At 41.2% G+C, this 144,179-nt stretch overlaps 2 protein-coding genes and 1 long non-coding RNA gene across 7 annotated transcripts in view; 2 read left to right on the top strand and 1 right to left on the bottom strand.

The window, feature by feature from the left end:
- macf1a (microtubule actin crosslinking factor 1a) overlaps positions 1-25,099 on the top strand; it is a 651,250-nt gene extending 626,151 nt beyond the window's left edge. For 3 of the 4 annotated variants that reach the window (XM_041213072.1, XM_041213071.1, XM_041213070.1), the window contains 6 exons: positions 2,731-2,848; positions 6,564-6,632; positions 11,788-11,999; positions 13,661-13,771; positions 19,747-19,858; positions 23,957-25,099. In XM_041213072.1, the coding sequence (XP_041069006.1) occupies positions 2,731-2,848; positions 6,564-6,632; positions 11,788-11,999; positions 13,661-13,771; positions 19,747-19,858; positions 23,957-24,204 (870 nt within the window). In that variant the 3' untranslated portion in view covers positions 24,205-25,099. The remainder of the gene's footprint in view (positions 1-2,730; positions 2,849-6,563; positions 6,633-11,787; positions 12,000-13,660; positions 13,772-19,746; positions 19,859-23,956) is intronic. The other variant, XM_041213073.1, reaches the window with a different exon arrangement.
- A 31,176-nt stretch (positions 25,100-56,275) lies between these two features.
- On the bottom strand, positions 56,276-57,456 carry LOC121291421. The gene is made up of 2 exons (XR_005945999.1): positions 57,372-57,456; positions 56,276-56,431 (listed from the first exon to the last, which is right to left on the bottom strand). It is a non-coding gene; the product is annotated as an uncharacterized LOC121291421 (long non-coding RNA).
- LOC121291420 (bone morphogenetic protein 7-like) lies at positions 56,759-136,846 on the top strand. Of its 2 annotated transcripts, none has more exons than XM_041212575.1 (7): positions 56,759-57,578; positions 102,892-103,084; positions 111,202-111,350; positions 117,941-118,138; positions 119,271-119,347; positions 129,180-129,290; positions 131,957-136,846. In XM_041212575.1, exons 1-7 carry the CDS (start codon positions 57,188-57,190, stop codon positions 132,104-132,106), a joined length of 1,269 nt encoding a protein of 422 aa, XP_041068509.1. In that variant the 5' UTR covers positions 56,759-57,187; the 3' UTR covers positions 132,107-136,846. The 2 variants fall into 2 exon arrangements, with proteins under 2 accessions (XP_041068509.1, XP_041068508.1); XM_041212574.1 differs by having other exon boundaries at positions 119,268-119,347.
- Positions 136,847-144,179: the final 7,333 nt, after the last annotated feature.

The following is a 144,179-nucleotide window of genomic DNA, read 5'->3' as shown; positions in this document are numbered from 1 at the left end:
GATCTGTTCATTTACATTCTGTGCATTTACCCTATTTGTTTCTGAATTTAATTTTCTGATCATTAATTTATGTACACTGTTCCTAAGGAACACCAGGCAATAATAATAAGTTTGCCTTCTCTAAGGATGTATTTGAAGTCTACAAGTAGGAAGTAGCCCATGATTATTTTAAATAAGTGTTGCACCTCTACTCATCATGTTACTGTGCTGAGAGTTCTGTTTTGGGGCGAATGGTTTTCATTATACAGCAGTCAATCAAAGAGATCCATGGGTTTTCTCCAATTCCTTATGGTTTGATGAATATTTATGGAATAACATATTGAAAACGAGTGATTATTGAAATTCTTTCATGCCTGTGAAAGGCTACCAATTCATTAGACTAATGAGTAAGTTGGTTACTTCAGTTATTTTTGTGACAAATGAAAGAATGTCAGTAATCGTTTATTCTCCATGAGCTATTGATTTTATTATATGGGCTATTTGTGAAATAAATAAAAATCATGCAATTATCATGTAATTTTTGATAGTATTTGGAGCTGCCCTTTGAAGATTAAATTTGAGTAGTATATGCACAGACAAAATCCTTTGCCAGTTGTCAATTGCCTTGCTTCATGCAATGTGTTCTGGGACAACAAGATTATATCCAGCTTAGATTCAGCACCCTTGAAATTAAACCTCCAAAAAACTTTGCCACATTACCAAAACTGTTATTTGTAAGAGCCAAAATCCTGTGCAAGGTTTTATAATGCAGTGGATGAAGGAGACGTAGTGTCATCATAAATGGCGGTAAAAATGCAGGGTTGTAAGTTTATTACTGCAGACCACAGCGGCACGAAAATCAACTTACATGACAGAGGACTGTATTTGTAAGTAACTTGCAGAAATAGTATAGATTTGTTATTGAAAGTTTAACGATGCATCACATTACCATTGAACGCCCCTTGCTACTACATATATGAAGTCATATTTTATTCTGGTAGGTACTGAGAGTGGAGCAATTGTCATTCGTGCCCATATAATAAAACTTGATTCTCTAGCCATTTCAATACCACAGATATGTCGTATTGCAAAGCTTATTTTGGGCTGCATTGAAGGCAGCAAGTAAAACTTGCAGCCTTTTTAATTTATCAAATCCATAAGGTGATACACATGCATGAAACGCACGGTGAAACCTTATAAAATCTGTCATAATGGCACTCGCATGAAATGAACGGCTGGTAAATTGATTAAATGGATTAAACCAGCATTGTACAATATAACTGAATGAAACAGGTGAAATTGTATCTTTGTATAACTCAATTGCAATTAATGCTGAAATTAACCCTTTAAGAAGGATATTCTTATCAAAATAGAGAAAATTTAACATTTTTAGTTCTATAACTTAGAAGCCTCTAAACCAACCTGCAAATTTTGTAGGATATTTTTTCAGTTGTTCAATATTATGAAGGATGAAAACATAAAAATGTATGCGGTCAAAATGTGAAAGAAATTTTTTAAAAATTCATCACAAAGTACAGCTGCTGGTTTAAATCATTAACATACATTTGGGTTAACCCTAAATTTGGTATAATGGGATGTTTAGTTCATCACTGATTTTCAGATGCCACAAGTCAAAAGTTTCCCGATGACCAATCTGAAGAAGAGTTTTCCCCCCTTTTAATAATGTGTGGAGGTGAGATCCCATCTCAAGATTCTAATCTTTTTGTAGTTACACCTTCAAATATCATGATGGTGACTATTTAATATTTTTCATCATTCTGCAATCCCTGTGGAAGGGCCCTGGCGTGTGTTTGGCTATTTCTTGCACTCCAAGGTTGAGATTAGGAACCCTAGTTTGGAGGATTACAGACATGGATTACCACGCCAGAGGGTATATTGAGGCTTCAATGATTTTGTCATTGCACTGTCCAACTTATTTTTAAAACTGCTTTAGCTTTCTGAATTAAGGTCTGGCATTGGGACAGTTATTGAACAGAAATCTGTGAGCACAAGAAATAAGTAAATTGCTTTAACCCACTGCCAACCCACTAAGTAGTCATTAAAAACAAAAAACTGCGGATGCTAGAAATCCAAAACAAAAACAGAATTACCTGGAAAAACTCAGCAGGTCTGGCAGCATCGGCGGAGAAGAAAAGAGTTGACGTTTCGAGTCCTCATGACCCTTCAACAGAACTGATATCAAAAATCAGTTCTGTTGAAGGGTCATGAGGACTCGAAACGTCAACTCTTTCCTTCTCCGCCGATGCTGCCAGACCTGCTGAATTTTTCCAGGTAATTCTGTTTTTGTTCCACTAAGTAGTCAGATGGGGTAGCATTGGCAGAAGTTTGAAAATAGTGCATCCCCTTGATTAGCAAAAGGATAGGGGAAAGAATATACAACGGGTAAAAATTACTTCAGTTGGCCAATGGGAAGCTGAGAAGTGGCAGTAAGAACCAAAGTGCTGGAGAAACTCAGGTTTCATGGCATCTCTGGAGAGAGAAACAGAGTTAACACTTCGAGTCAAATATAACTCTCCTTCAGAACTGGAGTTACACCGGTTCTGAAAAAGAGTCATAATCAACTCAAAATGTTGACTTTGTTTCTCTCCACAGATGCTGCCAGACTTGCTGAGTATTTCCAGCAGTTTCTGTTCTTATTTCAGCTTTCAAGAATCCACAGTATGTTACTTTTATTTGAGAAGTGGCAATTACTGGTGTTCAAAATTAAGTTGCATTTTTTTAATCCTACAGTTTGGGGATTCTCAGCAGTTACGCCTGGTGCGTATTCTGCGAAGTACCGTAATGGTCCGTGTTGGAGGAGGATGGATGGCATTGGATGAATTCTTAGTGAAAAATGACCCCTGCAGAGGTAAGATCGAATGATAGTGGATGCTCATACCTTTATCTTCTCTACCATTGCCAATAGTTCTTGAACCATTCTGCCTTTGTGGGGTGTGTTATCTATTTAATGTATGGTACACCAATGTGCAATACAGTTTATAGGTCAGGTGGTAAACATTTATTATGAAATGAAGAAGGTACTAAGAATGTATTTTAATGCTTTGAGCTCAGATTTGAAATGCTTTTACACAGTTGCCACTTCTGAAAACAAGCTGTAATTGTTTGATTGCAATCCCGAAATTCATTTTATTATACCCTTGCCTATTTCAGATAGGAAAGGCATTCACTCTTATTGATGGATACCTTAGGAAAATATAACTTCTGTTTTGTGAAATCAGTTTTACAAATAGTTTCTTGCTGGTATCATTTAGTAGGCAGTATTGAGAATTGTATAATAATATGATGATGTTTCACCCAAGTACCAGGATATAATAAAAGCCACAAAAACATATTTATACTGGCTTTGAAATTTCCCTGTAATCATCAACAATTTAATTTTGCAAAACTTACAATAGTGACTTCCACATGGTGAAAGTAAAGTAGAGGTGGATAAATGGATGTGAAATACAACACACAAAAGGGTTTGGCAAATTGTGATGAGGATTGTAAAAGATTTCAGGAAGGCAAAGACAGGTTAATGGAATCAAAAGTGCTGGAAAAATTCAGCAGGACCGGCCGCATCTGTGGAGAAAAACAGTTAACATTCTGAGTCCAATATGACTCCTCTTCAGTACAGGTTAATGGAATGAGGATAGATGTGAGGAAAACTGAGAGATATGAGTGTACACTCAATGGAAAGGCAAGGATGAGGATGGATGAACAGAGAGGTGTAGGCACTCGAATACAAAGTACCCTGAAAGTGAAAATGCAAGTGGATGAATCCATAAAAAAGGCTGACACCTTGCGTTTCATCAAAGATCAAGAATAAAAGTAAAGCAGTAATGATCAATTTATTCAAAATATTTGTTAAGCCCCATTTATTGTACTCTACATTTTTAGGTGTCCAACAATAAAAATGTCATCAGAGCTAGAAAGTATGTACAAAATTGTTTTGCCAGGATTATCTCTGGAGCAAAAAGATAAAAGCAAAGGCACTTTACAACCTGCCGGACTGAATATTGAGTTCAACAATTTTAGATCATGAACTCTCTCCTCCATCCCCACCCCCTTTCCAATCCCCCCCCTTTTTTCCAATAATTTATATAGATTTTTCTTTTCCCACCTATTTCCATTATTTTAAAATGTATTTCCATCCATTGTTTTATCTCTACCTTTTAGCCTTTTTCGATTCCTTCACCCCACCCCACCCCCACTAAGGCTATCTGTACGTTGCTTGTCCTGCTTTCTACCCTTAATTAGCACATTCCTTAAATAATATCACCACCTTCAACACCTCTTTGTCCTTTTGTCTGTGACATCTTTTGGTTATCTCCACCTATCACTGGCTCTACTTGTCCCACCCCCCCTTAAACCAGCTTATATTTCACCTCTCTACTATTTTTACTTAGTTCTGTTGAAGGGTCATTCGGACTCGAAACCTTAACTGTGTTCCTCTCCGCAGCTGCTGCCAGACTTGCTGAGTTTTTCCAGGTATTTTTATCTCTGGAACAATAAGCTATAATTATAGCTAGAAGAGAAATGAAATACTATGACTATTTTCACTAGATCAACAAGAGCTATAAGGCGATTTAATAGGGGATTTTTAAAATTAGGGTTTTTAATGGAGTGAATAGATTGTTCTCTGGTTGTAGAATCAATTGCAAGGGAGTCATCAATTGTCACTGAGAGTGAAGAGAAAGATTAGGAAAAAATCCTTTAAACAGTAAGTTGTTGGAGTACAAAGTGTTTTGACCAAAAACATCCCATCTTAAGGGAGGATGAGCTAAATATTTTAAACAGAGGAAAATACAGGGTAGTGTAATGGAAGGGGTGGAGAGCAGGGCAGGGGGATTTATTTTCAATTGCTGTAGCAAAAAATTGGTACATGCATGATGAGCCAATTGGCCTCCTGCACTGTAAATCTATGATTATTTGGGGTGTACATCCAGATAACTTGGAGATAAAAGAATAAATTCAGAAACACGTCATTACTTCAATATTCAAACTAGCTAAAATAAGAAACTGTAAGTTCTGAACTTCTGTTGTCTGACTCTCTAACACTGTTTAAGTTCCTTTTATTTCCTCTGCTAAGGCTCTTATCTGTTTTATCTGTCTGATTGAAGATGATTTTCTACTTGATGCTCTTGCACATACTGCAAATCTGTATTCCTGCACATGCTTGCAAGACACCAAAGGTATGATAGAAATCATTAGAAGTCCTATCTTTAATTAAAACAAACTTTTCAAAGACCCTGTTTATAAACTTTTTATCAGGGAATTGCCCCTTTGCACCCATCATCCTCTATTGATTATCAGTTACAAAAAAATCTTTTATTTGAATCATTCCCTCTGATCACACTCTGCCAATCTACCTTCTTCAATTGAAAGATCGGGACAAACAGTTGCAGATTTCTCTGCAATTGATGATAGAGGAATTTCAGATGTTCAAACACATGAGGCTGTGTTCATTGAAGCCAGCTGGTTTCTCATTTCATTGAAAAACCTAGTTGTTTGGAAATGAATATCTTCAAAAAAAAATTTGCACAGTTTTGGTTTAACCAAATTAAGATTTAAGTAAAAATTGAGCAGCCAACTCAAACTGCTACATTTGCTTTCCAATTGAAGGGCAAACGGAAAGGGTCTTTTTAGTGAAGTGAAAGGAACAATTGGCATGTCATTGTCGTTATCAAGCCCACAAATTTGATCTGGTTTGATGAACTTGATGAGCTTGAGTTCAAGACAACCTGGAACTCAAACTTATGACATCTAGATTGTGAAATGAATGGCAACAGTGAGCTACATGCAGAAATGCATCTTCAATTAGGACGGTCATTAGAAAACATGTAACCTGCAAAGTAAAAATCAAATTTAAATAGTTATAATATGATTTTCTGATAAACTAACACAATGGTTAAAACATTGGTTTTATGCAGCATGCTGCAACTGTCTTTTACACCCCATTTCTACTTCCATGTTCAACCCTTAACCTTTTGATTCCTAAAAATTCTTATAATTTCCACAGGGATTAATGCCAATTTAGGCTGCAATAGTATCTTCTGGTCAACTATCAACCATCCCAGCTTATCCTGCTGTGATTATTTTGCTTTGTGTTCCTAATTTATTTTTACTTTCTCTTTGTAACCTCATTAATTTAACCCTTTCTGATTGAACATTTGGAGACTTCCTTCCAAGTTTCCACAAATGTCTCCCCATGACCAACAGGAGAAAACAACATCAAGGTCACTGATCCCTTTATTTAGATTCCCTCCCATGAAGGAAATGCCCCTCAAGAGAAGCATGATTGAGACCAGAGGTTGAAACTGACAGGCTGTCCTATTGATCCATGGCAGAGCACCTAGGAGCTCCAGAGCACAACATTACATAGGTTCTTTTGTGTCTTTTTAATTGCTACTTTAAAATCCAAATCTATTTTGGTCAGCATGGGCCAGAAAGGAAGAGAACTTATTGAAGGGAAAATGGTTAAGGTGTTGACATGTGCAAGTCCACTAAGTAAATGACTCTGCTATTCTTTTCCAGTCTGTCTGTCTGGTTGAGTTTCAGATTTTTCTGTCATTTCTTTCTAGTTCATCATCAAGGGAATAAATTGTTACGCTCGGAATCGAATTCTTCGATTTCCAGTCAGTCTCCAATAGGTTGGCAATTCTTCTCTGTCCAGCTCTTTCTATTTTCCTCCTCTTCCTTGTGAATGGCTTTGGCTTTGTTCCTTCAGCCACATTGATAGACTGACCCTTTGCACACAGTACCACAGCCAGGCTCTCAAAATTCACTACTTTATTGGCTGCCTTTCACTTCAAAAGCTATTTTACATAGTCTCAAATCTGAACTCTGCCCAAGTAAATACCCAATTTTTATTTGTGTTTTTGATTTAAGACAAGGCAGAAATCAAGAAACTTAAATTGATCCAATTAAAATTTTCACTATAATGAATGCTTGAAATACTAGATGACAAAACTTAAGAAACAGGAATAAAAGTCCAGTGGAGCTTTTACCCAAAAGATAATGGCATTGTGGAATATCTTACTAGAGAAGGCCATGGGTCTAAGAGATAATTACAAAACCTAGAGCAAGAAGTGGTTTGGTCAGAAAGCTGACCTATCAAAGAGATGGACTTCCTTTGTATTCTTAATATTTTTTTACATAGAAACTTCTAAATCTTGGCCAAGTTCAGATATAGTAATGAAGAGCACTTAACATTCTAACCACCTGAATCAAACAGAGCCAGTACTGAACATAATTGGATGGCTTACATTGCCCTGACATTCTTGTCCTGTATTGTATTTCCAGATTCAGATGTGCTTATTTTTTTAATAGATTGACCCTAATATATGTCACAAGCTTGGTCACAAGAAAAGAGCACCCTGAAACAATTTTTATTTTTATTTTTTCAAATTATCACAAAAAGAGAAATTACTATTAAAAGCATTCTGCCTGTTTAGTATATCGCCAAATAATATGATCCAGTGCAATTTCTTTCACCTATGAATAATTGTTAGAGCCAAAAAAAAATGTTGCCTCAACATTCCTGTTTCAGTCTGTCTCTATAATTCTTTCCAAATAACAGCCTTCTCCCTATCCACACCTAACCAAAGTAAACTCGGTGTCCTGTTTCTGATGGGGAAATAACTTGGATAGTGAGTGATACTATTTTACAGTGAGTGATATCCTTTTTGCTCCCAGTCCCAATCATAAGACTGAGGTATCTTTAGCCGCAAGATGCAAGATACGAAATAAAGTATGGATTGGTTGTTAATTGGTTCAAGTTGATTCATGGAGCCAGGCTGTACTGTGTGCTGTGTCAATTGCACTAATCCCAAATTGCATGTAAACTGCTCACTAACTGCTCTACGTTTGTTCCCTTTCACTGAAATAGTCCAAAACTGTAATGATACACTTTTCTACTTTAAATGGAGCGGATACAGGATAACCTTAACTAGCTTTTTTTTTCATGTAGCTATATAACTTCTATATTAGGTTATTCTTCAAACCTTCTGTGAATATTTCATGGCCCAGATGAGTGACCAAAGATTGAGCTCTTTAATATTTATGATGAGATTGTTTCCCTTTAATGGCATTTGATATCAGCCTAACACAGATATAATGAGTTTTTAGGGGATGAATAAAGCTGGAGTAAAGCAAAGCATTTTCAAGTAAGAGTGGCCACCTCTTTTAATGACTGGTTCAGATAAATAACAATGATATAAAAGGGTGAGAAGGAAATTAAAAGAATTTACAGCATGTGGGGTAAATATGTTAGCCAGGATTTTGCAGTTGTAATGATGCCGAAACTCCAGTGTGCACCATCATTACAACTGTGAAACTGATGGTGACTTCTGGCGTCTGCATGTGCAGTTAAGTGAGGAAATCCCAAAACTGCTGTCAGTGGTTTCCTGCTCCTCCACAGGGTGCATCGTTGAAGTCCTTTCAGGTGGAAATCCAATTGGAAATCACTGAATTAACATGAACCTTTACTTTTTATGCTGTTATTCTCACCATAAAACCCCTTGAAAATGTTATACCTTGTTGAATGAGGTGTAACTAGGATTTTAATGGCATACCAAGTTATAATTACTGCTGAACAATCTTGCTTGCCCTGTAAAGCTAATTTTACATCTGGGGAATGTCAAACTTCTCCATTCCTTGACAAAACATTCATAAACTTTTTTTTTTAAATTGCTCAATCAAAGCCAACTTGCCAACCAATCGACACCTTTTTGCTCCTGTAGTATAAGTTGTTGTTGTTTGAAATTTTTGTTGTCCCGATGAGTGCAAGATGAAAAGCTTCAGCAGCATGTCTCTCTTTTCAGCAATATTTAAATAAAAATTATAAATTATTTAAATAAAAATTATTCTATTTAAAGTTTGACATTTCAGCTCCCAGCTTAATCCTATGTGTATGTCCGAATCTTTATTCTGTTTTCTGCAAGATTACTTTAAAAGAGGGGACAAAACCTGTTTTCACTTCCTGGTTGCTACCTGTGAGAATTCTTCAGTGTGACTGGCTGCTCAGCTTGCTTGATGACATCACTGTTGCTGGATGCCAGAGGTTCCCTATAGCTGGTGCCAGCATGAAATTAACATTGGGAAAGCTGAAATCTCTTCCACAGAGGTCACTAGATCCTTGTGAGTAGCTTTCTGCAAGGTCAGCAGTAATCGCCAGCTTTTTGCTGCTGACTGCAAATCCAGGTCAATTAAAACAAAACCCAGAATTTTATTGAATAATTCCCCTCACATGAATGGATTGGCATTCCATTTGCAATCAAGAGGTACCCAGGTATATGTGTAAGACTGAAAGTATTTTACAACGTCTGCAACTAGTTGCATTGCCTTAATCCCAGTTCTTGTGATCCTTTATTACTGTTGCCAAATTATGTTACTTGCATTGTATTTTCCCCTACCTCAAGAACTGAAATATTTTCTTTTGTTTCAAATCAAACGTTGCAGGTGCCTGCTCAAACAGAAAGTATATAATGCCAGGAGAGTTCTTTTGAAACAAACTATTTTTGCTAAAAATGAACTAGATGTAGTTTAACATCATCACTTTGCACCTTTAAAAACTGTTTAGTTTCCTTTTCTAAAATCCTCTATGATCTTGAAACCAACTGGTACTGGTGACTGTTTGATTTGGAAGAATGAAGTAAAGGAAATCAGCTCCAACTTTTGCCAAATGCTTGACCTCACCCATTTTGTGTTTCACCAACTTCCAATCAGTCTGCTAAGGTGACCACAGGGAAGCACAAAATCTCATTTCGGGTGCTAGTGAAACTACCTCCTCTACATTAGCTCAACATAGGTATTTTTCTTTCCCCTAAGCACTTTTATCACTGTTAACAGAAAAGTCCATGGCTCAGTAATGCACCCTACCAATGGAGGATAAGTATCCTTTGAGCAGAAAATCACTTGCCTGTGCAAAGATACATTTTTTTAAAGTACAAAATAATTTATTTATTGAGCATTGTTTAAGTAATTAATTTGGATTGCACTGAGAATTCATCCATTGATACCTTGTCTTCCTCTGTATATCGCACTCCTTCCCTTTGATGTGTTGTGAACACACATGGTCTTCTAAATGGGATGCATTGAAATTTCCTCACTCAGCTCCTAAGATTCTGTTTTTAACCTGTACATTGCAAAATCCATTACTGCCACTTCTATTTCTGTTTGATCAGATTCTGATATTCACTTTTTCTACCCAGTTTATCAAAAGATTTTTGAAATTTTGGTGATATATGTTTGTTACACTTTTTGTATTTTGTTCTTTGTCATCTTAGTTTAATCAAATTCTCTATTACTCAAGTTCTTTATCATTTGCACGTTAAAATGTAGACACAAGAACCACTAAACCAAAGCCATTGGTTTTGTAATTGAACCTGCTCATTAGCATCCGTTTAAGCTGGATCCATGCCATTGCTACACTTATGATGTTTTACGATAAAAATGTTATGTAAAATTTTCCCAAGAGATTATTGGCAACTCCCAACTCCTAGCCTTTTGGACTTCTGTCCCTGTTTTTAGATGCTATTTGACTGTACTAATTATGCCCTAGTACCATCCTGACCAAACCTTAAGTTCTACAGTAAAAATGAATCTTGACTTTTCAATAACCTATGTATTTATGTTAAATATCATTAATTTTGCTATTTTGTTATAATCTGAAATGATTTTTTTCTGTAACATGTGACGTACAGAAAAATTATTTCACGCATAGTTTGATTTTAGATTTCATTTGTGTATGCAGATCAAGTGGCAGTATTGCAGTTGTAGAATCTAGCTTTCATTATAACCTAAATTGTTCATTTTTAAAGTATTTTTCATAGCTGTTTTTAAATTTAAAATATTGATGTGGTTAGCTTAATTCAACATCTGATAAAACTGAGCTAAAAGTAGATTGGATGTATACATCACTGTTGATGTGAAGGGACTTTAGATCTATCTAAAAAAAATCCTGTCTTTAATACAAGTTTTGAAAGAGATTTTCATGATATTCTTGTTCACTCTTTTGAAGAAAGCTTGACTCCTTAGAGATGAGATGGGACCATACCAATTCTATTAATCCATTTGAAAAGACTGCAGAATGGTAACCCAGGACCTAATATGTTTTTCTAGACCATAAATATAATTGCAGTAATCAGGCTCCCAATTTGTCTCACTGGAGAGTGTACTTAAGAAGTGTATGCGTTACTGGTTTATCCCTATCTCACATTCTTCCCTCCAGCTGAGAAGGTCGTTCAATCCAGGCTCTGAACATCTCTTGAATTATCATAATATTGCTTTGTGATCAGATGAGAGAAGTGCATGTAGCATGGTAAGAATGACATTGTCAGGCTGGCCTTCCACCTATCCATTTCCTTTCAAATAAGGACTCTTCTTACAAAACATTCACCCATTATCTTATCCAATAACTGAATAAATTGGAAAATCTCTAGCAATTGATTTTAATCATAAGCCTATGACTGACTTGCTAGGAACCCAGAGAAGTAGCAACAAGACTGTGTACTTGACTGTCTTAAATTTAAGAATATAAATTACATTATCTGCCTTAGTTCATAAAGATAGGTTGTTAAAATCCATTGCTTTGAAAAGCAAACTTAATAAAAGCTTTGCATGATCAACATTTTAATTACAGTTTATATCCACTAATTTTGTAACAATTCTTCCATTTTTAATATGGTGTGTCATGTAAGTTGTTGATTTCATGGATATCTGTTTTGAATGGACTTGTTTGGTTCCCTTTCCTGAAAGTGCTGCGTAAAATTCAGTATCAATGTTCTATCCTCTTTTTCCCTTCAGCAAGAGGACGAACCAATTTGGAACTGCGGGAGAAGTTTATTCTGCCAGAAGGAGCCTCTCAGGGTATGGCTGCCTTCAGGATGAAGGGACGCAAATCAAAGCCTTCTTCCAGGGCTGCATCTCCAACCCGATCAAGCTCCAGTGCCAGCCACAGTAACCACAGTTGCACCTCCATGCCATCATCACCTGCAACTCCAGCCAGTGGAAGCAGGGTAAGCTTTTTTTTTTGTATTTCTATTATGTTTTAACATTCCCACTTCAATTTTAGTTGGAGAGGTCCAAAAGCAGACTGCTGTCCAAAATCTCAATTGGATGAAATTTTAATATCTATGTATTATTTATATACTCGCTGTATTTTTAAGTAAGAATGTGATTTCATTTAAGTACAGTCACTACTGCTGCAGACAATGTCATGGGAGAATTAGAGATGGTTATAAATTGTGCTATGATATTCATGCAATGGTGTAATGACTTTTAATAAGATCTACAAAGCAGAAGAAATTTCTTTTTTTTTACAGAACCCATAAAACTGAAAGCTTTTTTTTTTAACAGTGCTTTGTGGAGTACTTATATAGATATTATAATTAGTATAGCATGATGCTTTTGTCATTCATTTAACAACTAAAGGATCCCCTAAGGCTTTATAACGCTGAATCAAAACTAGCAGGACATCAGACTTACCAGTTTGTCTTTAAGTTAAAACTGCACGGAGAAGAGCAAATATGCAAAATACATTAAAGTCAATAATGAATATGGCACTTGATATCTTAATATATTCAATTCTCTTTTTCTACCGTAAATTCATGATAACTTGATGTGACTTTTTAAAACTATGCACAGTTGGTTGATCACTAGACGGCAGAGAAGACGCATTGTTGGAATATTCGCTCATTAATCTTAAATTGCTTCAAAGCAAGACATTGAAACAGAAAACAAATCTCGATGGTGTCATAACGGAGTCATCTATTGTTGTATGCAATTTAAGATATCATAGCTTAGGCCCACTTCAGTTAACAAGGAAAATAAGAGCACTATCTGCTCAGGACAACAAAATCCTTCCTTTGTCTTTCTGTAAAACAATTGAAAGTGTTGTTCAGTACTAATACTCATTATTCAGAAGAGCAGCTTATGTGTCTATCATATCAGTATTCAATCCCATACCATTTTATTCTGTTGCACTTATTTTTAAATGATGATGTCACCCTTACACTGAACAAGAATAAATGTTTGGTACAGCAAGATGTCAGCAGAGCCAGGGAAAATCCAAGCCTGAACTGCAGCTGTCTGAATCCACACTCTGGATTCCTCCCTTCTATTTTTTCTAGGGCAATTTTTGTTTCTTTTTGAACCACAACATTCATGAAGATTTTTTTTTGTAAATTAGACACTACACTTCCCTTATCTAACAAACAACTAAATTTACCCAATTAGGACTTGTACAAAATTGTGCAGAGACTCAAAAATGTGGGTGGTGCTTTTACCTAATTCTTGTTTGAAGGGAAGAGGAGGGACAGGAGCTTTTGGTAAATTAATATTTTTTGAATAAATGAACAACCTTGTGTTTGATCTTATTTTACCATTATAAAAAAAGAGTTTCTTGTTCAGTATTTTACAAGGGTGCATTGTCCTTGAAATTTGTGAATTTGTTTACATTATAGCTTATTGTGTTTCGGTTGTTATAGTTTTCAATTTATCTTTATTATTTACATTCTTTACCATTTCATTGTTTGATGTTAATTTTCTGTTAACATTTGCCCTATCCCTTCCTGTTCTCTTTTACCCATCCTTTTAAACCCTTTTTCTTTCACCATCCATTGTCCATTTTGTTTTTAATCTGCTCCTCCTTCTTCCTACCCTCCTCTCCACCTCACAGACTTCCCAGACCTTCACACGTTGTTATGACAAACCTTGGTTGACAAACAGTAAAGCTTCTACTCCCACTAAGTGCCTAGACTCCCATGTGTTCCAGATCCCAAGCATTGAGGTACAGTATAAAACAAGAGCTAATCGCAAGAGACAATTGACATTATACAGAGCAGTGGTCAGTGAGTGGCACTTGTTCCCCAGTTAAACCTAAATTCAGTTTGGTGGTTTACTTTCAAGAAGTGGGTGGATCCACTTTTTAAATTACTTATTATTTGAAAATTAATAGTATTTTGTTCAAATAGGTTTTCTCTAAATTCTAGTGCTGGGTATTAGAATTAGAAAAAATACCATGTAATGTTTTTATTGAACAAGAGCTAGGAATAACATGTTTGTACATAAACTATCTATTAAACTCTTAGACCTCTGGGGGAAAAAGACAGTTGCACACTTTTTTGAGTAGTAATTTTTCAATAAAACTAAAAGCCAAATTTGGTTAAGAAAATAGCTATTCTTTGGTGTAATCTTTATCTCATTCAGTTTTATAGTATTATTTAAGCATAGTTAACCAACCCTTAATTCTTATTTCCAGATTTTTAAGAAATATATATGAAAGGAAATTGTGCTTCTTACTCTACCCATCATAGTCATTCCTCTCCCTCTCTATGCCATAGATTTTTTTCTTTAAAGAATAAAACATGAAAAATGTGTAATAAATAGTGACTGTTAATGCTTGTGACCATCACCAGTTACACTGCTAACATTTGAACATCTCAGTATATGATTCTTAATTCCTTTATCATTTGTGGGCAATAATTAATCTTGATTACCCGAGTAGATTTTCTATTCCAGAATTACTCCAACTACATTGCCATTTAAATTTAATTATAAATAGAATTATTTGCATTTGGTAAATAGATGCTCAGCAGATTCTTGGTACTGGAGATGCAGCAGGCACCTTAAAAATTACATGGTTGGCTTCCTGACTGGACAGCTGTGAATTTGAGGTTTGTTAACAAAAATATCCCTAGTACAGTCCTAATGCTGTGAATCATTTGTAGTCTCATTTTCATTGACATTTGTGGGGAAGAAGGAAGTGTCCCACCTCATGCTACTAAAACAACTTCCTGTTGGCTGATCAAGGAGTAGCACTGGCAGTGCTCATGAAGAGCTCCCTGCCTGCACAGCTCAATCCTCACAGCTGAGGAAATTGCAAGGGAGCAGATAGAAGTCATAGGTAAGAAAGGACTCATCCAGGATAATTGGAGAGTATGGAAAATAGAATTACCAAAGCAGAGTTGGAGATGACTGTCTTGAAGTTACTGAAATTTAAGTGTGAATGCATTCTCTGAAGTCTGATCATTTTTTTAAACCTACCACCAACTTCTAATAGGGAGCAGGTTCACTGACATTATACCATTGCTCTGTCGCAGACTCCGCTTTTACCATGTTTGTTCGTCATGTTCCACAAGCTCTGTGCTCCACATCCATTAACAGATAATACATGTGACAATTGAAAGGCTTTATCTCCAGAATAGTTCAGTATGTCAGGGTCTTTTCCTGACTTGATATATTCTGAAATATGTTCACTAATTCACACTGCAGAGCAATCAGATTGAATTATATTTCTCAGGTTGAGGTACAGAAGTAATTGTGGTATTTTCCACACCTACTTAGGATATACAAAAGTTCCCAATGGATTCATCATCACAATTACATTGATTTTTATGCTCTCATGGTTTATATCAATGTGTCTATATTTTGATGAAATTAGCAATTGAACAGCCCAATTAATGAAATGCCTCTGCCTGCAATTTGTTTCCTTGTAACTCTGCTCTCATTAATCTGTAAAATTTCAATGTGATTGCTCTTCAGGATAAACATGTGTGCCAGAACTTGCATCACAATCTAGAACTTTGTGTTGTGTATGTTTCTGCTGGTTACTCATGTAGCACTTATAATTCTTTAATTACCAAATTTTGACACAGCTTTACATTCATGATTGTGACCTGTGTGACTACGTATTTATATAGTGGTTTTATTACATCCTCGTAATATCCCAAAGTGTTTAAAAGCTTTAAAAGTGAGTTACTATGTCCTATAATAGATAATGGCCAGTTAACCTGTTTTGGTGGTGACAGTTGAGGGATAAATACTGAAAGAACATTAGAGAACTCGCTGCTCCTCCTCAAATGGTTCCATGGGACATTTTGGGTGAACGGAACCTCAGATGAGCACCTCATCTGAAAGACAATACAGCATTCCCTCAGTACTATACTGAAGTCATCTTAGATTGTGTCTATGATTGAGTCCTGGAAGGGGGCTTGAACCCCTAACCTTCTAACCTAGAAGTCAAACTGACACTTCGTGGATTGTAATTTTTTTTAAAAATCTCAGTAGACAACCCAATATGATGGAACAGTCGGTGTAAAATGACCCCAACAAAGAGCACAACAAAATTTGCTCTTTGGAACTGATGTTAACTTTTCATTATGTTAGGTGTTAAAAGTTCTAGTATGAGTATAAATTGTGTTTTTGTGTCTTAAGTGTTCACTCTGGTTTATGATCTTGTTGCTTAGTGAGTGGGTAAGCTTTTAAATTAAAACTTTGTATAAATTTTCATGATTTTTTATCATTTTGGACAAGAGCTTTTGAACATGCCAGTAAAGTCTCGTAGCTCAGGGTAAAAGTTCATGTGGTGCAGTACTTGACTAGGGAGACCAGCAGCATCCCAAGTTCAGTCTTTTTTAATTCATTCGTGAGATGTGGACATCATTGGCTAGGCCAGCATTTATTGCCCATTCCTAATTGCCCTTGACAGAGTGGTGGTGAGCTGCCTTCTTGAACCACTGCAGTCCATGTGATGTAGGTACACCCACAGAGTTGTAAGGGAGGGAGTTCCAGGATTTTGACACAGTGAAAGAACAGCGACATATTTCCAAGTCAGGATGGTGAGTAGCTTGGAGGGTAACCTCCAGGTGGTGGTGTTCCATGTATCTGCTGCCCTTGCCCTTATAGATGGTAAAGGTCATGGGTTTGGAAAGTGCTGTCTAAGGAGCCTCGGTGAGTTCCTGTAGTGCACCTTGTAGATGGTACACACTGCTGCCATTGTTTGTCAGTGGTGGAGGGAGTGAATGTTTGTGGATGCGGTTTCAATCAAGTGGGCTGCTTTGTCCTGGATGGTGTCAAGCTTCTTGAATATTGTTGGAGCTGCACTCATCCAGGCAAGTGGAGAGTATTCTATCACACTCTTGACTTGTGTCTTGTAGATGGTGGACAAGCTTTGGGGAGTCGGGAGATGAGCCATTTGCTGCAGAATTCCTAGCCTCTGACCTGCTCTTGCAACCACAGTATTTATATGGCTGGTTCAGTTCAGTTTCTGGTCAGTGGTAACCGCAAGAATGTTGATAGTGGGGTTTCAACAATGGTAATGCCATTGAATGTCATGGGGTGATGGTTAGATTCTCTCTTGTTGGAGATAGTCATTGCCTGACACTTGTGTGGCACAAATATTACTTGCCACTTGTCAGCCCAAGCCTGGATATTGTCCAGGTCTTGCTGCTTTTGGACATGGACGGCTTCAGTATCTGAGGAGTTGCAAATGCTGCTGAACATTGTGCAATCATCAGCGAACATCCCCACGTCTGACCTTGTGATGGAAGGAAGGTTATTGACAAAGCAGCTGAAGATGTTTGGGCCTTGGACACTACCCTGAGGAACTCCTGCAGTGATGTCCTGGAGTTGAGATGATTGACCTCCAACAACCATAACCACCTTCCTTTGTGCTGGTTATGACTTCAACCAGCGGAGAGTTTTCTCCTTGATTCCCATTGACTCCAGTATTGTTAGGGCTCCTTGATGCCACACTTGGTCAAATGCTGACTCGATTTCATACCTCACCTCTGGAGTTCAGCTGTTTTGTCCATGTTTGAACCAAGGCTATAATGAGGTCAGGAGCTGAGTGGCCCTGGCAGAACCCACACTGAGCGTCAGCGAGCAGGTTATTGCTAAGCAAGTGATGCTTGATAGCACCATCGATGACTTCTTGTATCACTTTACTGATGATTGACAGTAGACTAATTGGGCGGCACTTAGCCAGGTTGGATTTGTCCTGCTTTTTGTGGACAGGACATACCTGGGCAGTTTTCCACATAGCCGGGTAGATGCCAATATTGTAGCCATACTGGAACAGCTTGGCAAGTTCTGGAGCACAAGTCCTCAGCACTCTTGCTGTAATATTGTCAAAGCCCATTGCCTTTGCAGTATCCAGTGCCTTCGATCGTTTCTTGATATCATGTAAAATGAATCGAATTGGCTGAAGACTGGCATCTGTGACGCTAAGCACCTCCAGAGGAGGCCAAGATGGATCAGTCACTCAGCACTTCTGGCTGAAGATTGTTGCAAATGCTTCAGCATTATCTTTTACACGATAAGCTGGGCTCCCCCATCATTGAGGATGGGGTTATTTGTGGTGTTTCCTCCTCAAGTGAATTGTTTAATTGTCCACCACCATTCACCACTGGATGTGGCAGGACTGCAGAGCTTAGATCTGATTGTTGGTTGTGGAATCACTTGGCTCTGCCTATAGCTTCCTGCTTATGCTGTTTGGCACGCAAGTAGTCCTGCGTTGTAGCTTCACCAGATTGACACTTCATTTTTAGGTATGCCTGGTGCTGCTCCTGACATGCCCTCCTGCACTCTTCATTGAACAGGGTTGATCCCCTGGCTTGGTGGTAATGGTAGAGTGGGGAATATGCTGGACCATGAGGTTACAGATTGTGTTTGAGTACAATTCTGCTGCTGATGGCCCACAGCGCTTCATGGTTGCCCAGTCTTGAATTGCTAGACCTGTTCGAAATCTCTCCCATTTAGCACAGTGGTAGTGCCACACAACATAATGGGAGGATATCCTCAATGTGAAGATGGGACTTGGTCTCCAAAAGGACTGTATGATTATCACTCCTGCAAATGCTGTCATGGACAGATGTGTCTGTGGCAGGCAGGTTAGTAAGGATGAGGTCAACTAAGTTTTTCCCTCTTGTTGGTTCCCTCACCACCTGCTGCAAACCCTGCCTAGGAACTAAGTCCTTTAGGACTTGGCCAGCTCGGTCTGTAGTGATGCTACTGAGCCACTTTTGGTGATGGTCATTGATGTTCACCACCCAGGGGACAATCTGCACCCTTGCCACTCTCTCTCTCTTTGTGCTTCCTCCAAGTGATGTTCAACATGAAGGAGTACTGATTCATCAACTGAGGAGGGCAGTGGGGCAAGTGGCAGTAGTGGTAATTGGGAGGTTTCTTGCCCATGTTTGACCTGATGCCATGAAACTTCAAGGGGTCTGGAGTCGATGTTGAGGACTCCCAAGGTGACACCCACCAACTGTACACCACTGTGCCGCCACCTGTGCTGGCCTATCTTGCTGGTGGGACAGGGCATACCCAGGCATGGTGATAGTGGTGTCTGGGACGTTGTGTAAAGTATAATTTTGCGAGTATGACTATGTCAGGCTATTGCTTGACTAGTCTGTGAGACCGCTCTCCCAATTTTGGCACAAGCACCCAGATATTAGTAAGGAGGACTTTGCTGGGCTGACAGGGCTACAGGGCTGAGTTTGCCATTATCTTTGGTCACAACAGTGAAATCAAGCATCATGTAGAGTTCAGACAATAAGAACCTTCAACTTCTGTAAAGGATATGTGTTTCATTTTTGCAATTTTAAAGACATTTAAAGATTTCTTCAGCCCCCTACGTTTCTTCCTCTGAATTAACAACATTTAAGAAGCATTTAATTGAACACTTGAAATGTCATAGCGTACAAGGCTACGGGCCAAGTGCTAGAAGATGGGATTAGAATAGATAGGGGCTTGGTGACCAACGCAAACATGATGAGCCAAAAGGCTTCTTTTCGTGCTGTAAAATTTATATCTCTATGACTCTAATCCTGTTATAATGGACCTGAAGCCATTTGTAACTGGCTAGAAAATGAATATAATGTTCAGTTATGAATGATGTTGTGAGCCATTTGCATTTATATTTTTTACTGTTCTTTAGTCAGCTTTTTCTTGGCATTTTTTAATTTTTGTACTTTAAACCAGGTGACGCCTGCACAAGGTAGTAAACTCAGACGACCAAGCTACCACTCCAGTAAGGCTTCGCTCACTGGAGACAATGGCAGCACATCTGCTGCCACTAAATCCAGCAAAACTGGTGAGTTCTAAAAATAATGATGAAATCTAATGGGGTTGGTTACAGATGGTGAGATGTTCCTCTCGTGTTTGAGTAGGAACCTGCTACAAATCTTTTGGCTTCTGCAATAGTGGATTTGGAAAATATGGAATGACTTAAGGCGCAAGATGTATTTTCTTTGAGAGTCTGGAGGTTTTCTCCTTCAAGAAGTTGACATTTTATTTTCATTTAAAGTATTTTGGATTAGATCTTTTATATTTACAGTTAAATATTTTATAATGTGTTAACTATTTCATGACTTTGTGCTAATGTAAGAAAATATACCTCTCAGAACTGGGCAACAGATTACTTGAATATTGAATAAAGTTATTTATGATGAGATAAACTATTACCAAAATAATACACTTACAAACTGCAAAACCTAGAAATCAACAATTACAATACAGCTCTGTAGTTCTATTTCTTTTGTTTGCTTCACACTTGAAATCTTCAGTTTTCTGTCTCTGAATTTTTTTTACACATTTCTCTCATAGTCTGTCACCCTTTATCTTTTATCTCCTTATTCACTATTAAAGTTTACCCCACAAACTCCTAGTAGAATCTATTTGATTGCCCCTTCCCCCACCCCACTATCAACTTCAGGTTCCATTATCCAATGATACAAGATGATGCACAAGATCTGCTCAACCGTTCTCTCACTTCAATTTTGATGCTCTTGCCCCCAGTAAAATATTTCATCCTTGTTATTATTCTCCCTGGCCCAGTTCCCAGCTCTGCTCTTTCAAGTCCAAGGGGAAGACTTCAGCATGTGTGGTGCACAACTAGTTTTGTCATCAATTTGAACCACAGCAAATGTAATTCGGATTCGTTGTCATCTGCCAAAATTGCCCGTGACGCTGGAATCTTTCTGGAAAGAGAAGATAACTGCTCTTCTCTACTACCAGCAACTCTTAACTCCCTTCACCCTCATCTCCAACAAAAGTATGAGGAGCTCAAGAACTTCTTTGACATCATCTATTCAGTTATCACTGCTGCTTTGTCTTGCCTACAAAGCCAAACCTCCCACAAAGCTCCCTCTAATTGAGTTTTTCTCCTTTCTCCCCTCATGTCCTCTGGGTACATAGTGCTCATAAGACCACTTCAAATTCTTGATCCCATTTCCACCAGATACTGACCACCGAAATTCCTTTCCTGACCCATGCTGGCTGACGTACGCAGGTACTGCCACTTTGCTTTCAAAATAGCCATCATCACTCCTCTCCCTCAAAAACCCACCCTGGTCCCCTCTATGTTTGGGAACAACCACCTCCTCTCCAACTTCCCTTTGCTCTCAAATCCTTGAGCATGTTATCATCTTCCAAATTCATATTGATCTCTTCATCTAGGCTTTTGCCCTGTAAACTCTGAATCAGCTCCAAAGTTGTAAAAGCAAAATACTGCAGATGCTGGAATCTGAAATAAACACAGATCGTATGATCCTTCTGGGTCATACAAACTTGAAACGTTAACTCTGTTTCTCTCTCCACAGATGCTGTCAGACCTGCTGAGTTTTTTCCAGCATTTTCAGTTTTCAGTCCAATCAAAGTTGTGATTGATATCCTCAGTGACCGTGACCATGCAGTATTCCTCCTATTCCTTCTTTCCCTTTCTACAATCTTTGTAGTCAACCACTTGACTCTTCCAATGCCCCTCTGTCCAACTTGTCAAACTGAGTGGGACCACTTTTACCTGGTTCCACTCAGCTATCCAATCGTTGCCAGAGCATCTCCAGCAATGGCTTGTTTTCCTTTGTAACTCTAGAGTCTCCCAAGGATCTATCCTTACCTTCACATCCACAAATTACTCCTTGATGGAATTGCCTAAAGACACAAGATCACTCTCTACATGTACTCTGACAACACCCATTTCTAGCTTTTGACATTATCTCAACTCCTCTTCTGTCCCTGTGTTGCCAATCCAACCTTGGTAGAGCTGCAATTTCTTGCTGTTAAGTATCGAGAAGACCAGCACCATTATCTCTGGCCCCTGTCATAAGCTCCATACACGTGACATTGATTCCATTCCTGCATCCCTGGCCAATGTCTCTGGTTGAACCAGACTGTTGGCAATATCAATATCCCATCAGCTTCCTACTCCATATCCTTTTCATCATGCTTTCCATCTGTGTAACATCATCTATCTTCTTTCCTGCATCAGCCCATCTGCAGCTCAACACTTAGGCGTTTTGTCACTCCAGATTCTACTATTCCAGTGCTCTCCTGGGCAGTGTCTCATCCTCCACACTCTATAAACGACAGTTCACCCAATACTCTGGTGCCCGTATCCTCTATCACATTAAGCCCTATTCGTCGGTCACTCCTGTCCTTCCTGACCTACAAGGGCTCCCTGTTCCCCAACGATTTCATTTTCAAATCTTCATTCTCATGTTTAAATCCTTTCATGATGTCACTTTGCCTTCTGTAATGATTTCCAACCCGAAAATCCATCCCACAACTCTGATTCTTCGCCAACTATTGTCTACCCCTTTAGCTGTTTAAGTCTCACACTAAACTCCTCCATCTTTCCCTCTCCCTTTCTCCTTTAAGACCTCCTTAAAATCCTAGTCACCTCTCCTAACATCATCCTTGGCTTAGAGTCATTTGTGTCTGATTCGACCTCTGAAGCAGCATAGGACATTTTACTACATTAAAGGCACCGTGCTGTTGCTATTGTTATTATTTCACTTTTCTGCTACCAAACTTATCTCTATTTTGTTCCAGTGTTGCCACTTATTTTAAAAGCATTATCCACACTCCACCCTAAAACACCTAAACTCCTCACCCTCATTGCTCTCCCTTCCTCACTATTTGTTGGTGGTATGACGTGCATCCATTCCTCAGCAGAATTGACTCACATTTACTGCCTGGGATTTCAAATTCAATATTTTCATGAAACTCATCAACAATTAATAAGCAGATGCGACCGCATGCCTTACATGGCCATTGGATGCTTGGATTTGTTTCTTCTCAGTGATTATGATATGATTGTCACATGTGTGGCATAGCTGCTTCTCGCTAAAAGCAGTGAGAAGATAATTACCTACAATTCTGGCTCAACTGAGGTGTCCTTATGAAATGCCCTTACAACATACAATATTAAAGATGAGACATAGATAATATCCACTTGACAGCTGGCTTCCATGGAACTGTACCTGAACAAGCAGAAGATGGGAGAGGAAAAATTGGCTGAGAAAACGCTTAAAGAAAAATGCAATTGGCCGATATACAACTAAATATGTTTGATCACATTTTAACTTTCTGCATGCAATCAAGCTTTTCTGGATTAGTTGCTTATTCTTAAAAACAGTGAAGGGATAATTAATTCATGTACCTTGTGAAGGATTTCGTAAAGAATCACCGGATAGTACCATGAAAGGATCAAACTAGTCTGTCGTTTTAAGCCCAGCAGAGCGTGAATGTTGCAATGAAAGTGACATGTGACTGCAATCAAATCTCTAATGTTTGAGATAAATGATTTAATTAAAAGTGATAGCACATGGGAATTATTTAAAATGAAGTGACATTGGTATTAAATATAAGTTGATTGAATATTCTGAAAATAATTAGTATTTTCCATTTTGGGGGTGAGGCCGTTAACTGGTAGACACAAATTGGACAAAGCAAAGTTAAAACAGCTGTTGCAAACTTAAATGGCTGATTTGTTGTGTTACTGCATGTACATAATTAGGCTTTAACCTCCAAGTTAAAGGGAAAATAAGCCAAGTCCCCTCCAAATCATGATCCAGCTATGTCTGTTTGAAATATGTTTGTTTGGATTTCTGGAGCTACTCCAGAGTCCCATCTCCAAGCCGTGAACACACATTTGAAGTATGGCACTTGGGCAGGGACCAGAGGATAGATCTGGGGGAATTGCACCACAGCAAGTTGGGGAGAAAAAATTTGGGAGGGGGAAACGGAAAACAACTTTTAATCTCTCAATTCCTAGGACAAAAATAAAAGGACACCACTTTGAGTGCAAGGGAAAACAAGCATTTGGCTAAGTGATATGTTGCTAGCAGTTAAATGCAGTATCTCCCTAGGATAACTTTGATTTGTTCTTTTGACTTTCTCGTCTCTACAGATTCTAAAAGGACACCAAGCAGGCCAACAAGTCGGGCTGGGAGTCGCGCTGGCAGCAGGGCAAACAGCCGGCGAGGCAGTGACGCGTCTGATTTTGACCTTTTAGAGACGCAGTCGATGTGCTCGGATATTTCTGAATCCAGCACAGCAGGATCCCAAGCAAGTTCAAGGAAGAGTTCTACAAAACCTTCAAAAATCCCAACACCCTCAAAGAAAACTACCCCAAAAAACACAAACACCAGAAGATAATATAAATGATACTGTTGAATAGATAGCCACTTCTCTCTCACACACACACACACACACACACACACACACACACACCCTGTTTTAGAAACCACCAGATACCAGATGTATGATATTCTACAAAAAAAAGTACTGTTGTCACCATTGTAAAAGATTAATTGTGGTCTAATGCTGCCTTATCATTGTACCTTATCTGTTTTTGTTTTTGTAAGTTAAAAGTTTTTTCATGTGAATATTTATGTAGATAAAACATCCATATTTTGTTCCCATGACCTCTGTGTCTGAGGGAAGTGAGAATGCTTTTAAAAAGAAAGGAAATTTAAATGTGTTCATGTTCTCTTGAAGATTTGAACTACTGCTTTTTTAAAAACAAACTTGCATTTAGGATACAACCCTTTAAAAGAAAACATGACTTGCTGTGTAAGCAAGACAAATGCTGCAGTGTTTGTTAGAAATCACGGATACCTCACGGAGTATTTAAAGTGGGAAAAAAAAATGGAGCGATGTACAGTTTTACTTATTTTTAAGATTGTTCATTTTTGCCTGCTGAAAGTTACGCAAATAATTATGACAAAAAGTGCACATGCAAGTTGTAAAAGACTATTGCTATCTTGTAAGCAGTATAAAGGACACTTTAATAGCAGCTGATGATTATTATGTGGGCCACACCAGCAGTTGCTAGCGAGGCCTTTTTCTCACTTTTTTATGCTGCTTTTTGTTCATTTGAACTGACCACTGGGGCTACATGAGCAGCCGTATTTATATTCTATTGATATCTAGTCTGACCATGTCGCTGTGTGAATCTTCAACTTAAATTGTACCAATGAGTCAAACATTCATTTTTTGTATTCAAAAGAAAATGTGCTTTCAGTAACTTAAAAAAAAATTAAGTACTGCTTTTCTTGTCTCAATGTCAATTATTCAAGGGCGTGAAGGTTTTCCCTGTTCCATAGATACATTTTCTTTTAAGCTTGGTGCTTACACCTTTCTAGTGACAGGTTTCAGTTGCAGTAAGCACAGACAATTTGACCTGATTATTACTTTTGATGCTAAATGATCATAAAATTCATCCTAGTGTAAATTTCCCAGTATACAGAAAATCTGATTCAAACGCATTTTTCATATGTTTATCAAGTTTCGACTGCAGTTAGTGTTTAAAATGCTATTACCAAAAATACCAAAAAAAAGTATGAAAAAAATCTACTATTGTTGACATCTTTGAGTCCCTAACCGAGCCACACTTGGAGGTAGATGGGGAGAAGAATTATCCACAATTCAATATTGCCGTTACAGTTTGGGATTTTACTTAGTAAAGTTTTTAGTGTCTTGGCCAGCACCTGTAAGAGAGCCTTTGTTCCCAAAGGAGAACTTAAGGAGTGTACTTTACTTGCTAAGTGTGTAGGTAATCGCTCATAAGCCCAAGGGTCAAACAGAAAACCCTTGTCACCATATTCAGCTTACTCAATATACAGTATCACATGTCTTCAGCATGTGACAGAACAAATGCTGCATTAGATTGTGGCGCAAGCTGCTGACCAGATTAATGAAATAGTAAATGGGCAAGTATGTTGTGGCAATGACATGTTTCATTTTGCAGACTTAACTGTTTCTTTGAAGAAAATAACAAGCAGCCATTCTGCACCATTAAACTTCATTGTGAACAGGACCTGATTCAATGACAATGACTAATTAACCTTGCATGATGATTTGCTGCTGAGTGTCCCCACAGTCTCTTTAGACTATAAAACCTGTTCACTACTTGAGATTACTGAACTGGAACAAATCAGGTTCAGATGGACTTTGGAATGCAGCCTTTAAAAAGCTACTTCCACCTGACCACTTCGGCTTCATACTGGAGAATGACAAGGTAAGGAAGAGTGCTTATCTCACTTAATTGACTCTTGGATAATTTTGACGTATGTTACTTGGACATGGGGACCAGTTCTGGGGAAAGTGGGACCTGCACAGACGAGAGGGGTTGCACCTCAACAAGGCCAGGACAAGTCTCTTCACGGGGCAGTTTGCTCGTGTTGTGGGAGAGGGTTTAAATTCATTTGGCAGTAGGTTGGGAACCAGGATGTAACATTAGGAAGGAGAAACAATGTTCAAAAGGATCGGGAGAGAACAACAAAGAAATAGTAAAATATTACCTAGGTTCAGACTAAAGGAATAAAATAACCAATACAGGTTTACGATGCACATATGTAAAACCACAAAGTATGGCATATGAGGTTGCTGAACTGTGGGTGTAAATAGGCACATGGGAATATGATGTGGCAATAAAGGAATCCTGACTCAAAAGAGGAAGGACTGGGTACTATATATTCCTGGATAGCAAGGAAGAAGATGGCACTATTAAGAGTAATATTACAGGGCTGGAGTAAGAGGATGTTCTAGAGGGGCCAAGAACAGAATCGATTTGATTTGAGGTAGGAAACAATAAAGGCACCATTACATTACTAGGTATATTCTATAGACCACCTTCCAGTGGGAAAAATATAGAGAAGCAAACTTGTAGAAAAATTAGAGAGAGTTGCAAGAAAGAGTAGTAGTGATGGGGAACTTTAATTATCCTAATATAGATTGAGATAATAGTGCAAAGGGCAGAGTGGGAGAAGAGTTTCTGATGTGTGCTCAGTAGAATTTTCTTGACAATACATCTCCAGCCTGATAAGGTAGGTCATGTGGACCAAGTTGCAGTGAGCGATCTTTTAGAGAACAATGAACATGGCTCATCTAAACCTTATACTATGGAAAAGCAGCAATCTAGAGTAAAATGCTTAATTGGAGAAAGGCCAATAACTGAGGCTTAGCCTAAATGGCCAAGTGGTTATGGTACTGGGTTTGTAACCCCAAGATCAAGAGTTCAAATCTCACAATGGCAAACTATGAAACAACATCTGAAACAGATGGAAACGGGTTTGTACTCGAAAGAGTTACAGGGTAGTCAGTTTAACTTTGGTGTGAAAGCCTTTGGGAATGATAATCTAGGACAAAATTGGCAGTCACTTGGACAAGTGTAGGTTAAAGAAAACCAGCATGGATTTGTAAAAGGCAAATCATGTTTAACCAAATTAAATTAGTTTTCTGATGAGTTAACAGAGGTTGATCGGGGTAATGTGGTTGAAGGGGTCTATATGGACTTCCAAAAAGTGTGTGTTTGATAAAGTGCTTGTCAGCAAAGTTGAAGTTCATAGCATAAAAGGGACACTGGCAGCATGGATACAAAGTTGACTGAGTTACAGGAAATGGAGGGTAGTAGTGAATTGGAGGAAGGTATTGTCACGGACAAAATTTATCTGTTTTCTATTTCCTGTGATCAATGTGTTTGTAAAAGGTGTGTGTTTTCTCACCCTCAGAGTAATGGTCTCAATTTAAGCTATCCCAGCAGCAAGCTTTAAGTTTGAGGCGTTTTTAAAATGAGGTTAATTATTGTCACACCCTGGTTCCAGAGGTTTAAAGTGCAATGCCTCATTCAATCAACTCTCTCACACAATGATTAGATACAGTTGAAGGTGAAACAATACATTTGCAATTGTCTTTGTGACAAGCCTGTAGTTTCTTAGATGAGTTGGTGCTTTAGCTGTAGTGAAGGTCTTGTAAAGCTGAGGATTCTCAGTAAGTTGCAAGGCTCCTTGTAATTGAATGTTCAGGAGGTTGGTTCTCAGGTGAACTCGAAGTTGGGACAGGCTGGGGTGAGTCCTCCCACTTTCGAGGTATTGCTGTTTATTGCCTTAGCTGTTTATATGACACAGCTGATTCAATGGTTTTCTGATGTAACACTGTCTCTGCAGACAGTTTCGAGCTGTTATTTTAAGAGCAGGCAACAAAGTGGCTTCCTCACCATGTGACTTGTACAAGTTCAACCTTTTTTTCTAATAAGGGGTGGTTTGTTGATTACACATCCTGTGTTGTTTGACATCTTATAATTCACATTCATCTAACACATATCGAGTTTTGATGTTTCTTTTGTCCATGGTGAAACAAAGATGAGCCAGCTGGAATGCTGGAACAAAAACAGAAAATGCTGGAAAAGCTCAGCAAGTCTAGCAGCATCTTTGGAGAGAGAAACAGTTATTGTTTCGAGTCCGTATGACCCTTCCTCAGAGCTGGAATGCTGCTGTTCTTTTGTTGATGGTCCATTTTTAAACAAAGGGATGTGTGAATTCCCTGGATGACTCTGAATGTCCATGTTTAATTGGATATTTGCTTGAGACTCAGGACTGTGGAGCTCGAAATGCCAAAGGGCACATGATTTGCAACAACCCTTTTAATAATCTGTTGGTGTTCAAAATTTTAAAGTATTGACTAAAAATTCATAATATAGTGGACTATGACAGTATACAGTGGAATTTCCCAGGGATGTGCTAGGATCACTGTTTTCCTTGATGGTACATCAATGACTTAGATTTGGGTGTACAGGGTATACCCTTTAATTAGGGCTGAGCCAGTAATTTGCTTGGAAAGATTCAAGTTAGTAGTTCAGGAAAGATGAGCATGTATTTGGCAGCAATACATATAAGAACTTTGCAAAGTATGTGATGGGGCAGTAATTTGCAAGGACAAGGGAGAGTGTGGAGGTTTTAAAGAGGATTTGATGACAGTTATTTTGAAAGCCAGACCGATAACACCTGAGAAGAGGAACCGTTTATTACATCAACTGACATTCAAGGAGGGAAGTTAATGGTCATCAGTTTAATGGGCAGATGGTCAAGATAGCGGGTAGTGGCCAACAGAGAAGATGAGCTTAGAGAAGGCATGAGGGGTGACCGGAGGAACTGGAAAGCATGAATTAAAGGTGAGGGCGGGGAGGTATAGCCTACTGGGTAAGGTGAAGTGAGTGAGGCAACTGAATGAACAAGGTTTGTGAGCCCCTTGCATTTTTTAGTGTGGAATAAGGGGGAAGGCAAGAGCCATTTAAGGAGTCTGTTGGTAGTGGGGGAATAGAAACTGAAGTTATACTAGCTCTACTGGGTGGTCTGGGAGCAATGAGCAGGTTTGACAAAGGAGAGTGATGTGGTCCAGCTAGCCTTGGTGATGGATGACTGAACCACTTGTGGCATGCTTAAGTCTGCACCCGTTGGACATGAGGATGCAAAGAATGGAGCCATAGCAGGAGATTAGATAGGCTGATAGAGACTAAAAGACTTCCTGGAAACAAAGACATACTTTGGATAGTGAGGAGTGCTTAAACAGTTCAATGGTTGCTGAAGTATTTTGGTTTTAGAAAATGCATTTTTGATTTAGTAATTGAGTTGGAGGAGAATATTTTCCCTGAAATTAACAGGAAAGGGCTTGGAAGATATTAGGGGCTGCTTTCTCCCTTTCAGGATTATAACGCTCAAGTGTATGCATAATGGGGAGTGCCATACTTGTTCCACTGCTTGTGAAGGGCTGAAATTCTGCTAGTGAGGTCTGATATTATCTGTAAGTTCAGGTGTATGTGGAGAGTGGCAAAAAAAATCACTGCCAGAAAATGTTTCCCAGCTGCAGAAACTTCTGTTCACCCTCTGCAGATTTTTCTGTCACTGATCCTGGCCTCTGCTGTAGCTCGTAAATCTCAGTTTAGGTTGCCCAGAATGCTTTAGAAGTGTAAAAGCAAGAAACTCAGCAACAGCACCGCTGGCCCTCATTGTAATATTTATTAATGTGGCCAGTCAGAACTCGAGGCTAAAATAAAAATAAATTATGGAGAAGTGTTAGTGGTTCTATGGCTTCTATCCAATTTCCCTGCCACGTATCATTTCCTGCTCTTTCTACATAATTAACTGGTGAATGGATCCGTGACCAGAGGTCAGGAATTCAAAATCATTGGCAAACAACCTAGAGGGAAGATGAGAAATTTTTTTTCACTTGGAGTTGTCAGCATCTAGAATGCTCTACCTGTAGACACAGTGGAAGCTGACTCCATAAATAATTTGAAAAGGGAGTTGGGCAGGTAAGCTTAATATATAGGTACAAGTTATGTGCAAAAGATGGGAATGTGGACCTCAGCATGGCATTCTAAGAGCTGGAATAGGTATGAAGGTCTGAATGGCCACCACCTGTCCTCTTAAGTGTAATTTTTATTCTATGAGCATTCCAAAAACAATGAAGCAATTGGTACCCATCAAATGATAATTTCAACCAGATGGTCGGAAGAGGGCTGGTGTGGGAAATGAGAACTATCACCCGGGTGATATGGATTTTCTTTCAACTTGGCAGAATATGGAGCTTTGCTCTGCATCTAACCAGGCCATACCCGAATTGAAAGTGCTTTTTGCTGATAATGAGCTATATATATTTTATGGGCAAACTCTGATTTAGGGATAAGGTTCAGTGAGAAAATACAACACCAGAGCCCATTCTAGGAAATGTATTCCGGTCTACAATACTAACATCCATCACCATGAACGCAGGCAAAAACAAAATCATATAAAGAATGAAAACCAGGACCTGTTTAGGAATGGATTTTGGGCGGTGCAGGGTGCAGAAAAGTTCTAAATCTGTTTAATACTTTACATAAATTCTACTGGAGCAATCTGCACTAGTATTTTTTCTTTGCTTTTCTGTGGATGCTGGCATGACTGTTATTTGTTGCCTGTCCCTAGTTGCCTAAAGAAGTGGCCTTCTTGAACCACTGGTAGTAGTTTGATATAACTGGCTTATTCAAAGGTCAACAGACTTTGGTATGGGACTGATGTCATAAAAGGCCAAACCAAGCAGGCCTCCTTCTCTAAAGAACATTGATGAACCAGTTGAGTTTTTACAACAATCTAATGGCTTCATGGTCTTCCACTTTTGAGTATAACGAGGCAAAAATGTGGTAGCTCGCTCTTAATTTGCTGGGCCTAATAGTCCTGATTTCATGATTATTGTGATCTGTGTAAATCTATTTCAAGCTTTTCTAAATTAAACTATATTTTTAAAATTTTAGTCCATGCATGATGAGAAGAAGCTCTTAACTTCAGTTAAAAATATCACTGTTATCTAATTTGTCCTCACACGCCTAGTGAAGGCATCTGCTATTCATACCTTTAAACATGGACTGCAATCCCGTATATAATTTTCTGGAACTGTCTTTTATTTTAAAAATTGGCCCTAACAAGATGGCTGCCAAGGATCAGGTGACTCTTGCCATTTCTGCACAAACCAAGGATTATCTCATGTCTGAAAGTACCTCTGGAAAGTTCTCAAATGTAAATGGGTTTCCCAAGTCAAAGGGACCGTCCTTAACAGATCATTGAAGAAATCTAACAAGCAATGGCTGCCATATGTGTTGGAGTCGTGAGTATGGAATATCAATTAAGATCTTCCAGTGCGCTAATTGTAACTGGTATGTTGATGGGTTCTCAATAATTTCCCCATCGTGTGCTAATCACCCTGGCTCCAACCCATTATGTGGACGATGAAAGGCACTGAAACTTGCAATCAAGTGACAAGCGGCTGCAGATGTATCTATTGCCCCAAGAACCAGAGGGAAGCTAGTCAGTTTACACAAGAACACCATCTGCAGAGAACAGCAGTAGCCAATGGCAGTAAGATCCATGCGTTATCAAAATCCCGGAGACTATTGCACCTTAAAAGTCTCCCCAGCTTGTTCCTTTTTCAAAGTCCACCAGAACAGACACAGAAAATTACAAGTGGCTCACTTAATGACCTGTTGAACATCCATCTCTTCGAGGGAATCCTGCAATAATCCTAATGTACAACTCTAACTATTGAGCCCACTTAAACTACTCTTTTGGAGTGAAAATGCCTCCTTCACTGGGCCCGCAACTATTTTTTTCTACGAGGAGCCAAACACACACACTATGAACTATTCTTTTGTTTACAACTTATAAAAGTGCACAGTTCTCTTGAACTGTCTTTCTCATGTGTTTGTGTGTACATGAGTGATATGCCACTTGGCCTTTCAGGGTGAATGCATGAATAAATAAATCCTTCTTGTTTAAATTCACAATGCTTGCTGCTGCTATTTAAATTGATTGTGCGCACACTCTGGGGATCTAAGAAAGACCTACGTTTTCCTTTTCAAATAACACTGATTATGGACAGTAAGGAAAAGGATACAAAGGTTTCAGTTCTCTCCTGGCCCTGTCCATAACAGTCCACACTAGGAATATAGGAAAGTTGAGGTACTTGCCCACCTGCAACAGAGATCATGCCAGCATTGCAGATCTAATTTTTGGAAAATTGATTTTAAAGACAAGGTTGATGATGAGGTTAGTTTTATATTTGCCAAGCACAATATCAAAATTGGGGTCTTACCACTTTTTATTTCTATCATGGTGCTTACCCCTATATCCTAATTCATACACCTCGTGCATCTCTTCAGTGTTTCTAGTGTCCCAAGACAACTCTTTTTAATAATTCCTGAAACTTTTTAATCCATAGCTTAATTCTGAAGTCCTTGTCATCACAAAAAACTTTGACCATCAGTGACCCGACTCGCTGGAGATTTGACACACAAATGGAAACTCGAACTCTGATGCACGTTTGACCTCCCAACTGTGGTGCAGTGAATACTCAGAACAAACATTCCACACTCTTCTCTCAGTGCCCTATTTCTGATTCCAACCCTTCCAAAATAAAATGATTGAATACCCTCATTGTTTATCAATGGTAGAAGCTCTGACTGTAAATGCTTTCAGGGATATTCCAGCTTATTCTATTTTTAGAAGCATCAAGTTTGACTCACAGTCCCCCTTCTTCCTAATTAGTCATTTTAGCTTTGAAAATGATGAATGGTGGTTCGTTGATATACAGTCAGTTTCTAAGATTCAAACTCTGGTATAAAATTGCACAAGCTTTGTTCTTGCTATTATGTAATCTAAATCCTGACAGACACTGCTGCTTTTAATTTTTTCAACATATCTAGTTTATTCACATTTTTGTTCTGTGCTCATCAAGGTGAGCAATGTCTGGTGCACTCAATATTTCTCTACTTGGTCACTCAGTGTTATCGCAAAATACTCTTCCGTGAAGCATAGTGTCAGCCATGGTTCAATTGGTAGCACTTTTGTCTTTGAGTCACAAAATCGTGGGTTTAAGTCCCACGCCAGGACTCGTGCATAAAATAAACACTGATACTTTAGTGCAGTACTGGGGCGGAGGCAAGGGCTGCTGTCCGTTGGATGAGACATTAAACCGAGGCCCCATTTGACATCCCGGTCAATGTCAAAGATCCTAGGGTACTATTTTAAAGTGAAGGAGAGTTATCCCTGGTGACTAGTGGATTCCGCAGGGGTCAGTGTTGGGACCACAACTTTTCACTTTATACATTAATGATCTAGATGAAGGAACTGAGGGCGTCCTGGCTAAGTTTTCAGATGATACAAAGATAGGTGGAGGGACAGGTAGTATTGAGGAGGCGGGGAGACTGCAGAAGGATTTGGACAGGTTAGGAAAATGGGCAAAGAAGTGGCAGATGGAATACAACGTGGGAAGTGTGAGGTCATGTACTTTGGCGGGAAGAATAGATGCATAGACTATTTTCTAAATGGGGAGAGAATTCAGAAATCTGGAGTGCAAAGGGACTTGGGAGTCCTAGTCCAGGATTCTCTTAAGGTTAACTTGCAGGTTGAGTTGGTAGTTAGGAAGGCAAATGCAATGTTGGCATTTATTTCGAGAGGACTAGAATATAAAAGCAAGGATGTGCTGCTGAGGCTTTATAAAGCTCTGGTCAGACCACATTTAGAATATTGTGAGCAATTTTGGGTCCCTTATCTCAGGAAGGATGTTTTGGCCCTGGAGAGGGTCCAGAGGAGGTGCATGAGAACGATCCTAGGAATGAAAGGCTTAACATTTGAGGAACGTTTGAGGACTCTGGGTCTGTACTCGATGGAGTTTAGAAGGCTGAGGGGGGATCTGATTGAAACTTACAGAATACTGAAAGGCCTGGATAGAGTGGACGTGGGGAAGATGTTTCCATTAGTAGGAGAGACTAGGACCTGAGGGCACAGCCTCAGAGTAAAGGGAAGACCTTTTAGAACAGAGATGAGGAGAAACTTCTTTAGCCAGAGAGTGGGGAATCTATGGAATTCATTGCCACAGAAGGCTGTGGAGGCCAGGCCATTGAGTGTATTTAAGACCGAGATAGATAGGTTCTTGATTGGTAAGGGGATCAAAGGTTACGGGGAGAAAGCGGGAGAATGGGGTTGAGAAACTTATCAGCCATGATTGAATAGCAGAGCAGACTCGATGGGCCAAATGGCCTAATTTCTGCTCCTATGTCTTATGGTGTCTAGGACAATATATACTCCTCAATAAACATCACAAAAACAGATTTTCTGGTCATTATTACATTGCTGCTTGTGGGTGTTTGCTGTCTGCAAATTGGCTGCTGCATTTCCCACATTACAACAGTGGCTGCTTTTTAAAAGCACTTCATTGGCTATAAAGGGCTCTGAGATGTCTGGTGGTTCTGAAAGTCACTATATAAATGCAATTTTTTAATGAATAGTTAAGTGCTTGTTCAGTGCTAACATTTAAATAAACTGTCTCAGTCATCAGGATATCTGATAGAATCAGTGAGCCATCTTCAAAGAACCAAATGGCATTATAGTGTGTATGTTGCCAGTAGTATTTCCAGATATGTTTTCCTTTTAATATATCGCCTGACCATTTTGGGGGTAAGGAAGGCTTCCTGGTCATTCTGAAAACTGAATTATCTTTGTGGTTTAATTCCAGGTAGTTTTCTTTAAAAAAAACCCTGGGTCTTAATTGCAAGGTATATACTGTTCTAGAATTTTTATACTGTGACTCATTCATAGTGTGTAATTGGTGATTATTTCTGATCAGCTGCTTAATTCTGGTAATTATTTTAGCTGCATTTTGGAATGATTTCATTTCTGAGCATTTGTATTTGTTTGGTTCGATGATGGTCTACAGTCAGTTCCTAATATTATAACTATGAGGTTTATAAGGTTATGATGTTTTGGAACTGTCGTTTAAATTTAGGGTAAAATGAAGGGGATCATGTGACATGTTCTGCTGTTTGGCTGAAAGTAAGCCTGGGTGATTTGATTGTTAGAAATAAAAGGAAGGCTTAAATTGTTCCAGTGGAAAGAGGTGCATGGTATTTAAACTTGGAGACAATTGCAGCAGCCTGTAAGTCTCAATACCCAGAAAGTGTTGAGAATGTCAGTTTGTAAATAGTTGTGTTTTAAACTGTCCATTTAGCTTCAAGATGAAAGAGAGCTGGGCTGTCAAGAATAGTTCATTAACTTTTCTGTCTAGATACAAAGGCCCTGTGATTCACATTGCTATGGGGGAAGATGCAGAGGAAGCCATTGTAAGACCAGGTTACAGGCTTTCCTAAAATATCACCGAGTATCACAGTTTTTAGGATTCTGCTTGAATCCGAGAGAACACAGACAGAGGCCAAAAAAGCACAGGCGGAAGTTTGCATATGAATTGAAAAGACCAACTTTATGGGGAGTTAAAACAAGGCTGGAATAATCTTGCTAGCTTGAGCTAGAGGGAGAGTTTCTAGGAAAAGAAAGTCTCACTGTAAAAGATTATTCCAAGATTGCAATTTACCAGGCTGAGAGAAGAAAAGAACAGAAATAAACCCACAGGAGTTAAGACTCGGTTTGGATTGATTCTGGGAAAATTGAATGCCTATGTAAAGGGCAGTGTAAAGTATACTTGTGAAGTATGTATTTTTCAGTTGGGTTAAGAATGAAAAGGGGTTATTCTGTTCTGTGGTTTAAAGTATAAGTTACCTATAAATATAATGTTAAAGTCATTTGTAAAAGTTTTAAAATATGAAATCTTGTCACATCCTTTTCAGCAATTAACCTTTAAAAAGAAATTCAAACTTCCAGTAATCGATCTCTGCAGGAATCATAACACTAATATTCAAATTGTAGTAATACATTGTACAAGCTTTGTTCTAGTTCATTATGTCATCTAAGTCCTGACAGATTCCTGCTTTGCAATCTTTTCTACATATCTAATTTCTTCTAATTTTTGTCATGTGCTTATCAAAGTGAGCAATGTCTGGTACATTGAATATTTCTCTACTTGGTCACTCGGTACTCTCCCGTGAAGCATGGCTGGTTAAAGCTCTCTCTACATTGACTGAATAATGTGCCTTAAGCTTCACCTCAGAACTTTTACTTATATACAAAGATTAGCAGCTGTGTTTTTGTTCTGAGTGATAAAGCAAGACAAAAAGTGAACGTAGTACAGCAAGCAGGGTTTGGTGATAAAGGAACCAAGGTTCAATTGTCCAGCATCTTGCATGGTTCAGTTCCTGTACAAATCTCGTTTCACTCAAACGAATACCTTGTTTCCACTGCACAGACTACACATTGCGCTGATTAACATCCCAGCCTTGCATTCATCATGTAGTACTGTAAGTTACAGGTATATTGTAATTGATACATTGAAGTTACTGGAGCACAGAAATTTCTATTTCAATCTAAACAGTGAAGATACTTTTTTTTTAACTTGTCATTTAAATTAAAATGCTTTTCCAATATAGCTTCCCTTATTTTCAAATTGTTCATGTTGAACTTTAGTGTCTTGTTTTCAGCAGCAAAAATTACAAACTCACACTTGGATTTGATTTTCCTTATTTATGTCATCCACATGTATGTATTATCCTTCTAGGTGAATTTTGTGCACATAAAGGACTCCCAGATCAAGATGTATGCTCAGTAAGGTTCCCTTTGCCAAACCTTAGCAGGTCAACCATAACCTCAGAAGATAACTACCAACTGCACAATGTGATTTTTTTTCTCTCTCTCTTTCCTGCAACTCTCCTTGAGTGAGACAGCCATTTTTGTGTTATTTCATGATAGTTGTGTGCTGTAGACCCTTGACCACTAGGATTTGAGGATTTCCAAGCTAAGGATAATTCTTAGAAAATAAATTCTTGTCCCATCAGTCTGAGGCTGGTTTCAACAGAAAGAACAGTCTGCCTAGTCACTCAGTCTCCTGCATTACTTCTATATTATTTTATTCATGCAGCCAATTAAACTCACCATCCTTCAAATCATTTATTTTGTTCCAACATACTTTGTTTTTAATTGTTTGTCAGAGTTATGCAAACTCAGATAATTTTTAAAGTTATCGTTGAATCTTAAGAACTGAATTCAAGCTCTTCTTCATTACCTGCAATCAATTCAGTAGAATAAAAATGGTAATAGGTGTCCCACATTTGTTACATCAAGGACAATTAGGAAGTACTTTGTAGTTGACAGATTTTCTGTGAAGATCATACCTTTAGTGCTATGTGCAATATGTTTTTGTTTTAAAATTTTGTACCAGCCATGATGTATACCCCCACCTTTCATTATCCAGAGGCCACAATGTACCCTGAACTCGGCAAGTAAACATGAAGCTAATGCATTTTTTTTTCTCATTTGAGTTGAGATCACATATTATCTTGCACAATTTTCCAGATAAAAGACCAGGGCATGCCAACTTTGCAATCTCTATTCTGTACTGTACTTAAGTTAATATGGAGAACCACTTCTGCTAGCTAGAGTGCTGTCAAATGGTAAGTGTTTTTTATACAGGAAGGCTGGAGGTTTTCACAGATGGCCTGGCTATAATTAGCTAATAGCGCTGTTATCTCTCCCTCACAGACAATTGAATGGTGTTGGTAGACTTACCCTAAGGATAGTCATGATTCCAAATCTATCTCTCAAGTATTGATGCAAGATACAAGGATCATTTGTTACAGATATTGTTACTAAGGGTCCTGGTGAATACCAACATTAGCCTGGACACAGTTATTTGAGCCTGCGCTGAGAAGAAAGGAAAAAACTTTGGTTCTTTTCATCTGCCTTCAATGACTGCATCCTCCCAATGAAGTTTAAGTTTATGGCATATAACACTATGTCCAAACAGTCCCCCTTCATGATTCAGATCTCCCATGCAAGCAAGGCTTCAATTTGAGGTAAAAGGGTAATGGTTGTAGACACAAAGGACAGTGGCCTACAGCAACCCAATCTATTATGCCATACCACTCCAGAAGAGAAATCAACTTCATGGCGAACAAAACACTTTGCCAATTAGCCAAGGATGAGGCCTTGGATTGAGCAGTTGATCGAAAGTAAGCCTGGTACATACAATTAGACTCTGACATCTAGAACATCAAGGGGCCAGGCACATCACCAACTCTCCAACATGGGTCCTTCATCACACAAAGCAGATGTCTGTAATATAGCTATTGAGGAAACATTGACGACAGCTCATTGTATGAGAGTTACTGGAAGGTAGCAGCATATGACTAGAAGTTTGCTGCAATGTTGATATTTATACAGAAGACAAAAAGTAAATTTAAAGCCTGGAAAGAATGTTAGATTGTTGTCCTTTTCTGACCCCATAAGGGGATTACAGCAGGTTCAAACAACAAATTAATAATAAATTGAGATCTTGATTAACTGATGGCTGATATGAGCATGTAGCTGCAAACATCTGATTTCCATTCAAAGTTGCAAGTGCGGTGAGAGGCTGAATTGAATAAAAAAAGTGGGATAATATTCTGGCCTGGCACTCTTTCTAACCACAAATATGAAATCCTGAGCCAGTGCTACTTCTGTTTCCAGCCACACAATGTTTCCCTAACAAAAGAGTTAGACGCTTGTTAAAACTAATTGTAGCCTTCACAAAGAACATGCACAACGCCTCCTCCATGGTTAAATCCCAATTCTACAAAGAAGTCTTGAAATGAATACCAGAACTAGCTTGATTCAGTGATCCAAACAAAGTGAAACATTTCTTCACTAATTCTATGTTTCACCAAACCATTGCCAGCACCAATTCTGACTGCACAGCACCAAAGAGCCTTTCTGGCCTTGAAAGGTAGGGTTCCAATCCTCACAAAATGAAGTTGCTAGAAGGGGCTATCCAAAATTTGAACTGATTAATGTTAAATATTTAATAGTTGCATCTTTTCATGGATAACCCTTGTTTATGCAGTGCTGGATTTTTTTTTTCAATTGTACTGCCAGTACCGTTCCTTTTTTTTCAAAAAAATTTCTCAGGATGTGGGCAATGTTGGCCATGCTGCATTTATTGCCCATCCCTGGTTTCCCTGACGACAATGTGGCTTGCTAGGCCACTTCAGAAAACATTGAGAATCAACCACGTTACTGCGGGATTGAAGGCACACATAGGCCAGACAGTGTAGGGTGGCAAGTTCCTTTCTTGGAAGGACATTAGTTGAACCATTTGGGTTTGTAGAAGAATCTGGGGCCTGTACTGGTTATTTTTCTGATGCTAGGTCACAAATGACAAATTTTATTGAATTCAATTTCATTAATTGCTGTGTTTGCAATTGAACATAACAGAATTATTTTACTAAACCTATTTTCTCCACTCCATTTTTCCTGGTTTTGTTGTAAGGGTTTGTTCAGTAGGTCTCATGAAGAGGTTCAGAGGGTTGTAAGGTTGAACAGTAGTGTTTATTGGTAACACATAACTATATACATATGTACAAAATATAGCCCAGACTAAGAGCTAACTTCATGTTGGCTTCTACACGAGTCTCTCCATACAATTCTGTCTCCTGTCTACTCTCATGTTTCTCTCTACATCATCCTGTGGCCGATACTGTTCTTTAGTCCCACATTAACCCTTGCTGATGCCAAACACCCTTGTGTTACACCTCCCACCAAGTCTTAACCCAACTTATTTACAGTACAATCTTTCTTTATATGTTACCCTTTCTCCTCACCCCCTCAAGCCTCTGACTTTATAAATTCAGGCAGTCTCAAGGCTTGACAATTCTTTGAAATCTCTTTCTGGTCACACTTGGAGGAGTGGTAGGCTCAGATACTTTGGGCAAGCTTTGTTGGCTTGGAATTGAAATTGTAGTACTTTGTTTCCGGCACTTGGTTATCGCCATCTGATTTGGTTTTTGCGCTTCTTTGTGTTGAATTTCTCTTTGTCAACAACCCATCTTCTGTGCTTGGTTGCCATTTTCTTATCCTGTTCCTTCTGAAGGGAATGCTCACTCTATTCATTCATAGAGTGAGTTCTGGTTTTCTTTTTCCATAGGGTCCACCATCCCAGTGAAGCCTTAGCTTGTTTCAGTTCTGCAATCATGTTACTTGTGGCTTCATTATCTGCTCACAGTTTAAAACGCTCTTATGACTTCCCTTCATACAGACCCAGCTGCCCATTCAGCACCACCACTTGCAGTTTGGGTAATGTATTGGCATTTTCAAAAAAATTATAATCTTAAGCTTTCCAACTGCTTCTGAGTCTCCTCTTTCCTCAGCACTAGACTCTTCGGCTCGTGCACCTAATTGTGCTGACATAGTCTGGGTATTGGCTTTTGCCCTGTCATTGCTTTGTTAGGGGTGTTCTACCCCTCTTAAGCTCTGTGCTCTCCAACACTTGAAGATTAAAATACTTGTCAAATTCCTCTAATACTTCATCAATCTAGCTGAGGATTCATAAATGCCTTGCATTAGGATTATTTCATTGGCAATCTCACCAAATAAGTATAAAAATTTATTAACTTGGACGTCCTCTGATTTCCTAATTAATCCTGGTGTACTGCGGTAACACAAAATTTCTTCTTCGTGATGCCCAATTTTGTGACTGGTTTGTCTGTTGCATCAGCCCAAATTGATCTGGTAGGGTTGATTTACATCCATGGCTGTTTTTTTCAGCTCAAGGGAGTACAACTTTGAATGCTGTTTCACTTTTAAAGATGGTTCTGCAGTAACCATTTTTTCAATGCTTCTTCCCGCGCTTGTTGGGTTTTGGCAGGCTCCCGCAGCGATTGTAGACCCAACCTAAAAGGGATCGATTTCTGTAGTAAATTTTCTAATCAAAGATTTATGCCCTTTAGAACATTTTCAGTGTATGTTCGGAGGATTAAAAGGCCATTCCTGGCTTTGGCTGAGTTTTTAAAACTTCGTTTTTTTTCCCTTAACAGAGCTTGGCTGCCACATGGTGTGGCATCAATTCTGAACCCAGGCTGGCCATGGTGATTAACAGAACAGACTGCTCTGACTGATTAATAGTCTGAAGACTTTTAAAGACTAGTTCAGCCTTGGAACTGAATTTCTGCTCACCCTGACTAGGTCCTTTGACTCTGCAATCAATAGGGATTCACAATGGACCTCCATGTGCTCTGGTGGAGTCCTTTAGCTGTACAGTGGATTTTTCTTCTGCCTTTCAGCCTCCATGTCTGCAATGAAGCTTCTTTTTAGGCAATCTCCAGCTTTGTTTTTGGTTCAGGTGCACTTCAGTCAGGAAAATATGCTGTTCCCTTAGATTTTCAGATTCCAGGTCCTTTACCAGCTTCTTCAGGTCTGGGTTCATTCATTATCTGTTTAAAAGTTTGTTCAGTAGGTCTCACGAAGAGGTTCAGAGGCTTGTGAAGTGTTTATTGGTAACACATAACTATTTACGTATGTACAAAATGTAGCCAAACTAGGAGCTAACTCCATGCTGCCTTCTACTCGAGTCTCTCCATACAACTCTATCTACTGTCATGTGTCTCTCTACATCATCCTGTAGCCAGCATTGTTCTCCAGTCCCACATTAATCTTTGCTAAGCTGAACAACCTTATACTATAGATTTCAACTAGTCAAACACCAAATATAGCTGAGAAGGTAAACAGATCTCATCCCAGACTCCTATGCCAATGTTAGCCATCAGGAGATTAGCAAAAATTACTTAAGAACTAGTGCCTCTTCCTTTCCTTCTTTAAGGCTCCTGTGAAGAAAAGCTAGCCTGCACTCTGGAATTTGTAGACTTTTGAGATCTATGTTTGGAGCATATTCCGTTGTTTCATAGTGCATCATCTAATCAAGAACCTTCTGTAAAATTGCTAATAACCCTTAGTATTTGTAATTTGTACTAAAACCGTTTTCCTTGATTTTGGTAGGCTAAAGATCAAGCATGGAGTTTTCAAATACTACTTTAATTCTTAACCTTGAAAGAAAGAATGAAAGAACTTATATATATAATGCATTTCATACCCTCAGAGCATTTCAAAGCACTTCACACCCATTTAATTACTTTTAAAATTTAGCCACTGTGTAGGCAAACACAACTGTCAATCTGTGCAAGATCACACAAAACATAGAGACAATGCGCAGATAATTTGTTTTTGATCTTGTTGCAAGTTGTATTATCTCAGGCACCAGGGAACTCCCTGTACTTCTTTGAGATAATTACATCGAAACATGATGAGGAGGCATCAATTTCGCATCTCATCCTAAAAGGACAGCATCTCCAACCGTGTAGCACCCATTCAGGACTCCACTGAAGTGATTGCCTAGATTATGTGCTGAAGCCCCGCAGTGGGCCGCCACTTTTATCACTTTTTTGATACTGGTCATTTCATTCAATCGGCCAGTTAGCTCAGTTGGCCGGATGGCTAGTGTGTGGTTCAGAATAATGCCAACAATGTGGGTTCAATTCCTGTTCAGGCTGAGGTAATAATCTTGGGGACCTGCCTCATCGCCCTGCCCCTGAGAGTGGAAGGCAAACCATCACTGACAAAAACTGCCAAGAAAACAGTTCAGGATGAAACAGTAGACAATGAGCCAAGAATCTGCCTTCGGGCAGAGCACTAATGGAATTCCGTTCAGAATTGTTAGCTACAAAGTGGTAGACATTAAAATTTGAAAGGGCAAAAAGAACTGTACAGAACATCCTGATTTTCAGTGAGCTTTTTCTTGTATTTTAATGTGTCTCCACTTCCCTTCCTGGTTCTATTCACATCTATCTAATTGTAGCCTGAGAATTGCCATCAAGGTCTTCTCTTCCCATACTCGCAGCATTATCTAGTCTCCCCCAAGAATCTATCAGTAACATCATTTGAAAACACATCAGTACGCTGCTGACACCCATCTTTACTGTTTGTCTAACACCCAGTGCTGCATGAGCAGAAATTTCTTTCAATTAAATACAGGGAAGACTGAAGCCAATTGTCCTTGATCCTGCCACAAACTTTGTTCCCTTGTCACCAGCTGCATCTCACTCTTTTGCAATTGTGTCATATTTAAACACAAGTTGAGCCTTCAACAAACATTCATACCATCCCAAGACACTGCCTCAGCTCTTCTGCTGAAACATTCATCCATGTCTTTTTTATCCCTAGACTTGATTATTCTAATGTTATCCTTGCTGGTCTCCTACTTTCTACCCTCTGCAAATTTGAGACCTCCCAGAACTCTGCTGCCCATGTCCTAAGATGCACAAATGTTGTTGACCCATCACGCCTAGCTGTGTTTGCTGACCTATACTGACTCCTGCTTAAGAAATGCTTTGATTTTAAAATGCTCATGCTAGGTTTTAAATCCCTTTATGGTCTCATCCCTCCTAATATCTCTGTAATCTACCAGATATCTATGCTGCTCTAATTCTGGCCTCTTGTGCAACCCTGCTTTTAATCACCCCGCCATTGGTTGCTGTGCCTTCAGCTATCTAGGCTCTAAGCTCTGAAAATCCTTCCCTAAACGTCTCTGCCTCAATACATTGCATTCCTCCTTTAAGACACTATTTAAAACCTAACTCTTCATCCAAACTTTTGGTCACCTGCCCTAACATCGCCTAATGTGGCTCAGTGTCATATTTAGTTTCATAATGCCTTGGGCCATTTTTATTACAGTAAAGGTGTTACATAAATACAAGTGGTTGTTATTAAAGTCTCCCTGTGCCACAGTATGCACTTTCTCTGGCTGAGAAATTGGGAAGGAGACCTTGCTCCCAGAACTGTGGCAGTGTATTGATATAACTGATTACTAGGAGGAGAATGAAACTAAATAGAGAAGAGCCTTGTATTAATGTAGTGGCTTTATTATATTCCCAGCACATCCCAAAGTGCTTCACATGCAATACATTTTTGAGGTGTATTCACTGTCGCTATGGTGCCAATGCAGCAGTCATTCGTGACAGCAGCAGGCCACAAGCTCTGAATAAGATGAATAACCAGTTAGGATCATAGAATGATAAGCATGGAAGGAGGCCATTCTGCCGATCATCGCAGAGCCTGCTCTTTGGATGAGCTGCCTAATTAATCCCACACCCCTGCTCTTTCCCTGTAGCCCTGTAAATGTTTTCTCCAAGTATTTATCCAATCTGTTTTGCATGTTACAATTGTGTTTGGTTCCACTACCCTTTCAGGCAGTGCATTCTAGATTACAACAATACCCTGTAAAAAGAAAAAGTTTCTTCATGTCACTTTGGATTCTATTGGCAATCATCTTAAATCTGTCTCACTGACTCTTCAGCCAGTGTAAACAGTTTCTTTTTATTTACTCCTATCAAAACCATTCATGATTTAAATCACCTCTAACAAGTCACCTCTTAAACTTCTGTCCTCTAAGGAGAATGTCCAAGTTCGCCACAAATCTGAAGTTCTTCGTCCCTCTAGTAAATCTCCTCTGCACCCTCTCTAAGGCCTTGACATCCTTCCTAAAGTGATGCTCAGAAATGAATGCACTACTCCAGCTGAGACTGAAATCAATGTTTTTTTAATGCTTAGCTTTAACTTCCTTTCATTGTACTGCATTGTTCCATTAATAAAACCAAGGTACCATATGCTTTTTTAACAGCCTTCATACCTTGTCCTGCCACCTTCAAAGATTTGTGTATGTACACTTCCAAATTTCTCTGTAGCTGCATTCCCTTTAAAATTATATGATTTAATTTATACTGTCTCTCTCCAGTCTTCCTATCAAAATATGTAACTTCACATTTTTCTGCATTAAGTTTCATCTGCCATGTATCTGTCCAAATCATTAGTGCTCCTGAAGTTTGTTACTACCTTCCTCATTGTTTACCACATTTCCAAGTTTTGTATTCTCTGCAACCTGAGATTATGACCTGCATGCCTAAATCCAGGACATTAATATATATCAAAAAGAGCAGTTGTCCAATACTGACCCCTGGAGAACATCACTGTATACTTCTCTTCAATTTGAAAAACAACCAATCACCACTACTCTGCTATCTGTCCCTTAGCCAATTTTGTATCCATGCTGCCACTTTTCCTTAAATCCCACAGGCTTTAATTTTGCTAGCAAACCTATTATGTGCCTTTTTGTCAAATCCCTTATGAAAATCCACACACACAACATCAACCATCTCCATAACTTCATCAAGGAACTCAATTAAGTTAGTTAAGTGCAGTTTGCCTTGAACTAATCTGTGCTGACTTTCATTTTCTAGCCCAGGCTTTTCCAAATGCCAATTCATTTTGCTCCAAATTATTGTCTTTCAAGTTTCTCACCACCTATGTTAAGCTGACTGGCCTGTGGTTACCAGTTTTATCCCTCTTCCTTTTTTTAAACTGGGATGAAATATTTGCAATTCTCCATCCCTCTGGCACCAGCCCATATCCAAGAAGGATTGAAAGACTGTGGCCAAAACCTCCACAATTTCTGTCATTACTTCCTTCAATAACCTTGGATGAATCCCATCTGTAATGGGTGATTTTTGACTGTTGAGGGCTGCTGACCTTTTAAGTACATCCTCTTTATCTGTTTTATCCAATCCAATCTCACTACTTCTTTTACTGCTACATTGGCATCACCCACTTCTCTAATGAAGACAGATACAAAATACTCATGTAAGCTATGCCAACTACTTCCACAAGAAACTCCTTTCTGTGCCTAATCCCTATCATTCCTTTGACTACTATTTTATAATTTCCTTCTCTCTCCCTTTCTCTCTCTCTCTGGCTCTTTTCATGTAGTATCCTCATTGTTCAGGGGTTGCTAATCATGGGTCTGCAATATCATGATATCACAATGGGACAAGGAGGAGAGGGAAGGCACCAAAAACTACCTCAGCTGAGTACCAGGACTGAACCCACACAGTTGCCACACCCTCTAATTGAGCTAATTGTCCCCCTTTTTTAATTATAAGTTTATGAAGCATTTTTGGTTTCCCCTTTGTTAGCCACTAATCTATGCTTAAACTCTCTTTGCTCACCTTATTCCCTTCTTTAGAATCCTCGGTATTTTCTGTATTCAACTTGGTTATCTACTGTATAATGAACCCTACATTTATCATCATCCTTCCCTTCCTACTGTTTCATTTTAATCTCCTATATCTATAGTTGTCCAGGCAGTTCTAGCTTTAGGCACCCTTCCTTCCCCCCTCATAAGAATGTGTCACCTGAATCACCATCTCTTTGAAGATCTCCCAATGTTCAATTACTGGTTTGCCTACCAATTATTGATTTCAATCAGCCTGGGCCAGATTGTTTTTCATCTCACTGAAGTTAGCCCTCCTCCAGTCAAATATTTTTATACTTGATTATACCTTGTCTTTTTCTATAACTTTTTTTTATTCTTTCATGGGATGTGGGTGTCGCTGGCTAAACCAGCATTTATTGCCCATCCATAGTTGCCCTTGAGAAGGTGGTGGTGAACCGCCTTCCTGAACCACAGCAGTCCATGTGGTATAGGAACACCCACAGTGCTGTTAGGAAGGTAGTTCCAGGATTTTGACCCAGTGACAGTGAAGGAACGGGGATATATTTCCAAGTCAGGATGGAATGTGGCTGGAGGGGAACTTCCAGGTGGTGGTGTTCCCACGTGTTTGCAGCCCTTGTTCTTCTAGATGGTAACGGTCATGGGTTTGGAAGGTGCTAAGGAGCCTTGGTGAGTTCCTGCAGTGCATCTTGTAGATGCTACACACTGCTGCCACTATACGTCAGTGGTGAAGGGAGTGAATTTTGAAGGTGGTGCATGGATTGTCAGTCAAGCAGGCTGCTTTGTCCTGGATGGTGTGAGTGTTGTTGGAGCTGCATTCACCAAGCCAAGTGGAGACTTGTGCCTGTATATACTGTGGACATGTTTTGGGAGTAGGAGATGAGTTACTTGCTGCAGAATTTCCAGCCTCTGACCTGCTCTTTTAGCCATAGTATTTATATAGCTGGTCCAGTTCAGTTTCTGGTCAATGGTAACCTTCAGAATGTTGATAGTGGGGGATTCAGCAATGGGAATGCCATTGAATGTCAAGGAACGATGGATGGATTCTCTCTTGTTGGAAATGGTATTGCCTGGCACTTGTGTGGTGTGAATGTTACTTGCCACTTGTCAGCTCAAGCCTAAATGTTGTCCAGGTCTTGGTATTTGGACATGGACTGCTTCAGTATCTGAGGAGTTGCAAATGGTGCTTAAAATTGTGCAAACACCAGCGAACATCCCCACTTCTAACCTTATGATAGAAGGAAGGTCATTGATGAAGCAGCTGAAGATGGTTGGGTCCAGGATACTATCCAGAGGAACTCCTGCAGTGATGTCCTGGGGCTGAGATGTTTGGTCTCCACCAGCCACAACCATCTTCCCTTGTGCTATGTATAACTCCAACCAGTGGAGAGTTTTCCCCCTTATTCCCATTGACTTCAGTTTTGCTAGGGTTTCTTGTTGCCACAATTGGTCAAATGCTGCCTTCATGTCAAAGGCAGTCACTCTCACCTCGCCTCGGGAGTTCAGCTTTTTTATCCATGTAATGATGTCAGGAGGTGAGTGGCCCTGGTGGAACCCAACCTAAGTGTCAGTAAGCAGGTTAATTGCTGAGTAAGTGCTGCTTGATAGCACTGTCGACAACAATTTCCATCACTTTGATGACGATTGCAAGTAGACTGATGGGGTGGTAATTAGCCAGGTTGGATTTATCCTTTTTGTGGACATACCTAGGGGTGCAGCTAGTTCTGGAGTACAAGTCTTCAGTAATATTGCCAGAATCTTGTCAGGGCCCATAGCCTTTGTGTATCCAGTGTCTTCAGCTGTTTCTTGATATCACGTGAAATTTATCAAATTGGTTGAAGACTGGCATTTGTGAGATGGATCATCGAATCAACACTTCTGGCTGAAGATTAGTGCAATGATTCAGCCTTATCTTTTGCACTGATGTGCTGGACTCCTCCATCATTGAGGTTGGGGATACTTGTGGAGTCTCCTCATATTGGTTATTTACTTGTCCATCACCATTCACAACAGGATGTGGCAGGACTGCAGAGCTTAGATCTGATCTGATGCTTGTGGAATCGCTTAGCTCTGTCTATCACATGCTGCTTCCCCTGTTTAGCATGTAAGTAGTCTTCTGTATAGCTTCACCAGGTTGATACTTAATTATTTTCCAGGAATTCCTCACCCTCTTTGCCCTTTTACACTCTTACCATCCCCCTCTATGTTCAGATAATTGAAGTACCCCATTATCTTTACTATGTAATTTTTGCATCTTTCCGAAATGTGTCTGCAAATTTGCACCACTATCTCCTTCCCACTATTTGGTAGTCTCTGGGATGCACCCAGTAGTGTAATAGCTCCTTAATGTTCCTTAATTCTGACTAACTGGACTCTGTCTTTGGCCCGTCAACTTCTTCATCCCTCTCCAGCACTATAATAGTTTCTTTGACCAATACTGCAACCCAGCTCCTTTTTTCCTTCCCTATCTTTCCTCAGTGTCTCATAGCAAGGAACATTAAGTTCCCAATCCTCCCCTTCTTTGAGACACAGTTCTGTTACTGGTCTTATGTTATAGTCCAATGTAGTGGCTTGTGCCTGCAGCTTACCAACCTTATTTATCACATTCAATGCATTTACATACATGTACACGAAACCCACCTCAGATTGCTTTCCATTTGCCCCGGCAGATTTCTTCTATTTCTGACTGATTCTTTACTCCAGTGCTACTTGTCTCTCTCAGTCCCCTGCACCTCTTTCCTCCTCTCTGATGCTTCATCCAGGTGCCTAATTCTTCTGTTTAGTTTAAACTAACCCCCACAGTGTTAGTTAACCTTCCCATGGGAGCATTGGTCCTAAGTCTGTTGGGGTAGCAGCCCACTCCTCCCTGAATATGTCTCCTACCCCAGAACTTGTTCCAATGCACCAGGAATCTGAAGCTCTTCCTCCTGAAACCATTTCTCAGCCACACATTAACTTGTTTTATCCTATGATCCCTCTACTCATTAACATTAAACCAGAGATTACTACCCCTGAGGTTCACCACCTTAACTCATCCCCTAGCTTTCTTTGACTGCAGGACCTCAACCCTTTTACTTCCTAGTTCATTGGTTCCCACATGGACCACAACTTCTGGCTGTCTCCCACTGCCCCCACCCCTGCCTCCAAATGGTTCGCACCCTCTCAGTATAGTCTTTATCCTGGCACTCGTGAAGAAACACACCTTGTGGGATTCACATTAGCAGTTGCAGAAAACTTGTCTCATCTCCCTGATTATTGAATCCCATATGACCATATTTCTACACATTGTGTCCTCCCATACATAGTAATTTGTACCACAATGCTGTGGATATACTCAAGACTTCACTTCTCCAAGGTGTCATCACCCACACTAATATTCAGTGCTGAAAACTGGTTTAAGAATGTCACGCTCGCAGTGGATTCCTGCACTGCCTGCTTTGTCAAATCTTGCCAGACACTCCTGAGATCTCTCGCTGGAGTGACCACCCTTTTAAACATGCACTCCAGGAAATTCTCAGGCTCCTGTATGTGTGCAGTAATTCCATCTGTTCTCAGGAACCCTGAGCCTGAGTTCAAGCAAGTGGGAGAGTTTCCTGCACATCCTGGGAGTTCCTACATGGCACAGTTAAACAGAGAGTCAGTCTTTAAGGCACAGGAGGAGACTATTCAACTTGGCAACTCAATGCCAGCTCTCTGTAGAGCCATCCTGCCAATCCCATTACATACTTTGTTCTTTTGTGATCTTGTCTAAGATCTAAGAGGGCTCTTTTTAATACTACCATGAAATTTTTTACGTCACCTAAAACATTAGTACAGGCAGCCAGGGCCTCAGTTTAATGTCTCATTTGAAAGACAGCACCCCTGGTGATAAGTAATCTTCAAAAGGTGTTTTGTAAAATGTCTTAAAATAGGTTGTTACTTATGATTTGGACTTATGAGTTTGGGACTATCAGCATGGATTGAGGATTGGTTAATAGACAGGGAAAACAGCATGTCAGAATAAATGAGTCATTTTCAGGATGGCAGGAGGTAGAGTGGAAGTGGAGTGGAGTACCAAACAGATCAGTATTTAGGCCTTTAATTATTGTACTCTAGATCAATGACTTGGAAGAAGGGACCAAGTGTAATGTATCTAAATTTTTGACACTACAAAGCTAGGAGGGAGAATAAGCTGTGAGGAGGACAAAGAGAATACAAAGGGATGTAGACAGGTTAATTGAATGGGAAGGTTGTAGATGGAAAATAAAGTGAGGAAGTGTGAAGTTATCCACTTTGGTAGGAAGAATGCAAAACCTGAACACTTTTGAAAACGTGACAGACCAGTAAATATTGGTATTTATAAGGATTTGGAGATTCTCGTAAGTGAATCACACAAAGTCAGCATACAAATACAGCAAGTGATTAGGAAGGTAAATGATATGTTAATCTTTATTCCAAGAGGGTTGGAGTATCAACAAGGCTAGTTGAAATTAAGTAGGGCTTTAATGAAACCACACCTGGAGAACTGTGTATAGTTTTGGTCTCCTTACCCAAGGAAGGATAAACTTGCCTTAGAAGAGTGCAACAAAGATTCTTGAGATTATTTCCTGGGATGAGAGGGTTGTCCTTTGAGGAGAAATTGAATAGAATGAGCCCACATTCTCTGTAATTTTGAAACATGGAAAATTCTTAAGAGGCTTAACAGGGTAGATGTTGACAGTCATTTCCCTAATTGGAGAGTCTAGAACAAGAGGGGTCATAGTTTTAGGATAAGAGGTTGGCCATTTAGGACTGACATAAGGAGAACTTTCTTCACTTGGAGCATTGTGAGCCTTTGAAATTCTATACCCCAGAGACGTGTGGATGCTCAGAGAACCTGAGAGATTTTTGGGCATTAAGGGAATCAAAGAATATGGGAAGGATGGGAAAGTGGAGGTGATGTAAAAGTTCAGCCATGATTTTATTGGCTGGTGTAGCAGACTTGGTGGGCTTGTAGGGCCTTCTCCTGCTCCTATTTCTTGTGCCAAAAACTATGCCAAAAGCAACAGATAAATTAAAGAAAATTAAGAAGTTGAAAAGAGTAAACAGAAAGGTTAAATTCTTTTATCTTCCAGAATGAGAAGGAAACTTATTTCTGTTGTTGACTGTAGTAAAAGTGCCATAAGATTTATCTTAGCAACAATGCTGCTGAGCTCTGGAAAAACAAAATGGGTTATTGCTATGCAGCATGGATACTCCCTAGACTGCACTGAAATGACAAAAAAAATTACTTTTCTTTGCCAACCAAAATTACCATCCTGACTAGACCTGATTCTTTGATCTGAACCAAATGGCTTGCAACTACCTATTAAGACGCCCCTCCAACTCTCTCTTCTTTACGACCCTCCTTAAAAACACACTTTTCATCACCCCTCCTCATACCCACTTCCTTGGATCGGTCTCAATTTTTTGGCTGATAACACTCCTTTGGACATATTCATGAATTAAAGGCACTATATAAATTCAAATCCTTAATGTAATAGTCACATTCCATGCCTTGTTAGCTGAACAATTAATAATCTCATTTGAAAATTCAACTTAACTGAATACCATTAGCTTCCATTCTAGCCTCTGTGTCCTGTGAGAGACTGTATCAAATCAACAGCCCATACCCTAATGCTGTTATTTCCTCTTGGAACCCCAACAACATGTCTTAAGGGGTAGCCTGCCTCTGTAAACCCATATTGGTTTACATTCAGTGCCTTCATAATGAATGAGAGGCTTGGTTGCTTGCTGAATTTCATAAATGTGTGGTTTTGTGTTAGTAATCTGGAAATTATGCAAGAAAGAAGGATTCCAGAATTTCAAGCAATTGGCCCTTTTAAGTGATGCAAACCTTCAGAGAGGGTTTAAACTCAAAGTCTCTGAGACATCATGAATCTGTAATTACCTTCAATGTTCAGTCAACAATTTTCAAAAACATTTGTTAGGATATTTGAATGAAGACCACATGGAACTAATGTAGTTGAATTCAATCTTTTTAGTATCCTTGTTGTCATCAGGAGTCAATATCATGTCTTTTAGTGGTCATATGGTACCCTATAATCAGCTTAGATACCAATTTTTATGAATTTGAGCTGATGGAGAAGCATCTACCACTCCCCACCCATATACATAGATGGAGAAATCATTTTAAAATTGTCACGCATCAAAAACTAAGAGATTTTGCAAAATTTTGTATCCAAAAACAGGAAAAAGTTGAGTTTGATTATATCCTATTATATATAATTATAATTATAAATATATATAATTATACATTATAAATTATAAGAAGGAATAAGGAATCTTTAGGAACAGAATTATTTAAGTTATTAGGCCCAAACCTTGTTTTTCATGGAACAACCCTGTTATTGACTCTGCTTTATTTCCGCCTTTGCAACATTGTCTGAATCTTTACCTCATCCCGACCACCACTGAAACCCTTACTCTGTTACTGTGAAACTCAACTTCTGTAACATTCTCTGCAGAATCCTGAGGTTTACATTCAACTTACCTAAAATTCTGCTGGTTCACATCCTTTCCCTTACTAAATCACCACGGCCCTCACCAGCCACTTGATTCCCAATGCATTGAATTGAAAATTCTATGTGTTTAGAGATTTCTGCAGCCACCTTATTCTATCTTTCCAAACTATAGTTTGCCATCTCTGTCCATTCCATTCATTCCTTCAATGCCTTTAATTAAAAAATTTGCAATAAGAAAGGAGAAAAGCTAAGCTCTGATACTGACAGGCTGTAAGTGAACTCTTCTCAGTCCTGTTTCATTCTTCTGTCCACTTTTTTTGTAGATTACCATCAATCTGTAAATTTTTGTTAGTAGAGTTGCTTCTTGCCTGTATTGATTCCCTGTGGATCAATTTTCACTGCAATTTTGACAATCCCTGCATGTGCTTTGCAGCTCTCTTTTTCTCTCTTTTGTCTCTCTCTCTCTCTCTTTCCCACTCTCTCGCTCTCTCTCTCTCACTTCCCCTCTCTCTCCCCTAAGATTATTCAAGGTAGGTTCAGGCCTTGAGAACAGAAGCATAGGAACCAGAACTATAGCTATTATTTCACTCCAATATGATTGATTGGGTTGAATTGTTTGACTCAGTCTAGTTGTGCAGAAAGGGTTACAGAATATGAAATAAAAAGGAGCCCTAGTGTACACATAGCACATTATCATGCCTCTCAGCAACATCTTAAAGAACTTCACAAATACACTGGATTTATTTGAAGTACAATAACTATTATGCAATAAAAGTTTATTAGCAAATACCAAAAGTATAAAAGAGCTAATTGGAAGACACTAAGGGATAGAAATTTGCTTAAGCCTATTTTCAGGCCTGAAAAGGGCAGTGCACTATCAGAGTGCACACCAGAGGTGGAAGCCTGATCCAAGGAAGGCCTTGGGCCTCATTACCATATCACCAAGTTGCCGATACCAATCCTGTGCCTGGAGGCAAGTCACTGGTTTAACGAGGATGAAGTTGGCTGACTGTCTCATTGACAGCAGCTGTCAGGCAAATTTAGAGCCATGGGATTCAAGCATGGGGAGGGTGATCAATGGCTGACAGTGGCCTTCAGAAGCAGCCAGGAGGTACACTCTTGCTCCCCTGGTTTACATCACAGTAAGTTTTAAAAATTGAGTTACCTTTAGGTTATATTAGAAACCAGAAAACTGAGCCTGTGGGAATTCTGTTGACCAATTTCAAGAAACAACCTTAAACAACCTTAATATTAGTGCCCTTATTAACCTATTCATGAGGCCTAATGCTATCTTAGCTGCTCTCCTGAGATAATTGAACATTGTACAAGGCCAGAGTGGTGTTTGGTGCATTTCAGATGCTCTTGGGGCAGAGGACATAGTCCTGGAAAATTGGATCTTTGTGCCCATACCCAATTTCTCTTCCTTGACTAATGAAGTGGAAGAAAACTGATGGATGCTCACACAGCCACAATCTTTAATAGACCTTTATAAAATTAGTTCCTGTAAGCCTCACCACTCCCATTTTGTGCAACAGTACTAAAACTAGAGTAGTATAAGACAACCTCTCACTTCTATCTATACAGTTTAAATGAGATGGGAGGGAGGGAAGTTTGGAAGCAGCATTACAGATATACCTAATTGGAGCCAAAGAAATACTCATTTAGTTCATGAACAAAAGTGAATTTTAATTGTATTGTAAAGTAAGGTGTGCAATTCGCAACTTAATGCGGTTCTATGCTTTCTATACTTTATTTTTATTCTTTCATGGGATTTGGGTATCACTGCCAAGGCCAACATTTGTTGCCCATCCCGAATCGGTCTTGAACTGAGAGGATTGCTCGGTCATTTCAGAGGGCAGTTAAGAGTCAACCACATTGCTATGGATCTGGAATCACATGTCGAACAGACCAGGCAGAGATGACAGATTTCCTTCCCTGAAGGACAATAGTGATCCAGATGGGTTTTTACAATAATCAATGATAGTTCCATGGTCACCATTACTGAGACAAGCTTTCTATATTCCTTTTTTTATTATTAATTGAGTTTAAATTCCATCAGCTGCCATGGTGGGATTTGAGCCCTTGTTCCCAGAGCATTAGTCTGGGCCCCTGAATTACCAGTCGAGTAATATTAACAGTACGCCACCGTCTCCCACTTAAGAAATTGACTTAAGCACTGGTATGACTTTGCAGAGTCTTAAAAATACAATTTATGGTAAGTTCATCAAAGTCAACATTTCCTACCATTCTGAACTTTGAAATGGGTACAATATGCCAGGGAAAAGATGAAGCGGAACAACAGAAATCCGTGATGGAAACAAGCTGCCCACTTGATAGTAACTAAGCCCTGAGTCTGCAGCAATATATTTAGTGATTCCAGTTTCTGACACATTGAATAAAGAGCTTTAAATGTTGAAGTAAAAACAGAAAATGCTGGAAATACCCAATAGGACTGGCCACATCTCTGGAGAGAGAGTTAACACTTCAAATCAATGACCTTTCATCAGATTTTTGTAACCATTCAGACAGAACTTTAATTCTCTTTCCATAGAAGCTGTCAGATCTATTGAGTTTCTACAGCACTTTCTGCTTTTTACTTCAGATTTCGAGCATCTGCAGTATTTTGCTTTTGCCTCAATTATGAAGTGTCCATACAAAGCTCCTGTTCTTTCAATTTTCAGCAATAGCACTTTTGAAAAGTTCTAAGGGCCTGGTGCTAAAGTGGATATTTAGGCTGTAGCATTCCATTGTCCTTGTTGATGAAACAAACTGGGTGGCAAGAGATCACAGGGGTGAGAATGGGGAAGCTGAGCATAACAGAAAACCTCAACAACAACAAAGGGCATTGCAAACAATCTTCACCGCGTGGTGAACAATATAGCAACAACTTGCATTTATATAGCACCTTTAATGTAGTAAAATGCCCCAAGCTGCTTCACAAGAGTTTTATCAGACACAATTTGACGCAAAACCACTTGATGTATTAGAATAGATGAGCAAAACTTGGTCAAAGAAGTGAATTTTAAGAGATCACCTTAAAGGACGTGAGAGGGGTGCATGATCTTAGTGCAAGTAATCTGTGATGTTACCAATAACAGCCACTAACACTGCAATTGATTTTTAGCAAAATCAATGCAGATAATTTATTTATGATATGCTCTGCAGATTACATCCTCTGAGAGATTAATTATTAGTATGTTGTCTTTTTCTTAGTAACTACTGTACTAACTCATTATTTCACAAAGTTATTTTATTGTTTTCTTTATTTTGATCCTGAAGTGGATGGAGCTGACATGAGATGGATGATTGAAGATCTGTAGCGGATCTGAGACAGAACTACTACCCAGTGGATTTCTGATGCCTGCCTCACCCATCCTGTCTGATCAACAATCTCAGTCCCAATCTCTACAGTGTCTGGGAGTTTATGTTGTCAGTGACGTGCAGGGTTTTCTGTTTGCTGTTGTTAATCACAACATGGAAAAGATTCAGACAATTATTTCCAACCTGTGTTGTATGTACTTGGCCTCCCCTAGTCTTCCACCTGTGCCATGAGTGAGTTACCCTTCTCATCTTTTAATATTTTCCATTTCCCAAACACTTGTACTCTGTTAACTGTTTGGCTTTAGAAAAACAGTGACACATGTACATGGAAAAATATCCAGTAAGAAAGAGGCAGACAAATATAAAGCTCCAACTTATTTACTGGTACAAATAGATATTTAGGTCTAAAGAAGCTGTTTCTGGAGCAACAGTAAATGATATTTACAGTTCTTCCACTACCTTGTAATCTTGCACAGTTGATTAATGTTTTCATCTACAGGTTCTCTGAGCTGGGACTGCTGTAAAACAGATGAAGTTTAGTTTGAATTTTATGGAACTCATAAAGCAAAATAAACAGTCAAATTACAAACAAGCCAAAAATTCAAACACAGCTTAAAAACACTTGGAAATTAACTACCTTAAAATGAAAAATGAGCACAAACAAAATAAAACAAATGAAAGGGTTAAGCTCATTTTAAATGACAGGCTGCATGGGTGCATGGATTTGGGCACTGTATAACCTCAGGATTCTGTGAATATGCTGTGATTAGTCTATATATAGATGGTATGGCTCAAGTCTGGAGTATGCGGATACTGTGGTGTTTGAATGGCCTGGGGTTGTACCCTATCATCCAACAACAGCCAAACCAGTCAGATAGTAACAAACCCTGGGGAATCGGCCTGAGTCATTTCAACAGCTTGAGACTCGATAAATACAGACTCTGGAGGCTCGGGCTGAAAGTGTAAGTCTGCAACTGAATTCAACTGTCATATTTTCTGAAGGGATTTAAAGCTGATGGAATCGTTTAAGCTGTGACTGGTAGCCATGGTTATCAAAAAACTGCACTAAATTTGCAGCACTTTTTAAAAGTCTCTTGCAATTCTTTTTTCCCTATAAATTTGTATTTTAATTTCAGCAGATCTTTTTCATCTTCAGAATCTTAATATCTAGATACATGTTTGTGAAGAATTTTGGAGGAACTTTTGACCCTTTAAGTGTTGAGATTTTTTATCAATAACGATAAAATCAATCGAAAGAACAGAAATTATTGGTTATGGCTGGAATGCGGAGGTGTGACAAGACAGTGTTTCTGCTGATCTGCTTATTGGGACTGTTTCTGGATTTAGTTAACGGGAGCTTGGTGAAGCAACGGCCTCATTCAAGCTTTATCCATCGGAGGCTGAACAGCAGGGAGAGGCGAGAAATGCAGAAAGAAATCTTGTCTATTCTGGGCTTACCTCGGCGTCCCAAACCTTTGTTGTCTATCAAACGTTCATCATCTGCCCCAGTCTTCATGCTGGACCTTTATCGCACTGTGGCCAATGAAGAGTCAGACAGGTGGCCACGGGCTCCGTTGCCTTTCCATGTGTTCCAGAGCACCCAGAGATCCCCGGAAGAGACCTTTCTCACTCAAGCAGATACTATTATGAGCTTTGTTAATGTAGGTAAGTTTGAAAAGAAAATGTCTTGTGCCTTACAGTCTACATATTTTTAATGGATTGAATGCAGACATGATCCTCTGCCAACACTTGTTATAGGCCAGTTACACTACAGAGTTTGGCTTCTCATTGGCGTGCAGTTTGTAATATAACCTGGGCATGAAGTCAATTTGTCAATGGTGCTTTACATTTTAGCAAACAATGTGAGGCCAGCTAGTGGAAGTAATCTCACACTAGCTTCACAGCAACTTCACAGGAATGAAATGTGGCAGAGATCTATTGTCCTGATGAAGATTCGCTGAATTCAGTCAATGCAGATAAGATGTCTGGTGTGCAGGCTTGGTAGGCACTGAAGTACAGCTGACACTGTATATATGATTCCCACTGTACAATGACCTCTGTAAGCCCACCTGTAAAAGCCAACTTAATGGTGACCTGAGATGAATTCTCAAATATGGGTTTGGGTATGATGAAAGATTTTAAAATAAAAGTCAATAGTTGTATTAATCTTCTTTAACAATGTGTCCCTTTTAAGTACAGCTAATAATTGTTACTGAACAGAAGACCTTTTATTTCTTTAAAATTGATTCATTAGAGTTTGTGATTCCAATTTTATTAGATAAACAAAAGTTTATTACCACAGTTTCTATCTTGGGCATTCCATATATCCATTATGGAATAAACCTCCAGATGACATAACTGTATCATATGGGAATCCCATAGTTAGTTACGTGCAACAATAGGTTCTTTCCAATGATTACTAATATACTAAAAATGGAGATGTAAAATCAGTTTATAAATGTTTGATTAATATAAGGTTGATATTTGTAATTTGCTCCAGTACTTAATCTGACTCATCAGATTAAGAAACCTTTGCAGCCATTACAGGATAAGTAATTTAGGCTGGGGACCTGAATTATTCTGGTTTTGTCAACAGAGGACAAAACCCAGGGACAGCTTAACACTTTCCTAACTGTGAAGCATGATTACATGGCAAATGGTCTGTTTCTGTGCTGCATTTTCTATGCGATTCTTTGTGTAAGAGCATGTAGGGAATTTATAGTGCCATATAAATCACTGGAAAAATGCATACTCATTAGCCGGATTATAAATTTAGGTATTGCCATATAGTTTTTAAAAATTCAGAAAATAATGAAATTCTAAAGCATGGAGTCACTTTGCCCCAAAGTATGTTCCATCCCAAAGAAAGTTTTTTATTTATTGTACTTTTCTATCTTTATAACATGAAGTCAAGTACAATGTTATAGCACATCACAACAACGGGCCATAATTTGCTGATGCAGGCCATCTAATGACATCTGCCATTAGTCCAATTTGCCCTTGTATGTTTCAGTTTCTAACATTTCTTTGTGTGACAACTTGCTGAAAGTGTGAGCTAATAATGTTACATTGAGGGGAAAAGGACATCTGGGACCTGAGTGAATAGGGAAAGCAACTGCATTCCCTGAACTATTTAGATTTAAGGATTGTGAAACACAGACACAGATTAAGAAGGAAATGTAAATTAGAATGGGTGAATTCATTGTCACATCAGGTACAGGAAGAGAAAATAGAGAGAGGAGAAAATGTCTCCAACAATTAAAACCTGAGTCACTGGGCGTCCACACTTGTAAATAGCTAATTTTCAGTTCTAGTCAGTTTAACTGGCAGCAATTAACACTTAGCACATCTATAAAAGATTTGAATTAGCGGTAACATCATGTGCTAAGTTTAATTCATATCTACCATGCAATTAAGACAATTTCACACCATTCAATGCATTTTAATAGTGAGGCAGACAGAGAGAGATAGTTTTCATGAAACAAACAGCAGAATGGCACAACTCTCACTACCTTCATGAATTTTGAGTTTAACCCTGTACCTGCCTCTTGCTTGAAGTTGCTGTACTGTTTACACAAAAATAAGGATGAGTACATTAGCCTCATCATTATTTTGACACATTCTGGACCAACAACTTGCATTTATATGGTGCGTTTAATATAGAAACTCCACCACAGAAGCATAATTGGTCAAATGTCGTTACGAGCCAAAGGAGAAGATATGAAGAAGGATGACATAAAAGCTTAGTCAAAGAGGTCTCTGTTAAGGAAGTTCTTCAAGGAAAAGAGTGAGATTGAGGGACATAATAAAATGAAATGGTCAGAATTTAGGGCCTGAAGGAACAGCAACTAATGATAGAGTAAAGGGATTTAAAGATGCACCTGATGCCAGTGTTGGAGGAATACAGATTTCTCAGAGGGTTGAAGGTCTGGTAAAGGTTACAGAGTTAGGGAAGGGGCAAGACTGAAGAGATTTCAGCACAAAGATTGGGGTTCTGGGAACAAATGTAAGTCAGACAACACAGGTATGATGGATAAAGGGAATTGGTGCAAGCTGAAATATGGACAGCAGAGAGTTGGGGCTGAGGTTTATGGAGGGTGGAGGGAGACTGGCCAGGAGAGCATTGGAATAGTTGAGTCTGGAGGTTCCAAAGGAAAATCGGTGCAGCAATATTCACCACCTCAAAGCTGTTCTGTCATTCAATTAGATCATGACTGATCTGTCCTTCGACTCCATTTATCCTTGATATTTTATCTAAAAAGAAAACTATTAATCCCAATCTTGGAAATTCGATTGGAAACAGCCTTTTGAGAGAACAGTTTTCAGATTTCCTCTACCCTTTATGTGAAAAAATGCTTCCTGCTTTCACTCCTTATGTGAAACCTTATCCAATATCTTCTTCTGGAAGTCCATATAGACAATACCATTAGACACTCCTTTCTCTACAAATGTTAGTGACCTGCTCAGAAAATCCAAATAGATCAAACATGACCTGCACGTTGCAAGTTCTTCCTGACTCTCTTTGATCAGCTGAAATTTGATCATTCACTTAGAAACATGGAAAATAGGAGCAGGAATAGGTAACTCAGCCCTTCGAGCCTGCTCCATCATTCAATATGATCTTGGCTGATCCTCTATCTCAATGCCGTACTCCTGCGCTCTTTCCATACCCATTGATGCCTTTAGAGTCCAGAAATCTATCTATTTCCTCCTCAAATATATTTAGTGACTTGGCCTCCACAGACATCTCTGGGTGTCTGGGTGAAGAAACTTCTCCTCACCTCAATCCTAAATGGCCTACCTTGTATCCTGAAACTGTGACCCCTTGTTCTAGACCCCTCAACCAGAGGAAATATCATCCCTGCATCCAGTCTGTCCAACCCTGTCAGAATTTTATATGTTTCAATGCAATCTCCTCTCATTCTTCTAAACTTCAGTGAACCCAGGCCTAGAAGGCCCAATCTCTCCTCATACAACAATCCTGTCATCCCATGGATCAGTCTGGTGAACCTTTGCTGCACTCCCTCAATGGCAAGTACATCTTTCTTAGGTAAGGAGACCAAAACTGCACTCAATACTCCAGGTGTGGTCTCACCAAGGCCCTGTATAGCTGCAGTAAGACATCCTTGCTCCTGTACTCAAGTCCTCCCATAATGAAGGCCAACATACCATTTGTCGCCTTAACTGCTTGCTGCACCTGCATGCTTGCTTTCAGTGATTGGTGTATAAGGATATCCAGGCCCCTTTATACATCAACATTTCCCAATCTATCATCATTTAAGTAATGCCTGCCATTCTGTTTTTCCTACCAAAGTGAATAACTTCACACTTATCCACGTTATACTGCATCTGCCATGTATTTGCCCACTCACTCAACCTGTCTAAGTCAAACTGAAGCCTCTTACCTCCCTCATCCCTCACATTCCCACCAAGATTTGAATTGTAAGCAAACTTGGAAATATTACGTTTGGTTCCCTCATCCAAATCATTAATATATATTGTAAATAGTTGGGGCCCAAGCACTGATCCCTGCAGTGCCCCACTAGTCATCACCTGCCACTCTGAAAAAGATCCAGTTATCCTGGCTGCTAAATAATTCTTAATCCATGCCAATATATTACCCCAATCCCATGTGCTTTAATTTTACACACTAACCTCTTATGTGGGATTTAATCAAAAGCTTTCTGAAAATCCAAATACACCACATCCACTGGTTCTCCCTTATCCATTCTGCTGGTTACGTCCTCAAAGAACTCCAACAGGTTTTTCAAACATGATTTCCCTTCCATAAATCCATGTTCACTTTGTCTAATCCCATTGATATTTTCTAAGTGTCCTGTTATCACATCCTTTATAATAGACTCTAGCGTTTACCATACTACTGAGGTTAGGCTAACTGATCTGTAATTCCCTCTTTTTCCCTCCCTCCTTTTTTAAAGAGTGGGGTTACATTTGCCACCCTCGAATCTGCCAGGACTGTTCCAGAATCTACAGAATTTGGAAGCTGACAGCTAACACATCCACTATTTCCATGGGCACTTCCTTTTGTACCCTGGGATGTAGATTATCAGGTCCTGGGGATTTATTGGCTTTCAGTTCCATTAATTTTTCCAGCATTATTGTCTTAGTAATGTGAATTTCCTTCAATTCCTCCTCCTCACTAGACCCTCAGTTCCCTAGTATTTCTGGGAAGTTATTTGTGTCTTCTTCTGTGAAGACAGAACTAAAGTAGTTGCTTAATTGCTCTGCCATTTCTTTGTTTCTCCCATTTCAGACTGTAAGCGACCTTCACTAATCTTTTTCTTTTTACGTACTTAAAGAAGCTTTTACAGTCCGCTTTTATGTTCCTTGCAAGCTTACTCTCATATTCTATTTTTCCCCTCTTAATCAATCTCTTGATCCTCCTTTTGCTGCATTCTAAACTGCTCCTGATCCTCAGGCTGGCTGCTTTTTCTAGCAGCTTTATATGAGTCCTCATTGGATCTAATACTATCCTTAATTTCTTTTGTTAGCCATGGTTGGGCTGCTTTTTCTGTTGTGTTTTTGTGCCAGAAAGGAATGTATAACTGTTGCAATGCATACGTTCATTCTTATGTTCTGATGATAGATTCCAGTAACCTCTCAACAACTCATGTTAAACTGACAGGTTTTTACTTACTTCGTTTCTCCCTTCTGCTCTTCTTAAATAATGAAATGACATTTGCAGTGTTCCAATCTGAAAGTGCAATTCCAAATAGAAGGGTTTGGAAAATTCTGACTATGTATTTGCCATTTCCTCACCTATTTCTTTGAATACTCTGGATTAGAAATAATCAGGTCCTGGAGATTTGTTCCCCTCTAAAGCCCTGTTTGTTTCTTCATTATCATTGTTTTATTTACTTTTAAACCCATTGCCTTCCTCCCCTTTAATATATTTTTAGGTGCCCTCATACTGAAAAAGATATGACTGAGGTTTGTGTCAGCAGATGGGCTAAAACAGAGGCAGGCAATGTTAAGAAAGTGGAATTGGATGATCATTGTGATGGAGAGGGCGTGGGGTTGCAACCTGGGTCAGGATCAAGTTGGATGCTGAGGTTGTAAACTGTGTGGTTTAGAAGTAGACAATGAATGGGGAGGAAATAAAATTACTGGCAAGGATACAAAGTTTGTGGTGGGGGGAAAGACGATAACTTTGGGCTTCCCAGTATCTAACTGATGGAAATTGCAGTTCATGCAGGGGTGGTCTCAGACAATTGGTCCAACAAACAAACTGAGGGAGTGGAAGTATTGACAAATAGAACTGAGTGCCTTTGACAGACATGTAGAAACGGACTCCGTCTATGACTGATGTTGCCGGGGACAGCGCATAGATAATTAAGAGGAGGGGGCCTTGAGAAATCCAGAAGTCACAGTGCAGCAACACGAGGAGAAGCCATTGCTGAAGATGCACTCACTATGTTTGTATAGTTAAAAGAGGAACCAAGTGAAGGGCAGTGCCATTCAGCTGGATGATGGAGGAGAGGCTGGAGGTGAATTGTGTGACTGACCTTATCAAAAGCCACAGAGAGGTTGAAATGGATGAAGAGTGATAGTGTACTGTCATGGAAGATGTTGTTTGTGACTTTAAGGACTGTTTGAGATATGTACTAGGAAGGAAACCCGATTGGAGAGATTCCAACTGAGAGTTGCAGTAAACAACTCAATATAAATAAGTGTTTCATTCTTATTTCTTTCTGTGACTATCTCACACTCTCATCCCTATCTAATACCTATCTATCTACTCCAATTGCAACACATTAAACTATGTCACCTCATGATAACTGAAGTCAGCAGAGTGGGACAAGATAAGTCAAGCTAGCATGGACACAATGGGCTGAATGGCCTCCCTTGTGCAGTAACCATTCTATGATTCTATGACTCACAATGTGCTCCGAAAACCCTTTGGTTGTGGTCTGAACATGGGCAAGTTTTTGGTGCAGGTTTAAAGTACCTTTTTTTTTTGAATGATAGATTGTGATCTACAAACTGATCCCTTTGAGAGGAGAATAGCTCGTACACAGGGGCTTATTAAGTTGTAGATTTGCACTTTTGTACACAAGTAGCACCATCCAAAACAATTCAGGATGTCAGGTGTGCTCTTCTCAAATATGTTCCTGATCATTCATTTCCCTGAATCTTTAGATAACACATTACTGATGTTGAAATGTTGCACTATCCTGGACCTGCTAAGGCACAAGAATCAGATAATCCTCTTTTCCTCAAATTCATTGTAAACTGTCTTTTTTTTAATAGATTTAAGATGAGGATTCAAGGTGTAGCACTGGTAATCGGACAATCGTTTTCTCTGCTTTGAATGCTGAATTGCTTGATTTTTCGGACAAGTCACTTCTTCAACCTTGTATTCATGAATTATCTATAAATGATGGCTGCATGTTAATGGCTGGTGTTAATTTTTAAATTGAGGTCACAGTAATGATCTGTGGAATCTGTTTAACGTTTCCAGGAGTAGGGCAAACAAAAAAATCATGTTTTAAAAATAATTTCAGATGAGACACATATTGGAAATTTTCAAGTGTTGGATAAAAAAGGAAAACGGTAAATAAATTGAGTGTTGGTCCTCTAGAGAGTGACAGTGGGCCATTAATAGCAGATAATAAGGAAATGGCGGAAGAAATAAATAAATATTTTGCTTCTGTGTTCACTATAGAGGATGCAAACAACATTCCAGTAGTAGCTGTAAATCAGGAGGTGAATGGGAGAAAGGAACTTGGTAAAATTGAACTCACTACAGAAATAGTACTGAGCAAATTGATGGAGCTGTGGGCTGGCAAGTCTCTGGGTCCTATAGAATATATCTTAGGGTCTTAAAAGAGGTGACTAATGAGGTAGTTGATGCGCTGGTGTTAATTTTCCAAAATTTGTTAGATTTTGGAAAGGTTCCATCAAATTGGAAAATAGCAAATATAACCTCCCTACTCAAGAAGGGAGGGAGGCAGGAAACTATAGGCCAGTTAGCTTGACATCTGTCATAGGGAAGATATTAGAATCGATCATTAAAGAGGCTATAGCTGGGCACTTAAAGAGCTCAAGGCATTAGGGAAGAGTCAGCATGGTTTTGTGAAAGGAAAACCATGCTTAACCAATTTATTGGAGTTTTTTGAAGGAGTAAGATGTGCAGCAGATAAAGGGGAGCCTGTAGACGTGCTGTACTTGGATTTCCAGAAGGCGTTTGATAAGGTACCACATCAAGGATTATTATGGAAAATAAAAGCGCATAGTGCAATAGGTAACATATTGGGCAGAATTTTCCGTTTGACGTGCGGAGGGTGGGCCCCGCACGTCTGCACGTAAAATGATGCGCGGTGACGTCAGTCGAGTGAGCCTGAGATCTCCCCTAACTGTGTGGGCGGACACCCCATGCCAGCGGTTCTGAAGCTCACAGTTGCCCTCAACTTCTATGCCTCTGGCTCCTTCCAGGACTCGGTGGGTGATCTTTGCAGTGTCTCCCTATCAGCTGTCCACATTTGTGTCAAGCAGGTTACAGACGCTTTTTTCAGACGGGCATCGACCTTCATCCACTTCCATTGGGACCAGGCACAGACACAGCAAGCCAGAGGCTTCGCTGCCATTGCTGGCTTCGCCCACGTCCAGGGTGCAATAGACTGTACACATGTGGCCATCAAGGTGCCAGAAGGTGAGCCCGGTGCCTTCGTCAACAGGAAGGGCTTCCACTCCGTGAACGTGCAGATAGTGTGTGATCACAGGATGCAGATTCTACAAGTTTGTGCAAGGGACCCAGGTAGCTCCCACGATGCTTACATCCTCAGACACTCACAGGTGCCGGGGCTCTTCAGTGCTCCAGACTGGCTTGATGGATGGCTGCTGGATGACAAGGGCTATCCCCTCACAAGGTGGGTCAAGATGCCATCAACACTAACTAAAGGCCTTGTAAATAAATCTGAATGTCCAAAAAAAACACTCATGACACTTTTCTTAAAGATATGCATGCAGAAGAAATGAGGCATTCTCAGCCATGGTCACACATCTGGCATTTAATGTGTGAAGCAGAAGTTATCACAAGTAGAAAACAACAGTGTAAACAATCAAAAAGAAATCAGAAGAACCTAATCTTGGGCCAACTCAAAGCACCAGTGAAAATCCCGTGGTGTGCCTAATGTGCATCACGTTTCCGGGTGCTACGTCTTGGTGCTGCCCCATCGCTCGGAGAGGCATCTGAGACAGCCTGCTGACTCTGCTGTCATGTTGGCCTTGAGGACCTTGGTGGACGTCCTCTGGCCCGTGGAGCCTGTGCTGGCTCCGCCTGGGAGGGATCTGCCAGTTCCACAGTTGGCATCTCCCTAGTCGTCACAGCCTCACCAGATGCTACAGTCACTGGGAGAGGGGCGGAGGAGCTGCCGCTCTCATCCGGAGCACCCTGAGAGGAGCCCACAGAGACGCCAGGCAGCTGCTGCGCCGATGTGAGGTCACCTCGGACCTCCCTCCTCACCGTGGATGGATGTACAATGAATTGGGAAGCTTGATGCCCACACCATCTCCCACATTGGCAGTGACCAGTTGAGGTCATTGCCAAAGTAAGGGCTTGCTGGTCAGAGTGCATCCCCAGGAAGTCCTGATGGGTCTCCTGGAGGAGCCTCTCCACGAGAGTCGCCACTGTCTCCATGGAGGACGCTTGGCGCTTGGACATGTGGCCCATTGCCTCAGCAATCGTCTGTATAGACTCCTCCACCATGGAGACTAAGCCTAGCATAGCTTCATGTGTCTCCCCCAGATGCTCCCGTGCACCCGGCCACATTTCCTGCACCTGCTGCATTGTGAACAACTCCAGAGGCACATCATCAGGCACCGACTGAGCATATGCCTGGTCCCCTGCAGTCCTCCGACTGCTAGCGCCATGGGCACTCTCTGTCCCTGCCAGCTCCTCCAGTGACTGTGAAGTGCTATCACCACTGTGCCCCGGGACACCAGCCATTGTTCTAATTCCCACTGAGGTGCTTGTATCTGCGCTGGTGCCTGCCTCGCAGAAATGGTGTGACACTGGTGAGATTTCAGGTCCCTCAGGTGTGAGAGGGGGCATCTGTTGCTCCTCCTCTTGTCCATGCTCTGATGATGTTGAAAGGAAAAACAAGGACAGTGGGTCCGTTAGCATGCAGAGAATGACAAAGATCATCCCTGTCCCCCTGGCTCATTATTTGCTCAACCTTCCATAACCATTGGTCCAGCAATGTTGCAACAATAACTAATTTAACAATCATCAGTGCTATGGCTGTTGGGAGGACAATGCTGACCTCACTGTTGGCCTTATATACCTGGCCATGGCACCCCAGCCTCACTGACACCAGTAGACCTGGATGCATGGCACCTTTCCAGCTCAGGGACTCCTGCTCGAAGCAGCTTAATATGGATAGCTGTGCCTGGCTGACTCAGTCCTCACATGCTCGGCCACGTTATGAGCATTCTTCTCCTGAAAAAGAGAAGAGCATTGATTAGGGCAAATTGCACATGGACCCTGCTCGCGCATGGCCCACCCCAACCAGAGTGGGACATATCAGGCTTCCAGTGCCTCCTCTCCCCACTGCTGCTGATCACTCAGACAAAGATGCTAGGCCTGTTCCCCATCCCCCCACCACCCCCTTGGACACATGCTGCCTACATCACATTAGGAACCACACAATATTTTCTCCCATAGCAACAAGGCACAAGCATGAGCAGTGTAGAGGGCCACAGATGGTTCATTGCCATGCCACCTTGAAGCTCCCCTTCAACCATCTCATCACCCTGACTAGGACGTTTCCTGAAGTTCTGAATCTGCACCTAGCTGCACTCCTCCAGGTTGCCCCCAAACTAGTCATGTGGGACTAAGATCGACACATGCTGTGGAGGCGAACTCATCTCCTCATGACCCACTCAGGCTGACCTCAGCATGGGCACTATCTGCTTGGCCATCCAGCAAAGGAAAAATGCCCTAAATGATTCAATGCAGTTCAACATAGTCGACACTAAGACTTTGCCGGGGGGTGGGGGGTGGGTTGTAGTGGTGGGTGCCTCAGAGGGTAAGACTACCTGCTGGGTCAAATGCTCAATGCCAGCATGGTACTCGCTCTGCCAGAGCGCAACAAATCATTGAAATGCTTGTGGCACTGGATCCAGTTGCGCTGCACCATGTCGCAGGAGCTCATCACCTCTGCCACCTCCTCCCAGGCACGTTTCAGCATGTGGTGGCGGGGGGGGTGCGCGCGGGGGTCGCAGGGGGGTGCCGGGGGAGGGGGGCGGGGGGGGGCCTCCTCCCATGCTGGGGAACCAACACCTCCCATCGTGCTGCCACCTCCTCAAGGAGGGTAACGAGGCAGTCATCAGAAAAATGAGGGGTGCACTAGCCCCCTGCTGGCCTTCCCTCCAGCCTGGCCTGCTCACCCAAACCCCTCTGCTGTGGCCTGGAACTGGCCATTGCCAGCAGCCTACAGGAGGCTGCCAGGTCTTCCGCTGCTACCCACAGGAGTTTGAAGTATGCTGGGTGGGCCTTAATTGGCTTGCCCGAGTAAAGCCCACTCCCACTCTCTTTCCCGCCCCAACCAAACAGAAAATCCTGGCCATTAGCATGGATAGAAGTTTGGCTGGCTGGCAGAAAGCAGAGAGTATGCATAAATGGGTCTTTTTCTGATTGGCTGGATGTGACAAGTGGAGTCCCACAGGGGTCTGTGCTGGGGCCTTAACTTTTTACGATTTACATCAATGATTTGGACAAGGGGAGTGAAGATATGATAGCTAAATTTTCAGATGACACAAAGATGGGTAGGAAAGTATGTTGTGAAGAGAACATGAGGAAGTTGCAGATGGATATAGATAGGTTGACCTGAGTGGGCAAAGATCTGGCAAATGGAGTTTAATGTGGGAAAATGTGAAGTTGTTCACTTTGGCAGGAAGAACAAAAAAGCAGAGTGTTACTTAAATGGTGAACGGCTGCATAATTCTGAGGTGCAGAGGGATCTAGGTGTTATAGTACATGAGTCGCAAAAAGTTAGTATGCAGGAACAGCAAGTAATTAAGAAGGCTAATGGAATGCTATCCTTTATTATGAGGGGGATTGGACATAAAAGTAAGAATGTTATCCTTCAGTTATACAGGCATTGGTGAGGCCGCACCACAAATATTGTGTGTAGTTTTGGTCGTCTTTTTCAAAGAAGGATGTAAATGGATTGAAGGGGGCTCAAAGGAAGTTTACTAGATTAATACCTGGAATGAGTGGGTTGTCTTATGAGGAAAGGTTGGACAAACTGGGTTTGTTTCCACTGGAGTTTAGAAGAATCAGGGGTGATTTGATTGAAGTATACAAGATCCTGAATGGCCTTGACAAGGTGGAAGTCAAAAGTATATTTCCTCCTCTTATGGTTGAGTCCAGAACTAGGGGTCGCCCTTTTAGGACAGAGATGAAGTGAATTTTTCTCTCTGAGGGTTGTGTGACTTTGGAATTCTCTGTCTCAGAAGGTTATGGAGGTGGGGTCATTGAATATTTTAAAGGCAGAAGAGGATCGATTCTTGTTAGGCAAGAGAATCAAAGACTATCAGGGTTAGATGGGAATGTGGAAATCAAAACACAAGAAAGTCAGCCATGATCTTATTAAATGGTGGGGCAGGCTCAAGGGGCCGAATGGTCTACTCCTGTTCCTATTTCTTATGTTCTTATTTGCAGGAAAAGTGGGCACAGATTTTGGTGGAAATGGCAGGTTTGAGGACTATGGAGAGAAAAGGGAGGTTGGAGATTGTGGCAGTTTGCAATGACAGGTGGCTATTTTGAAGAGAGGGCTGATGGCAGATTTAAAAGGACTGTATCAGAGGAGTGGAAACCATTTACAATCTCAGCTAGCATGGGGCTAGCAAAGGGAATTGGGTCCAACACTTTAGTGAGGAAAAGGTTAGAAGGTGTGTCTCATGGACAAGAAGTAAGATAAATCTTTGTTTGCAGCACAGACAACTCTGCAATTAGACGTGTGTATGACTCTGTTTCAGTACAGTAAATCTTAAATGTATTGAGAGTGCATCCATTCTCCTGATCCACATAAATAGCATCTGCTTCATTTTATGAAATGCCCAAGTGTTCCAATGGACCCTGAGCACTGTTTCAACTAAGCATAGTACTGCATTGGAGTTGAACTCAATTCATTGTTAAGCCAAACAATTGGAAGACTTCCTCCCAGTGAAAATCATGCATATTCCACTCTAGAGTTGGAATGGATTTGACTCAAGTTATATTGTTTTGTTTATATTGCTGTGAGGCAGAAACATTGAACCGTTTAATTATTTTTACAGAGCCATTCATTGCGATGAAAAGAAACTTGGATTAGTTCAGATATAACTCTCAAGCTGATATTAGGCAACATTGTAGCAGGCAATTTTAAAAGAGAAAATGTGCCTTTTCACTGTTAATAGTCTATTTATGTACATTTAAGAAATATTATTTTTAAATAATATCAACATCTAAATGTCCTCACAGGAGGAAAATGGAACTGAAATTAATTGCATTTAACTGAATAATTCAAACATTTTCTTCCAGTATTTGTTCATTTTCCTTTTATACTTTTATATATGTCCTTTTAAACTAAATGAGAACATTGCAAATGTTAGGACTTAGGTTTCAAAACATCTTTCATATCAAATAAAGTGAAACATTATTTTGGTTATTTATTTTTTAATGATCATAACAAGGTTGTAATCTGTCAAAAATCACATTAATATTTGCTAATTACATTCTCTATCCAGGTAACACTAGAATGACCATGAAGACTAGGGAAGCCAATACAGCACAGCAAAAGAACATAGAGTTAAACTAGTAAAAATCCATAGGGAAAATGTCCTTCACGCTTGGAATCAGCTTCCTGATAGACAGCTGGAAATGAAACCCTTAGATTCATTTATGATACAATTAGTTGATATGAATGAGATGTGATAGGTTAAATGATCTCCCCATTTGAATTTGTTTTGTGCTCTTGTCGACTGGATTTGTCTCATTGGCAGCTTTACTGCATTAGAATTGTCCCATTACTTGGGGCAGGATTTTCACCCCGTAATGGGGACATGAATGGAGATGACTGGGTGCATAATTTACCAGCACCATTCTGCCTGTGAGCCATTTTGGGGAAGGGCAGGTTTGGGGTAGAATTTTCCAGTCGGCCTGTGTGTCCCTGTAACATCAGAAACACAGTAACATCAGTGGCAGGCAATGGTGGTCTGACAGCTGAAATCAATTTTTATTTCAAATTTGTTAAAGTTGCTGAGAAGGTGCCACTCTCCCTTACGGCAGGCTGCCGCTCCTTCCCTGCTGGAGAGCTTCCTATTAGCCTTCCAGCTTCAAGAACCCACCCTCCCATCCTTAATTAGATGGCATGCATGGTCAATTCAAGACCGCAGTCAGGTTGCTGCCTCTGACAGTGCAGCGTCAGGATCCACATTTGAACCCGATATCAGGGTCCCTGCCCAAAAAGCAAAATATTGCCCAGGAGCACAAAATCCAGTCTAACACCCCAGTGCACTACTGAGGGTGTTCTGCAGGCCAGAGGTGTGACCTTTGGATGAGATATTAAGCCAAAAGCCCATTTGCCCTTCCTAGATGGATGTATAGGATCCCATTTACACTGTTTCCAAGAAAAGGAGGGGAGTTTTCCCCAGGATCCTGACCAATATTTATCCCTCACCCAATATTGCAAGAGCAGTTATCTGGTCATTATCACATTGCTGGTTGTGGGAGCTTGCTGTTTGTAAACTTAGCTGCTGAATTTTCTATATTACAGCAATGATGACACATCAGAAATATTTCATTGGCTATAAAATGTTTCTGGACATCCTGAGGTTGAGAGAGCTGTGATATAAATGCAAGTCTTTGAAACCCACTGGTCTCATAGGGCCAAGACTCTGCCTAATTTTCCTTACTGCAACTTCTTTACTGATTAATGCTGGGCCTTAAGTACTATTAGTGCCCTCCATAGGCAGACTACCGCTAGCAAAGGAAAATTCATTGATGTCACAGCAGCTGAAAGTGTTAAGGCAGGTATGTTGGGCAGAATCTTATGAGATCCGTGAATACATGGTTAAAGGTGGAACCAGAAGGAAACTGTAAAAGGGCCACATTAGGTTCAACTCCCCAATGCATTCCCACCTCTCTGCCCTGTTGCTGGAAGTGGGTTGAGACTGGCATCAGTTATCCACCTGGCAATGGTGGGTGGCTAATTAGAAACCACTTAGGGGCAAATTGGAGATGCCATCAAGAACTTACTGGCGGTGGACGAGTTGCCCACTGAGGCCAAAGGCAAGTAACTTAAGGTGGCCGGGAGGCCATGGGGCTGCCTTTAATTTGCTACCCTTCCCCCACCACCACCCCACCCACCCCACCCCCTCAACTCCAAGAGATGCAGGTTCCAGTGGGACATAACTTCAGTCACTGCCCATCCTTTAGAAGGGTTTCCCCTCCAGCCCTCGCAGTCTCCCAGCTACAGTGGCAGCACCAACCTCCTTCAGTGTAGTTGCCAGCCACTGCTCAGAGCATTGGGCACTCCGATTGGCTCTCCTGCCCTTGGAACATGTTTGCTGTCCTTGGGGCAGAGTCTTTGTTGGCCACTCAGGGGAGGTCATGCAGGTGGACAAGACTGACAGGCGATTATGGTCAGGACCTGCATTTGTTCCCAATGGAAGCACCTTTTCAAAGATAAGAAGATTCCACCCATTGTGTCCATATGATTTGCCTCAATGCAACAACTGAGGCTGGTGCTTCTTCAGGGCATATAGCCCACAAGTTTAAGGAGTCTTTAGGTGAGTTGGAAGGAGGCAACACAGAGGCACATGGATGAAGGTGGTCTTGGCAGAATGCTTTCTTAAATATTGATACACAGCCTGCTTTTGTGCTTGTTAAAGGGAAGATGCCTGACAACCCAAGGCCACCTCGACAATAGCACCTCAGTCTTCCAAAACTCTTGTGGCAAATCATCAGCCAGCCACCTGAGAACCAGACACAAGAGTAAGCGCAAAGTAGGAAGGGTCTCGGTTTTGGTGTCAGCAAGAAATTTTTGTCACAGACAGATAAGTTGAATGATTTGGGGGAAAGGTGAAAAATGCCTGTATAAATGAATAGCCGAATGATCTCCCAATGGCAGCTGTGAACATTGAGGAGAATAAGCCAAACAACTGAGTTCAACTTGTTGTCAAAAAAGGGACTGTTGTAGGAGAGTTCATTTAGACGTGGCCTTGGATCTTTGTCAGCTCAAGGTCTTTCTTGTGAGCTACGTCTGCAGCTGTCTGGCAGCTGGCATAACTCAGCTTTTGTTTGGTAGAGGCAGCATATGGTGTCTTTACAGCCTGAATTCCATATTGATCCTCCTCTCCCTAGTCAAAGCAGAGGAACAAAGGAAGCTGCATTAGTTCCGATGGCAGAACTCTCAACTCAAAATTATGGTAATAATATTTAAAATTCTTTAAAAATATTTAAAGAAGCTTAAAGTTTGAAAAAACTTTTCAAAATTTTCAAAAATTGTAAAAATTCATTAAAAACAGCTTTAAATTTTAAAAAGCTGTTATCCAGGTCCCTGTAGCCCTTAGTTTAGGAGCACCTCTGCCCCTAACAAATAGTCCCAATGCCTTGTCCAAACGCATTGGTGTAAGTTTGCCAACACTCCAGGAATTGCCAGAAATTGAAGTTTATTCTGTTAGGCACGAACAGAAAAATCATGGGGGCATTAAAAAAACAATCATTTTCTTCCTCATTTGCTTTGAACACTTTCATTTATCAGGTATGAAAATACTGGAAGTAGAGAAAAAAGGCTGTTTGACAGATTGGGAGGCTTCTAGGAATACACGTAACCAAGATTGGCAGCTCTACAATGACAGTATTATTTGCATGTAGTAAGGTGAGAATATAGCAACAAGAGATTTCTGGCCCCTGTGAAGCCTTTCTGCCCAATTTATCTGTGTTGGCTGCCTCAGCTATGCCCAAAAAGCAGGTGATCAAATAGAGGGAAATCCTTACACGTTTGGAGAGAATTTTGCATAACTTCTTAAGTTTACACATTCGCCTTGCAATTTTAAAAGGTGTTCTTTCATTTGATTTGCCTGGGCCATGAAAATTTGTGACACAAGGAGTCAGATCTGTGACCAAATCCTGTATTAATATTTTTTGGGAAGTACTGGAACAATGTATCCTCTGATTTTTTTTTGATTTAGCGCATGGTTAATTCGATTAAATTTTTAGCGAGGTTACTTGACTGGCCTGCACAGGAGCTTTCAAGTTGCTACGCAGGCGTGCGACTTAATGGGAACATCATGAAGGAGACTTTCTTCCTGATTTGATTCCTTTTCCTGTGGGGAGGTCTCTCCTTTGAAGAGCACATTCCCTGAGCTGAGACTGGGAACTTGCTGTGCTGTGACATGGGCACAACCCTGTTTTCTGCTTCTCTGGAGTTTCACAAATGAATGATGATCATTTCTCAGCTGAAATATTCAGGGCAGGCGTGAACTTCTTTTCCCTCCTGTTATTGCAGCTGGAGGGCTGGGCAAAAACAAAACAAAAGCAGTTCATTAAGACACAGAAAAGACAATTCTCAAAGAGTGCCATCGTGCCACCTGCCTTGATGGGATCAAATCGGCAGTTATTGTATCATGGGTTGTAATCTACATACAGCTGAGCAACACAAATTGAACAAGTGCTACTATTTCATATGCAAACATATTTTAAGTTATGTCATAGAGGCAAACTCTATGTTACAAAAGCTACACAGTATCGAACCCAATTGTAGTCTTACAGTCTGGTAAGAAAGGAAAGGCAGACAAAGTGTCAAAGTGGCATGGAGTGATTCACACCCCATGAAAAGATGTCCTCCTTGTGAGAAAATTGATATTCATTTTATTGTGGGGGAGAAAGTGCGGCCCTTCAACCCATAGTGCCCATTGTGAACTGGTTAAGGAATTAATGGTTGAAGTGCTGATTGACATGAAAAAATTGCATCACTATCATTTGACCACTTTCAACATTGAGTATGATTTTTCCTGCAGCTTTCTCAACCCTGATATCAGGCTCAAATGGGAGTCAGACGTCTGCACTCTGTGGGGAAACAGTCACTTGGTGATTTTCCCCAAAGTGGCCATTTAATGACCAGGGAGCAGGCTGATTGGCCAATAAAGGACAGTGGGTGGACTCTCAAAGCTGGAGGGCCAATCAGATGCTCAGCTTGCAGGCAGCAGCAGGTTGCACTGGCAGGTAAATAAGAGGGTGGGTGTTTCAAAATGGTGGTGCCCTCTCTCCAGCCTTTTTAAACTTTAAGTTAAAAATGGCCTTTGCAGCTGGGCCACCACTGTTGGGGATAAGCCACTCCACAGGGCAGTCTGTAGTTCCTGTCGCACTCAGACAGTCAGGGAGGCACCCTAAACCTGTCTGGGGTGCTGGCCCCTAAGTCTGCCGCTGGGAGGCTGCCTCCAGGCAGCTAAACTGTAAGAACCCGCTCCCCATCCCTGTCCCCTCTGAGAACCTGGACTGCAACTGGAAAATCCCAGTCAGCCCCCATTAACAGGCTTAAATAGGCCTTTAATTGAGTCAAAAATAAAAACAAAAAAACTGCGGATGCTGGAAATCCAAAACAAAAAACAGAATTACCTGGAAAAACTCAGCAGGTCTGGCAGCATCGGCGGAGAAGAAAAGAGTTGACGTTTCGAGTCCTCATGACCCTTCGACAGAACTTGAGTTCGAGTCCCAATGGAAAGCAATGAAGGTGAACAAGGCAACAGAGAAATCCGGAAATCTTGTCGCAGAGAGGAACAGAACTTCTTCAAGGAGGTAGGCATTTCTTGAAGAGCAGTGGCAGTCAATTAAACACAGAGATAAAAACAAAAAAACTGCGGATGCTGGAAATCCAAAACAAAAACAGAATTACCTGGAAAAACTCAGCAGGTCTGGCAGCATCGGCGGAGAAGAAAAGAGTTGACGTTTCGAGTCCTCATGACCCTTCGACAGAACTTGAGTTCGAGTCCGAACTTTGGGACTCGAACTCAAGTTCTGTCGAAGGGTCATGAGGACTCGAAACGTCAACTCTTTTCTTCTCCGCCGATGCTGCCAGACCTGCTGAGTTTTTCCAGGTAATTCTGTTTTTGCTTTAATTGAGTCAGTTAGCTACCTGCTATTTGTGATTGAGTAGCACTGCTGGCCCCACACCAGTGGCACGAAATTTCCTGCCCACCCACCTCCGTGTCTGGCCCCACTGGGGGCTAAAAATCCAGCCCTATAATTCGGACTCTTCCAGCAGGAATGTTGGCCATCACCTAAATCGAGATCCGCTAGACAATCGGAATAGGTGACTTCAAGAAGTAAGTCAGAGGGTTATTCCTACAAATTTCAATCTAAAAGGAATGCCAGAATTGCTAGACTAAAAAAAATACCAAGCTGCATGCCTTCTTGGTATACATGATACGTGTTGTGTTATTGACCTCTAACACTACCTTGCCAGTCATGCATTGATGAACAACAGACTATAGACTGGGTTACAGGAGATCTGTACATATACATGCTTTCAGCAGATCAACACTGTTCCAACTGCTGTGTCACATATTGCATTGCATCATTTCCTGTGGTGATGATGTGTTTTAATGATGAATATTTAGTGGTATGCTAGTCCGAACACTCCACTACATACGTTAAAGTAACATCACAACACATCAGTCATGGAATTGTTGACTAATTAAAGCAATTCACCTCTATCAATTAGTACACAAAAAAACCCAGAAATGAGGAAAAACCCAGTGTTCAAGAACTTTGGGAATTGTTGGTCCAAAGTCATCTGTTCCTCCCAATAAACTATTGAGACTAAAATCAGCCCCTATGTTCCAAGCAATGAACTTCTGCCCCTCACTGTCACTGATTGATGGGCAAGAATTGAATCCACTTTTACTTTTTTAAATAAAAGTGTTTTTCTATTAATTCTCATGATCTGTACAAAACTCCTCAGCATCAATTTCTAGGGTGCAATCAACAGAAGAACTTTGTCATCAAAAAGTTTCTAAGGGGCTCGTTAGAACCTAAAAGTGGTGTTGGTGACCTGCAGTATTTGAAATGCGAACTGTAGGCTGGGATTTCCTGCGCCCTGCTGTGCCAGGACCTGCCACAGGAGATACCGCAGGCCAGCCAAGAGTCTACTGACATTCGGCCAGGCTGGAAGATCCCGGAGGCGGGAGGAGCCAGAAAATCCTGGGCTATGGCCTAACGCCAGGTGCCACCAGGCAGTAAATGCCACCTTCGCCTTTTGATACATGATGCACTGTGCATGAGGGTTTGTATGTATTAACATGGAGTTGGGAGAAGAATCTTGTCTGAGCTGCGTGTGATTTTAAAAAGAGACCAGAAACAATGACCATTGTGATCTTCACCTTGGATTTCCCCAGGGTTTTTCTTTACCTTTAGAGGAAACACCATTTAGCTCTGTAAATGGATTCTTGCCGGAGTTCAGGAACAAACCAAAAACGTCCTCAACCCTGCAGTTCACCTGTGACACCATTGTTGCTTTCTGTCTCTTGTTGGAAAATGGTTTGTGATATGCACCAAATCAGATGTAATCTCTGTTAGTGAAACTGTTTTATATTTGTTCTTGAAAACTGGACAAACTTATTTTTTGGAAAAATGTACTTTATTCATAAAATATCTGAAAGAACATTACAAAACACTTCTAAATGACTATCACAAAAAGTGCAATCAGATTCAAATATTACGCATGGGTCATGAGATGCTTCAATACAATCAATGAATGTTAGTCATTTCAATATGGTCATTACAGACAGTCAGTCAGTGCAATGGTATTGATGTTATCGACATACATCGCGTTGCACTCTGAGGTTCTTCAATACAATTATGATACATTTCGTTTTTACTACATACATTCATTGTATATACAATTCCCAGTCCCTTGGTGCAGTATGGCAGAAAGGTCTTAGACAGTGACCTTGCCCCATTGCGCCTTTGCGGCGGCTGCCCCAAGCTTTAGTGCGTCCCTCAGCATGTAGTCCTGGACCATGGCCTGTGCCAGTCTGCAACACTCGGTCGGGGACAATTCTTTGCACTGGAAGACCAACAAGTTTCGGGAAGCCAGGCGTCTTTCACTGAGTTGATGATCCTCTAGCTACAGTTGATATTTGTCTCGGTGTGTGTCCCTGGGAACAGCCCATAGAGCACAGAATCCTGAGTTACAGAACTGTTCAGGATGAACCTCAACAGAAACCACTGCATCTCTCTCCAGACCTTCTTTACAAAGACACATTCCACAAGGAGGTGAACAACAGTCTCTTCCCTACCACAGCCACCTCGAGGGCAACGTGCAGAGGGTGTGAGACTCCTGGAGTGTAGGAAGGATCTGACGGGGAGGGCCTTTCTCACCACCAGCCAAGCTACGTCTTGGTGCTTGTTGGAAAGTTCTGCCAAGTGACTTTGACAGTCTGCACGGGGAACCATCCCACAGGATCCACCATCTCCTTTTCTGCAGGGCCTCTAAGATGTTACATGCCAACAACTGCCTGATGGACTTGTGGTCAAAGGTGTTTCTCTGCATAAATTTTTCCACAAGGGACAGATGGTATGTCACGGTCCAACTACTTGGAGTGTTCCACAGCAGCGTGGCCAGACCCATCCTTCGCAACACCAGGGACAGGTAGAACCTCAGCACGTAGTGACACTTGGTGTTTGTGTACTGAGGGTCAACGCACCGCTTGATGCAGCCACACACGAAGGTGGCCATCAGTATGAGGGCAATGTTGGGCACATTTTTTTCCCCCTTTATCTAGAGGTTTGTACATTGCGTCCCTGCCAACACAATCCATTTTCGACCTCCAGATAAAGCAAAAGATGGCTCGGGTGATCGCCATCGCACAGGAGTGAGGAATGAGCCTGACCTGTGCCACGTACAGCAACAGCGAGAGTGCCTCACACCTGATGACCAGGTTCTTATCCACAATGGAGAGGGAGCATTGCTCCCACATGCCCAGTTTTCTTTCCACCATAGACACTCGCTCCTTCTAGTTTCTAAAGCCTGCCCCAGTTCCTCCGAACCATATCCCCAGCACCTTCAGGCCATCCAATCTGACAGTGAAGGGGACAAAGGATCATTTAGCTCAGTTCCCAAAGAACATGGCCTTGCTCTTACCATGATTTACCTTGGCTCCCAAGGCCAGTTCGAACTGGTCATAGATGTTGATCAGTCTGCACACCGACAGCAGATCCAAGCAGAAGACGGCAACATGCACAGGGAGGCTTTGACCTGACAAATGCTTGGACAACATGCTATTTATTGCCCATCCCTAGCTGTCCCCAGGACATTAAGAATTAACCACATAGTATGGCATTGGGTTACATGAAGATCAAACTGGGCAAGGGTGACAAGTTCCCTTTTCTGAGGACCTTATTGAAATATTAGTACTCATGGTCGTGTTTTGGTGCTAGCCAAACCAATTGTTAAATAATAAAATTCAATTTCACAAATTTCCATTGGGGAATTTGAATTTGTTGCCCGGGTTGTTCGTCCACTGCAATAGCTACTAGGCTACCAACCCCTTAACTAGAGGCATAGTTATTATTTTTTTAAAAGTATTTAAGTAGCAGCATAATTTTCAGAAAGTACAGATTGATTCAAATATTTTTGTGCTTATTATAAATTGACAATAAATGGCCTTTTTGCAGTCTGCCATTTTAAATGGGATTTACCTGCTGTTCGAGGAAGATGAACAAACAAATTACTTTCCTTGGAAGACTTGTTGCCAAACCTTTTGTGTTGCTTAGTTTCACAGCCAGTGGATATAATACTTTTTTTGGTCCATGATCATGCTGCATATCAGAGTGTCAGTGCTACTGATTCCCTACATAGTACCTAATGATTTTGGATATGAAATTAGGAGGAGGCGATGAGCAGATGTGGGATTCTTCAACACAGCAGCACAAATAGAAGGCTTGCAGCCAGTCACTTTCCTACCCTTTGAGTCACTGCCGAGGACATTGGTTGACAATATTTTTTAAATTAGCTAATATGCTTGCGTTGTTAAAAGTTTTTGCTCTCCCCTAATTAATTCTCAATGCATCCCCTAGCTAAACAAAATGTCTGAACTTTCTGGTTAGGAAACCAGTTACTAAGAAGCAGGATCTGGGCAGGCTGTCTGTCTGTCTTTCATTCCTTGCTTTGAGGAATCATTTGATCAGCAACAAGAGTCTCCTACATTGCAAAGCTGAGATTCCTGACTTAATTTTGTTCCATTAACTTTTATTTCTGCAGTAAAGACTCTTGTGTTGATTAAATTTTCTCATCAAGTATAGTTTGTAGTTTCATATTAACATATAATTTTGTACTTTAGTTTGGCTGAGGAAAATCTTCAATAAAGTTTCTGCTTCTCTTAAAAGTATCTACAACAAAAGCCTCTAGTAACATGTTACTAAGGTTGTATGTTATTTTGGTATTATTTTGAAGTGTGTTCAGAAATTATTATTGGGAGGGTGTTGGGTACTGAACAGAAACTGCTCAGGAGAGAGAGAGGCTGGTTACGGATGATATACATCAGCTCAAAAGATCTGTTTGCCACCATATTTCAGTGGTTCCAGGATCATGCCAATGACTGAAAGTTAAATTCCTCCTGTCCTGTGAAGTGTCCGACATTCGAAGCCAGAGGTCTTTCAGCCATGGTTCCTTATCCAACAGGACTGTCACACTGGCACCTGAATGTAATTTAAAAGTTGTTAGATGGCCATTTACAAAATGTCTGTATTCCAGAATGAGAAACCACAAATCCCTGAACTTACCCAAGAAGCATGGCTGTGTGTCTACTGAATCTTTGGTCTCCACCTCGTGGATTACTTCTGGGCCTTCTGTGCGTTTCTGGGGTTTTGACTTGCACAGTTTGCCATAGTGTCCCATCCTGTCAAAGTGGAAGCATTGGACCATACTCGCAGCACACTGATCTCTCAGTGAGAGCGCTTCATACCGAAGCGCGGGCAACATAGCTCTGCCGGCTTGGGAATTGTTTTCCTTGACCTGTCAGTGTTGTCCCTGTGTCTTTGCAGCCTGATGAGCTGAGCTGAAGGTTGGCTTCTGTGCTGTGTTTTATTCTCTCCCCTTAAGATTGTCCTGTGATACTCCATGGAGTTCGGACTGTCTAACTATCTTGATTGCCTTGTCCAGGGTTAGATTTTATTTAGCTTGTAAGAGGTCAGAGAGTGTATCATCTGTTACACCCAGCATTATTCTGTCTCTGATGAGTTCAGGCTTTAAAACCATAGTCACACCCCTCTGCCATCCTGAAGAGATCATTTATGAAGGAATTGACAGGCTCCCTAGACAGTTGGACTTTCCTATTGGTTTTCAAATTATAGTAAAATTCAAAAAGATTTTAAAAGCTCCTTGAATTTGGTGGTTGACTTATTAATTATCTGTCTTATAATTATGCCATCTGCATTTGGGCCTATAGAGTAAAGCAGTGTGTTCATCTGCTCTTCTTCTGACATTTTATTTGAATCAGAAGCGATGCTGTACTCTAAAAATATTTTCCTCCAAAGATCTATTTTGTGACAGGTTTGGGTTAGTCCAAATTGAGCTGGAAGTATTGAATTGTGATCCATGTTAAAAGGTTTTAAACTATATGTGCAGCCTTAAAAGCTTTACAGGCTTTCAGGTTAGTGTCATTGTTGACTCTGAGACAAAGCGATTTTCCATGTTTTTCGGTTTTGACGGGCTCCGAAAACGGTCGATCACGAGCTCCTTGAAGTAGACTCTTAGCATTGGTTGCCTGGACCGGCTGCGTGCTGACTTCTTTCATTCCGCGGTTTGATTTGACGACTAACTAGGCATTCGAATTCAAAATTATTCTTGCCGTTTTCTGAGCCGAGCAGTTGCAACGTTCCCAAGTGCTTTAAATAATTAATTCTTTTTTACTTATCTTACCAATTCAAAGGCCACGTGTTGGGGCTCCAACTGAGGAATCAGGTTTTAGCAACGGGCTTTCTTTCAGCAGTGCTAAATTAGGGAAAGGATTCTCAGGACAAGCTGCAGCCTGAAACTTTAAAAGAGTGAGCTAAGCCTTGCAGGCTCTATGGACTTTGCACAGTGAGGCTGGACTCCTAAGGGAGATTCAATAGTGCCTTCTGCTACAGTAAAAAATCTCTGCCTTCAGCTTCCAGGCCTTTTCTCTAGAGTGTTTTCAGGCGAATTTTCTCTGTGCCTTCAGTTTCTGTTGGGAGCTTCTCTCAGGTCAGAATTTTCATTGAAGTTTGGGTCTTAGTCTTCCAGGATCCCGGCTTGTTTCAGTATTTTAGCGAAGTTAGGGGTTTTTGATCCTCAGCTGCCACCCTTTTGGGAGGGTGTTGGTTATAAAATGATGTCTCTTGAAGAAGTCTTTGTAGTCTTCAGTGGGTTAACTGTAAGTCTTTATTAAACAAGTAGAACTATTTACGAATGTACAGTAAAGGGTACAGGCTAGGAGCTATCTCCATGCTTAGGTCTTCACCTGTCTCTGCTCTACACCGCACTGACCCCTGACTTATATCACTGTGTGGATGGTACCATACTTTGTCCCACATTAACCCTGTATGTGCCAGACCCTTATATTACAGTTACTTGTTCTTTTTCTCTCCAAAACCAACTGAACCTTTGTAATGTGAATCATTTACGGAGTTTTTGCATCGCTCACTCTGAAAACTCAGCTAAAGGCAAGTATATTAACAGTAAGTTGAAGTGTACATTGGAACTGATATTCCAGTATATCAGTTCAATCGCCTCCTGGCCACACTGTAATTTTGTTTTATTTATAAATTTACCTTGGAGGTCTTCACTGGCTTCCCAGCAGATTCACCTGATGGACAGCTGCAGGAAGTGCCTCATTCAGAACGCTAATTCTCAATACTTTGTTTATATCCTGGAGTTGCCATTTTAAGAAACTGTAATGATACCTATGCTGTGATCATGTCATTTATGGCTTGACACAATGAATTTGTCTTGTGGGTCACTTTACGTGGAGCTATGTCCCTTTTTGAGAATCATTTTATAACTTGATTGTTCTTAAGCCATTGTTAGATAGTTCACAATCCCACATTAAATAAAAGAACAGAACAGAAGATTAAGGATGGAATATTAGGAAGCCTGATAAATAAGTGGCAATTTTAACTGTCCCAAATTGGTGGGTAAAGCGTGGGAAGGCTATTAAAATAGAGCACTTCCCTTCCAGCTGATCTGAGATCTTAATGCATTAGTTTTGGTGGCAGGTGAGGCTCCTGCCAAACTCTGGTGGGACCCTCATTTAATAAGTGGTAATTGGGGCCCAAGACACACCTAAAACTCAAATGGAATGTTAACCTGCTCCTGAATGAGGCACTGACTGTAACTTGCCCCACCAGGTGAAGCTTCTAGGAAGCCAGTGAGGACATCTAAGTTAAATTTATATCTATAAAATTACATTGTGGCCAGGAGGAGACAACTGCTCCCCTGGGATCTATAAGTGAAGTCCATCTGCTATTGCAAGCTCTCCCCATATTCCAACCACTCGTCTCCCAGCTGCGAGACACTCGGGAAATCCCCCACCTATTGGACTCGTTCTATTGGCAGCAGCCTTCTGCTACTGACCTGTTCCCTCTGCATCACCCGATTTTCATCCTTTACAAGTTAAGCAGAATGAGCTCCTTTACAAATCAAAATTTGTATCTTATTCACCATGGTGTATTGGATAACATGCCTGTGTTTAATAATGAATTCCTTGACGCATTTATCACTTGTGACAGGATGCCTGCACCACATTCTTCTGTCATTGTAGAAAATAGCGTATTACAAAACCAAAGCATAAAATTGTCTAATCAAGTTTATTTTCAGCTTCATTGAGCCAAAATAAATCAGGACAATATTTAATAAGCTAGTCCTTGCTCTTCCTGCCAAGGTTAACTGCTTGTGGTCCTCCATTTTGAATCCCAGTGAGGAAGGATACCTTCCATTTTAACTCTAGCTGTGTGAAATAAAGACACGGGCCTTGACGTTCTACAGGAGTTCCTCTCCTGGCTTCTTGCTGCAACTTCAGTGGGGTGGGGGCAGCAGAATCCTCCAGAGAAACACGACCGTTTTCAACAGGTTGTATCGTTTCCCTGAAGTTTCCACTGGTTTCTGCCAACTGAAAACTGGGAGAAATCCAGTGGAATTTCAGGACTGGAGCCTTTTGCATTTGTCACTGAACGGTCATGCCTGAAATATTAACTTCACTGTTTCAGATACTGAATGATCTGCATGCATGTTCTGTTTTATTTGGCAGGAGTTGGTTTTTATTGCAGTAGGTTTTTATATAATTAGGTCATCCATATGTGTATGTGTGTGTGTGTGTGTGTGTGTGAGACTAAGGTGAAAATTTCACTGCAGCACAATACATTCCATTAGAAATCCATTAAAAATAACATTTTAGTCACATCCTGTCCAGGAAATGCAGCAACAAGTGATATCAGTAAAAATGTTTTGTAAGAAATTTAGCGCATGAAGTCCTCCCCTTTGAAACAAATTAAATTTTGTCTGTTCAGTGTTATTTTTTTTAAATTCCAGAGTTAGGATTCAGTTGCATTTTCCACCTTCATGGTCACCTTCTCTCCATCATTGCCAAGTTCTGATGATGTGCCAGACTCTGCCAGAGTCTGATATAAACGTAAGCCAGTTTTCACTGAGTGTGGAATACGGCACAGGGCGGGGTGCGCAACAATTCAGAAGTGCCATATTACAGACATCAGCTGAGTAATAGCCACATGTATAGCTGCAATCACAGGCCTGTCCAAAATGTGGCCAGGACTGTGTAAGAAAATAAATAATTCACCAGACGAATAGTGGAAAAGAGGTAATTTACAGAAGGGGACAGATTTCGAACATTATGCCTTGACCCAGACATAATGGTGAGAGTGTGTTCAGATTTCTGTCTCAGTTGCTGACCAAAATGTTTGGTAGTATCTGCAAATCCGGCCTTTCAAAATGGAAGCCCGCAGTTGGGATTTTTGTTCCAGGGGCGCAAGCTTGGTTGGAAGTCGGGCCCACTGCCCCCAGAACGAGTACAGAAGTATCCGGGTGCATAAGCGGGCTGGGTGGAGACCTGCCTCTCTGCTCTGGCACTTTAAGTTATTTTTAAATAAAGGTTAAAATAAAAAAACAGCCCTCACCCACCCCCCCCACCCCATAGACTCCTCATGCCCCATCCATGCCAACCTATGCCACTTCATCCCCACACCCAACCTCCATGGCCCTTCAGATGCTCTATACCAATTCATGCCACTCTACCTACACTCCATGACCCCTCAGGCCCTCTATGCCTCCAAAATCCCCATGGCCCTTCTTACCCCTAGGCCAATTTAGTACCAATTCATGCCAACCCATGCCCCTGCCCAGCATCCTTTGCCCTAACCTCCCTCCATGCCAACTCATCTGGTATCCTTTGACAGTTCCAAGACAGCTTTGACAATTATTTGATAGCTCAAAAGCTCCTTGGCAACTTTGACAGCTCCTTGACAACTTTGACAGTTCCAATGAGTTTATGCACTTTTTATGCAAAATCATGTTTACTTTTAACAACCTCAGAGTGTCTTACCTCTCCCAAAGGATGCTTTACCCCTCACAAAGGGTGCCTTACCTCTTCCAAAGGTGTCCTGGGACCATATCTAAAAGGGTGCCCTGGCTTCCAACCAAATCTTACCTGATCTAATCCGCACACTTTGAATTTCACACACCTGGCCTACCAGAATCCCAGTTTAGTGGAGGCAGCTGCTCTTAAATGGCCAGCTGCCTCCATATATCATGCATGCATGAACCCTGGCCCGACTCCAGTCTGGCCCCGGTGAACATAGGCAATGCCATCTTTAGAGGCAGGACGCAGGATTTCCAGGATTTTCACCATGACCTCGCCATCATAGCAGAAATCTGGGCCTCACTCTACATTTAGCCTGTGTGGTACTGAGCTAGGAGTTCTTGAAGGTTATTGGGCACAAAATGATGATTGCATTCTCTCACTGAGGCATACACGAATATGTTCCTAATAAGTAAAGCAACAAATCACTGATCTAGGGCTACATCAGGTCTGTGACATTCCTCAGTCTTCAAACAACCTATATTCATGCCAACCCATGCCCCTGCCCAGCATCCTTTGCACATGGATGATGTTTCCAACTCACGTGGCTACAGGAAGTCTGAGGAGGAAGAAATAGGAAATAAAAAGATGCTGGGGTAGAAATTCATCTTGGGCAGCAGCATCGAACAAAAATATCACCTTAATTGCCCATTATATATCTGACCTGACAAATAATTCTTCTGAGGTCAATGAAATTGATTATCAGGGTTGGTTACAGTGATACAGCCTGAATCTCCCTATCATTCATGACAAATTTCTATCCCATTTTATCTTGTAATGGTGAAAGTGCAGCAAATTATACTTTGGATGACTTCCCCAAAGCCTGTCCACCATCAATAAAGCAGAAGTCAGGAGTGTGATGGAATACTCTCCACTTGCCTAGTGAGTGCAGCTCCAACAACACTCAAGAAGCTCGACACTATCCAGGACAAAGCAGCCCATTTGATCGTCACCCCATCCACCAACTTAATTACTCACTCTGTGCACCACCAACGCATAGTTGTAGCAGTGTGTACCAGCTACAAGATGCACTGCAATAACTCACCCAAGGCTCCTTCGACAGCACCTTCCAAATTCGCAATCTCTACCACCTAGAAGGACAAGGGCAGTAGATACATGGGAATCCCACCACCTGCAAGTTCCCCTCCAAGGCACACACCATCCTGACATGGAATGATATCCCTGTTCCTTCACTGTCACTGAGTTAAAATCCTGGAACTCCCTTCCTAACAGCACTGTGGGTGTACCTACACCACATGGACTGCAGCGGTTCAAGAAGGTGGTTCACCACCACCTTCTTAAGGAGGGATAGTCAGCAAATGTCTCCCCGCAATGCTCGCAATCCATGAACAAATTTTAAAGAAGAGCATTTGGATGGCTGGGTTTTGTATAAAGTTGATTCAAGTTTACTCTGTGGTTTACCAGGCTGTATGGTGTCTCTGGTGTGGTTCCTACATTAACATGATGAGGCTGCCAACCTTCCATGTGGCTTCCTCCCAGTCACAAAGACAGGAATCAACTAATTTATATTAAACGCTCTATAGAATTAGGACTCGAGCACTAACCACACCTTTACACTAGGAACTAAACCTGCTTCTGTGGCTCACTCAACCATTTATCAGACAGTCATGGTTTACATCGGAGTAATCATTAAGCCTTACCGATGGCTGGACAAAAAGGAGTCACAGGAAATATTAGTTCAGCATCAAAAAGGAAGCAGTTCCAACAAATCCAATGGATTCGAACAGCTCATTCTGATTTGAGCTCCCCACATAGCAGTTTTTGACTGTCGTGACATGATGACATCATCAGTCAATCATTATAACAACTGGATAAGCTAATAATCATGTCTAAACAGGAATGAGGAACACAAAATAGATGTATGGGAACCCAAATCACCCACCAGGGAAGGCACTGAATTAATTGTTGTGCTTTTGCACCTTAAGAGGCTCTGATGTGCATGTCTCAGGACGTTTTACCATGTTAAAGGTGCTATTTAAATGCATGATGTGTTGGGTTTCCACAGACTGATGGGAAGGTCTCCCAAATATATGCCCTTCTTTCCCAGAACTCTGTTTTCATCCCTTCGCTTAGGTTTCTACCTCAGCCATAGTACCGAAAGAGCTCTTATCGAAATCACCATGACATCCTATGTGACTGTGACAAAGGTGAACATCTCCCCTCATCCTTCTCAGTCTGTTGCAATCTTGGTATTATATTTGAAGCCGGGATGAGCATCCAACCACATATTCACGCTGTTACTAAGACTACCTGTTTCCACTTCAGTAACATCGCCTGACTCCACTCGTCTCAGTTCATCTGTTGCTGAAATCCTCTTTCATGCCTAATTACCCTAGACTTGGTTATTTCAATGCACTGCTGGCTGGTCTCCCACATTCTACCCCCATAAACTTGAGGTCCCCCAAAACTCTGCTGCCTGTGTCTTAACTTGCACCAAGCACCGTTTCCCTGTCACCCCTGTGTTCGCTGACCTACATTGTCTCCCGACTTAAAGTTCTCACTGCTGTTTTTAAATCCCTCTATCCTTATTCCTCCTCGTCTCTGTAATCTCCTCCACCCCACGACCTTCTGAGAGATCTGCGCTCATCTAATTCTGAACTCTTGAGAATCCCCAATTTTAATTGCTCCACCATTGGTTGCCATGCCTTCAGTGGCCTAGACTCTAAACTCTGGAATACCTTTCCTACGTGTCTCTACCTCGCTCTCTTCCTTTAAGACACTCCTTATAAACCTAACTCATAGCCAAGCTTTTGGTCATCTGGCCTAACATCTCTCTATATGGCTCGGTGTCTTGTTTTGTTTTACAATGTTCCTCTGAAGTGCCTGGAGGTGTTTATTAACTAAATCCACTATATAAATATAAACAGTTGTTTCTTTCACGAGGTGGCCAATCGACAAAATTATTTTTTAAATCAATTACAACAAGTGAAATAACTCAGGGTAAAACTATTTCCCCTTATCCTTACTTTCTCCTATAATAGAAAAGATAGTCAATTCATCAACCCCTCTATTTTCTGAGTGATTTTCCCCCTCCATTTAGATGCTATGCTTTGCACTCCCTAACCAATTGGAATTGTGAATGGCAAGCTCTACACCAAGTCCTTATATATTGCCGCCAGACAGTTTTTGAGTAGCTGAATGTATTTTGAATGGAAGCCAGACACCACATGTCTGATTTTCAAAATAAAGGTCCATTTTTGGATTTAATTCATGTCTTATGTTGTGCGGCATCCCTTATTGACAATATTAGAGTTTTCATCATCAGCAGAACTCCAGTTACGATCCCACTTCCTGCCCTGTACCTGTTACACTCCCCAACAACTTTGGATTTGGAAATTCTGCCAACCCTAGGCTAAAAAATGTGTGGATTAATTCAGCCCTAAATTTCTCTCACTCATCCTGGGGAGGCAACTTTCATCCTCTTGATATCACTTCAGAGAGCCTGGCAGGTGCTCACTATATGGGGAATCACAGAAGAAATTCTGTGTTTTGTATTAATGGTAATATAACATGTCCTGACTTTGAGCGGTTAGATTTCTCCATAGTATGTGTTGGTTCACACATCTGCACTTTTCTAGGGTTAAATATAGTGGCAGAAGTAGAGATGAGCTGTTGCAGGTATCTATGGGTAAGGTGTGAGCAGAGAAATGGGCTCCTGAGCTGCGCACTCACTTTTCCCAAGGCAGTGCCAAAGTGATGGACATGTGATGTACTCACAGTTCTCCATTACCTGAAAAGATACACACAAGGCTGAATATTTTGGCTTACCTCCAAGATGGCTGCTGGGGACAAAAGCAGGAGGCGGCCCTGCATTGGCTGTGGGACCCTGGGGAGTCATGATGCAGCTTCAGATGAGAGCACTACAATGGCGAGACAAACTCAAAGAGCAGCCAGGCTTTAGGGAAGAAGCCGGGGCAGAGAGGAAGGGCCTGGCAATCAGGGGAGTGGTTGGGTAGGGAGTTCATGGTGCAGCAGCAGCACTGGAGGGCCCTCCATCGATCATCGAGTGCCCATAAAAGTGGACCCCCACCACCGGGAAGCCACTGGAAGGCTGCCAAGGTTTACCCAGCGGTCTCCTCACACGACAGCGGGCCCCCCCCAATGTGGGCAAAATGTCCGCGGGGGTGGGAAGTCACCCTTAATTGAGCCACTTCTGGTCATTGTCCGGTGGCGGCTACATCACTATGGTTACCGCTACTGGCGATATGCCATGGTGACAGGGAGACTTCAGGGTTGCCACCAAACGCCTTCCCCCACCATAATGCCAGCCTCCCCCCACATCCCAACCTGATGGGCCGGGAAAATTCAGTCCACGAAGTCACTGGAAATAAAATCAAGGAGAGAGGCAAAACGGCTGCTGATTCACAAATACCCGCATGACACCATTGCACATTAACTAGACTGCTATCACGTACCTCCTGTCAGCCGACCCCACAACAGTATGACATCAGTCGGTGGAAGGCACGTGGAACAGGGAAGCTCGGGGCAAAGAAAAATAGAAGGTAACTTAAAAATGTGTTTTTATTACTGTGTTTTTTTTTTAAATGTAATTTAGACTTGTACCTCTCCAGCATTCGAATCATTTTTGTTAGCAATTCTGGCGACTGTTTCACAAGCCCAAAACCAGCCATGGGGCAGGGGTAGAATCACGGCCCACGGTACAACAAGTCCCAAAGTTCTCTACACATGGCAAACAACAGGCGGAATCGCCCCGGGTTTGCACTAAGTGCAGTGGTGGGCGGGAAAAAGGATGTTTTACTCGCTGGCCATACTGGCGGCTTTTAACACCGTATCATCCCAATCCTGCCTCATTAACCATGAATTCCCGGGAAACACGCCGTTTTGAGGGCGGGCGGGCGGGTTCAGATTCGCCAGCCACGCCATCGCCTCGCCGGGCGCCATATTTAAAGTGCAGCCACACACACACCTCTCAGTGCTTCCAGCCCAGGACTGCTGCAAAGAAGACATGGCCCAAAAGGCAAGAAGACTGCAGCCCCCTGATTCAGTGATGCGTCACTCGAGAGCCTTTTGGATGCCCCGGGAGCCAGCCGTGATGTCCTCTAACCCAGCTCGGGTCACAGGAGGGGCAGCAACATTACCATTCTGCTTTGATAGACAATGGCAGTGGTGATCAGTGCCAATACTGCACAAAAGAGGTTGGCCAGCCAATGCGGATAGAAGATGAATAATGTAATCTGTGCAGCCATGGTAAGGGGACTATCTTATCACTCTAAACTTACATGGCCATCGCACATTAATTGGCATCTCACTCACTGCCAGCTCAACGGAAATCACCACCCACTCTCTCACACAATCCCTCATATCTCCATCTGGCCTCATCTCCTCTGGAGACTGCCTCCTCAGCCCTCATCATCTTAAGGCCACTTGCACAGGTCAACCTGTGTCCCCACACACACCCTGGGATACCCCCTTCCCCATTATAGCCCTCGTCCTGCAACCTCTTCCCTTGCCTGAGGCCATTTCTCCCCTTTCCCCAAGCAAGCCCTAGCCCCGCAACCATTGAGAAGCCACTCCCACCTTGTGGTGGGTCTGGTAGGTAGGGACTGGCCCCAGAGCCCCCCTAAAAGTGGCGTGGTGCTGTCTGTGAAGCCTGGCGCTGATGACTGAGTACTGCCTGAAGCAAGGTAGGCAAACAAATCTTGAAGTCCCGAGTGAAGTGCAGCTCACCAGGAGCACATTGCTTATGTACAGTTGTGAAACACGTCAGCATCCAATCACACAGATATGCTTGGATGATTCAGCGTGGGGGATGATTCCAGCGAACTGGGCTTATAATGATACGTAGAATGTATTACAATGAAGTTCCCAGCATCCAATGGCAGGAAACATAACCCACCATTGGTGGGCTGAGCAGATGATCGCAAACTGGTTCCACGACGCCGTGAAACCGATTTTTGGCTTTCTCTCCATATGTCCGCTTGCACTGCCAAACACGCCCGATGCCTGCGGGCACGGAAAATTCCACCCAGCGTATATTGTTGACCATGAAACACTTTTGCTTTGAAAACTCCCCTGAGGGCAATTCCGACACAGAATGTGCAGCCTCAACAGCTGAATAGCTGTGAATTCTAAGCATGGAAGGAAAGTGTGGTAGCTGAGCCTTAGAAATGGCGCGGCTCCCCGCACTGGGTTTTTATTTGCTACAACAACTCGCTTGCCTGGCTTGAGGTCTGAGGTCAGAAGTTTGTTTTGTAATTGATGAAAATTCACTAAGAATGTTAAAAACGAGCAGCTTAGAACTAAATGGGGGAAATGATAAATTCCTCTTTTAAAAATCAAATATTTGGGTGTTGAATGGGTTGCCCAGCGTAAATGGGCATAGGTGGTTTACTAGCTTGATTCTGCAATCGCCATGAGAGGGCCCTCACCCGCCTGGCTTAGCAAATCAAAGTCCTGTGGTGTTCACGGGAACTTTGGAAAATGAGGTGGTCTAGTGTTCAGTGCCTCAGAGAGATGCAGAGAAGACTCTTAACAGGTTCTAGGGTCAGGATCTTCTTACCCCTCAGGAGGCAAGGAAGGAGGTGGGTGGGCCTGAGAATTAGGTGGGTTGGCGTCAGGACCGATACTCAACGCCTTCCCACCTCCGCTGGTATTAAGTTGTGCTGGAAGCACAATGGTCAACCTTCCCACCCCACCTCCACTTGGATCCCTTAAGTGGTCAATTAACGACCACTTAAGGACCTCTTCCTGCTTCCTCCGCAATCTTTCCAGCTCCAAGCAGGTCTGACAACATGCTGCCTGCACGCCTGGTAAAACTGTGCAGGCTGCATGTCAGCTGGAGGAGTGGTCCCTTGATCTGCACTACTATGTGCATGAGTGAAGGCGTGGATATTTGGCAGAGTCGTGGCAGCTAACAGCCACTTGCTACACCCCCCCCCCCCCCCTCAACCACCCACACGGTGGTCCTTCTGCTTGAATTTACCAGGTGAAACAGCATAAGAGGCATCAAAAACAGTAAGTTTTTAAAATACTATTTTTGTGGGGCCTGGAGGAGTAGGTGTGCTTACCTAAGATCCAAAATAATAACACAGGCCTTTTCCACTCCAGGCTCATCCCCCTCAACTCCCAGCCTCCAACCTTCCTGCCAGCCAGGTCAGCTTCCACATAGAATCATAGAATGGTTACAAGGAAGAAGGCCCATTGTGTCTCTGCCGGCTTTCTACAAGAGCAACCCAGCAACAGTGAGTCCCACTCCCTCACCCTTCTGTAGCCTGCAATTTTTTTTCCCCTTCAGGTGCTTATCCAATTTCCTTTTGAAAGCCATGATTGAATCTGTCTCCACCATTCTCTGGCAGTGCATTCCAAATCCTAACCACTCACTGAGCAAAGATTTTCCTCCTGTCACTGTCCATTCTTTTGCCATTCATCTCAAGTGTCTTCTGGTCTTCTCCCCCTCCACCAAAGGGAACAGTTTTGCTCTATTTACTCTGTATAGACCCCTCGTGATTTTGAACATCTCTATTAAATCAACCTTCTCTAAGGAGAACAAGCCCAGCTTCTCCAATCTATGCTTGTAACTGAAGTCCTCATCCATGAAACCATTCTCATAAATCTTTTGTACAGCCTCTGTAAAGCCTTCATATCCTTCCTGAAGTGCAGTGCCCAAAATTGGGCACAATACTCCAGTTGAGGCTAAACTAGTGTTTTATAAAGATTCATCATAACTTCCTTGCTTTTGTATGCTATGCCTCTATTTATGAAGCCCAGGATCCCATGTGTGTATTCATTCTATCAAATGGTCCGGTATTGGGCTAGCTCGAAGCTGGTGAGCTGTATCTGGGTGCCCATTTGATGGTGGGAGCTCACTGGCAATATAACAATAAGCTCTGGCCCTCTGCATGCAGTCGTCCCACTGACAGCATCAGGCAGCACAGTCCACCTGAAATCTCCCTCGTGGTGTCTGGTTTTTAATTCTAGTTATTTCCAACATCATCGGTCAAAAAATAAAAATCAGGTCGCCTGCCCCGAAGCTGCCTTGACTGCAGTAGGGCAATCCAATGGAAAACAGCTCCTTCAAATCAACTGTTAGATTTACAGATAATGATTCTTGCATATTTATATTTGGTCTGTGTTTATTCCTGCTTTTGATTATAATTAAAGCCTTCAGCATCAAATCTAGTGCAAGCCAAGGAAGTGCTTCGAGCTATTTCTCGCCGGAGCTTTTCAGGAGGGTTGTCCTACTGGGGCAGGAACCCATCCCTGTGCGTGATTGTCATACCCTTCTGATTAGATGATCTCAGAAGATACTTTAAGTAAATAAGGATGAAAAGCAACGTAATTGTAAGTTCATTTCTTTTAATGTGGTGAGCACTTCATCATGGTCCCTGGAGATGAGAGGCAGTCACGCAGATGGAAAATATTATTGTTCCATTCACCCATGATCAGCATCTTTCCACATTTATGAATGGACTGGGCCTGAGATAGTCCACTTGCTGGGAACATTCTCAGTATATTAACTGCAAGTACTCTGCCCTTGCCTTTCTCTTGAGCTTGTTTAACTGAAATGTACCGGCTCGCACTGAGTATTTTATGGAACGTAGCTGTTTTAAATTTCAGTACTTTTCTCTTTCTCTCCTTGGTAAAACTTTTCTGTTCTATTCTTCTGGCTCAGCTCCTGAGAACACTGATCTCTTCAAGGTTCCAGTTCCATTGGTGCCAGGCACTCTGGTACTGCTTTTGATTATAATTAAAGTCTTAAGCATAAAATCTAGTGCAAGCGAAGCAAGTGCTTCATTCAAACTGCTTCTCACCAGGATTTTTCAGGACAATTGTTCTACTGGGGCAGGAAACCATCCCTGGCCCATTCCCTTTATGGATCAAGACAGTAAAGTGTCAATAATGAGATGGCAGGTGGCCCACAGGCTTTCGCATGCTCTCTCCTCCCCACTGTGGGTTTGAAGTGGCTGCCAGCACTCAAGCCCTGAGCACAAACTGGGCAAAACTTACAACCTCAGTGGGCATAAATCAGCGCTGGAAAGAAAGGCCACCTCCCATATTCCCTGCCTGATTCTCCTGTCTATTGATTTGAACGTGAAAGGGTGATCAGTATGTAAGGTAACACACAAGACACAGTGCTCATTTTAAGTTGGTACTTGTAACTGACCCAGAGAACACATTGAAAAAAGGAGGTATGCCACCTCTGGGGTTTAGTGATCATAGAATGTTGGGGTTTAACATGATATGGAACCCTAATATACCAACAACAATGATCAATTGTATTTATCTTGTACCTGTAACATAATACTTCACGGAAGTGTTATAAAGCAAAGTTGAACACCAGCCACACAAGGCGTTCAGGCAGATGGCCAAAGTCTTGGTCAAAAAGGTAGGTTTTAAGGAGCATGTTAAAGGAGGAAAGTGAGGTAGAGGGACAGAGGTTAAAGGAGGGAACTCCACAGCTTGGGGTCTGGACAGCTGAGAGCACGACTAGCATTGATGGAGCAATTAAAATCAGGGATGCTCAAGAGGCCAGAATTAGATGAGCACTGGATTAACAAACAATTAAAAGTGAAATAAGAAGGGAAAATTACCTCTCCAAAATCTGCAGGGAGAAAGAAGAAGGGAATCAAAGGGATGACAAGTGAATAGGGCACCCAATAATGTGGATACTCCTGCCATGCTGTGTTAACTCAACATTATTACAATCATGCAGCTCTTCCTTGAGGCTTGACCCTGTCTAATTGGTAGTCTGTAACTACAAAGCTGAAAAATGTAATTTTTTATTAAGAGTTTCCATCTCATTGAGGAGGTTTCTGATCAATTCACATCCAAAAACTTGCTCTGAAGACTCTGCTCACATTTTGACAGCTGTGACAAATTTCACCACAACAGCTTAGACAATCCACAACATTCTAAAACAATCTACAACATTTTTTTTAAAAAAGTCAACTCGCTCTTTCTCCCAATGTTAATGGATCTTTTTTAAAATTCCAGGATCCAGATCTGCATCTTCACCAAAAAGTAATGAGTTCTTCCTTGGGCTATTTCCTTCCTATGTATCAAGTTTTGTTGAAATCTATCCATTACTTTTTCAGATATATTGTTTACAAACTGAGTAATAGGGGTGAAAATGTTGCCTCTGCCCATCTTGAGTGGCAGAGATAACAAGTGAAGAGGGTGCTAAGTAGAGTGCATACCTCTGCCATATTGTGTTAACTCAACATTAATAAAATTATGCAACTCTTCAGGAGGCTTTTCCCTGATGCGTAGCAACTACAAAGATGAAAGAATAAATCTTCTTATTAATAGCTTCCTTCTCACTAAGGAAACTTCAGGTCAATCTGCATCCAATAACCTGCTCTGAAAATTTTGCTCACACTTTGACAGTTGTGACAGATTGTACAATAGCAGCTGAGATGATCCACAACATTCTAGAACAATCAATAGCATTCTAGCTCAAACAGCCCACAACATTTTTTTTAAAAAGTCAATTGGCCCCATCTCCCTATATTAACAGATCCTTAAAAAAAATTCCAGGATACAGATCCTGATCTGTATCTTCACCAAAAAACTACATAGTTCTTCCATAGGCCATACTCTATCTGTGTAGAAGTTTTGTTCTGTGTAGAAGTTTTGTTGAAATCTGCCCATTAGTTTTTGAGATATATTGTTTTACAGGCTAACAAATGGGTGAAAACATTATCTCCTCCCACCTTCGGTGACAGAAGTAACATAGCTAGAGAATTGTCAGGGAAGAGGTGAGAATATTTTATGATGCAAATGGAAGAAAATCACAGGACGGTAAATATTCTTAATATTTCAGCCAATTAACGGACAATTAACAAGTTGGGGAGAGATCAATAGAATGGACCATGTTGAGGAGTAACATCAGCATTGTCCAGTTGAGCTGATTAGTCTGTTACTGTGCAGAAGATTCTATGTAATTCTGGATAAATGAATTAGGATTGGACAAATGGCCTTCCTCAAGACAAAGTATCTTGTGATTTTACCCACTAGGTCTTTGAGGTGCCAAAACGTATTTTTTCTAGAATATTTCAATCATCAGGAAATACCTTAGCGCTAGGAATGTTTATGTTTTTTCTCTCACTAAGCTGTGAGACTGTAAATTCTGTCCAAACTGCAGTAAACCTGCATTCCTGGCTCTGCCGGATTTAACTTGCTATTTATTCTCACCTTCTGACAAGTTTGTAAAAATATAATACTGTTTGGATAGAATCAATCAGTGAACAGCAATGTGTAGACTCTTACAGTATCTGCCAAGCCACCCTTTTCTGATTCAGCCTTTCACCATGCGTCTGCGGCTGAAAAATATTCACTTCCATTTCCGTCTCCAATTCAGCTGCTGCACTCACACATTCGAAAGGCTTAATGAAAGAAACAGTGGCTTCCCCTCCTTTACAGCAGACTTGCTGACGTAAAAAAATTAAAAACCTGAGCAACGTACTGATCTCCATAAACAAATCTTAATACTGTCATTGTACTGTGATTTAAATAATTGTGCAAGGGTATAAGTATTAGAACTTTGTTAGATGTTTTAAAGGTGTTCTGCATATCAATTATCTCATTTCATCACGTATTAATTCCATTCTTTTAATAATTTTATCCTTCAATGTTGAGTATGATATTCAGTACAATGTCTGGTTATAGCTTGTGCCTGTATGTAAATCAATTCTAAGGAAATCCCTTTTCTATATGGTTAAATATTTTGCATATAGCACATCATACTTGAAATCTGAGGGTTATTTTTTAATTATTCACTTATATAATCATGGTTTGTTTAGTTAACTGTGCTGATTTATCTAGAGATCCAGGAACAGCTAATACTTCAATCAATAGCAAGGAACTCCACCCAGGCTGTTATCTGAAAAGGAAGAATGTGCAGGGTTATGGGGAGAAGGCAGGCGAATGGCACTAGGTGAATTGCTCATTCGGAGAGTCAGTGCAGACACGATGGGCCAAATGGCGGCCTCCTGTGCTGTGCTGTGCTTCTGGGACTCTGTGAAATATATCATTTATTTGTTTTCAAATCCAGCCATTCAACATTTTTTTCCAAAGTGCTATCTGTTACCCTTTTGATTTTTGACCATGCTAAGTGTAATTAAGATTTAGAACATTTTAAATACATAGAAATCTAAATAATTCTGGGAAAAAATTATGAACTTTCCAAAAGAGTTATCCACTGCATATTACATACATCATGAAGAAGCTGTCCCCACATTGAACTCCTACACTTTCTGGGACTTAAAATCTCTTTTTCAGCTTGTGTTGTACATCTGAATAAAAAGGCTTCCAGAATACACTCTGCCCTGACGCAACTCCCAGAAATCAGTTTATGGCTGTCACACTTTATAGATAGTTTCTTTAAATTCTTTCATGGGATGTGAACGACCCTGGCAAAACGAGCAGTTGTTGCCCATCCCTAATTGCCCTTGTGAGGGTGGTAGTGAACTGCCTTCTTGAACCTCTGCAATTCATCTATTGTACATATACCCACAGTGCCATTGGAGAGGGAGTTCCAGGTTTTTGACCCAGTGACAGTGAAGGATATAATTCCAAGTGTCAGGATGATTTATGACTTGAAAGGAAAATTGCAGGCGGTGGTGTTCTCATGCAGCTTACAGTCCTTCTAGGTGGTAGAGGACGTGGGTTTGAAAGGTAATGTTGAAGGAGGCTTGGCAAGTTGCTGCAGTACATCTTATGTATGGTACGAACTGCAAACAAGCAGGTTTAGCAAGCAGGTGTTCTGGATGGCTAGTCTTTATTAATCATAAAAATAAAGATATTGCAAGTTTTCTAAGTGGACAATTAGAAAAAGGTCTTCCATATACAGCCTTCTGATTAGAAATCAGATTGAGGATCAAAACAATTCTCTAGGGACAGCTATACTTCCCTACATTCCTGGTGTTATTTCACAGATGAGGACCTACATGACTTAAAATTTTGTGTTTTCATTTTAAAATTTGAAAGTTTGATTCCACATCTTTTGCTGCATTCTACTCACTGACATTTCCCTTCCCCCACCTCCCCTCCCCTCCCCCCACTATATTCCATTATTTCCTGTTTCCACTAACTGGCTCAACACCCCAGCTCCTTGGTACTGTTCTCATTGTCAAGGCTTTTTCCCACTTATTTTTATCTGTTCTAGGGGTTTGGGTGAGGCTGGCAAGGCCACATTTACTACCAATGCTTGTTTTCCTTGAGGACCTCCTCCTTGAATCATTGTAGTCCTTGGGGTGATGGTGATCCCACAATGTGTTAATTAGGATATTGATCACAAAAGATTCAGAGGAACAGAAATATATATCCAACTCAAGTTGGTGTGTCTTGGAGGGGAACATGATGATGGTGTTCCCACACCATTGTTGCTTTCTCCCCTACTTGATGGTAAGGGGAAGAAGGTGCTATATAAGTCACATTGGTGAGTGGCTGCAATGCATCCCATAGATTGTGTGTACTGCAGCCAAACTGTGCCAGTTGCAAAAGAGTAGATATTTTGTCCAGTGGCAGAAGTAAGTGAACCACTCTGTTCTGGATAGCATCGAATTTCTTGTTGTGTTCATCAAGATGAATGTGAGTATTCTATCACAATCATGACTTGAGTCTGGTACATGGCGAACAGGCTTTGAGGAGTCAGGGGGTGAGCCACCCTTCACTGTACCCAGACTCTATTCTATTCCTGTAGCCATGTTGTTGATATGGGTGGTACAATTAAGCTTAGGGTCACTAGTGACTTGGTAATAGCAATGCAATTGAAGATCAAGGGGAGAAGGCTGGGCATATTATTGTCGTTACCTGGTACTTAGGTGTCGCAAGTGTTACCTGCCCCTTGTCAGCTCCATTTCCAGCACTTTCCAAATGTACTCCACTTCCCTGCTGTACTTCCCAGCCCCCTGCCTTGCTCTGCTACCCAAACATTGGACCTGGTTGGACATTACCACCATGATCTAACCCTCAGAATTCCTGGCTAAACACTGCAGCAGGTCAAAAAGTAAAAGAAAAGGCCTGAATGTGCAGTCCACTGTAAATAATCCAGGATACCAAATTTGTTAAATTCAATTTCAATCCCACTAGTTTAGACTTATTAGCTAGGTGATATTGTGACATCCCAGAACCATTTCTTTTCTAATGTCTGGGAGCTGAAGGTAGAGTGTGCATGAGTGGATATATGCTCATACATAGATAAGAGCAAAATACTGTGGATGCTGGAAATCTGAAACAAAAACAAAAATTGCTGGAAAAACTCAGCAGGTCTGAGTTCTCTGAAGAAGAGTCATACGGACTCGCAAGGTTAACTCTGAGTTTCTCTCTACAGATGCTGTCAGACCTGCTGAGTTTTTCCAGCAATTTTTGTTTTTGTTATGCTCATACATAGGTTGGTATGAATCTATTTCTATCTAAATTTTCAAAGATCTACAGAATTCATTCTCAATGTCAAAGAAGTTAGCTTTGAAGAATAGGGTTCAAATGTAACAAAACCCACATATATTACCAAAAATTAAATGTTTGCAATGTTAGGTCCAAACTAGTTAACATACCCACATAAAATGTCAGGTTGCACTTATTTCTCTCTTGGTATTGTAGGTGTATGCATGTTTGCACATACATGCTTTAAAATGTGAAGAGATATCTAGGAAAGAGTTTCTGTTTTGGATGTAGTTGGCAATACAGGTGAAAATTGAGCTCATATGTATGCTGGTTTTCTGAAGTGAAGTTATGGGCCTAGAATTTTGACATGACAGAGAGGCTCTCCATCATGGAGAAAATCACTGAAATAGCTGGAAATTCTAAGTCCTGCCCCCGAACCTGGCATTTCCCATCTTCGCAGGGGCCAGACTAGAGTTGGGCCAGGATTCACACGGGCACTATTCGCGGAAGCAGCTGGCCATTTAAATCACCAGCCGCCTCGATCAAAGTGAGACTTTGGAAGAACAGGAGTGTGGAATCTGGAGTGTGCAGATTAGAACAGGTAAGAGGACATCTGAACTTGGTGGATGCATTTGAATAACCAGGAGGAGTAAGGCACCCTTTGGGATTGTTAAAAATGAAGATGATTATGCATTTTTTTACACTCAAAATCATTGGAGCTGTCAAGAAACTGTTCAGCTGTCAAGGAAATGTCCAGCTGTCAAGGACTATAAAAGCTGACAAGAGACTGTGCAGCTCTCAAGGAACTGTCCAGCTATCAAGGATGTGTATAAGAGCTGTCCAAATGTCAAGGAATGGTCCAGCCATCAAGGAACTGTCAAGGATCTGTCTTACCTGTCAAGAAACTGTGCAGGGACACTAGATGAGTTGGCATGGAGATGGTAAGGGCAAAGGGTGGTGGGTGGGGGGAATTGGGTTGGCAAAAGTTGCCATGGATGGGGCTTAGTGAGTGTGTGGGGGAGTATGATGTGAGAGGGCTGGAGGAATGTTTTTTGTTTTATTATTATTTTTTATTTATTTAACCACAGTGCCAGAGCACAGAGGCAGGCCTTGCATCCAGTCCGCCTCTGCACCCGGCAGCCTGCATATTGGTTCCAGGTCACTGACCCTGACTCCTGTTTCAGATCGCCCCGCACCCCCTGACCAAAAATCCAACCTGTGGGTGGACATTTTTAAAGGTCAGGTTTGCCGAGCGGGTAAATCTCCCGACTCCATGAACCTGACACGGGGTCGAAAATCTGGGCCATGATTCAAGTTTCTATTCAAATACACTTGCATAACCCCAATCATAAAATCTTCCCTCAAGCTGCATGAATCAGGCAGTGTTTTACAATGTCATTGTTTATTTTCACCCATTGCATTAAAAAATATTCTTTGACATATTTAATAGTCGTAACCTGGTGCCATTTTATTAAGATGACTGAAAATTGAGTTTATCACAAAAAACATGCATTTTTAATAAGACTGGCTAGTTCATCACCTGTAACCTAATTTTAAACATCTGACTCTTTTAAAAAGAAATATAAAACCACTTGCTAGTTTCATTGATCTACACTGGTCAGTTTCTTGAATTAAAATTTTTAATATTTGCATATTTTAAAAGGTGCCAACAAGTGCCCTTACACCAAAAAAGCTTAATTGTTAAGAACCTTTTCAAAGCACACAGGTGCAACTGGCAGAAATGTGCCATGCTGATGAATTCGATAGGGGTATTGCTAGTTTTGTGGGCAGGACAGGCTTCCCACGCAATGTTTTTTAAACCAGCATAAATGATCATGGCAACTCGATTTGCACTGGACATAGCTTATGCTTGAAATTCCTCAATCTTTTCCACTAGCCTGGTAAATGGAACCTAGTGAAAACTTTATCGCATGTCTATCTACAGGAAGCAGAAACAAGAACAGTCACAGCAAAGAAAGTTTTAAAAAATCTTTCTGGTTGGAGAATTCCTGCCTCTGCCCGACACACCATCTTGGCTTTGGAGTTTAAAATGTCCAACAGTTTCAGAATGGGGCACGTGGTTTTGGAAAACATAAAATCTTCAGTAACCTTTTTATTTCTGAAACACACCCTGTTTTTTGCCTTCTAATTAATTCCTTCTCTTTAAGAGTTTATTTTTAAAAGCTGAACATTCCTATAAATATGTCTCTGGGTTTCGTTCTGGTTTGTGAAACCACTCCCTTTGCTCTCTATGAAGAAAATTAAATCAATGCAAGGTGAGGATACTGTTATTCTGCATTGTATAAAATGATTGTCAAAGCACAGAAATGTGGAACTATTAAAGAGTTTTAATCTTCTATTACCGACCTTCTCACTTCTCCTGCCAATCTACAGTCAGTGAACTTTTACTATATGCAGTGACTCACAGGAGTCAAAAAGCCACTGAAAACTTGATTTATGTATCAGGAGTGGCACTGCAATAAATCACTGACGAACTGGCATTCAACAGTTATTTTCCAAATTAAAAGCTCTTAATGGGAGAACGCACTTAAAAGGAAAAGTTGTGCCAAGGAAGTGGCCATTAGGCTGTCTCATTTCCCTTTAAAATCCATTGTTTGTGTAACATTTCAAAACACTTCAGTCGATTTGTTGTGTCACTTGTATGAAGTTCAAATTTATTCAGCAAATTAAGAGTTAACACTGTGTGGCTAGCAAAGGCATTTCTGCACCAAAGATTAGGATTCTCTCTCTCACTTGTAGGAATATACAATTAAACATAAGATGAAGCTCCAGTGGAATTTCACACTGGTGTAGGACACAGATTTACATCCACAGTTCTCCATGTGTAGAGTTTCAGGTTTCAGCAGGAGTTAGATCTCAACTGGAGACTCTCCCATTACATCTAGCGTCCAATTATGCAGTAGCATTAGTAGATGATTGGGAACTGTACACTTTTAATCAATGACTCTTTTTGCTGTTATTTTGACAGTGGAACACAATGAAGATGTTTTTCACCATAAAGCACATTGGAAAGAATTTAAGTTCGATTTAACTCAGATTCCTCGAGGTGAAATTGTAACTGCAGCAGAGTTTAGGATCTACAAAGGAGCAAATGAAAATTTCCATGGAAACATGACCCTTCATATCACAATTTACCAAGTGTTGCAGGTGCTCCAGGACAGGTTAGTGCATATTATATAGTGTTCATGCAGTCATATAACCTGTGGTTTATAACTGAGATTGTGCCCTCCTCCCCACAACTAGAAAATGCTGCATTACCTGATAATGCTTTCACAAAATTCTTTACCAAGGAGTTTTGCCTGCAGCTCCCTGAAGGCATTGGCTGCTGCTGAGATACATTCTACAGATACTCCCACTATTCATGTGCAAATCTAGATAATAGCCAAGAGTAACTTAGTGTAACTCAAGAGATAATCACCAGTCCATTTTACATCTTTCCTGGAAATGGAAATAAAAATCCAAAGAGGTGTAAAACACATTAACAATTTACCATTGGCTAAGTTACACTATCACACAAATTCCATGATTTTCCTCAGCATGAGTGGGCTGTTCAACCAACAGGAGCAGCACAGTTGAGTCTGATCTTGACCTCATCTAACATCCATACACACAGATAAATACAAAAAACTGCGGATGCTGGAAACCCAAAACAAAAACAGAATTATCTGGAAAAACTCAGCATGTCTGGCAGCATCGGCAGAGAAGAAAAGAGTTGGCGTTTCGAATCCTCATGACCCTTCAACAGAACTGATTGATAATTAGAAGAGGGGTGAAATATAAGCTGGTTTAAGGTGGGGGGAGGGGTGGGTGGTGTTTGGAGGGAGAGAAGTGGGGTGGGGGGGTGTGGTTGTAGTGACAAGCAAGCAGTGATAGGAGCAGATAATCAAAAGATGTCACAGACAAAGGTACAAAGAAGTGTTGAAGGTGGTGATATTATCTAAACGAATGTGCTAATTAAGAATGGATGGCAGGGCACTCAAGGTACAGCTCTAGTGGGGGTGGGGTGGAAAGACTAGCAGGGCATACAAGATTTAAAAATAATGGAAATAGGTGGGAAAAGAAAAATCTATATAAATTATTGGAAAAAACAAAAGGAAGGGGGAAGAAACGGAAAGGGGGTGGGGATGGAGGAGGGAGTTCAAGATCTGAAGTTGATGAATTCAATATTCAGACACACACACTCCCAAACCCAATGAGGAATAGGAACCGTAGCCAATATTTCTCTAGACCCAGTGTTAGTGAAGTTGACTGTATCACCTGATTTCGGCCCTGGCTGGGATCAGCTAAGTCAGAACACACTGGGGATTGAACCTGGGACTTTTCTGATCCAGAACCCATTGCACATACAAGCTAAGCCATTAGGCTGTCCCATTTCAGAGTATCCTTCAGTGAGTAAGTTTTATAAAATAACATTTTGCTCTTACCACTGAAGTAGGCCCCATGTTCCCAAGACAATATTTTTAAATAGCTGTTGCTCACTTAGATGGCCTATTGGTTAAATTGGTGTGGCAGGACATGAGTCATTGGGTCTAGATGGTAAGCAGAAAAAAAGATGCTTATTCATAAGCAAGGAGTCAAAGTGAAGGATGTCAACCTCGTCCCGTATTATGCATGTCTTAGCAGTTGGTTCCAGAGGTCAGCAAAGATGATACTAAAGGTCAAAACTGAACATATTTAGCAAAACAACTGGGAGGAAAATATTGGTCAGCAGTATGCTGACTTTTAAGTGATATGAACATAGCTCATTTTTCAAAAATAAAAGCATAGAAAGCTAGAAATACATGGTAAGCATCTGGAAGAAAAAGCCTGATTAACATTTTGGGTGGGACTCTTCATCAGAGCTGTTATTTGCATTTTTGTTTCTTTTTAGAACTGTTAATCAGTAAGTTGTTACCTCCCCTCATGAGACCCAACAAAACGTTTATTGAAAATCGCATTTCCTGGGTAGAGCAAGCAGCAGAGATAAAATCATGGGATCAAAGGACTTTAAGTGAGGCAGTCTAGTCATTCGTGCTGAGAGCTGGTCTGACAGGCAGACAGTCAAGAGTTCAAGTCCCAGGGCTATCTAACGCCTGGATGAGTTTTCAGGCTGTTTTTTTTGTCCAGGTTGCAGCCCAATTCATCGTGTAGTTTGGCAGTGTCCATCTCAAAAGGGAGGGATAAACTTACCCCAGTAGCACTAATAGGGGTCATGCCAGCTGCACAGAGGAGTATTTGTAAGAGTAGAGAGCTTATGGATGATGTGAACTCAAATATGACCAGAAGCAAAGCATAGAAAAATCAACATTTATTTGATATTTCTTTTTTGATTTCCATTTTCAAGCTGGACTCCCACACACAATATGACTTCCCACAAGCTGTGACAATGGATGAAATCAGCTGTTCTATGGTTAGTTGTTTCCCACACCACTCCTACCAGCATTTGAATAGTGTGGTGTGGTGAGGGATTCTGTGTCAGCAAATGTTTGCTCATTTCCCCCCTCCTCCGCCACCCCCAAACCCTATGCCAGTAACTCAATCAAATTTGTCATCTGGGGAATCTGAAGTCCAAATATTAATCAAAACTGAGGTTCAAGCCTGTTTGAGTCATGAAGCGACACTCTGCAGTCATGCAACCTGGAGCTCCAGAAAAAAAAGTCCACTTGTGCCTTCCTGAAGAAAGCCTTGCCCACTGGGGCTGTACATGGAGAAATTGGTTCTGGCTCTGGTTTGCCATCAACAGGAGATCAGGGCTGCCTGCACCTCATTTCCCGATGCATACTCCCAGAGGAATGAAGCTTCACACTAACATCAAGTGGCAACTTATCTTTATTTGTTGGAATGATCCCTCTTTTGAGTATTTTCCAGCAACTGAACTCCTTTTATTTCAGTATTTAATAAATTATAATACACTTTAAAATAAAATTATATGTCTCTATGGTTCTGTGTTGAATCTATGAGTATTATCCCTAGGCTTTTGGAGTTCTGGTTTTAAAATGATAAGAGTTCAGATGAGAGCACATCTGTCCCAATTGTTCCAATAGGGTTTGAACATTAAAGTATTTGAATTATAGCGTACTGCTTTTTACATTAGTCAAGAAAAGAAAAAGGCAACCTTGTTGAATTTTTAGTTCACGTCAAAACATTGCTATACTACTCAAGGGGTTAATCAAGAAAGAACAACTGAAAACTGTAAGCCTGAAGTTTATTACAATGAAATGTGTTGTATGTAAAAATGCAGCAAGTTTAAAAATAGTCGGGAGGAAATGGCTGGCAGTAATGAATTGTCAATTACTGAGCAGGGGTTTGATGGAGGAGGTTTGAGGATGAAGCATAGGCAGAGTGGAAATGAAGGAGAGATTCAGGAGAACTATAGGTTGAGATTGCTACTTGGGAGAAACTTGACAAAATTATGACAACTGGGGTCTGGGCAGCTGTTTTGGGTGCTGTGGAGTGCATGGGGGAAACAGTTCTTCCCTTTTTTGACAAAATATTTTAGCTCACAAATGTGAATTTTAATATCAAAAGTCAAGGTAAGAAGGAGAAACTTGGTCTCCCTTCAACTCCACCCCACCCCCAAAACAACTGGGAGGAAAACGTTGGTCAGCAGCATTAGTGATGTGAACATAGCTCATTTTTCAAAAATAAAAGCATAGAAAATTAGAAATACATGGTAAGCATCTGGTTCTGGTGGCTGCTAAGTACGGTTTATGAAACACACTCTCCAATGTTAACAAGATCACCCTGAACCTGCATAGCTGCACGTACTATAGGTCAGAAAAGCTTCAGCTTGAGATAGTAACTGAATGTGTCTCTGGAAAACTGCTGATTTCATCTCAGTCTTTAGTTGACAGCTTGTGTTAACTATATGAGAGATTCCATTCATTTGCCAATCTATGCAGTGTGATAGTGCATGCTTTAATCTGAGGTGCCACACTCAGCACATTCTGTTACTTCCTCATATCAGTACTTGAACCTGGAACTCTGTAAATAACAGCAATCAGAATCCATTATCCTACCCACATGGTTCTTCAGTGCTCCTTCTCAAAAGGATTTGATCAAGTAATATTCAAGACTGAATATTGCTTTGAAAACATAATAGAATATTCAAGAAAACCCTCACAAAAGCATAATGGTGACTCTATATTTCCATACATTTCTTTAGTTTTCAAGGGTCGATTGGGTTGCCTTTTAATTTTTTCCCTAATGGCTACCACATGCACCCTAATTTGGTGCTCAACTTCCATTTGTTACTCCAATAACAACTACCTGCATTTATATAATGGCTTGAACATAGTAAAACATCGCAACACACTGCACAGGAGTGCTACCAAACAAAGTTTGACATTTAGCTAGATAAGGAGATACTAGAACAGGTGAAGAGGTAGATTTTAAGAGGGGTCTTTAAACATGAAAGAGACATAGAAAGGCAGAGAGATTTAGAGAAGGAGTTCCAGATCTGAGGGCCATGGCAGCTGAAGGCATGTTTGCCAATGGTAGAGCGATTAAAATCAGAGATGCGCAAGAGGCCAGGATCAAAGGAACGCAGAAATTTTGGATGGTTGTGGGATGCTGGAGGAAATTATAATGATAGGGAAAGGGTAATCCATGGAGGCATTTGAAAGAAAAGATGAGAATTTTAAAATTGAGGCAGTGCCAGACTGGGAGCCAATGTAAGTCAGCAAGCAGGTCTTAGCGTGAGTTAGGATATGGGCAGCAGAATTTTGCATGAGTACAAGTTTACAGAGGGTGGAAAATGGGAGGCCAGCAAGGAGATCATTGAAATAGTCAAGTCCAGAGCTAACAAAGGCATGGGATGATGGTTTCAGCAGCACAGAAGCTGAGGCCACGGTGGCGACAGGGGATATGCAACTAGGCAGTCTTAGTGATGGATTGGATAGGTAGTCTGAAGATCATTCCAGTTTCAAATCAAACTTCAAAGTTGCAAACAGCCTGCTTCAGCTTTAGACAGTTGCCAGAGTGTGTCATGGAACCAATGGCTTGAAAAGTGAGTTCGACTGAAGGCAATGACCCCGATTATCCCAATATTTAGTTGGAGAAAACTTCTTATTGGATAAGCAGCGTGACAAATCAAGACAGAAAGGTCAAGGGAGGTGGTGGTGTCACAGAACTGGGTGTCGTCAGCATACATATTGAACCTATGTTTTCAAATGATGGTGCTGAAGGGCAGTATGTAGATAAGAAATAGGAGGAAGCCAAGGATTTTGGGGGAACCCAGAGTTAATGGTACAAGAGCTGAAAGAGAAGACATTTCAGGTGATTATCTGGCTACAAATGGATAGATAAGAATGGAAGCAGGTGAGGTTAGTTCCACCAAGCTGGGTGATGGAGCCTAATTATATAGTCAATCATATGAAAGGTTGTGGAAAGGTCAAGAAGGCTGAGGAGAGAGAGTTTACCATTGCTAAGGGCTGTTTCAATGCTGTTGCAGGAGCTGCGGATTGGAAGTGCTTGAACATGGTGTTGAGGGAAAGATGGATACAAACCTGGGACGTGACCAGGGCTTTGGTTCAAGGGTTTTGGAGAGGATGTGAATGTTGGAGATGGGGCAATAGTTTATAAGGGCAGTGATGACAGTGACGCTATTTTGAGGAGGAGGTAATGAGAGCAGATTTGAAGGGATAGAGGACTGTGCCCGAGGAGAAGGAACCATTAACAATATAACCTAACCTGGGGGTCAGGAAGGGAAGTTCGGTGGTCAGCAGTTTGGCAGGAATAGATTCAAGAGAGAAGGAGTTGGATCTTGTGGATAAGATGAGCTCTAAGTGGGCATGAAGTGAGTTAGGAGAAAAATTAGGGAAGGAAGCTAGTTCAGGGCTAGGCCTGGGGGACCATTAGGGGAAGCTTGGCTTTGTGGGCTAGGGAAGGGACGGAAGCAGCAGAGGCAGCTAAACAGATGGTTTCAATCTTGGTGACAAAAATGTCCATGAGCTCCTCTCATTTATTGGTAGTTCCAAAGTGTTTTGGTTTGTTCAAGTGAGTTCAATTCAAAGTCCTTGCCCTTCCAAATTTATTCATTACTTTTCTTTATCCTACCTCGTTCAGTTAACTATGCTCCTGCTCTCTCCAACTCCCTCCCCAGCTACCTCTGGTATTTCTCTCTCTAATTCTTTCTCTAGTTCCCCCAGGCAACTGAAAGCATGGCCACCTATGGTGGAGCAATTAAAATCTGGGATGCTCAAGAAGCCAGAATTAGAGGAGCAGAGATATCTCAGAGGGTCATGTTACAGATCATGACAGAAGGAATGCACAGTTAATTCTAGCCCCACTTCTCCACAGGTCATAACAATAGCTTAAATGTTTTATTCACCCACAAAACTGGCCAATTGCTTACTTTGACACTGTTATTCCCAGCATAAAAATACCAGACTTCTTTCAGTAAACACAAAGAAATAATTGATTTATTATAAAACAAACTTTTTTTTAAAAACAAGTAGATAAACTGGTTAACATGCAAGTTGTAGTTTAGAAGTGTAACAATTTTCCCCTTTTTAAAAACACAGATATTCAAACCCATACACTCACTCACAAACACAAAACAGGATAAAACAAACACAGTCCCCTGCAGAGGCTGGCGTATGGGGAAATTTCTTTTAAAAGGATAAAATTCAAAGCAATCTCAACACTGTTGATCTAACAGAACCCTGGTCACAATAGGTCTGGAAGTTCCTTCAGATGGATATTTTAGTGAAACTGTCCTCGGTGACTCTTATTAATCACAACTTCACCGACTTTTAAAAAAACAGACGAGTTATCCTGATACGTTTCTAAGGAAGGTTTAACACCTTTAGGTGTTTAAGGTGGGAAAGGGAGAGTCTTTTTCTTGCAGCCTGCTTCTAAGGCACCCACACACATTCACTGACAGAGTTTTTTAAAGACCAAAATGTTCAATGAATACTTCTCTTAGGCCAGATGTTTTTAACCAATCACCTTGAGTCTTTAGCCTGGCAACAGCAGTTCTTTGTTAACTTAGATATACAAAGCATCTCTTCCCTTCCCAGATACTCCTCGCTGGACATCTATGTTGACCCATGGTTTCTTGAAGAATGGCATACTCACAGCCCCAAATTAATATTGCAAACTTTTTAAAAATACCTCAGGAGGAAGAATGTCCAAGATCCAATGCAATTCAAATTTTTCAAAAAAAAGTCCCTCACAGTTGTAAAATGAAACATTGTTTTAATTTAAATGTATTTATGGCTGGTGCAATTTATAAGAGTTACAAAATTAGAAAGTCTCCTGTTGGATTGCTCAGAGAGAGTCTGAGGTTTGGCTAATGGAAGAGCGTTACTATGGTTGGGTAGTTGTAGAGGAGTGTGGATCCCTAACAAAGTGAGAAAGATGTCAGTCAGGGATTTCCTCAGAAAACAGTGGGATTTTTTGCTTCCTGGAAAATAAGTAAATACATACGGACAGACAAGGATACAGACAAGCCTTACAGCGGCTGAGCACATTTGAATGTATTGGCTGCCATTGTAGCCCTATCATTAGTGTGGGGCCCTGGCAAAATCCACCCTATAATCTCACAGCGGTATCACAGCTCTCCACCTTTACTGCCCATCTGTTTAGAGAATGAGGGAAGGCCAAAAAATGTTATGCAACCTAAATCCTAACAGGATGAATTAACTTGCCTTTTTTCTGCGTAATGTTGTTATAAGTCTCTGTTTAATTAATTATGCTTCAGGTGGTGTATTTTATTTCGGACCCCCTTCCAAACATCAATAATGGTACAAGTTTACCAGAATTTCCACTATTCATAATAATTATTTGCTTTCAATTTTGAGATAAACCTAAGTAAAAGTACAGATGGTATAAGCATGTAAAATATAAAACTGAACAGTTCAAAACTTCAAAGTGAAAGTTTTCATTTTCTGTCTGTAACATGCTTTATTTGTGAAATAAACAGTAAATTGAATAAAACAACCTACATTATTCTCAGGAACACTTTCTCAGAAAACTGGAAGAGATCATATTTTATACCTAGGACCTTAGCTCTGGAATGCACCCCCTAAACCTCCCCAACTTCCTACTTTGCTCTCCTCCTTTAAGAGACTTGTTGAAACCTATAGCTTTTGGTCATCTGACCTTCTATCCCCTTATGTGACTCAGTGTCATATCTTGTATAACGTTCATGTGAAGCAACTGAGGATGTTTTATTACATTAAAGATATTAGAATAGTATAAATTGTTGTTGTTTATGAGGTCACAGATCAGGGTATTACTTATGTCCCTACATGTCTGGCTCAAATTAATTTGATTCATTTTCTTTCACTTGCAGAGAACCAGAGCTCCTCCTATTGGACAATCAAGAAGTGTGGCCCACAGAAGAAGGGTGGCTGGAGTTTGACATCACAGCAACAAGTAATGATTGGCTAATGAATCCTCATTATAATCTGGGCCTGCGTCTTTGTGTGGAGACTGAGGAAGGTATTGCATTTAACTGTTACATCCTGTATGTTCCAGGATCCAAGTCACCTATCACTAACACACACTACAAAAACAGAATTACCTGGAAAAACTCAGCAGGTCTGGCAGCATCGGCGGAGAAGAAAAGAGTTGACGTTTCGAGTCCTCATGACCCTTCGACAGAACTTGAGTTCGAGTCCAGGAAAGAGCTGAAATATAAGCTGGTTTAAGGTGTGTGTGTGGGGGGCGGAGAGATAGAGAGACAGAGAGGTGGAGGGGGTTGGTGTGGTTGTAGCGACAAACAAGCAGTGATAGAAGCAGATCATCAAAAGATGTCAACAACAATAGTACAATAGAACACATAGGTGTTAAAGTTAAAGTTGGTGATATTATCTAAACGAATGTGCTAATTAAGAATGGATGGTAGGGCACTCAAGGTATAGCTCTAGTGGGTTTTTTTTTATTTTATATAATGGAAATAGGTGGGAAAAGGAAAATCTTTATAATTTATTGGGAAAAAAAAGAAGGGGGAAACAGAAAGGGGGTGGGGATGGGGGAGGGGACTCACGACCTAAAGTTGTTGAATTCAATATTCAGTCCGGAAGGCTGTAAAGTCCCTAGTCGGAAGATGAGGTGTTGTTCCTCCAGTTTGCGTTGGGCTTCACTGGAACAATGCAGCAAGCCAAGGACAGACATGTGGGCAAGAGAGCAGGGTGGAGTGTTAAAATGGCAAGCGACAGGGAGGTTTGGGTCATTCTTGCGGACAGACCGCAGGTGTTCTGCAAAGCGGTCGCCCAGTTTACGTTTGGTCTCTCCAATGTAGAGGAGACCACATTGGGAGCAACGAATGCAGTAGACTAAGTTGGGGGAAATGCAAGTGAAATGCTGCTTCACTTGAAAGGAGTGTTTGGGTCCTTGGACGGTGAGGAGAGAGGAAGTGAAGGGGCAGGTGTTGCATCTTTTGCGTGGGCAAGGGGTTGTGCCATAGGAGGGGGTTGAGGAGTAGGGGGTGATGGAGGAGTGGACCAGGGTGTCCCGGAGGGAGCGATCCCTACGGAATGCCGATAAGGGGGGTGAAGGGAAGATGTGTTTGGTAGTGGCATCATGCTGGAGTTGGCGGAAATGGCGGAGGATGATCCTTTGAATGCGGAGGCTGGTGGGGTGATAAGTGAGGACAAGAGGGACCCTATCATGTTTCTGGGAGGGAGGAGAAGGAGTGAGGGCGGATGCGCGGGAGATGGGCCGGACACGGTTGAGGGCCCTGTCAACGACCGTGGGTGGAAAACCTCGGTTAAGGAAGAAGGAGGACATGTCAGAGGAACTGTTTTTGAATGTAGCATCATCGGAACAGATGCGACGGAGGCGAAGGAACTGAGAGAATGGGATGGAGTCCTTACAGGAAGTGGGGTGTGAGGAGCTGTAGTCGAGATAGCTGTGGGTGTCGGTGGGTTTGTAATGGATATTGGTGGACAGTCTATCACCAGAGATTGAGACAGAGAGGTCAAGGAAGGGAAGGGAAGTGTCAGAGATGGACCACGTGAAAATGATGGAGGGGTGGAGATTGGAAGCAAAATTAATAAATTTTTCCAAGTCCTGACGAGAGCATGAAGCAGCACCAAAGTAATCATCGATGTACCGGAGAAAGAGTTGTGGAAGGGGGCCGGAGTAGGACTGCAACAAGGAATGTTCCACATACCCCATAAAGAGACAGGCATAGCTGGGGCCCATGCGGGTACCCATAGCCACACCTTTTATTTGGAGGAAGTGAGAGGAGTTGAAGGAGAAATTGTTCAGCGTGAGAACAAGTTCAGCCAGACGGAGGAGAGTAGTGGTGGATGGGGATTGTTCGGGCCTCTGTTCGAGGAAGAAGCTAAGGGCCCTCAGACCATCCTGGTGGGGGATGGAGGTGTAGAGGGATTGGACGTCCATGGTGAAGAGGAAGCGGTAGGGGCCAGGGAACTGGAAATTGTTGATGTGACGTAAGGTGTCAGAGGAATCACGGATGTAGGTGGGAAGGGACTGGACAAGGGGAGAGAGAAGGGAGTCAAGATAACGAGAAATGAGTTCTGTGGGGCAGGAGCAAGCTGAGACGATCGGTCTACCGGGGCAGTTCTGTTTGTGGATTTTGGGTAGGAGATAGAAGCGGGCCGTCCGAGGTTGGGCAACTATCAGGTTGGAAGCTGTGGGAGGGAGATCCCCAGAGGAGATGAGGTCAGTGACAGTCCTGGAAACAGTGGCTTGATGTTCAGTGGTGGGGTCATGGTCCAGGGAGAGGTAGGAGGAAGTGTCTGCGAGTTGACGCTCAGCCTCCGCGTGGTAGAGGTCAGTGCGCCAGACAACAACAGCACCACCCTTGTCAGCGGGTTTGATGACAATGTCAGGGTTGGACCTGAGAGAATGGAGTGCAGTAAGTTCAGAGAGAGGCAGGTTAGAATGGGTGAGAGGAGCAGAGAAATTGAGACGACTAATGTCGCGCCGACAGTTCTCAATGAAAAGATCGAGAGAAGGTAAGAATCCAGAGGGAGGGGTCCAGGTGGAGGGAGAATATTGAAGATGGGTAAAAGGATCCGTTGAACTGGGAGAGGACTCCTGCCCAAAGAAGTGAGCCCGGAGACGAAGACGGCGGAAGAAGAGTTCAGTATCATGCCGAGCCCGAAATTCATTGAGGTGAGGGCGTAAGGGTATGAAACTAAGTCCTTTGCTGAGCACTGAACGTTCAGCATCGGAGAGGGGAAGGTCAGGGGGTATAGTTCCACAAACAGAACTGCCCCGGTAGACCGATCGTCTCAGCTTGCTCCTGCCCCACAGAACTCATTTCTCGTTATCTTGACTCCCTTCTCTCTCCCCTTGTCCAGTCCCTTCCCACCTACATCCGTGATTCCTCTGACACCTTACGTCACATCAACAATTTCCAGTTCCCTGGCCCCTACCGCTTCCTCTTCACCATGGACGTCCAATCCCTCTACACCTCCATCCCCCACCAGGATGGTCTGAGGGCCCTTAGCTTCTTCCTCGAACAGAGGCCCGAACAATCCCCATCCACCACTACTCTCCTCCGTCTGGCTGAACTTGTTCTCACGCTGAACAATTTCTCCTTCAACTCCTCTCACTTCCTCCAAATAAAAGGTGTGGCTATGGGTACCCGCATGGGCCCCAGCTATGCCTGTCTCTTTATGGGGTATGTGGAACATTCCTTGTTGCAGTCCTACTCCGGCCCCCTTCCACAACTCTTTCTCCGGTACATCGATGATTACTTTGGTGCTGCTTCATGCTCTCGTCGGGACTTGGAAAAATTTATTAATTTTGCTTCCAATCTCCACCCCTCCATCATTTTCACGTGGTCCATCTCTGACACTTCCCTTCCCTTCCTTGACCTCTCTGTCTCAATCTCTGGTGATAGACTGTCCACCAATATCCATTACAAACCCACCGACACCCACAGCTATCTCGACTACAGCTCCTCACACCCCACTTCCTGTAAGGACTCCATCCCATTCTCTCAGTTCCTTCGCCTCCGTCGCATCTGTTCCGATGATGCTACATTCAAAAACAGTTCCTCTGACATGTCCTCCTTCTTCCTTAACCGAGGTTTTCCACCCACGGTCGTTGACAGGGCCCTCAACCGTGTCCGGCCCATCTCCCGCGCATCCGCCCTCACTCCTTCTCCTCCCTCCCAGAAACATGATAGGGTCCCTCTTGTCCTCACTTATCACCCCACCAGCCTCCGCATTCAAAGGATCATCCTCCGCCATTTCCGCCAACTCCAGCATGATGCCACTACCAAACACATCTTCCCTTCACCCCCCTTATCGGCATTCCGTAGGGATCGCTCCCTCCGGGACACCCTGGTCCACTCCTCCATCACCCCCTACTCCTCAACCCCCTCCTATGGCACAACCCCTTGCCCACGCAAAAGATGCAACACCTGCCCCTTCACTTCCTCTCTCCTCACCGTCCAAGGACCCAAACACTCCTTTCAAGTGAAGCAGCATTTCACTTGCATTTCCCCCAACTTAGTCTACTGCATTCGTTGCTCCCAATGTGGTCTCCTCTACATTGGAGAGACCAAACGTAAACTGGGCGACCGCTTTGCAGAACACCTGCGGTCTGTCCGCAAGAATGACCCAAACCTCCCTGTCGCTTGCCATTTTAACACTCCACCCTGCTCTCTTGCCCACATGTCTGTCCTTGGCTTGCTGCATTGTTCCAGTGAAGCCCAACGCAAACTGGAGGAACAACACCTCATCTTCCGACTAGGGACTTTACAGCCTTCCGGACTGAATATTGAATTCAACAACTTTAGGTCGTGAGTCCCCTCCCCCATCCCCACCCCCTTTCTGTTTCCCCCTTCTTTTTTTTCCCAATAAATTATAAAGATTTTCCTTTTCCCACCTATTTCCATTATATAAAATAAAAAAAAACCCACTAGAGCTATACCTTGAGTGCCCTACCATCCATTCTTAATTAGCACATTCGTTTAGATAATATCACCAACTTTAACTTTAACACCTATGTGTTCTATTGTACTATTGTTGTTGACATCTTTTGATGATCTGCTTCTATCACTGCTTGTTTGTCGCTACAACCACACCAACCCCCTTCACCTCTCTGTCTCTCTATCTCTCCGCCCCCCACACACACACCTCAAACCAGCTTATATTTCAGCTCTTTCCTGGACTCGAACTCAAGTTCTGTCGAAGGGTCATGAGGACTCGAAACGTCAGCTCTTTTCTTCTCCGCCGATGCTGCCAGACCTGCTGAGTTTTTCCAGGTAATTCTGTTTTTGTTTTGGATTTCCAGCATCCGCAGTTTTTTTGTTTTTTACTAACACACACTACTTTGTTCTACAATTGCATTGTTATTATTGTGTTTGCTACAAAAAATTTCCCTAGCAGCTCTCCCCCTCCCGCCTCTAAATTTTATGTTGTAGGGTCTTATCCTAGAGCATTCCTATAATGGAAATGTTAGCTTAAAGTGAATGTTTTAATCTGTCATTGATTCAATCCTCATTTATTTGCAAAATTAAAAGTTCATGGCTTGTAAAGTGATTTTAGGATGCGCATAGTCCTTAACCAGCCGTACTTCTGGTTTATTAGCACATGTAATTACACCAGATTATCTCTCTTGACTCATTAGCAATATAGCTCTGAGCATCTGGAAGAATTAACTCCTAAAGCTGTCTATTCACACTGCACTGAAGGGTGAAAACACAGCTACAACAGTGAGTGCCAGTTCTGCCTCCTCATCCTCATTATTTTTAACAGTTATTGCCTCCAATTGGGCTTCTAAGTATGTTTTAAAAGCACACCAAATAAAAATCAGCAGAGGTGTCAACCACATAACCCTGTGCTTTTTTAAAAAAAGTTTTAGCTTTCTTTCACCTCATTTTTAAAATCACTATGGTAGATACGAGTAGCAAAACAACCAAACAGGATTTTGCTTTGTGGTTTAACCACGCATCCCTAGCCACTAACCTATTTGTTTTGGCCAGTGCTAGAGGGAGGAGCAAAGGTTATGTCTGTACCCTGCTGCATAATTATCATAAGTTTGCCATTATCCTGGCAGAGATTTTGTATTTAATTCATTTGAAGACGAAAAAAACCCACCAAAAATTATGGTGAATTTATACAAGTGCTACAAATTCACCGTTACTATGGCATATTTAAAAAGGTATTACTTCTTTCCTTTCTCTTTCTCACTCCACACCCCGTATCTGGTTCATAGAAAGAAAAGACAGACTGCTGTTTGATGGCTGCCAGTGCAATTCTGAAACTATCCACAAGGAGGTGCACTGCAATGGCCCTACAAAATAGTTCCTCTGAACTTACCTCCCAGATTTGAGTGAATTGACTATGCTCCTTCTGGAGGCGCAGCTGAGACCAGGAGCTTATTATGTAAGATCTTGCAGCCTTTATAGTATAATGGAGTATGTTAGACTAAGTCCCATAAAGGATTAACTGTAATAGTCTGTGGTGTCATAGAAGGAAGTGATATACACTTATGTGGTCTGAGAGAGTCTAGGGGGAAAGCAGCATTGAAAGAAGCTAGTGTAAAGGAGTGTTCTCATAAATGTGTTGCAATAGTTAGAGTATTTGCAACTAACAGTCTTCAAGAGTTATTGAAACTACTCCAACCCAACAACACAATAATATAGCCTGCTTCTGCAAGGCACGGTTTGTAGATGGCCCCATTTTGCTGTTATGAATCCCAATTTTATATATTTTCATGGCCATATGTTAGCAGAAAGTTCTGGCAAATGATATTAACTCTGCAGAAGTTAATTATATGCTGATGCTATGAGCATCAATTATAGTAATAGAGAACAAATGCAGGTCAGTGAGGGAAGGAAACTCAACCAACCATTTTACAGTGCCACAGCAGCACGCCCCCTTGTGGTTTCAGAGTTGCATAGACAGCCAACTAGCAGAAATCTGCCTACTCATTCTATGAGTCACGAATGGAGTGTAGTTTACATTGATAAAGAGAGAAAGAAAAACATTAAGATAATAAAGAAATGCTACTTTTTATATAAAAATCTATCCAAATGTTATTTAATGTAGCAGTTATGTAAAACTGGTCAATTTACTGGTTGTTTATTGCTTTTTGTTAAGCTCCAGGACGCAGTCTAGACCCTGACTCTATTGGGCTGGTAGGACGACAAGGGGCCCGTTCAAAGCAGCCATTTATGGTGACCTTTTTCAAAGCGAGTCAGGCACCTGTTCGTACCACACGGGCTACAAAACCGCGCAGAGGTCGTAAGAAACACAACCAACTACAGGAATCCTGTGACAGACTGCCTAGCACATCAGGTAACACAATGAACATGCGTGTATTGTAAAAATTATGTCCAGACTAAATTTGAGCTAAACCACAAATCAAATTTATTATCTTAATTCTCTCTTATGTTATGAAAGACATACTTATCTAATAACTTCTAACAAAGTTGAGTTAGAATAAATTTTACAATTGTAAAATAGTTTATTTTTGATTTAGATATTGTCACAGTCCTCAAAGGACTATATTTTGATCTTAATTACTGATAAGTGGATAAGTAATGTAGAGTAGTTAAAGATTTTGTAGCATGCTGGGAAAGAGAACAAGGAGCAACAAACCCGGAGAAGGGGTACATTATAAAGAGAAATTAAAAACCTTAAAATGCTAACTTTAAATAAAGTCATGTATTGTGAGAAATCTTATGGGAGACATAGGACAAAATTTCATGTCCCCCAGAGGTGTGTGGAGGTGGTGGGTGGGGCGGGGGGGGTGGGTGGGTTGTCATTTAATTGTGTGAGAGGGTGATTGGTGGGGATCCTGCTGCCCTCTCACCTCGTGGATGGTCTTCCCACCCAGATGCCAACTAAGGTCCTTATAAGAGCCTCATCCTGCTGCCACTGGTATTCATCCAGAGGTGGGCTGGGCAGTCACCACATAGGAAGCTGGAAAAGCAAACCAGGTTTCTTTGCAGGGTCCTGTTCAAAGGCATTCAGTGCCTGACCAAGGGATCCAGCAATCGGAAAAGGGTGAGGCCAGAAATCCATGCCCTGCCCTTGCCTCCTCCCTCCCATGACTCCAACCCACAACCCCAAACCACCTTCACATGTTCGGTCTGGGGGTCCCTGATGGATCCCAGGCCCCTGGTGGGTACAGCTGCCACCGCTCCGGGTGGCACTGACGGCAATGGAGAGCTGCCGATCTCTGATTGGCTGGCAGCACTTGGAGGTGGGATTTCTACCTCTGGGGTCCTTGATCCAAGAACCCCCATTACCTGGATTAAATTCTGCCCATAGTGTGTACTCCATCTCCACCCAAGCAAAGAATCTCCTGTGAGGTTTCACCTAGATCTGGCACTTGTTTCCACATTGTTAATTTAAACTCAAAGGCAAGTAAGTTGGTTACCACAATAAAATTTATCTTTTTTTTAAACTTATACACGTTAAGCAGCCCGTAATTCTGGAGATCACAGGCGAGTGTGCAAGAGACATGATCTGTACGTCAGCTTTCGAGATCTTGGCTGGCAGGTAAGGTGATTCTTGTTAAATGTTCAGAATGTGTGTTTAGGTGTTCTTACTCTGCACACTTAGAGAATTGATTATTGTAGACCTTTCATTTCTAAAAGGTGCTATTTTTAGTTGCTTTACTGATTTGCTTTTTATTAACTATTGCAGATCATAAATTTTTGATATCGCCAATGATTTTTAACTAAAAAGCCACTACTTCCTTTAATATCATCAGGTATATTTCCTGTTTAGAAATAAGCATTAAAGTTCATCCATTTCTTTTAGTGGCTAGCACCTGTCCATCACGTATATCAGGGAGCTCTGCTGTTGAATTTTGCTACGATTCAATACAGGGATTAGATAAAGAAGTCATCAACTATCTAACAGCTGGAATCACCAGATTATCCCAAAATCCACAATGTGTCAGGACATTGCTGTCATTGACATGAATTTAAACCATCTTGTATCTACCAAATATCACTAGTTTTCTCTCAAACTGCCAGACCTGCTAACATTAACAAATTTGGGAAAACACATCCAATTTTGGTCACAGAAAATTGTTCATTATTTAAGGGGCCATTATTTCCCTCTTGGGGAGTTTCTGAGCAATCTAACTAAATGGCTCCTTTTGAAATGTCCACTGAAAGCTCAACATCTTGGGTGTTGGCAGTAATTAGTGCTATGATGCACTTTTCATTTCTTAATTCAAGTTCTAATGTTTCTGGACAAGATATCATCAAGAATACAATGATATCTTGTGCCTTTTCTCTTTACAAACATGGTAAAACATCTGAAAACATCCTGATAAGATGTAAGGAGTGAGGAAAAGCCAGCCAGTTCATTCTGTCACCCAAGCTGTATTTCAGGATCTAATCTGTGCTTATTCAATCCCCATATCTTCACCAGCGACACTAACCCTTTTTGATTCAGCACAAAATGTGAACACCTTGTTGGAATAACTAAGACCTCTATACAGGAAACATTTAGTATAACCAACCCTCCCACCTCTCTTCTGGCCTAAATCCACGTTTTTATGGATTATATTAGATTAATACTTGGCATCATGATCAGAAGACAGCACAAAAATATGCTTCATTAGTTCATTAAACCTTTCAAAGTGAAATCAAAGGAATCATAATACAAAATTACACCACATTATTTGTCCATAATTATAAATCTTATGGGTAATGTATACCAGCCTCTTACACCAGAGCAGACATAAAACTCCTGGTGACAGTGAAAACATTTTCAGCTTTCAAAATGCCGATTTATTTTGTTTCAAGTAACATCTGAAAAAATAATTCTGTAAAGAATGACAATATATAATAAAACCAAAATGGATAAATGTGCAAAGGCATGGAAAATTTCTTAATTCAGAGTACCTTCAGAATAAAATTAACCTTTGGCATGCTGTGCACTAGTATTATTGCTCAATTCCATCCCTTTACTGTGCACAGCCAAAGTCTACACAAATTTGCTACTGGGATTATCAGAGTGTCTACATGAAAGTGTCTCTTAAGTACAGCTGTACCTCCTTAATATGTCTTTTAAAGAAATAAGACCGGAAGTGATGATTAAGCAAAGTTTTAAAAAACATAAAATTCAAAATAAAGAGGAAAGTAAACAACAGAATGAAAATATGAATGGCAAAGGCATTGGAGAAAAGGAGATGAGGGGTGCACATACCTTATTTAGTGGTTAAAAACTTGACTTTTAATCTTAATGGTTCATTAAATATTAGTAAGGTTTATTGGCAGTAACAAGGTTATCAGAAATGGCAGGGCTGCTCCAACCTCGCGAGTACACATTCTGTGCTATGTGGAAACTCCAGGACACTTCCCGTGTCCTGGATAACCATTTGTGCAGGAAGTGTCGTTAGTTGCAGCAGCTTGAGCTCCGGGTTTCAGGATTTGAGCAGCAGCTGGTGTCACTGTGGCATATCCATGAGCTTGAGAGCTATGTGGATAGCACATTTATAGATGTAGTCATCTCACAGTTTAAGAGTATGCAAGGAGAGAGGAAATGGGTGACCACCAGGCAGTCAAAAAGAAACAGGCAGGTAGTGCAGGAGTCCCCTGAGTGCATTCCACTCTCTAACCAATATTCAGTTCTGTATAATGATGAAAACGATGGTTCACCTGGTAGTGCAGCCAGTGCCAAGTCCATGGCATCACGGGTGGCTCAGCTGTACAGGGTTTGGGGGGGGCTGGGCACAAGGAAGACCGGAAGAGCAATACTGATAGGCGATTTGAAATGTATCTGGATTACTCCCAGTACCAGCACATGTGAGTATGGATAAAAAAGGATAAAGCTGATGAATATATGGCTGGAAAGATAGTGCAGGAAGGAGGGCTTTAGATTCTTGGGATATTGGGACCAGCTCTCCGGGAGATAGGACCTGTACAGGCTGCATGGGTTGCATCTAAATAGATTTGTGACTGAGTTCCTTGTGGGGCGTTTTGCTAGAGCAAAAGGGAGGGGTTAAGCAAACTTGGTAGGGATGCGAGAACTAGAAGATAATATCAATGAGGAATACAATGGTGCATAATATGCTGGAACATAACTTCTTTTTCCAGTATTAATAGATGGGTTAAGGAAGAAAATAATAAAGTCTAAATCAGGATCACAGTGCATGTATGTGAATGCACAGAGTATGGTTAATAAGATTGGTGAGTTAAAGGCACAGCTTGGCATGTGGAAATATGTTGTGGCTATAACAGGCTCAAAGAAGGGGAGGACTGGGTGTTAAATATTCCTGGATCCAAGGTGTACAAGAAAGATAGGAAAGGAAGAAAAAGGGGCAGTGGAGAGTGGGGAGGGGGGGTGGTGGGGTGCAGTATTGATTGAGAGTATTGCAGTGCTGGAGAAAGAGGATGTCCCAGAGGGGCCTAGGACAGAATTTACCTGGATAGAGCTAAGAAACAAAAAAGGTGTGATTACATTCCTTGGTATAGTCTATAGGATGTAGAGGAACAAATTTGCAAGGAAATTACAGAGAGATGCAAAAATTATAGAGTAGGTATAACGGTGGGGAGGGGGGGCTTTAATTGCTTAAATATAGACTGGGATAATAGTAGTGTAAAGGGCAGAGAGGGGCCTGAGTTTTTAGGTCGGCGGACAGAGTGATCAGCTGGACCAGGAGTGACCGGGAAACAGACCGCCAACCGCGATCGGACCCCGACCACAATTTCATGCTGGCTAGCCAATTAACAGCCAGCCAGCGCGAAACGTGCACTGAGATGCTCAGTGATGCCAGGGGTAGGGGCAGGAAGAGGGCAGGTGCTGACATCTGCCCAGACGCGGGCGAACGCCGACAGAAAGCTCCCTGAAGGCAGAAAGGTGCCTCAAGGAGTCGAATACCTGAAAAGCATGAAATAAAGATTGTAAAATCAGGGAAAAAAATGTGCAAGCATCACAATCAGTCACCTGAGCATATACGTTATAAAAATGCTGTCCATAGATTTTTATTTTGCTTTCATTTAATAACAGAAACCTCTTCCCACCTGTGATGAGGCTTGAAGAAAAATGCAAAGCCCGCCTGGCCAATTCTCCCGTCCGCCAACCATGAGGTTGGATGGGCAATGTAAAATTAAAGACAATTGCAACTTTAATTACTTTAATTGGCCTCTTAATTGTCGGTGGGCGCGTTTTCCACTTCTGCGTGCGCCTGCCAAACGAAATAACACACAAATGTGGGACGCTAGCCCAACGTCATCTTGCTCAATTTCGTGTCCGATTGGGCCGGGCATGCGCCGGCCCAGCAACCTAAAAATCCTGCCCCTGGACTGTGTTCAGGAAAATCTTATACAGCAGTATGTTTCTAGTCCATGAGAAAGGAGGCACTGCTGGGCCTGGTTCTTGGGGATGAGGTGAGCCAAGTGAATCAAGTGTCAGCAGGACATTTAGGGGACAGCAATCATTGTGTCATAAGGTTTTTCTGACTCTGGAAAAGGACACAGAGCCATCGAGAGTAAAAATAATTAACGGGGGGGTGGGGGAAGCCAACTTCAATGGGGTAAGAATGGATCTGGGCCAAATAAATTGGAGTCAAAGTTTGGTAGAAAAAACAATAGCTGAACAGTGGGCTACCTTCAAAGACACGGCCAAGGTGTATTCCCACAATGGGGAAAGGTTGTGCAAACAAATCCAGAGCTCCACGGATGACAAAAAAGACAGAAATTAAGATAAGGAAGAAAAAGTGCACTTATGATGTCAGGTAGGCAATACAATTGAGAACCAGGGTGAATATAGAAGGTATAGAGGGGAGGTGAAAATGCAAATAAGTAAAGAGGGAGTATGAAAAGAGACTGGAAGCCAACATAAAAGGGAATCTCAAAGTCTTCTTTCGGCACAAAAATAGTGAAGGGGTGGTAAAAGGAGGAGTAGGGCCATTTAGGGACAAAAAGGGGATTTACACATGGAGGCAGAGGGCATAGCTGAGGTATTAAATGAATATTTTGCTTGTGTCTTTACCAAGGAAAATGATTCTACCTTGGTCATGGTGAAAGGAAGTTATTCAGACACTAGAATGATTTAAAATTGATAAGGAGAAGGTATTGTATAAGTTATCTTTACTTAAAGTTGATAAGGCACCAGGACTGGATGAGATGCATCCAAGGATACTAAGGAAAGGGAGAGTGGAAATTGCAGAGGCACTAGCAATAATTTTTCAGTCTTCCTTAGACTCAGGGGTGGTGTCAGAGGACTGGAGAACTGCAAACGTTACACCTTGTTCAAGAAAGGGTGTAAAGATAAGCCCAGCATCTAAATTTGTTGGTGGGGAAACTGCTGGAAACAATAATTCAGGACTAAATTAATAGCCACATGCATGAATGCTGGTTAATTAAGGAAAGCCAGCATGGATTTGTTAAGGGAAAATAGTGTTTAACTCACTTGCTAGTGTTTTTTGAAGAGGTAGCAGTGAGGGTTGATGAGAGCGATGCTGTTGATGTCATGTACGTGGACTGCCAAAGGCATTTGATACAGCACTGTACAACAGACTTGTGAGAAAAGTTAGAGCTCGTGGAATAACAGGGAAAGTAGCAACATGGGCCTGAATCTTGTGGTCAGCATGCGGGGGCCGGCCCTGCTCGCCGATGTGTAAAATGACGCGTGGTGACATCAGCCGTGTGTCCCGACATCACCATGTGTCACTCTGATCCTCAGTTCGGCGGGCGTGCAGCGGAGTCGGCTGCGCACCCACCGAACTGTCAAAGGCCTATTAAGGCCATTAATTAACTAATTTAACTGATTCTCATGGCTGCCCATCCAACCTTAAGGTTGGCAGGGGGAGCAGGCGAAGACCCCAGGCAGCCTTTGCATTTTTCATGAAATTTCATTCACGGGCGGGATGAGGTTTCATGAAGTGTTTATTAATTAAATAAAACTTTTTATTAAAATTCATTGACATGTTCCAGCTCATGTGACACTGTCACATGAGGGGACATGTCTGAATAATTCTTTCTATTTTTGTTGAAGTTTTCATGAAGAAAATAACCTCCCTGAGGCAGCTTCGTGCCTCAGGGGGATTTCTGCACTCTTTCATGCACATGCGCGCAAGAGCACAGGCCCCGGCTCTCCCTCCTCCCCCTGCCTGCACAGGGAGCACTCAGCGCTTCTGGATGCACGTCGCGCTGGGCAGGTCATAATTGGCCCGCTCACGTAAAATGGTGGCGCGCAGCCAGTCGCAGGCAGCGATTGGCTACGCGCCCGCTCTTGCCCAGCCCGCCTAACAGGGAAAAAATTCTCCCCATGGATGCAAAATTGGCTGAATGACAGAAAACAGAGAGAAGTGTTTAATGGATGTTTTTCAGGCTGGTAGAAGGTTTGTAAAATTTGTGGATGATATGAAACTTGGAAACATTGTGAATGGTGAGCAGGATACCGCAGAACTTCAAAAGGACATAGACAAGTTGGTGGAATGGGCAGACATGTGGCAGATGTAGTTCAATTTAGAGAAATGTGAAGTGATTTGTTTTGGTAGGAAGAACATGGAGAGACAATATAAAATAAAGGGTACAACTCTAAAAGAGGTGAAGGAACAGACGTAGCTGGATGTATATGTGCATAAATCATTGGAGGTGACAGGACAGGTTGAGAGCATGGTTAAAAAAGCCTACAGTATGCTAGGCTTTATTAATAGGGGCGTAGAATACAAAAGCAAGGAGATTATGTTGAACTTGTACAAGGCACTAGTTCGGCCTCTGCCGAGTACTGCATCCAGTTCTAGGTGCCTTACTTTATGAAAGATGTGAAGGCACTGGAGAGAGTGCAGAAAAGATGCAAGGGAATGGGTCCTGTGATGAGGAACTTTAGTTATGAAGAGAAGTTGGGACTGTTACACTTGGAGAAAAAATGACTGAGGGGGGATTTGATAGAGGTATACAATATCATGAGGAGTCTGGACAGAGTAGATAGGAAGAAATTGTTCCCACTTGTGAAAGGATCAAGAACAAGAGGGCACAGATTTAAGGTAATTTGCAAAAGAAGCAAAAATGAAGTGAAAAAAAACTTTTCCGTGCAGCGTTTGGTTAAGGTCTGGAATACGCTGCCTGAGAGTGTGGTGGAGGCAAGTTCACTTGATGCATTCAGAAGGAATTAGACCGTTATTTGAAAAGGAACAATGTAGCAGGGTAATGCGGAGAAGGTAAGAGAATGACACAAGATGAAATGCTTATTCAGAGAGCCAGGGCAGACACAATGGATCGAATGGCCTCCTGCACTGTAAAAATTCTGTGAGTAAGCCATCCAGCCCATCAAGCCTGCTTCACCATAAGATTATGGCTGATCTGATTGTGGCCTTCCACTTTTCTGCCCGTGCCCTAAAACTTTTGGCCCCCTTGTAAATCAAAAATCTGTCTAATCCGGCCTTGAATAAATTCAATAATTCTACCCTCCACTGCTTTCTGGGGAAGAGAATTCCAAATGGCCTTTTGAGTGAAGAAAGTCCTCTGCAGCTCCATATTAATTGGGAGACACATTATTTTTAAACTGTGCTGCCTAGCCCTAGGTTCCCCCACAAGAGGAATCAATCTCTCAGCATCTACCCTGTCAAGCCTCTTCAGAATCTTATGTTTCAATAAGATAGAATCATAGAGGTCTACAGCACAGAAAAAGGCCCATCGGTTCTGCGCCAGTCAAACAAGTACCTAACTATTCTAATCCATTTTCCAGCACTAGGCCCATAGTCTTGTATGCCATGGCATCACAAGCGCACATCCAAAAAGTTCTTGAATGTTTGAGGGTTTCCGCCTCTACCACCCTTTCAGGCAGTGAGTTCCAGATTCCCACCACTCTCTGGGTGAAAAAATTCTTCCTCACATCCCCTCTAAACCTCCTGCCCCTTACCTTAAATCTATGCCCCCTGGTTATTGATCCCTCCACCAGGGGGAAAAGTTCTTCCCTGTCTACCCTATCTATGCCCCTCTTAATTTTATATACCTCACTCATGCCCCCCTCAATCTCCTATTCTCCAAGGAAAATAACCCCAGTCTACCTAATCTCTCCTCATAACTAAAACTCTCCAGTCCAGGCAACATCCTGGTAAATCTCTGCACTCTCTCTAGTGCAATCACATCCTTCCTATAATGTGGATTCCAGAACTGCACGCAATACTCTAGCTGTGGCCTAACCAGCGTTTTATACAGTTCCAGCATAACCTCCCTATTTTTATATTCCATACCTCAGCTAATAAAGACAAGTATCCCATGTGCCTTCTTAACCACCTTATCTACCTGTCCCGCTACCTTAAGGGACTGGTGGACATGTACACCAATGTTCCTCTGATCCTTGGTACTTCCCAGGGTCCTAATGTTCATCGTGTATTCCCGTGCCTTGTCTGTCCTGCCCAAGCGCATCACCTCACACTTATCCGGATTAAATTCCATTTGCCACTGATCAGCCCATCTGACCAGCCCGTCTATATCTTCCTGTAATCGAAGGCTATCATCCTCACTATTTACCACCCCACCAATTTTCATGTCATCTGTGAACTTACTGATCAACCCTTCTACATTCAAGTCTAAATCGTTTATATATACCACAAACAGCAAGAGACCCAACACCGATCCTTGTGGAACCCCACTGGATGCAGGCACCCAGTCACAAAAGCACTTCTCAACCATCACCCTCTGCTTCATGCCACTCAGCCAATTCTGGAACCAATTTGCCAAATTGCCTTTGATCCCATGGGCTTTTACCTTCGTTATCAGTCTCCCATGCGGGACCTTATCAAAAGCCTTGCTTAAGTCCAAGTAGACAACATGAAATGCATTGCCCTTATCTACACACCTAGTCACCTCTTTGAAAAATTCAATCAAATTGGTCAGACATGACCTCCCTTCACAAAACCATGCTGATTGTCCTTGATTAATCCCTGCCTCTCCAAGTGTAGATTAATTCTGTCCCTCAGAATCACCTCACATTCTTCTAAATTCCAATATCGGCCCAAATAGCTCAACTTTTCCTCACAAGACAACCTCTTCATTCCAGGAGTCAGCCTAGTGAACTTTCTCTGAACTGTTTCCAATGCAAGTATATGTAAGGAGATCAAAACTGTACACAGTATTCCATATGCAGTATCACCAATGCGCTGTACAGTTGGAGCGAGACTTCCCTACTTTTATACTCTATCCCCCTTGTAATAAAAGGCAACATTCTATTTGCCTTTCTAATTACTTCCTGTACCTGCATGCTAACATTCTATGAGTTGTACTTTTTGTAGTTTAGGGTTAATATTACAATGGTATAGCAATGGTACTGCAGATGTGTGACTAGCGCTTGTTTCAACTTCACAGTGTGTTTGGTGAAAACATTCAAAACTGGTCGGTCCAAGGCAAACAGTCATTTTCTTGGACCTGCCTATAGTCTAAAGCAGGTGGTCAAACTTGTATAAAGAGCTGGGATGGATATCAGGGTTAACTCCCTTTCCACCATCAATTATATTTATGCTGTAAGGATTTAAACTGTTGTACAAAAATGATGCTTTCAATTCTAAGATGCTAATGGATGGAATTTAATGTCCTCCCCAGAGGCTATTTTGGAGGCAGCTTAAATCAGCCAGAGGGTGCCCAATGGTGATCCTGCTGCTGCCCAGATTAAGTCTGGGATGGGAAGGCTTGTGAACGACCTACTCACCCCAACGCCAATTGAGGCACTTAAGTGGGAAATTAATGCCCAGGTAAGGGCTTCATCCTGTCACCAATGGTATTCAACCAGCAGTGAGCAGGGCAGTCCCATGCTTGCTTGCGGGCTCTTAGGGGGGCATCTCTTGTTGTCAGGTACTCAATGCCTGATTGAGGGACCTGGCGTCAGGAAGGGGTGCGCCCAGAAAGCCACTCCCAGGGCCTTGCCTCCGACCCCCCTCCCCCTTTTTCCTGCAACCCCTGTCCCGCAACCCCCATCCCTCACTCACCTATGGCCTGGGGTCCCTCACTGATCCTGGGCCTCTGGTGAGTGCATTGCCAGCGGCTTCCACTGTTCCACGGTGACACTGACAGCAATGAGGAACTGCCGTCCTCCAATTGGCTGGCAGCCCTACGTGGGGTGTGGGATTTCCTCTGTGGGGGCCTTGATCTGCTGGCCATTTAAGAACCTGGCTGGCACGTAATACAGCTGGCTTTCCCCAAAGGAGGTGATGCCAGGCTATCACTGGTTCTCCAGCTGGCGGGTAAGACCCCCGTCTCTTGGATTATATTCCACTGATGAGTGTGAATTCCTTTTAATTGGATAGACACTGTGGGGTGAATAAAGATTTTGTAGAAATGTTATTTATTGAAGACAATCTGGCCACATTTGAGGAATTGGGATATTGTGGTGGTCTGTGTGGATTAACTTTTTCTGTTTACCATTGTAGGACTGGATAATTGCACCAGAAGGCTATGCAGCATTTTACTGTGATGGAGAATGTTCATTTCCACTTGACTCCCACATGAATGCAACCAACCATGCGATTGTTCAGACATTGGTAAGTGTATGGTCTCCCTGACTAGGATCAGGCTGTTCCTGCATACTGCACTGCTCTTCCATGCATTTTGTCTTGTATAACAGTTTGCAGTAGTCACTCGGGTGAAACATGCATCAAATATGAAATAAATATGCACTTGTTGGCATAATTTTGAAATACATCCTGCTTGTGGATCCAGCTCAGTGCTGTTGTGTTTTACAATGGTTAAAAGCACCAATCACTCTTAGGAGATTGTGCAAACACATGGGTTCATTTATTTAAACTCGGCACCTGAGGACAGCCATATAAAGATAGAAAGCTTGAAAACATCAGCAGCAGAGCTGTACTCTGTTCTGCTCATAGGCCAAAGATGAAACTGAGACTGGATCACATGTCACACTTCCCCTCTAGTTATGGCATGCTGTTATAGCTTAAAGGTATATTACAACAGTTGCCGGTCAAAAGGGTTTTAAATTAGAAGAAAGCTGTTGCTTATGACTAGAATATTAAAGGCAAAATTCATTTTTAAATGGCTCTTACTATGTCTCTTCAGAAATTTCTGAAAGCTCTTCTTATAGAGTGGATTACTTTGAATAGCATTGTGTACATCCTTATGTATATAAAGACTGCAGCAATTTTGCACATGGAATGATCCAACAAAGATCAGAGACATTTAATCCAAAGAACAGCACCTCTCAGTATCTCACTGAGGAGTTAGCCTAGATGACATGTTCAAATCCTGGAACGTGGTTTGAATACACTACCAACTGAACCAAGCTGACAAATGGGAAGCTTGTAAATTCCTGTCAGGTCAATGCTATTAGGAGCGCAGGAGGGCAACACTTCTGCCTGCTGGTCTGCCCTAGAGCTGATACTGTCCCAAATCCCAGGATGGAGATGAACTTCTTACTGCTCCATGGGGGAGGAGGGTAGGGGGCCAAACATTCAGAATGGCCTGAATTTTGCAGACAGTGGAGTGCTCACTACTGGCCTCAAAGAAAGATGTTGACAAAGATCTAGCAATCTCTGTGGCCTGGCTTTTCCTTTCCCAGAGGCAGTTTAAATCTGGTAACAGGTCAAGGGGACCTCCAGCCTTGCAGCAGCAATAATGACAGCAACAAGGTGTAGCCAATCACATTGAAGCAAAACAGGAAGTAAAAACAATGGAATCCCTTCACTTCTAGTTTAAAATTTCAGATAGCTAAATAAGTGATTGTGATTGGATTAAGATAGAAGCTAAAATAAAGATAAACTTTTAAAAAAAACTTAAATTGTGAAGTTTTTCTATCAAAAGGGAGAAATTTGACATTTCACAAATATAAAATTTAGCTTTTTAGGACCTATAAGCAATGTCCCTCTTTTTTTGTTGTTGTTATGCACGGCCTATTCATTGAAGTGTGTGGGACCTTTAAATTTTTTTGAGTGGCTACGCGTCTGGTAACTTAAAGGGGTCAATTTATGTTTGGTCTGTGCAGAAGCTTCTGGGTTGCTGTGCAGCCGCACAGCTTAGTGGGAACATTGCCAGTGAGGGTATTTAGCAGTAATTATCAACTTAGAATGCCATTAAAAACCCAGTTACATCTCATTCAATAAGTGGAACTTTTTCAAGCGTTTTTACAGTGAGACCAACAGTGTAAGATTGAAAGTTCATGTTAACTCATAAATTTACCAAAGATTATTGGGATTTGGAAATTTAGAGAACCTTAGAATTACCTGATAGCAACTTCTAGATTTCTATGTTATCCTGTGCATGTGCAGACTGTTAACAGGATCCACGCCAGTTTTTGAAGTCAAAACTAGGACAACTTCCTTGCTGAGAGTTTATTGACTTTGTTCAGTGTCAACACTTCTACCCAGTGCCCCAGCTATCCCCTATTTATATGTGTTCAAATACCCATGTCCTGTTTCCCTTGACAATGTAATTGACATTAACAAACCTTAACAATGTAATTGATAAGGCATTGCCACAGACTCCCAAAGTCATTGCCAGGTTCGTGTAATTGTTCCACATAATTTAACCCCAGGAGTGCAGATAGTACAATAGCAAATGCTGACTGCTTTATTGTCAATACTTCACAAAATCAGGGCTATTATTTTAAGGTAATTGACCTAACAATCACTTTACAATAAAATACAATTCAAAAATTGGTCGTATGGGCCCCACCTGATCTTCCATCCTGGCAAGCAGCATGGCCCTGCATCATTCTTCCATGCTTTCCTGTTGAAGGCAAAGGAGGTGGACCTGGGAGGTCTTTTGGTAGCTGACATCACCTTGCCAGTCATGCCTCCTAATCTGAAATGAGCACTGGGTAAACCTGGCAGAAACAAGGAGCATCCAGTTTGATTTCTGAAACAACCATAAAAAGGGTAAGAGACTCTGTGGAACCAATCCTTGCCCCGAATTCCTCTAATGTTGACCTTGATAAGGGTGGCTTTATGTCAATATGGTTCAGGTATTTTTGTATATGAATTTTTTCTAGGCATTGAGTTTTGACACTTTCAGGCAGGATGATAGGATTAATGAAAAATTTTCTGAGGCACTGCTTAAGCAAGCTTTCTGAAGTACTGGCCAAAAAGTAGCATTGATGGACATCCTACTAACAGGAGGAGAGAAGAAAATTGGGTAGTTGTGCATTGGAAGAAAAAAGCTGAAAAAAATGATTTAAAATATTTTATTCCCTTAACAGGCTCATCTGTTGAAGCCAGAAGCTGTTCCAAAACCATGCTGTGCACCAACCAAACTCAGTGCCACTTCAGTACTCTACTTTGACGAGAAATACAATGTGATATTAAAAAAGTACCGGAACATGGTGGCAAAGTCATGTGGCTGTCAATAGAAAGTATCCATATGTGGTGCAATTGTGCTTGGTCAAATATTCAAGACATTAGGAAGGTGGAAGAATAACATCGGGAAAAAAGACCCGGTGAACAAGGCACTGCAGGTTCCCATATGTTACCTAATGACATAATATCTAATATATCACAATTTGATTTAGTTCTTCACAATAGAAAGTCATCTTTGAAGCCTTTAGATATATTTTTCATTGTTCAAAATACTGTACCCAAGCATACCAAAGCACTTGCACTTCGACACAAGACAAGAAACTTTTAATTAATATTTGTGATAATACCAGATTACATTGATTTTTTGTTTTGCCCATGTATAAACAAAATAGACAATGTGGAGAAAGGAGACATTGATTTATCCTGCTGGTGACTGAGACTCTATAATCCACTGGTGGAGAATACTGCACACCCTATTCTCCCCATTATGTACATTCTCTTACTACAACAGACATTTCTGTATATTACTTTGATTGACACAGCACTACTGATTGAAAAAACATAACTTAAAGTAACTTTTTAATAAATTTAATCCTCACTTTTGCGTTTCAATTTTTGCTTATGTCAGAAATCGGATAGACCCTAAATTATCATTGACATGCTTCTTTACTGCGAGCCATGTCACTTATTACTGAAAGACTCATTGCTTCTTATTGTGTTTTATTTAGATATTGCCCATTCAATATTCATGGAATTGTAAGAACTTTACGATCTTGAACTCTAGTCCCCAAGTGGATGAGATTTTATGGAATCAAGTTAGCTTTTTGATAACTTGCAGCAAGAAAAATAAATACAGTGTAGCTTTTCCTAAAATGGTATTTAGAAAATCCACACCACAGCATCACCATGCACATCGTGAAACAGCTCAACAATTTGGAGCAATTTACCACCAACATTCCCTCAACTTCTCCTCAACTGTCTAAGACCAAAACTGGTTAAATCGGGAATAAAAAGCGCCAAAATACAAGTGGATCATTTTTAGTTTTGGTTTAAAAAAAGGCCAGCAGGGAGTAGAAGAAGTTACTTTTAGCATATCGGACTTCCATTGTTTATTTTGCAATCAAAAACATTCTAAAAGAACTCTACACTGGTGAGAAATTTCTGTTATTTCATTGTTATATCATGGACTCTGTGGAGAGCTTTAGTTTGGTTCTTTCCTCACATTGTTCCATTAGCATCAGAGACAGATGGATATTCAGCTAATTTCGACTGTTCCCAGTTTTGGTAGCCGTTTGATCCTGAATTATGATGATTTTGATTTATTATTGAGCAAGTTGACAAATTTAAAGGGTGGCAACCATGTATCCAATAGATTGGATACAGTGCAGGGTCACCAGCCATTAAAATAAGTGGCCCATTAACACCAAAGGTAAAGAGCTGGACTTGTGTCGTAAACCCAAGTTTGAATATTAAGCATTGCTAACACTCATAACACACTGACTTTTCCCATGAATAGAATTCCATTGTTATAGGCTGAACCTTTTCATGTTAATGAAATAGTTCATCTTATGACTGTTGTATAGGGTCTGGCACATACAGGGTTAACATGGGACTAAGTACAGTACCACCCACACAGTGATGAAAGAGAACACATAATGCATACCTAGGGGTCAGACTACTGATGGACAGAGCCGTTTGCATAAACAAGCAAGGAGACAGCTCCGAGCTTGAACCCTTTACTGTGTATATACATAGTTCTTGTAGTTAACAAATACAAACAGTTAACCTACTTAAGACTACAAAGGCTTCGCTAAGACCTACTGAATGGTATCCAAGACCTTACAACAATGAAAATTATCAAGCAACATTCCAGTATCTTGTCTCGCATGCATGTCACTACTGAGCTTTTATGAAGGAATACATGGTATATTCCAAGTCCCAGACTTCTGATCTTCCATGAAATCAGAAGGCAACAAGTAAATGAACACGAAAGGAGTAATAGTATAATAATTAAGTTGGGGTAATTTGCATCTCGTGAGACAAATTTCATAGGTTTGTCCAGTATGATAACTCCAGCCACTGAAATAATGGAAAAGTAAAGTTCTCAATAATTGATATTACTGCTACCTCATTTCCTGTGACCATTGTATTTCTCGTTTTACTTTCATACATTAAAAATCAAATTTGTTCTTTTTTTAATGAGCTTTATTGATTCATCAAGTTCAATTTACTGTGGCCAAAGCATATCTGATACAGATACAGTATCTTTAGCATGGAAAAATTGTTAAAATCAGGAAAGAAAATCACCCAATATTTTTTTTTGTGATTATGTGACAGATGGAGTGAAACCTGCAATTCTCCATATCATGACTTTCCAATCTTAGCCATGTTGCCAAGGGGAACACAAAGCCGAAATCAAAATGTTATCTGAAACCAGTATGGTGCACCTGTTAAAGTGTGCGTTTGGCAGGGCCTGCAAGTCTGCCAGGGTGTATGGAAATTAGATTTAACACCACAAAAGCCAAGGCACTATTGATGCTCTTGGATGTAGTTTCAATTGTCCTGGAAGATAAATTATAATGTAACCAATACAGTGGTTTATGAAGAAACTGAATTCTTCCTCATATTCAAGCAGGGATAGTAGAGTTTGACATGTGAGAATGCAGACTTCCCTCATCCCATCTTCTTTTATGAACGCACATGATGGATTCTGCAGGAAGTTCCTGGTGATTCTCTCACGCTCCAATGAGAAAAAGTAAAAATGCATTGTGGAGGCACGTCAATCCCACCAATGTAGTCAATAAGAGCCTGCAATAAAACTGCATGGCTCTACATATGTTCACTGTCTTCCCATTGTTAATACCAGTTTTAAGAATTGAAACAGCTTACAGGAGAACCAGCTCTTTTCATATTTAAAATGGGAACCTTAGTATGACCTAACAGTTGGCTTTAACTTTAAATACTTGCCTTCCTTAACAAGACTTTACCTTTATACAATGGCTAATGCTCATCCAAGCATGTTTTCAAGATATTTTCTGATAATTGATTGGCTAACTCCGCGTAAAGAGTTGTGATGGATGCAGATTGCCACTTTTAACTAGATTCAAACCTTTTGCCTCAAATCGACACTTCAGGTACATGACTGAAAGCCTTTCTGCTAGGATTTGACTAGTGTTGACAGTCCTGTGGTTAAATTTGCTGCAACCATTCAAAGAGTGATATTCCTGCTTGCTAGAGAGATCAAGATTAGCAAGTGAACATTGAAACATTAACAGTTTGAACTGTATCACTATAAAGTTAACAGAAATGAACACACAATCTGAGTACAAATTGTACCTGAAATTGTGCTAGTTTTCAAAAGCTTATTCTGCCCAATGTTCACTCTAACTCGTTTGCAAATCACCAAATGTAAAACTGTCCATAGATCATTTGTAATCAGGCAGCATTTTAGATTTTTTTTAAAAGTTGGATTTTTTAAAAATTCCTTTATATTTAAGACTGGTAACCTGGAGCAATTTTATTATTGCAGCTGAAAATGTGTTTAGCACAAAAAATAAGTATTTTTAATCTAGCCCATCACCCTAAAGCAACCTGATTTTAAATAATCGAAAATGATTTTTTAAAAATCTGTGCAGAATTATTTATCAGATACTTTGGTGTACAGTATTCAGTTTCTTTAAGAAAAGTTTAAAAGCTTTAAAAACATATCTAGTAATGCCTTTGCCTCTTTAAATAAAGATTGATCATGCATTTGAGTTGTGGGCCTGGACAGATTTGTGGCTGGGGCAGCTAGTGCAAAATATCATGGGAACTCAATCTGTGCTAGATCTAATTTACACTTTCACCAAGGCCAATATATTTTGCCTAGAGTAGGGTTCTGAAATTACCCAAATTAAATCAATAATAACAACAACTTGCATTTCTAAAGCACTTTTAATAGTGTTATCAGGCAAAATTTGACACTAAGCCACATAGTGAGATATTAAGAAGGGTAACCAAAGGCATCATTAAAGAGGTCAGCTTCAAGGAGCATTTCACAGGAGGAAAGAGAGGTGGAAAGGTTTAAGAGGCAAATTCTAGAGCTTAGGACATAGACACCTGAAGGCACAGCTGCCAGTGGTGGCGTGAAGGAAATTGGGAATGCTTGTAGGTCTGAGGAGCTTACAGAGATTGGGAGGAATGATGTCATGAAGGGATTTGAATGCATAATAATGGGAATGTTAATTTGAGGCATTTCTGGACCAGGAGCCAATATAGGTTAGTGAGCACAGGGGCACCGTCCCACCTGCTTCCCTACCACCCTACCCACATATCACCCTATCACCATACTACCCTACCACTTACCTTACCCACCTACCCAGCCTACCACCCTGCCCATTCACCCATTCATCCAATTCACTGACACTGAATATTTAAACTTACCTTACAGCAGCTGGTGCTGTAAAAAGGTAGTGTGCCTTGTCTCGCACCCCACACCGCCCCCCCGATACTACGGTGCTATGAAGCTTTTTATGGGACTGTACACTCCTCATTTCTGAAGAAGCTGGCCTCAAAAGACCCAGCCAGAATTGCAAAGCAATGCTGCGGCACAGAATAGTGGAAGCAGAGCGGTAATACTATGGTGATTGCCGCTTCGTGGAAGATTGGGCCATAGTATATTCAGACAAAGTGGAGGAAAAGGCTGGGGACAATGTTTAGTTAAGATGCTATTAAGTTCGCTTTGATGTTGTTTCTTCGCAGACTGTAAATTGAAATTCAACTTGTTTCAGCAATTAAAAATCATCTCACACCTATTGTGTTGGAAGTTCTTTGTCTTTTTTGGCTGTGAAAAGAGACATGTTTAAAAATAGTACCCTGTTCATTGCCCTGCCAGAAGGTTGCCTTCATGATCCATGGGAAGTGCTCTGTAAACTGTCTGAAATGTGGCCAAAATGGTGTTTCAATTTGAAAGTTGCCTATTCAATATAAAGTTCAGCCTTTGAATTGAATGTTGGGAAGTGGCTGGAAAGTTAGATTCTCAATTAATCAACAAAGACCTCCAAGCTAATTAAGCCATTGGCTTGAAGCCAATTAAGACATAAAACTTCTAAGTTAGTTACACCATGAAGGCTAAATGAGACATTCCTCATTTGTGTTATGAAAATACTTAGGAGCTCAAACCCTGGGAATGGCTCTTAATGAAATACAAATGTGTCATGACCCCTCATATTTGGGTGAGATTTCTAGATGGATAGGCAAGGTGGGTTATAAAGTGGTAAAGTGGAATCACACAGTCATACAAATATATGAAAATGCTGGGAAAGGATCAACTGGTCTATCTAGTTTGTCTCATAAAGTTAAATGCCTTATGCACTGCCAACCTGGAGCCATGTAATCTCCTGGGAAACACAAGAACCCCAGATAAAAACCCAGGCCATTTAGGGGGAAAAAAATTAGAAAATTCATTTCCAACTCCTTGAGGGGATTGAAACTAGTCCAGGAGATTACATCTACCTTGATTTACATTATATTACAGTATGAGTTACAAGGTAACCTCCATCTCAGCCAGAAACAGGCCCAGTTCACTTTTGAAGGGATATAGTGAATCAGTGCATACTGCAAAAGTTGGCAAACTGTTGCACAGGTACTCTGTGGGAAAAGAGGAACTGCCTAACATCCAAACTACTTGTCCCTTACATAAGCATACCTCAAAGTCCTTCTTAACCAATTCAGCTTAAATAATTACTCAACATAGACACAATCTAGCTCCTTCTTCATTCTGTAAACCTTGATCAAATTGCCCAAATCTATGCACCTCTGAATTATACCTATCCAGCTCTTTGATCCTTGGGTAACTAAGGTGTTTTAAATTGGGAATCAATATTCTGGTCCTTGTTTGTACCCTTCTCAATATCCCCCACCATGAGATGGTCAACAGTGGACACAGTTCTCCAACCAGAGCCCATCCAAAGTCTGGTACAAGGACAAAATGTTATGCTTTATTTTGTAATGAATTATCCTGTGATCACAACCGAGAATCCCATTTGCTTCAGCAATAATTTCACAGCATTGATCAGTCTCAAGATGTTCAAGTTTAACTAAGTTGATACTTCTCAGAAAACTTACTGATTGTTGAGGATATGAGATTTGAAATTGTGGAAACCTTCTAACATGTCACTTTGATTAGCCGGTTGTACAGAAGGAGTTTTCCCTAGTATTTAAGGGAGGTACTTTGGTAGCAGTACTCTCTGTAGCAGTGATAAAGGAAGAAACATTCTTTCTTTGGCTGTCCAAGATTTCCTTTGTTTCTCCTTGTAGTTAGGAGATTTTCTTTGTAGTAATCTTTACCAAGCTTTACCTTCGACACACAGAGGAATAAGTTCATTAGTGGTTACACCAGCCAGTTTCAGGCAAAGCTAAGTATATCACTTAATATACAAATATCTGGGATCAGGGAAAATAAACATTATGCTAGCTCAGATATCATCAATCATAAGTAAAGTGGGTTTAGATAGAACCAAGAATCTAAGTGGAACAGATAACCTGAGTGCTGATGGGGCTCATTGACTTAATGCTCCAGAAGTTAATACCATCATCCCAGGAAAGGAACATCATCTCACTATGCAACTCATATGGAAATAGTCATATAAACTCTGCAACATTGCCAACCATCAGCACCTGAACATTTATCTATCCAATAGACTGATTATCTAAGGCTGTGAATTTGCTGACTATCTAAGGAGTTGGTAATTTCACCAATTTACAATTGTTTAACCTACTGGTGTGAGCTTTAATAGCTGTTGGTGCCGTTAACAATGAACTATGATGAAACTACTGGCTTGTCTTTATAATCTCTGCTCCTCATTTTGTTAAATAACTGTCCATTATTATTGCAATTCAAACTGCTATGTAACACTAGCAGGCCACATCAATTGATATCTCCTAATTGATCGTTGACTCAATGTTTAAATTGTGGTTTTGTAGACAATAAATGGTTGTTAGTGAATGGCTTGTTTTTTTTTTACAAAGGACAATTTAATTTTATTTACAAAAATGGAGCATCACAAGTTTGCTTCTTCCAGGCGAAGACAGTAGAAAGTTGTTCAACACATGCTGCAATTCCATTTCACAGTGCAATGGAATGCATTCTTGCTCCTTTTGTAATTTAGTCCAACTTGACGAAGCTGATATCTTTAGTGTTTTGTCTGAAGCACTGGCTACACAGGTTGAGGCCATATTTCCAGATCAGACTGTATCTTGTCTGACTTCTTCCTTGATAATTCCACAAGGGTTACTTTCACTTGTGGCTTCTCGGTATCCTTATCAAGAGTTAGTGAAATCAACTCAAATTCAATCTGAACTAGTTAATGTGAAATGGTTTGGTGAGCTACTTAAGCATTATTCATGCCTAGACCTAAAACTGGATGTAAAATATCAAACTGTTCCTTATTGAGGAGTTAAACAAGGCATGTATTTGCCAGGATATTGAAACCCCAAGCTCTTCTTACAAGATAGAAATTAAAACCGACAGTTGTGCAGGTGCTTGGGTTTACGAAGAGAAACCTCCAAGAGCTTTCCTAAGACTGAAATTAGGAATGTTGCAGGAGATATTAGAAGACATCTTGTTTAAGTCAAGTAAGGTAACTCACTGACATGAGTCAAGTGTGGCACTGCAAGTACTGTTTGAATTCAGTGAGCCATTCCTACCTGACACTCTGTTTGTTTGCCTTCTTGTGAAACATAGCAGCTTATTGATTCTATAGAATCATAGAATAATACAACACTTTAGGTTTTTTGACTCATCAAGTCTACATTGGCTCTTTCAAAGTGCAATCCAATTAGTCCCACACTCTTGCTCTTTCCCCATATCCTGTATTTTTTCTCCTTCAAGTGCTTTTCCAATTATCTTTTGAAGGCTATTATTGAATCTGATCAACTGCCCTATCAGGTATTGCATTCCAAATCCTAACCACTCATGTAAAAAAAGCTTTTCCTCCTATTGCCTCTGGTTTTTTTTGCCAATCACTAAATTTGTGCCCTCTGGTTGTCGATCCATCAGTCATTGGAAACAGTTTCTCTTTACCTACTCTATCTAAATCCTTCATGATTTTAACACTTCTATCAAATCTCCTCCTAGCCTTCTCTAAGGGGAACCTCCTCAACTTCTCCATTCTATTCAAATAATTGTAATTCCTCATCCCCAGAGCAATTCTAATAAATCTCTTATGTACTCTCTCCAAAAGCTTCATGTGCTCCCTAAAGTGTGGTAGACAGAATTGAACATGCTGCTCCAGCTAGGACCAAACTATTGTTTTCTATAAGTTAAGCATAACTTATTGGCTTTTGCGTACTGTGCTTCTATTTAAAAAATCCAGGATCCCAATTAGACCAAGCCTGAGCTCACGAAATGTATGCTCAATCTGCTTTCAGAGTGATTGAAGCATTACATGTGGGATTTTTTTAAAAAAATCATTCATGGGATGTGGGCTTCACTGGCTAGGCCAGCATTCATTACCCATCCCTAGTTGCCCTTGAGAAGCTGGTGGTGAGCTGCCTTCTTCAACCGCTGCAGTCCATGTGGCGTAGGTACACCCACAGTGCTGTTAGGAAGGGAGTTCCAGGATTTTGACCCAGTGACAGAGAAGGAATGGCAATATATTTCCAAGTTAGGATGGTGTGTGACTTAGAGGGGGACTACCAGGTGGTGGTGTTCCCCTGGTCCTTCTATATGATAGTGGTTGTGGCTTTGGAAGGTATTGTCTAAGGAGCCTTGGTGCATTCCTGCAGTGCATCTTGTAGATGGTACACACTGCTGCCACTGTACATCAGTGGTGAAGGAAGTGAATGTTTGTGGAAGGGGTGCCAATCAAACGGGCTGCTTTTTTCCTGGATGGTGTCAAGCTTCTTGAATGTTGTTGGAGCTGTACTCAATCCAGGCAAGTGAAGAGTATTCCATTACACTCCTGACTTGAGCCTTGTAGATTGTGGACAGAATTTATACAATGCACAAGTATTCACCTCATATCATGAGGGATATCATTGTTGCACATTCAAGCTATTACATCAAGGAGATAGATGTGGGCCAGCGTGAGTCAACTCCCACAAAGGTTAGATTATCAGACTGCTGTATGGAGTAAATGATGCTAGTGAACCCAAGAAGGGATCTACAGCAGGTTTGAGTATGTAACAGCATGCCTAAATCCCTTCGTTCTTCTACCCCTCCTGTCCATAGTTCCCACTTCAGACACATTCCCATCTACATCTTTACATCCAAAGTTTACTGCTTGATACTTTTTACTTAAATCTCCATCTGTCATTGTTCTACCACTCTCAATTGAATCCATATATAAATATATTTTGGAATTTCACTATGCCTCTTAGCTTACAATGGGATACAAATTTGAATATGCTTCACTCTTTTACCAAAATCTAATCATTTATATATTGAGAACGAGGACCTCAGCACCCAACCCTGAGGGTAACCTTGTCACTGCCTGTCAATCCACAAATGTCTCTTTTATCCCAATTCTCTGCTTCCCACTTATTGGTCAATTTGTCTCCAATTCTACATACATCAGTTTTGACATTAAAGCCTTGTGTGACATCATATCAAATGCCTTCAGCAAGTTTATGAATGTGACATCCATTGGTCCTCCTTAATTCACTACCTCAGCGTCTCTGTCAAAAAGGTACTGATTAGTTAAACATAACCAACATTTCACATATCATGCTGACTGCAGTCAGCTTATGTTTCTCTCATCTCATGAGATTCCAGCCTCATTTATCTCATATTGTTCTGTTTGTTGAAATAAGCATTAAAAGCAAAGAATGATTAATTATGGATACATAAGTACATAAGAGATGGGAGCAGGAGGAGGCCAATTCAGCCCTGCTCTGCCAGTCAATAAGATCTGATCTGTTTGTGGCCTCAACTTCACTCTCCTGCCTAACCATTGACTCCCTTATGTATCAAAAATCTGTCTAACTCAGCCTTGAAGTATTCAATGACCCAGCCTTCACTGCTCTCTAGGGTGGAGAACGCCAAAAATTAACTACCAATTTATTTTTATTACCCAGACACTATATTGTATCAGATTACTGTAGGAGCCTACTTTTGCCACTAAATTGTTTACATATGTGAAGAGCAGCACCAAGTGGCTGAAAAAGGATACTGCAATAGTACTATGGTGCCCCAGTTGATCATCATACTCCCCCCTCCCCCCCTCGCCCCCCACCCCCTTCCCAGGCCTAAATATTTTGAGATTTTAGGTGCATAACTGACACATTCATGAAAAATAGAACATTTTCCTGTTAACTTTAATTAGGGCGTGAAATTGTCATGTATAATTATGTATTTAGTTCAGCTTATAGCTATCCATACACACACATGCATGCTCATTGTTACGTTTCAATAGCTCCTTGATAACAAAGACAGAGACCAAGGGCAGAATTTTGCCATCAGCGAGCAAGGGGCAGGGCCCACTCACCGATGCATAAAATGACGTGGGATGACATTGGGCGGAACCCCTGACATCATCCCGTCCCATTTAAATTTTCAGGAAGTTGGGCGCAGCAAAATCAGCTGTGCACCCGCCGACCTGTCAATGGCCAATTGAGGCCATTGACAGGATCATTTAAACAATTAAAGGACCTGCCCGTCTAATCTTAAGGTTGGCGGGCAGGCCAGGAGCCCCGGAGGCAAATAGAGAAAACGGGAAACCTCATCCACCAGTGGGATGAGGTTTCATTTAGGGTTTTAAAAATTTTAATAAAGTTAGTATGTAAATTATGAACATGTCCTATCTCATGTGACATTGTCACATGAGGGGGACATGTTAGAGAATTTTTTTTCTATTTTTAACATTTTTCAGAGTGTAAGCGATCTCCCCGAGGCTGCACTTAGCCTCAGGGAGATGTGCGCTCTTTCATGCGCACTCTTGTTTTTGGGGAATCACCCCCCCCCCGCCCACACAGGAAGCGTGTAGCACTTGCCGCCAGACGTCACACTGGGAGGGCCTTAATTGGCCAGCCCACCTAAAATGACGAGGGGGGCCGCTTCTCCGGCAGGGATCGGCTCCACGCCCACCGGAGATTGGATCAGGCCCGCCCACCCGACAGGCAGAAAATTCTGCCCCATGTCTTTACTTCTCCAAACAGAGTTTTATTCTGATGACATAAAACTCCACAGACAGCATGTCTCACCCGCTTCCCCTTTATATACACAGCCAGTGACGTACTTAGCTTGTTAATTTACAATTACCCACTTAAACACTCCTTGACAGTTAACTGTTTCCTTCCCTAACACTCATGTTTCTTCAAATCCTCAATGGCCTTCGTTTCCTGTGTTAAGTTGATTGAATTTTTCCAAATAGCTGCTATTTCAGCTCACAGCTACTTATTACCTCCGCTATTGAAGGTGGGTGGAGGTAATGTTCTTGCCCATGTTAGTTAGTCTGTCTCTGTAAACAATAATATATCAAAAATGAATGGACAGGCTTCAATGAAACTTGGTACACTGGCATAGCTCAAAGAAGAACTGATTAGTTTTAGACAAAAATATGAATCCAGATCCTGAAATGTTTTATAAAAATCCTTTTAACGTAGAGCAAACTGACTTTTTTTTAGAATGTTGTGGATTGTCTGAGCTGCTGTGGTACAGTGTCACAGCTGCGATAAAGTGAGCAGAGTTTTCAGAGCAGGTTGTTAAATGTGAATTGGCCTGAAGTCTCCTCAGTTAGAAGGAAGTTCTTAATAAAAAATTTTTTGCCAGCTTTGTAGTTAGAGACCATCAACCAGGCAGGGAAAAGTCTCAAGAAAGAGCTGCATAATTGTAATAACGTTGTGTTAATACAATGTGGCAGAGACTGGAGCTTCTGAGTGCTCTCTTCGCTTGACTGATTTGCTTGTTTCAGAAGTACAAACAGGAAGCACTTGCTAACATTGATAAATGTTGATAATAGCTCATGCTCAGCTTCAGTGCAGAAACAGAACAAATAAACCAGATATAACCATTTCACCATCCAACCTCAACACTGATCCTCAGTACAGAATGAAATTACCTTTTTTGTGACATTATCTCACTAATGCTGAATCTATGCTTTATATGTTAATCTAGAATGTTGATTTTTTTAATCCTGTATTTTGCTC

The sequence above is a fragment of the Carcharodon carcharias genome, chromosome 19 (assembly GCF_017639515.1).
Source record: "Carcharodon carcharias isolate sCarCar2 chromosome 19, sCarCar2.pri, whole genome shotgun sequence".
Classification (NCBI taxonomy): domain Eukaryota; kingdom Metazoa; phylum Chordata; class Chondrichthyes; order Lamniformes; family Lamnidae; genus Carcharodon; species Carcharodon carcharias.
This window is presented reverse-complemented; position numbering and strand designations above follow the sequence as displayed.

Excerpts from the sequence above, each read along its gene's own strand:
- LOC121291420 (XM_041212574.1), top strand. The coding sequence starts at position 57,188 with ATGGCTGGAATGCGGAGGTGTGACAAGACAGTGTTTCTGCTGATCTGC. Across the intron at positions 111,351-117,940 it reads TTGTGTGGAGACTGAGGAAG|CTCCAGGACGCAGTCTAGAC; the intron begins GTATTGCATTTA and ends CTTTTTGTTAAG. Across the intron at positions 118,139-119,267 it reads CAGACTGCCTAGCACATCAG|CAGCCCGTAATTCTGGAGAT; the intron begins GTAACACAATGA and ends ATACACGTTAAG.